General features: G+C 46.7%; 2 protein-coding genes across 5 annotated transcripts; one reads left to right on the top strand and one right to left on the bottom strand.

Moving 5' to 3' along the window:
* The first annotated feature begins 52,583 nt into the window (after nucleotides 1-52,583).
* LOC149874277 (uncharacterized) lies at nucleotides 52,584-71,564 on the top strand. 3 transcript variants are annotated; one of them, XM_090059241.1, is made up of 3 exons: nucleotides 52,584-54,183; nucleotides 58,433-58,545; nucleotides 59,065-71,564. In XM_090059241.1, exons 2-3 carry the CDS (start codon nucleotides 58,470-58,472, stop codon nucleotides 59,967-59,969), a joined length of 981 nt encoding a protein of 326 aa, XP_089915367.1. In that variant the 5' UTR covers nucleotides 52,584-54,183; nucleotides 58,433-58,469; the 3' UTR covers nucleotides 59,970-71,564. The 3 variants fall into 3 exon arrangements, with proteins under 3 accessions (XP_089915367.1, XP_089915347.1, XP_089915357.1); XM_090059221.1 differs by having other exon boundaries at nucleotides 52,585-54,183; nucleotides 58,436-58,545; XM_090059231.1 differs by lacking the exon at nucleotides 52,584-54,183 and adding an exon at nucleotides 54,195-56,698 and having other exon boundaries at nucleotides 56,780-58,545.
* A 14,685-nt stretch (nucleotides 71,565-86,249) lies between these two features.
* ILDR2 (immunoglobulin like domain containing receptor 2) lies at nucleotides 86,250-134,294 on the bottom strand. Of its 2 annotated transcripts, XM_090059186.1 has the most exons (10): nucleotides 134,137-134,294; nucleotides 122,545-122,877; nucleotides 120,931-121,050; nucleotides 110,304-110,360; nucleotides 99,856-100,002; nucleotides 98,914-99,090; nucleotides 93,653-93,766; nucleotides 91,196-91,406; nucleotides 89,914-90,577; nucleotides 86,250-88,599 (listed from the first exon to the last, which is right to left on the bottom strand). In XM_090059186.1, exons 1-10 carry the CDS (start codon nucleotides 134,180-134,182, stop codon nucleotides 88,564-88,566), a joined length of 1,905 nt encoding a protein of 634 aa, XP_089915312.1. In that variant the 5' UTR covers nucleotides 134,183-134,294; the 3' UTR covers nucleotides 86,250-88,563. The 2 variants fall into 2 exon arrangements, with proteins under 2 accessions (XP_089915312.1, XP_089915320.1); XM_090059194.1 differs by lacking the exon at nucleotides 110,304-110,360.
* Between the last annotated feature and the right edge of the window lie 6,128 nt (nucleotides 134,295-140,422).

Below are 140,422 nucleotides of genomic sequence, written 5' to 3'. Positions count from 1 at the left end.
TAGAGGCTTATAGCCTGAGAGCCAGAGGTGTGAAAACCTGCCCAGCTTCTGATTGGAGGAGCTGGAAGCAGAGCTGGGAACCCCTCAGGTCACTGTTCAGATCCTTCCTGGAGCTGGGGGAGCCTCTCCTGCTGGCTGCAGCCTCTCGTAGGGCATCGGGCTCCCCTCCTGCTGGCCGCACACCGCGCTGCTGAGGGCCCCACTGCTGCCTGCAGGTCCTGCTCTTTCAGGGCACTGCCCCTGCCCCGCTGGCTCAGCTCTTGCCAGCTCTGCGAAGCTCCTTCCTTGTTGTCTCTTGCTGGTCTCTCTCCTGAGTCAGCCCACGCTGCCCCTTTTATCCCCCTCCAAGTAACCCAAGGGGACACGGGGGTGGGGGGGAGCGGTGAGTCTCTGGGGCCTGATTGGTGCGGAAAGGGAATCCCAAGTCCTCCAATCATTTTTTGCCCCTTCAAAACCCCTGGGTCAGGTCACTGCCAGCTGGCCGTCACTATTAAATGGAGACTCTTAGTTCATCTGATGAAGGCTTATGGCTTGAGAGCCAGAGGTGTGAAATTCAAAGTGCACTATAGCTAATTAAACCAGTAAAAATAAACTTGTGAAAATCATACAGGATATTCTATACTAGCATTGGTTGCATCTATGTCCTACCCAACACTCTACCTAAATGTTGTAGGGTCATTGTTTTCTAAGTACCTATGCCACACATCTCAGCACACTGCCCTGAAGCAGTAGCTTGTAAGAGATCTGTGCTTTTTGGGAGCCTAAGACAATTGTGTATAAACAGCGCATTAATCTTTGGGAAATATTAATATTTCTGCAGCATAGTCCCCAAGTCAGGGCCAGGCTGAATACCCAAAGTAGCTTTTTGCTCAGTAAGAGGATTTTCTGATGACGGTCCTAAAAGCTAATTTCCTAGAGTAACAGGTGCCTTCCAAGTGCAGAATGACACCAACAGTGCATACAATTCATACAGCAAGTCTGTGACAGACTATTTCCTCCCTCCTCACAACTGTTCCTGTGCACTAAAGAAAAAATTCATTGAATGGAGAGAAAGTTGAGGAAGTCAAGAAACACTGAATGGAGAGGAAAAAAAATAATCAAGAAACAAGTTCTGAACAAAGCAGACCACTCCCCATGTCTGTGTCTGCCACCAACCTTAAATCAAAAATGTTGATGTGGTCTGTTATGACACAAGCCTTGGCCAGCTCCTGTGTGGTTGACTGGATGGTCAAACAAAATGCTTTATAATACTTAACTTGCAGTCAGCAGAGTACAGAAACTAAGGCTAAGGAGTAACTGGGGCCATGTGGGACTCTGATGAATAACTCAGGCAGATGGAGTGCCCGTATTGGAAATGTTCTACTACAGACCAACATAACACTGCTTAGGTATGCTCAGAGAGTGCAAGCCAGTGGTTGGTTCAATCACTTGTATAAAGATTTGGGTACAAGAACTCCATCTGTGAATTCTTGCATGGTCAGATGGAACTGTGGTTCCAGTCTTTTCACCATTAACGATTTCCCTGTCCATAATGGTGCTTAAGCAAATGCTGTGGCAAACTCTCACTTAATGGGAAGTATATGCACTAGCTGGAAACTATGTGGCAGTATTCACAGGGCTCCACAAAAATAATTTGGCAAATGCAGAAATAAGAGTACATATAGATTTTAACAGTTTTGAAAAAGACTGGGGCAAGAAGCTTATTTTTAAAGGGTAAATAAAGGATCTTTTGTATTAATCATCAGTCATTATTATGGCAACATACTGGAAAGTAAATGATTTTCTTCACTTTCAAGTGTTCTCCTTAGTTTTGCAGACTGGTGAAATGCTATTGGTTCCCATGGAAATTTAAGACTGTCAGGTCCTTGTTTCAAAGAACTGAGAGCTGCAGGTCTTTCTGCAGCTGCAAATTCCTGAACTGTGTGCAGAGACTCACTTAAAGTCAAGAAAGAACCATGGTGGAGTTTTATATGTTACAGCAGCACAGAGCAGTGGTTTTCATCCTGTGGTCTGAGGATCCATACCTAGGGTCTGCAAAAGGTAAATGTAAAGATGGTGGGCCCACCTGAAGGGGAAGCACCACCAATGCTGCTGCTGCTGCTGCTACAGCCAGAGGCTGCAGCAGGGACTTAGCCTGCACCAGCAGCAGGCAGCCCAGTGCCAGCAATGCCAGCCCAGTGCTAGGCAATCCTGCCTTATCCTGCTGCCACCCAGCGGTGGTAGAAGAAAATTCCTTTTGTGGGGGCTGGAGGTGGGGTGGTGGGCAGTGTAGGGTGGGGTGCAGGGCAATGCTGGGCCACCCCTCCCCCCTGCAGGGCCATTGTGGGGCCAGCATGTGATAGGGGTGCTGGGCACGGCACTGTGGCAGCAAAGCATGGCAGTGGTACTGGAGCAGTGCAGCTGCATTTGAGGGGGCTAAGGCCCATTAGCCCCGGACTTCGGTCACCTATGCTGCCATGGTCGTTTCATGTGGGACCCAGTTATACAACAGCCCTGCACAACCTCTGCTGGCCTGACCATATCAGTCTACGAACTGGAACAGGCATGTATGTTAGTGAGACAGACAGACAGACAGACAGACATCACATTTTCCCCTTGGATGGAATTTCAGTTGGGAAATTTCCACTGAGGAAATTGGCAGTGTCTTGAGACATATGGAAATCTATATTTGAAACAAGATGAACTGCACGTATTTTTAATGAAAGTTTAGGTCCTACAAAACTGATGGAAGGCCACCAGCAAAACTCTGGTGAGGTATAGGGATATCTACTAGTTCAGCCTGTGCCCAGTATGGCAGGGTCAACAGTTCTCTCTCATGTCTCAGCTTCACTTTCTTGGCAATTCAAAATTCCTTGGCACATACTATATCTGCTCTGAGCACTAGTCACATCACTAGCTTGCAGTTTTTGCACTAGTATAAGTTATCTGGTATGTGCAAACCACCAAAGTCCCAGTCATTTGCTAGTATCATAATCTTTGTGCATAGTACTGCATTTCAACTTCTATTTGGTCTAATAATTGGGGCTATACTAAATAACACTACAATGATATCCGAAACTGCTCACCATTACTCTGTATAACCCAGAATCACTCTGGTGATGTATAGGAAAAATATACACAGGCAAATTTCCATGTTAACAGAGTTCAATCCCTGCCTCTCATCCTACCCATTTCTGAAGAATTCTTCATTACAGGCAACCCCTGCTTAGCGCTCTTAATTGGTTCCTCAAAAACTGAGAATTAAGCTAAATGAGTTAAGCAAAACAGAAAGTTTTTGACAACCAAGATGGCAACCGCAATTGTTTTTAATGACCCAAGATGGTGACCATGAGCATTACAAAACTCACTGAGTTCTAAGTGAAATCAAGCATGAATGTAAAATGAGCATAATAGCGAAATAGCGCTAAATGAAACAGCTTTAAGCAGGGGTTGCCTGTGCCAGATTTACCAGGGAAGAGAACAAGGACAGGCTGCCCTCTGCAGTACACAAGCCCAGTAACAGTTTTTTTTAAATGTACTGGAACATTTCTCTAGGTTAAAATCTTCATCAAAGCTTTAAAAAGTTAGTTAACGCTGTATAAACAAAGTGCTGCCAAACTTCTCTCCTGTGAGCTGCAAGCCTTTGATTATACAATCATCCAACCTCACCGGTAACTCACTTCCCTGTTCATACCACACTTGTTCACCTAATCCTGTACGATTTCTGGGTGTTATCTCCCCGACTGTCTCTTGCAGCTCAGGTGCCTCCCAACAACTACCCACCCAATGACTCAAAGCCCCAGATATCATGAGTCACCTACCTTGTTTCTGCTCTTTGCTGTGGCACAGTCAATCCTCCATATCTGCTCCAGAGACCCATGATTATTCTAGCTGCAGCACTCACTTCACTCCCTCTCGGGCAAAAGGTTGCAGGATGACGGAGCATGAACTTTAATGACCCAGAGAGAGTACTGCACGGGTCGGGCCTTGAACATTCGGTCACGTGCCACGCGGCCCTGGATGTATAGGGATGTCCACTGATCTGTCCCTGAGATCCTGCCAAGTGGATGTTCCCCACCTTTGGGGTAGTCTTTTCGCCAATCTTGCCTGCCACAACTTTGTATTTTACTCCAGTGGTGGGGTCCGACTACTGGGGTTGTCAAGCGTCTGGGACCTCTGCACAGTAATCTTCCACGAGGCTCCACCTCCCCTATACCTCGCCCTTATATCCAGCCACGATGCGTTCCTGATGACATTTGGCCAGATCTCTGACTGTTGGTGCCTCATGTCCTCCTATATAGATGGGCAATAGGCCACCTGGGCTCACCCCATACTCTACCTACCGCGTCCCGCAACCATCTAGTTCTCCTTGAGGTTTTCATGGTTTAGCCAACACTAGGGGCTCTCTCTAGGCCATACCTAACAACCCCTCCAAAAGCGGGAAACAGAAAGAGACAAAAAAAAACAATACCAATACCAGATAGGCTCCCAGGTTGCTTAGGATGTGCCTACTGGGCTCTTACCACCTGAGCCCACAGCCTACTCCACTACAATAGGACCAGACCTCTAAAGCCCCTAACTGGTCCGGCTCTGGGTCTTCCCTGTCCTGCCAGCTACCACATTCTCCCTTCCATTCTTCGCCCAGCCTGTGGGTTTGCTGGACCCTCAGTGGTCCCTCTATCCACGTCTTCCCCCCGTCCCCCGCTGGGTGACTCAGCATTGCTGCAGCCCATCCTCCGAAGCCCCTCTTGCCATTTAGGCTCCTCATCCCCTGTCTGGGGTATCTCCTTGACCCCTCTCAAGCCCGCACCAGTGCCACCTGGTGTGGCGTCCTGTGTTCTGCCATCCTCCCTGGTTCTTTGAGGGCACTTCCCGTCGTCCCACTCCTTCTGTTCTGCTCGGTCTTCCCATCCGAGTCCTCTGTCAAAATAGGGTGTTTCCTCTTCTCCCCTCTCTGTGCCACCACCAGCGTCTTCCCCACGACGGACTTCAAGGCATCTTCCCGCACCGTGGGAGGCAGTCCTGCCCCCTATTACCGCGATGGGGGTCCCAGGAACAACTTCCCCGCTGGTGACCTTCCGGGTCCCTCCCCTGAGTCCTCGCCCACGGCTCCTTTTATATTCCCCATCCGGCTCCCATTGCCCCTGTTAACCAGCTGGCTGCAGCTTTAAAAAGGCACAGCTAACAAGTCGCTCAGGTTCTGCCACCATTTTCGGTTTCGCCGTGGCTCCGGCTACAGGCAAGGGATTTTCTGTTTTTTCTGTCTCCCTTAGTCTTCCCCAGCACATTCCTGACCCCAGGGTCCCCCCTGGCCCCTCGGGGTCTATCCCTTGATTCCTCCCCGTGACAAATACCATTTTCTTATTAACATCCAACACTATTAAAAATACACTGATAGATGCAGTCAATTTTAGTAATGCAGTAAGTACAAGATCACTTCAATGCATGCTCACTTCAGTAGTTAGAACTCTGTATAAACATTATATCTGTGTCATTTTTAGAGCCTATTTTGTTTCCCAAGATCTATCTCTTGATAAAATGAGATAGTATTATTCTAGAATTAGCTGCTATGACTCAGCTATGTAAATTATTACAGATATACAAGCTACAGTGATTTATGAGGTGCTAACTTTTCCACACAATAAAGACAACCCCAGTGGACTTTGTGTGCTCTCTCTCTCTCTCATCACTGATCGTGAGTGACAGTTATATTTTTAACCACTTCAAATTGTTGAACCAGCAGTAAGCATTAGTAACACACCCAGAACACAGGGGCTAAGTACAGGTATTCAGAAAGCCCGAGCCTGAATTGATTCAAACTTTGCAGGTTAGTCTAACCTGCACAGGTTGGTCTAACCTGCACAGGTTGAAACAATTCACAAGTGAACCGACATTCACTTTTGATTCTGGAAATGCAGGCACATGCCTGCAGTGGCCCAGGCTAGAAGCTGGAGGGTGCTAGAGTAGCCCTGCCTTCCCTTCTGCAGGGGCCCAGGGAAGCTGAGCTGCAGAGGGCATGGCCAGACCCAAGCATGATTGGGGAGGGGTTTAAACACCCACTCTGGCCTGCAGGGCAACCCGGTGTGCCTAGAAGCGGAGGGGGGAACCAGCCAGCCCTTTCCAGGGTGGGAGCATGGTCAGACTCCAGCCCTCAGCTGGTACTAAGCAGCAAGAGTGGGGGCATGGCCAGCCCCCACCCCACCTGCGGTGGCGGCAAAGGGGGAGAGCCCTGCCCACCACAACATCTCCCAGACAATCCAGCCTGGCCTGGGAGTCAGGAGCAATGCAGGCACACAGCTCCAATGGCCCCAGCTTGCACCCCACATCCAGCTGGCTTCACATCCAGCCAGCTGACAGCATCCCTTCCTCCCTCCCTCCCCCCCCACCCAACCAGATCAAAGCCAGAAGCAGGGAGAAGTGGGGGTACTTGGACATGAGAAGTGCTGCACAGCAGCAACAAGGAGTGATGGATGGCAGTGGCAACCCCACCCCTCGTGCCACTGCTTCCCAAGTGCCCCCACTTCTCCACACCACCGCTGCATACCCCCTGAGGCCTTCCCAAGTACCCCCAGTGTACACATGCCCCCAGCTGACAACCCCCGATGTAAGTTATATGTCTGATGCAAGTAGATGACAGAATAGCTGTAAGAGGCAAAGTAACAGGACTGGCACCAATATGTTTTTCAAGAGGCATGCAAACAAATACAGCATGGGGGGGAGGAGCAGAAAGGTGGAATGCAGCAGTAAACATAAAGCAAGCTCCTTGTTTATGGTATTTACACTCAACTCACTCTTCTACTGAATACCCTGTTGATGCAAGATTTTTAGGGTGATAGCTTTATGTTATTACAGGTACTAAATTAAATGTGCTGTAATTAGTGCTACTGTGAATTAGTTTTACAGGTACTAAACTAAATGTGCCATAATTATGGCGCATTAATACACATGCAGACTTGCCCTGTCAATCATGAAACTGCTGCCAAAAGCAACACATAGTCAGCAGAGTTTATCATCACTACATTAGTCCTTATCTGCACTTCATTGATTAACTCCATTGCAGGTTAGTACTGCCTAACATAAGTACTATCTTATGGCACAGTTTACTCCACTGCAACACACATATAAACAGTGACTAGGGCTGGCTGGTGAGTGAGGGTGCTACAGGGCACGGCTGCCTATCAGCTAGAGCCACCCTTAGCACCCTCATGCCCCAGCCAGCCCCTTCGCAACACACTGAGCTGAGTAGGAGCAGCCCCTGGCTGGCAAGCTGGCCTCTGGGGCCCTCTGACCTGGCTCAATGTGCTGCAGTCATGTTGCATACATGTAAATGTGAACTGCGCCAGAGTTTATTGTATCATATTAATTTCATGGGTAGATGTGCCCTTGGATACATCATTTAACTTACCCAGTGTGTCACTTCCCTATATATACCTTCTTCCACTGGTATGAGAGGATCTTTTCTTTCGGCATCTTCAGAGGGTGAGTCCAACTGTACCATTCAAAGAGTAACTGTCAGGTAAGATGCTGTTTGATCTGTGCTCCTCAGGATTATACAGCCACAGAATAAGGGGCAGGTAGCAGTGGTAGGGCTGCCTGCCCCTCATTCTGTGGCTATATAATCCTGCCATGGTTCCTGGTGGTGCCATGAATGACCAGATGAAGCTGGAGTCAGTGGATGACACAAGGGCCTTCTATCCTACAGTTTGAAGTTCAGCATGGTACACTGCCATACAGGAGCCTCAGCTCAGCCCCTTACCTGCTTTTCTTCCTCCTCACTACATCGCCACAGTTTATCTGTGCTTCCCCCTCCCTTGTGCTGTGCAAGTCTCTTTCCTGCCTACTCCTGCTGCACTTCCTAGCCCCTCCTGCAAACTTCTTATAGTTCTGCCACTGCCTTTGCTGTCCACCCTCCATTCCCTACAAACAAAGGCAGCTCCTGCCATGATACATGTCCACCTTTGTGTGTGTGTCCAGGGTGGCAGGGCTTGCAAAGCCAGGGTCAGGATGCACTGGTCAACCCTCACAATTCTTGGACCTGGCACCTGACCACTGAATGGTATCATGTGCCATCACTGTGAAGGCTAGGGGCTCACAGCATGGATGCTACTGCAAAGAGCGGATACAGAGAAAACTTCTCATCAGCCACCATTAATGTGATACTGGCTGCATCCAGTGAGCTCTAGCTCTTGGGTGAGCCTACTGGTGCACATGCACCACCACTCAGTTGACTACCTGACTTCTATTTCAGGGGAGGGGTAGTGTATTCAGAAGACATGCTGTGTTCCTCATTGTGGTGATCCCTGGGGCATTGGTGAAGCACACAGACATGCCCAATGCATAAATAAAGCCAGTGAATGCTCTTTTTTTTTTTTTAATCTGGAAGAGGTTTGTCTATATTTTGATGTGGTTCTGTGCTACCTCTGAGGCATTTCTGTCCAGTGCCTAAGTGCCTGGAAGCAAGGGCCCACTGTGATATCCTAATAGCAAGCGGCACATAGAAGATGCCATACAAAAGAGGTAGCTCTTAAAAACCCACACAGAGCTTCATTTCAGCTTCAGATTAATTTTGCAATACATTAGTGGGGTGTCTTCTTATGGAAGTTTGTGCAGGGTCTTGCCAACTAATAAGAATGAAAATCATGTGGAAGTAGGGTAGAGCCTCCCTTTAAAACATTTTTCTTCCCTTGACAGGAAGAATCTGTTCTGCAGAAATGCCCTTGGCTGTCAGCATAACTGTTCTCTAGAATACCGCGTTTTTTGAGGCAGGCTTTCATTATCAAAATCTTCACTAAGATTAAGGGAATGAAAGAATTAAGGAAATTGCAAATTACTATGAAAAAAATTAAAGGGAAATAATGAAACCCTAAAAAAGTGCAAATCTCATACTTTCACTTGTGTCCTGTGCTTCAAATGCTGGTGATGTTTCTTCAACATTCTCACTACAAACAAATGGAAACAGCCATTTGGATTATTTGTAATTAGGGTCAAAAACAGTAATGGGTCATAACAGTTTGCAGTTTGTGGCTGGCTGCCTGTGCCCCACACCCTGCTTTGTACCAAGCACATTGTCAGTGCTTTACAAACAGTGAAAAATCACTGGAAGTCTTTCATAGATTCTTGCCCATATCTGGCTGCTCCAAGGTAAGGGCATTGTCCCCCAAATGCTACATGAAATACCCCATGGCTAGGAATCTAGAGTCTGGAAATCTGTCTGTGCCTCTGCCACTGACCTGGTGCATGGCCTTGAGTAAGTCACCTCTCTTCACAGCTCTCCCTCCAAAGTGGACTTTTAGGCCCAATCCTACATACGTGTGACATGTCTAACTCCATTGCTTGGCCCCTATGCATAGTTTGGGAATCTATTTCTCAGTGGTGGAGTAGGACCATCCTATGCACACACCAGCTCTCTTCTTTGAGCTGGCTACTGTATCTTGCACTTAACATTTGGTGGCTGACATGGCAAAATATCACTGTAGCTCCTTAGAACCCCTATGGAGCAAGAGAATATGGACAGCCTTTGTCTGCAGCCCAGCAGCAGGGCAGCCATTGTGTCCTGTGCCCCTAGTGCAGGGCTTCTCAACCTTCTTAGGCTCAAGGCACCCCTTGGAAAAAGCCAAGTCCTCACTTGTTCTTTTGAGTACAGAAAAATATTAGAGCAATTCTTCTGTTGTAAAGAAGTCAGAAGGACCAAAACAGGCCAGAGGGGTTTTAAAACCTTTGGATTCCTGTTAGAAATCTCTAGGTTTATCTTGTGAATCATGTCTGCACACCTGGGAATGCTAACACTGCATGGCACCCTGTGGAACCCTTGAAAGCATCAAGACACCACAGAGTGCTGCAGCACCCAGGTTGAGAAGCCTGTCCTCCTGGACTCTGGATGTACAGCAGGGGTAGCTGAGAGACATGCCCTTATTCTACATGCCCTTCTGCTGAACATGCCTCCCCGTCAGGTTGTGTAGATTTATCTGGGGATGATTAGAAGGAAGTGCATATCATGGTGGCAGAGTAAATTAGCCTTGTATGGAACCTCAGACTCACTGGCAGGAAGTGTTCCTGTCTGTTGACAATGCGGTACTCTCAGGTGACAGCGTAGAGAGGCCCGGGAAGGATGCGAGTCCCCCGACTGTTAGTTCAGACCTAGTTAAGGATTACCTGGAGGGCTTAGATATGTCCAAATCAGTGGGCCCGGATGACCTTCATCCGCAGATGCTGAGGGAATTGGCTGGTGTCACTGCTGTTTGAGGACTCCTGGTACTTGGGCCAAGTCCCTGAGGACTGGAAAAGGGCCAATGTGGTTCCTATTTTCAAAAAGGGGAGGAAGGAAGAGCCTGGCAACTACAGGCCAGTCAGCCTCACTTCTATCCTGGGGAAGGTCTTTGAAAAAATTATCAAGGGCCACATTTGTGACAGCCCTGCAGGGGAAGTGATGTTGAGGGGTAACCAGCATGGGTTCGTGCAAGGCTGATCCTGCCTGACCAACCTGGTCTCTTTCTATGACCAGGTAACAAAGAGCTTAGATGGGAAGGAGGAAGTCGATGTCATCTTCTTGGACTTACTGAAGGCCTTCGACACAGTGTCCCACCCAATTCTGGTGGGCAAGCTGAGGGACTGTGGCATTGACAAATGCACAGTCGCATGGGTGGCAAACTGGCTCCAGGGGCACACCCAGAGTGTGGTGGTGGACAGGTTGATGTCGACCTGGGAGGGTGTGGGCAGCAGATTCCCCCAGGACATCTTCATTAGCGACCTGTATGAACATGTGGAGAGCACCCTGTTCAAGTTTGCTGATGACACCAAGCTGTGGGGTAAAGTGAATACACCGGCAGGCAGGGACCGCATCCAGGCAGACCTGGAAAGGTTAGAGAAGTGGATGGATCTGAACAGGATGCAGTTCAACGAGGACAAATGCAGCGTGCTGCACCTGGGGAGAGGGAACCAGCATTATGGTTATAGGTTAGGGGCTGACCCTCTTAGCAGCACAGAGGCAGAGAGGGATCTTGGAGTCAGGATTGACTCCAGGATGAATAGGAGTCGCCAATGCAATGAAGCAATAGGCAGAGCCACCCACACCCTGTCATGCATCAACAGGGGCATCACTAACAGGTCCAGAGAGGTCTTGCTCCCCCTCTGTGCAGTGCTGGTCAGGCCGCAGCTGGAGTACTGTGTCCAGTTCTGGGCGCTGCACTTCAAGAAGGACGTGGAGAACCTGGAGAGGGTCCATAGGATGGCCACTTGCATGGTTGGGGGTCTCTGTGGCCAGCCCTATGAGGAGAGGCTGAGGGACCTGAATCTCTTCAGTCTCCGCAAGAGGAGACTGGGGGGGAGGGGGATCTTGTGGCTGCTTACAACCTCATCAGGGGCCACCAGCAGGGACTCAGGGAAAGTCTGTTCACCAGGGTCCACCTTGGGGTCACCAGGAACAATGGCCACAAGCTGAGGGAGGATAGGTTTAGGTTAGATATTGGGAAGAACTACTTTACTGTAAGGGTGGCCAGAGCCTGGAATAGGCTTCCCAGGGAGGTGGTGCTCTCACCTTCCCTGGAGATCTTCAAGAGGAGACTGGATAGGCACCTGGCTGGGGTCTTATGACCCCTCCAACCCCCAGTGCTCCTTCCTGCCCATGGCAGGGGGTCGAACTTGATGATCCGTCTAGCTCCCTTCCAACTCATTGATTCATTGATTCTATGAAGTCTAGTCCTACTGTGCTGCAAAGACAACAAAGTCTGGTCATAGGTGAGGAGAGAGTTGGATAGTCTTGTGTGCCTTCATACTGACCCTTATATAAGGTAGAGGCAGTCCAGCCCAGAGACCCCATTTGCCTACACTCTACCACAATTCCCTTTCTTGCTGTACTGCCCAAAAAGTTACCTCAGTTGTTCACTGCCCATGGATGAAGCCAACATACTGTCCAAATACAAAGACAACTAGACTTTTAAAACATCTTCAGTGGCCTCCTCTTCCTGCTGCAGCTTCTCTTCATCCTCCTGTTCCCCCTCTGCTTCCAGCTTTTACAACACCTCTTCCTCTCCATCCTCATTCTCAATGGAGTGGGCTAACAATCATGCAATCCTCTTTGAGATGAACAGCTTTCAGAAGGTGCAGCACAGGTTTCAGCACCTTCCCAAATAAGGTCCTCCTGAAGGCCTGAAATCAGAGAAAGCTTTTGAAAAGAACTTCACCCCAGAGTCCTTTGTCAACCAGCTTTTCCTACAGGTCACAAATGAGAGTGAAATAAACTCTTTTAGACTTGCATTCAGATGCATCGTCTGAACTTCAGCTGAGTACCCCAAAAAAATCAGGACTTTGCAATGACCTGTTTTGTTAACGTGTAACCAACGGACATTTTCAAACCAGGAAGCTCACAGTAAGCATAGCCCTGGATGTTTTGGGCTTGTTTGCTGAAAAAGCCTGATTGACATGGGACCACTTCCAGGGGAGATGAATACAGCAGTGCTGGAGCAACCCAAAAGCAGGTCAGCACGAAAAAGAAACACTGACCCAGTGACACTGCACAGCCAGCAGTGGAGTGGCAGGACTGAGCCAACAGTCATGGCAATAGCATGGGACGAGCAGGCCCTCTTGTGTGTCCTGGGGAGCTCAGAGAGAGCTTCTAACACTGGCTACAAGCCATCCTAACCTTGGGCCAAATGTTAAGGGCCCCAGCAACCAACACAGAAAAGGCTGGTGATTAGGTGAACCACCTCTAGCAGCCAGGAGTCAGGATGAAGATCAGGCTGCCAGGAGCCAGAGGTCTTTCATGGCTAGTGCCCCATGGCTGGTTTCCCACAGTGATGTGCATATGGCTGCAGGGGTCAGTACTTTCTACATGGCTTGAGATGCCCATGCTCTCAGCATCATGTGCTCCAAGAGCAGGATCTGCACAGGCTCAAGGACAAATCTTCCTTTGGAAGAGTGAGGACCAGGAAAGGAGAACTGGAAGGTGAACAAGTTGAGTGACATGCTATGACAATCAGATGTACAAGCCCAGAATGGACAAGGAAGGCCCCTGCTCTGGTGGGTCAGGCTATCAAAAAGAGAGGAAAACAAACAGATACTCACAGTGTGAAGGGTTGGCCTCACTACAGTCAATGGGAATTTCACCACTGGCCTCAAGGATACATTATTGCACCCATGGTATGTGCCACTAGCAGATTCTGCCATCCTTACATTGCATACTGCCCGAGTCACAACCAGCTCATCTGAATCAATGAAATGACCTGAGAAACTCAGCACACCTCAACCTTTGGATGACCATCAGGATCTGTCCCTAAATGATGAGTCCTAAACACAAGCGACTGGTAGAGGGGTACGGAGGGGTGCCCCCCTCCCCGAGACTGACCCCTGACTTGGCACAGGGCAGTGTTTTTCCTGTGCAGGCTAGTGGCGTGTTAGGGGAGGGGGGCAACAGTAAGCTGTGGCACAGAAGTAAAGGAGTGGATACTCACCCACAAATTCTGCCCCCCCCAGACTTAGGAGGCACCAGTCACTCCTGGTCCCAGGCCAGATGAGAACTTCCTGGTAACAAACAGAAACACAGTCTACGCTTCCTGTGAGGTTGATTTGTCTACCAGAAAGTGAAAGGTTCGCTCAAGATGCACACTATTAGAAATTGATATTTCTTCCTTAGCCTGCTTTTCCCATCTGTTGTATTCAAAACTGTGTTTTCAAGCAGATGAGAAACAAACACTAAGGGTGTTCTATGCCTGTCATTTACTAAGGCCAATTACTTTTTCAAGGCCCCAATTCAGGAAGGTATTTAAAAGGCACATCTCAAACTAGGTGTCACTAATTTCAACTCATCATTAGACCAGGCTTTGACTTATGCAAATGCTTAGTTTCTTTATCCTAGGCCCAAACACTGCAAATCACTTAAGCCTATGAGCAATTCCATTGATTCCAGTGGGATTTCTGTATTTAAATATATTTTTCTGGATCAGGGTTCTAGAAAGGTCACAAATGAAGTTTGGGGTTTTTTTAAATTCAGTCCACAATTGAAAATGCCGTCACAAGCTGATCCATTCCTGCTCTCAGAATAGAAACTATTCTGTTGTGAGGAGACCCAACTACTCAATCCACATGACGCAAAACAACCTGGGTCTAGGCATGACCGGTTAAAGTTTCTAGTTCTGGGCCAGTACCTAGTTCAGAGCTGGTTGCGACTGCCAGGTCAAGGAGCCTAGAAGCAGTCTGCAGGCTGGTAAGGACTACAGCCCAGCTGCAGGCAGTGAAACCTGACTGCAGGCTGCCTAGGAGGACTGAGCCAACTGATCCAGCTCCACAGGAAGTCAAGAGGTCTCCTAGGGGAAGGAGTGAAGAAGAGAGAGACTTTCCAGAAGGGGAAGGAACCAGAGAGGTATGAGAGTAGGCTCCTACAGACAGAAGCCTGAGACAGGTAGAGAGCTGAGAGGGAGAGAGCAGGCAGGTCAGCTCATGGTGAAGCCCTTGAGAAACATCTCCTGTACTTTGGGCTTCTGCTATTAATTGAGCTTGAGGGTGCCTGTACACACCATGGGGTTTAATCCTCGTTATACTTCATAGATTTCACAGACACTAGGGCTGGAAGGGACCTCGGAAGATCATCGAGTCCAGCCCTCTGCTCCAGGGGCAGGAAGTCAGCTGGGGTCATAGGATCCCAGCAAGATAAACATCCAAATTTCTCTTGAAGGCATTCAGAGTAGGTGCTTGAACCACCTCCGCTGGCAGGCTGTTCCAGACCTTGGGGGCTCAGACAGTAAAGAAATTCTTCCTTATGTCCAGCCTGAAACGGTCTTGTAGTAGTTTGTGACTGTTTGACCTTGTCATCCCTTGAGGTGCTCTGGTGAACAAACATTCCCCCAGATACTGGTGGTCACCCCTGATAAATTTATAGGTGGCCACCAGGTCGCCCCTGAGCCTGCACTTCTCCAGGCTAAAGAGCCCCATGGCTCTCAGCCTGTCATTGTAAGGTCTGTTTTCCTGACCTCTGATCATGCGTGTGGCTCTTCTCTGCACCCTCTCAAGCTTCTCCACATGCTTTTTAAATTGTGGGGCCCAAATCTGAATGCAATACTCCAGCTGCAGCCTCACCAAGGCCGAGTACAGCAGGAGAATGACGTCCCGGGATTTGCTTGAGAAGCATCTATGGATGGAAGCCAGCGTTTTGCTCGCTTTACTAGCCGCAGCATCACATTGAAGGCTGATGTTCATCTTGTCGTCAATGATGACACCCAAGTCTCTTTCGTCCGTAGTGCTAGCTAGCGTAGCACTGCCGAGCCTATAAGGATGCTGCAGGTTTTTCCTCCCAAGGTGGAGAACCCTGCAGTTTTCAGTGTTAAACACCATCAGGTTCTCATCCACCCATTTGCTGAGCCTATCCAGGTCAGCCTGGATCTCTCACCTGTCTTCAGGTGTGGATGCTTTCCCCGAAGTTTGGTGTCATCGGCAAACTTGGCCAGTCTGCTTCTGACTCCAATGTCCACATCATTAATAAAGATGTTGAAAGTATGGGTCTAAGGACAGAGCCTTGGGGACCCCACTGGTCACAGGGCACCATGATGACTGACTTCCATCAATTACCACCCTCTGGGTCTGACCCCGGAGCCAATTTCCCAGCCAGAAGATCATGGTGGACCCAAGGCCACAGCTGGCCAGTTTCGCCAAAAGGTGATCATGGGATACCAGATTGAAGGCTTTTTTGAAGTCAATATATACAACTTCCATCTCTATTTAAATTAAATAGGTTTAGCAAATTTATACTTGTTTATTTTGGAGCGTCACATCAGTGTTTGCACTCACTAGGTTTTTGAATTAATTAAGCCCAGTTCAATGGCAGCACCACAGGAAATCAGGACAGTCCAGTGCTGTCCCCCCGGCCTAGGGCACTCCACCCCGTGCCCTGACACATAGGTGTGGGAGCACAGAGCTGGCAAATGGCACAATAAAAAAAAAGCATAAGCAATTCAAAGGGGTGAACTACAAAAAAGTTGCATCGCCACCTGGTAGACAAAGAGGTCATTACACATCTTTGAGTGCCTTCATGTTTGCATGCAATGAGTCCATGGACACAATGCTTTAATTCATGGGGAGCCAAACTAAACTATGTCCAAGGAGTTTTACTTTAATACGCCAGAAAGACTTTTAAAGCATCCAGAAAACCAACTCGTGCAAACAGTCATAATGTTGCAGCACAAGAAAAGGCAAAAAAAATGGCACGCACAAAGGCCCTAAGACTTTTGACAGGAATCTACTTAATGTTTCTTCCGCAAATGCCATGGCTACCACGGGAATATGTAGGTTTAAAGTTTGTTTTGGGATCTTCAGCATTGTGCCAAGATCAGTAAGAATATATATTTTAATAATATTGACAGCTTCTGGTGTTGAAGATAAAGTGGGTAATGTCTGCTCCTCTGAACTGGCTTGAAATGTCATGTTCAGCAACTCTTTTTGCTATTAAAGCTGCAATTCTGTGAGCTAAAACATCTTTCATACTTGTTAGGTCTTTTCAAACAAACAAAAAAAATAAATAAATAAAAAGGCAGAATCAGAATGTTCTACAATGCTTGTGCAAACAGAATGGACCAGGCCTCCCACAGCTTGTCTGTCTTCAGTGTATAAATAATCTCTCCCATATTTTCATTCATCTTCATTTGATTTTTTTTAAAGGAGTACTGTGAAAGGAGAATGTACAACTTTTATAAAGGAGTACTTAGAATGCATGTAGTATGTTTCTGGTTATATTGTTCATTAATGAAGTATTTTCTGCATCCAAATCCACAATGGGAAATTGGGAAGGGGGGGGAGAAGAGGTCAATAGAAAGTCTGCTGATTATATCTTCCAAAAAAAAATCCATGGGATACCTTCAGAGTAGATGGTATGGAATTTTGCTATCTGGTGCTGCTTTTGTAGCATCCTATAAAACCTTTTCTGCAATTTCCCCAGATTCTAGTGGTTTCTATAGAGTTGAAGATGGTACTTTTGCTAAAGGGTCCTTCCTGTTAGTAATCAATAATTTCTATCCTTATCAGAACACCTAAGCTCTCTGTTCACATACTCTTGTTGCTTTTTACGTCTGTGTAAACTGAGGCTTTGGAAGCACTTTCTTGCAAAAAGTCAGATGAACCGGAGTGAATAATTTTGGCCACCAATGTGTCTGTGGCAAGAGAGAGAACCTGATCTTCAGAAGCTCCCATGCACACATTCTTCCTGTGCAAACTAGAAATATGGTCAGCCTGGTACAGAGGTGCCACTACTGTTTCAGCCTCTGGAAGATTTTATTTCCAAAATTCTCTGCCTAAAAACACTGGCCTGCTCCTTGTTGGAAACATGCCAGGTGACTGTTGAGAAAAACAGTGGAGTTATTTTCTTATCACTCCCTCTCTTCACACATCCTGGAGGCCTGCTGGGTGTTCTCTGTCGGTCTGTGAAGACAGACTTTTTGGCATTGGCCTCCTCCTCTCTCAGCTGTTTTTTCTCTTTTTACTGTATTATAGCTGGGTATACAACATTTATTGGCCACAAACCATGATATATGCAACTTCTTTGGTCTTGTTTTTCTGTAGCAGAAGCACAGGAGAAAGGACAATAAATGTTTTTATTCATTTGCTCACTCTACCTTCTTTACATGGTCTACTGGGTGCAATTCGAATATATAGGATGAACAGTAACAGTCACCCATGAAAAGAAGGGACATGTAGAACAAGAACCTTTTGGATAGGGTAGGATACAAGTCTACTAAATACATATAAAGAAATAAACAGCCAGTTCAGTTTGTCATTCAGTGACCTTTCCTAAGATAAACTTTGGTTCGCCGAAATTTGTTTTTGAAGATCTAACGTGGAGCCTGGCCTCCTTTAGCTCCTGGGCTAGGGACAGACATTACACATAAACTGGTTTAAGTGATCAGAAACTAGTTTAAACCTGTAACAGAACAGATATTCAGTGTGCATAAACCAGTTTGCAAATGACCAAAACCAGTTTGAAGATGAGTCTGATCCTACATTTAACCAGGTTTAACTGATTTGGCTGAAACCATTTTATGCAATGTCTGTCCCAGACCCCTTGCTGGTTTAAGATAAACCAGACACCCCCAGCATGCTCTCTGGGCTGGGCGACAGTCTCTGCTTCACAGCCGGGCTGGCCCCTCACCTCTGCTCCCTGGACAGAGCTCCTCCAGCACAGATTTGCAGACACAGCAGGGTCTACTGGCTTCCCTGTGTCCCCCCTCCCCTTCCCCTCTTACCACTTGCTGCTTAAGCAGAGATCCCTTTCCCCTATCCCACAGCACAGACCATAGCCAGCATGTGGTATGCTAGCTAGTGCTGTATAAGGCTCCGGCAGAGACTGCAGACACAGCAGGGTCTGCTGGCTTCTCCCTGCCCTACCCCCACCCTTGCTGCTCAAGCAGGAAATCCCCTCCTCCCTCCCACAGCACGGACCCCAGCCCCACGGATCCTAGGCATATGGTGCATTAGCTAATGCTGAGAGGTGTCTGTGCATGTCTCTCCAATTTCATTGAGCCAGGCAGGCAGGCAGGCAGACAGAACAGGGCTTTTGGAGATAATCAACATGTCATCCTGGTATGCGTTTAAGAAGAATCTGAAGTACTGGGAGAGTGGCCGTTATTTTGCTAATTGGGTGATAAAGACTCTTATCAGCTCCTGGCTACCTTGCTCACCTGTCAGCTTGCTGCAGACAGTCTGACAAGCAGGGAGGGAGATTGGAAAACTCAACATCATCAACAGATGCATACATACACACACACACACACACACACACACACTTGCCTCAGAGTGCTACCAAGGGTCTGGGGGATGACAACTGGCCCACCCCTTGAGCAGCCAGCAGGGAAAATACTGGGATGGTGCAGGCAGACCTCCCTAATAAGAAAGTCTTGCCAGGGCCTGGCCACACCCCTCAGCTCAACTCTGTGCAAGGGAAGGGAGGGCTGTTCTAGCACCCCCTGGCTTCTAGCCTGAGCCACTGCAGGCATGTGCCTGAATTTCCTCAGTCCAGAGGGATTGTCTGTGCAGCTGGAAACCAGTTCATCCTAGCTAGGTTAGACTAACCTAAAGGTTGAATCAATTTAGGCTCACACTTTTTGAATGTCTATCCCTAGCCCTGAAGACCATGGGAGAAGATTGCACCACTTGAAGCCCAAGGAAGTTTTGTCACAGACTTCAGCAAGGCCAGGATTCCCCCACATGAGCCTAGAGGTGACCTAATTTTGCTGATTTAACCCATTACAAACGTCAGGGCAGCTAGGAGTTGGATACACCTCTGGACACACTCTGTGAAATGGACCTTGTGTCCCACCACATGCTGAGTAGGAGATTACGAAAAATTTCCCTTCCAATTCCACATCTGAACAGATGCCGAAGTCTGACACTGGGATGGTCTCTAACCTCCCTCCCCTCCAAGAAAGCACTTGTCAACTAGCTCACTTCTCCATAAGGAAGAGAATCAATTCACTTGCAGACATTTTCCTCCATCTCATACTGAATCTCAATGGTTCTGTATTCTCCTTTAGCAGTGCTGCTCCATGCTCCTCCACATTATGAGGCATCGAAACACTCAGCATGCTGAGAAGCTTTTGTGTTTTTCAGGGACTGCATGGGATTTACTAATTAATGCCCCCAGCCCCTAGCGCAGGAGGTCAACAGTTTTGGCCCCATTTTACGCTAGCAAAACAGACTCAAAGCTTCCATCTAATGACCTGTGGCCAGTGAGCCGTAGTGCCCTCTAGGTAAGTTGCTCCATTGTTCCTCTTGGTGTTAAGAAAAGGGTTCCCATCACAGAACCAATCACAATACAGTACATCTTCCAGCATTATATCCTGCTCACTCGCTTCAGAAAATGATGTCTAAGACTGTGTGCAACAATGCCATCTGGTGACTCCTGCAGAAAAGTACATCACGGCAGGGAGCACTCGACTATCATCTTTTTTCAGTTCTGGCATCTCCCCATGACAGGGCTTCTTACCTGACAGGATGATCTTTTCTTCTTTGTGCCTTTATTAGCAATTGGATTAGAAGTCATCTACGATGCTGAAGGGATCTTTTCATCTTCTGAAGGTCAAGAAGAAGCATTAGCTCCTGGAGGAAAAGATAATAACAATGTCTAAATGTGAAGCTCTGTTAGGCTAAGAGAGATTGTTCACCAAGGTACCCCAGGGGAAGACTAGGAATAATAGTCATAAATTGATAGAGGATCGCTTCAGATTAGACATTAGGGAAAACTTTTTTTTTTTTTTTTTTTTTTTTTTTTAAAAAACAGCTCATGTGTCCAGTCTGAAATAGACTCCCCACAGACGTGGTACAATCACCTTCCCTGGGGATCTTCAAAAGACAACTGGACACACCTCACTGGGTTCACCTGACCTCAGCAGTCTTTCCTGCCTAGAGCAGGGGGGCTGGACCTGATGATCTCTGAGGTCCCTAACTTCTGTCAACCTATAAATCTATTCACATCTTTGGATGTTTTTAAGTGCAGGTTAGAGCCACACTTGATCATGGTTTATTCAGGGATAATCTTGCCTTGAGGTGGCGGTATCTGGTCCAACTAATATCTCTTCTAGCCCTACTAGTCTATCATTCTACAAGTGCAGTATAACATCAATTTAGTAGTCATTCAAAATCTATATTGAACCCTAATAGCTTAAAGAGGAACCTAAGAAGAGCACCACACTTCCTAGCAGTCATATGGAGCCTTGGTTCCACGATGGCTCCAGGAGGAAGGCCATGCCTCCATGGGAGAGAGTTTTACAGATTTAACTTAAGCTGTGGTTTTAAAGCAGTGTGAGACCCTGTATGAATGCTGTTGTTTTGGTTAAATAAAGGCCTATTTTGAAGTAGCTTTAATAAATTTCTGCTTCAGCTACCCTAGGTTAGAACAAACCACTCTTAAAATAATGTACAATTCATTTGGCCTTGTGCTCCTTGAACTAAGCTAACTTCAGAACCAAATTTCCCTGTACCCTCTGCAGTTCTTTCAGATGGATACAGTCTCATTAAGTGGTGCAAAGTAAGGAATATAAATAATATTTTCAAATTTTGGCCAGAGGTTTTAGTATAAGGGCTTGTCATCTTTCTTCAAGTCAATCTTGTGTGAATTCAGAAGAGCCAGCACAAAGGAGCAACAAACACCTGTATGAATTCACAGGTGAGGGAGAAGGAGATGCAGTCTGAGAGGTATGAACATAGCACATTCCCTTACTTACCACATGCATGCTTCTCCCCCCCACAAAAAAATCACCCCTCCAAAGCTGGCGTGTGGGTCTTAGCATAATTAGTGATTTTTCTTTGCTGGAATAAAACCACACAGACACTGTACTCTAATGCAGCCAAGGTGGCTCCTGTTGGTTCCCATGAAGGGTCAGCAAGCAGAAGGGGTGGAGTCCTTTGTTAAATCCCTCACAGCTGTAGCTATAGGGTGAACTCTGTAGCTGAAGGAGCAATTGAGCTGCTGCTGTGTGCAGTCTGTAGCATCTGGATGAAGCTCACAATGTGAAAACAACACTTCATTATTTACAGGAACTTACTTATATAGCACTATTTACAGTGAAGAAATAACAGTCCTGCTACGTGGAAGGGCCTAGGACCTAGCCTTGCTGCACCAAAAAGTTCTTGTTGCTTCACCAGGCAGTCTCTTTGGATGTCATACTTTTAAGGCACAGCGTGTTCAGGAGAGCTTACCCTGGGTCACTCAGTTGGCCACAACTCCAAACCAGTCTCGTTTTCCTTCCATTCTGCCTTCCAGAAACAAGGCAGGCAGAAGTCTTATTTGGGGTGGAGAGACATGGGGTGGTACATGAGAAAATACAGCAGGGTACCTTGCTCCAGACTGTGGAGGCAGCATGAGAAGAAGATTTACTCCTGTAAAATGAACAAAATCTGGGAATGGAAAAGTGAATAAAATCCGGGAATGGAGGAGTAAAACCTTGGGGAAGTGAAGGCACACATGGACAGAAGAGTGGTTGAAGTGCTGTGCTGTGTGATGAGGTGACATGGTAGGAGCGTTAGTATCCCTATGTGCATCTGAAGGATGAAAACGGGACACACAAGGTGGTTTCAGATACCACTTTAGATACAAAAGGAGACATTTTATAATCTGACTTTGTTTTTTGATCCCTTGTTCTTCAAACAATGGGTTCTCTCTGTCTTTTTACTTAACTTCCAAGTTCTCTGCTTCAATAAGCTCCCTCCTGCAGTTCTCTCAGGTAAAACTTCTTATTTTCCTCCAGCTCAACTTGTTTCTACAATATTTTTAAAAGATTGTTTTATAGACTCACAATCTAGGGTTGCTTTTCTATTTGGGCTGCACACCCACAGAGACTCTCAGATGAAAAAAAAGTTACTATCACAAAGTAAACCAGTAATAAAAAAATTAGACTGGACTTCGCAATGTTCAGTACCTTCTATGAATCAGATTAGTCATAGTGTACAAGGTTAAGCACTTGCAAAAGGCTTTGCAGAATTGGTAGCCCATTGGGTCTTAATAAACAGTGTTTTGTTTTGTTTTTTTAACATGTATGATGCAGGTGGTGTTAAAATATACATTTTGTTAGAACCTTTCCCTAATCCCGTCTTTTCATTCTCTTCTCTTTAATTCACCTGAATTTCTTGTTTGGGCTATTTCAAGGGGAAGCATGTCACATTCACAAAGCTGAAAATTCAGAAGCCTGGTTGAATTAGAAGCAGAATCGTGCTAGGTGGCATTACTAAGAACACCTCTCTGTCAACCACCAGCTTCTTTCTTCCGTGGCACATAGGTTTTAAAATAGTTATTGCCTGTACCTTCTTAGTTTTCTCCTCCCTGCATTTCCCTTGTAGCTTTTCAAATCCAGTTCCTTGGGTAGTTACTTCTGATGAAAACAGGAAAAGATGCATCTTTTTTCTTCCATGCCTAGGGATTGTAAGTGTGTCATTCCCGGGACGTCATTCTCCCCTTGTACTCGGCCTTGGTGAGGCCGCAGCTGGAGTAGTGTGTCCAGTTTTGGGCTCCACAATTCAAAAAGGATGTGGAGAAGCTTGAGAGAGTCCAGAGAAGAGCCACGCGCATGATCAGAGGTCAGGAAAACAGATCTTACGATGACAGGCTGAGAGCCATGGGACTCTTTAGCCTGGAAAAGCGTAGGCTCAGGGGTGATCTGGTGGCCACCTACAAGTTTATCGGGGTGACCACCAGGATCTGGGGGAACATCTATTCACCAGAGCGCCCCAAGGGATGACGAGGTCAAACGGTCACAAACTCTTGCAAGAGACTGTTTCAGGCTGGACATAAGGAAGAATTTCTTTGCTGTCCGAGCCCCCAAGGTCTGGAACAGTCTGCCAGCGGAGGTGGTTCAAGCACCTACATTGAACACCTTCAAGAGTAAACTGGATGCTTATCTTGCTGGGATCCTATGACCCCAGCTGACTTCCTGCCCTTTGGGCAGGGCGCTGGACTCGGTGATCTCCCGAGGTCCCTTCCAGCCCTAATGTCTATGAAATCTATGTTTTAACCAAAGGGAAATAATTGTGTATGTTCCTATGCAAGGCAAGTATGACAAATTTTTCTGTTGCTTTTTTCCTATCCAATACCACTGTCCTTTACACACACACACACACACACACTGAGCCAAAACCCTCTCTATACAGTACCCACATTGTCATTTTCCCCCAACTTATATCGTCCTGCTCAGTCTTACTAATGAGCAAGACGACTGCTGCCAGTGGGCTGTGATGAGAGCAGCACAACAGTATGCTCCAGAACGTCTCTTTTTGCTCCCAGCAACCCGCTTGGAATCGCTGACTTTGCAAAGCATCATGTTCTGGCACCTGTGCCATGTATCCTTGTCAGCTCCACTCTTTGTAAGCTATGGATTTGGGGTGGTTCGGTTTTCAGCCAAGCCATGGCCCAGAGTTCTTGCAGACACAATTTTGCATCTCAAAATTATCCTCTTGTATCTGGCTGGTTCCTGCAAAGAGCCACTGGCACAAATCTAGGCAGCCTGACATGACATGAAGAACAGAAAATTCTGCAATAGGCCTAAAAGTTGGGTGTAAACTAGTTGCAGGTCTTGGGGTTTGTGTCCCAGACTTTGCTATAACAACCACCACCACCACCCATAAAATGCTCTGCCCCCCCAATTGGCTGTGCCTAGCTCATTCAAGTAAGAGCCACAGACTTCCTTGCGGCAGGGTTGAAGTATTGTTGTAGTCATGGTGGTCCAGACAATATGCAAGAATCAAAGAGATCCTAGTGACATCTTTTCTTGGACCGACTATACAGTTGGGAAAGAATTCCCTACTTGAATTACTTGTTTTATGTCATGTGTTTTGTCCCAGTCAGTCTTTTTGCCCAGTTAAAAGAAATTTCTGAGCACCAAGTGCCTTCTGCAGTGCCCTCATCCAGCAACTCTCCCAAATTTTATACCTGGTCCAATAAGAGTCACCCCCAAAAGTCCCCTTTGCTTCTCACTTACACTGCCTTTGTCAGTCACAGAGACACAGCATCCCTAGCCCCATTCTTGACTTGCTTAAACTCCTCTTCCTCCTGCCCTACCTTTCACCTTCCTAACCACCCATCTAAGCCCTCCCTGGAGCGAGCCCAAGGAGAATCCCAGTCCTTTGCCTCCTCCCTCCCTGTTCCCATAGGAACAGGGAAATGGCAGGAGTGGGAGGAGAATCAGAAGAGGAAGGAAAGGCCTCTGTGGAAGTCAGAGTGATGGTGGGGGGCACTCTTGTTGGGTCTGAAACATTCTGCAACCCAGTGTCCAAGACTTGAAGCAGCTTCTCTGTTTTCAGTGCAGCCGCACCCAAATCAGAGAGTGACAGACAAAGAGAGCTGCAGGGAGATTTGGTGGTGGAGGGCTCTCATCCTCACAAGTGGTACAACTGGGTATTGCAAGAAGAAGATTAAGGAAAGTGCAAGTCCCTTACTGAATGGGAGAGGCAAGATAGTGATGATGCAGAAAAGGCTGAAGTACTCAATGCCTTTTTCACCTCAGTCTTCATAGGCAAGGTCAGCTCTCAGACTAATTTCACCTGGCAGCATAGTTTGGGGAGAAGCTAAACAGCCAATAGTGGTGAAAGACCAGGTTAGGGACTATTTAGAAAAGCTGGATGTGTACACATCCATGGGGCTGGATGTGATGGACTCAAGGGTGCTAAGGGAGTTGGCCTATGTGACTGCAGAACTACTGGCCATTATCTTAAAAAACAACAACTCATGGTACTGGCAGAGGTCCCAGATGACTGGAAAAGGAGAAATATAGTGCCCATCTGTATGAAAAGAGAAGGGAGGAAGATCTGGGGAACTACAGACCAAAAAGCCTCACTTCAGTCTCTAGAAAAATTATGGAGCAGGTCCTCAAGTAATCCATTTCTAAGCACTTGGGAAGAGAAAGTGATTAGGAAACAAGCAGCATGGATTCACCAAGGGGAAGTTATGCCTGACCAGCCTGGTTGCCTTCTATGATGAGCTCATAGACTGGCACTGGGGATGCAGGAAGAGCAGTGGACCTTGATTTTAGCAAGGTTTTTGATACAGTTCTCCCACAACATTCTCATGAGCAAATTAAAGCAGCACAGGGTAGATGAGTAGAAAGCTGTCTGAATTGTCAGGCTTGATATCTAGCTTGCAGATGGTATCAAGTGGAGTGCACCAGGGGTTGGTCCTGGGATTGTTTTTGTTCAGTATCTTCAACAACCTGGAAGATGTGATGGAGTGCACCCTCAGCAAGTTTGCAGATCACACCAACTTGGGGTGAGAAGTAATAGATATGCAGGAGAGGACTAGGATTCAGAGAGACCTCAACAAATTGGAGGGTTGGACCAAAAGAAATTACATGAGGTTCAATAAGAAGTGCCAAGTCCTGCACTTAGGACAGAACAATCCCATTCACTGGCACAGGCTCTGGCCAAACAGGCTAAGCAACAGTTTTACAGAAGAGGACCCAGGGGTTACTATGCACAATTGGTGGCATTAGTCCCTCAGAGTCAAGGATGACATCCATCAGGCTTGATGGGTTCTCAGGTGACTGAGGAGCCCAATTCTGGATACACACATTCTTCAATGGGGGCATGATGTTGTGTGGAAGAGTAGGATTCGCAGCCCCAGGTTCATCTCCTTTTCCTTCCTCCACTGCTGCCATTCCGCCTCAGCATCCAGTCACTTGGGCCTCAGAGTCGTGCGTGTCTTGGTGGACCAAGTGGTGCCACACCAAACGGTCAGCAACTTGCTCCTCCCAGCCATTGTCAGGGCTCATTGTCAGGAGCGCCTGATTGGTGGGTAAGGCAGCGGCGGGTAATTCAAACCGCCTCCTTTATAAACGGCGGTTTGACGTAGCTTCCGCCACTTGGAGGTCAGGAGCAGGGGGGAGAAGAGGGACACAGGCGCACGTGTGTCCTTCCCACACGTGTGCCTCCTTTCTGGACCCGGAGCGGAGGAGAGTGCAGCAGTAGCAGCGGCGGCGGCGAGCGGAGCAGCTGAGGGGGCAGCAGCAGCTGATCCCCCTAAGGTAAGTGGGGCTGAGGGACTGAGGGGCCGGCGCAGCTGAGCCGGATCCGGAGGGGAAGCCCCCCGGGTCCCTCTTAGCTGAGCCGGTAGGGAGCCGCGCTCCCGAGCCGCGCGAACAGAGCGTGCAAACAGGCGCGGTCTGTAAGAGCGCGCCGGCGTTTGCGGCGGCGTTCGCGCCGGCGGGCGAGCAGGCGGGGCCCAGAGGCTGACCCCTGCTCTGCTAGTAAGGGCAGCAACTCCTGCGATGGTGTCGACACGGAGTTCTGCCAGGGCCCCTGCCCGGGGGGCGCGGCCTTCCCGGGGCTTGTCCGAGGCCTCCACCCAGACAGAGCCCTCGGGGGGGCTGCCGTCCTCCAACCCCCTGGCCTGCGGGAACTGCCTGGCAAGGTCTGGGGGGGCAGGGACTGGGGACTCCTGCACCTGTCCTGTAGGTATCCGCCTTAGGACCCTGGAGGAGCGGGTGCAGGAGCTCCTGGAGGAGGTTAGCAGGCTGAGGGGAATCCGTGAGGCAGAGGAGGAAATTGATAGGTATTTTCTTTCTCTGCAGGGTGATACAACAGAGGAGAGGGCAGCCCGGGATGAGCCCTCCACTGCTGAGTGGCAGACGGTCTCCCGCGCCAGGGCTATTAACCATGTTGCGGCACCAGTTCCTCCTGTCCATCTGGAGAACAGATATGAGGTCCTGGCAGCCCTGGAGGAGGAGGGAGCAGTGGAAGATTCCAGGGAGGAGACTTTGTGCACACAATGTCCTGTGCGGGCGGCGGGAGTCAAGAGGCCTAAGAGGAGGAAGCGTCGCGTCGTCGTGATTGGTGACTCCATCCTGAGAGGTACGGAGGGCCCCATCTGTCGCCAGGATCCCTCAGCACGTGAGGTCTACTGCCTGCCCGGAGCGAAGATTCAGGATGTGAAGGGGATGCTCCAGTCCATCATCCAGCCCACCGATTATTACCCCATGGTCCTTGTCCATGTGGGTACTAACGATGCGGCCAGGAGAGCCCCTGATCGCCTGATGGAGGACTACCATGCTCTGGGAGGCGTGCTGAGGGAGATGGGCGCACAGGCGGTCTTCTCTTCCATCCTGCCAGTGAGCGGACGCGGCAGACGTCACGAGATGTGCATTGCGGAGACCAACTGGAGGCTACAGGAATGGTGCTTCGAGGCGGGCTTTGGCTTCCTCAGCCATGACCGGCACATCGTGATGAGAGACACGCTGGGATGGGATGGGCTCCACCTTTCCCCTAAAGGTAAGCGTGTGTTCTCTTCCAGGTTGGTGAACCTCCTTCGGCGGGCTTTAAACTAGGCTCGTCGGGGGAGGGGGAAGATGAGGGCGGAGGAGACGATGAACTACCAGGCCCAGCAACAGCCAGCGAGCCCAGACCAATGGTCAAAAGGGAGAAACAGGTAAGCGATGGGGGACGGGGCATTGCTGAGACTAGGGGGTCAGTGGGCACAACCGTTGAAGGCCTCAAATGCCTCTACACGAATGCTCGAAGTATGGGGAAGAAGCAGGAGGAACTCGCCCTCCTCCTAGCTGTCACCAGCCCTGACATAGTAGGGATCACAGAAACGTGGTGGGACTCATCGCATGACTGGGCGGTGAGTGTCAAGGGCTATAGGCTATACAGGAAGGACAGGATAGGAAGGAAAGGTGGAGGAGTAGCACTCTACATCAAGGAGGAATATACTTCCTCGTTAATTAGCAAGGGGATAGAGGGGGGGCACTCTGAGGTGCTCTGGGTTAGAGTAAAAGGCAGTCCAGGGGAGAGAGACTTAACGGTGGGAGTCTACTATAGACCTCCCAACCAGGGAGAAGAGCTCGACCAGGAATTCTTAGGTCAGCTTACAGAGGCAGTGAGGGCTAAGGATGTGGTCATCATGGGGGACCTGAACTTCCCAGACATCTGCTGGGAGGAGCAGTCAGCCAAGTCTGATCGCTCACGTCGGTTCTTAGCCAGAGTGCAGGACCTCCATCTAACCCAGGAGGTGCACAGTCCCACCAGGGAAGACGCCTTGTTGGACCTGGTGCTGGCCACGGGTGATGACCTGGTGAGGGGGCTGCGGGTGATGGGCCACCTGGGAGACAGCGATCATCGCTTGCTGGAATTCACCATCCAGCGTAAGGTGGCAAAGGGCTGCAGCAAGGCAACAGCCCTAGACTTTAGGAGGGCTGACTTCACCAAGCTAAGGAGGATCGTTGAGGAAGCGCTGAGGACCCAGAGGGGAAGGGAATCGGATGTCAAAGGTGAGTGGTTGCTCCTTAAGGAGACGATCCTCCATGCCCAAAGGGAGGTAATCCCAACAAGGGTCAAAGGGAGCAGGAGGGCACATAAACCCCCATGGCTCACTAGGAGCATCCGGGAATGTCTCCTTGCTAAAAGGGAGGCATATACCCAATGGAGAGATGGGGTCATCGCCAAGAAGGACTATGTTACAGTCGCCCGAGGATGTAGGGGGGCAGTCAGGAGGGCCAAGGCAGAGTTGGAGATAGGACTAGCTTCCCGGATTAAGGACAATAAGAAGTCCTTCTTCAAATACATAGGGGGTAAAAAGAGGGTCCCGGGTAACGTGGGGCCCCTGCAGGACACGATGGGCAACTTAGTCATCACGCCAGATGACAAAGCTAACATATTTAACGATTTCTTTGCCTCTGTCTTCCTAAGTAGGGACCAGTTCAGCCACCTCCCTGCTGGGCCCCCCTCGGGCCCCGAGAGAGACACGCCTGGGCCAAGGGTTAGCGAGGAGTTAGTTAGGGTACTTCTGGAGAGGCTGGACGTGTTCAAGTCTGCTGGTCCGGACGATCTTCACCCTAGGGTTCTACAGGAACTGGCCGAGGTCATTGCGGGACCCCTGGCGCGGCTCTATGAGCACTCGTGGTGCTCTGGCGAGGTGCCGGAGGACTGGAAGAGGGCCAATGTGGTCCCTATCTTCAAAAAGGGAAAAAAAGAGGACCCGGGAAATTACAGGCCAGTTAGTCTGACCTCAATCCCGGGTAAGCTCTTTGAAAAAATTATCCTGGCACACATCCAGGAGGGCCTTGCGGGGGAATGCATGCTCAGGGGCAACCAACATGGGTTCATCAGTGGCAGGTCTTGTCAGACCAACCTGGTGGCCTTTTACGATCAGGTCACCAAATCATTAGACGCAGGGGTTGCTGTGGATGTAGTCTTTCTGGACTTCCGGAAGGCTTTTGACACTGTCTCTCACCCTGTCCTCATCAAAAAGCTGGGAGACTGTGGTGTCGATGCCCACACGGTCAAATGGGTCGCCAACTGGTTGGAGGGCCGCACCCAGAGGGTGGTAGTGGATGGGTTCTTCTCGACCTGGAAGGACGTGGGCAGTGGGGTTCCGCAGGGCTCGGTCCTCGGGCCCGCACTGTTCAACATCTTCATCAGTGACTTGGATGAGGGGGTAGAAAGCACCCTGTTCAAGTTTGCTGATGACACTAAGATGTGGGGGGATGTGGGCGCACTAGAAGGGTGCAATAGGCTACAAGCTGACCTTGACAGGTTGCAACGGTGGGCGGATGAGAATAGGATGGGGTTTAACACTGATAAGTGCAAGGTGTTGCACATGGGGAGGAAGAACCGGCACCACACTTACAGGTTGGGGAACTCCCCTCTTGCCAGCACGGAGACGGAAAAGGATCTTGGAGTCGTCATTGACTCCACGATGAACATGGGCCGGCAGTGTGGGGAGGCAGTCAAGAAGGCCAATCGTACCCTGTCATGCATCCACAGATGCATCTCGAGCAGGTCCAGGGAGGTGATCCTCCCCCTCTATGCGGCACTGGTCAGGCCGCAGCTGGAGTACTGCGTCCAGTTCTGGGCGCCACACTTCAAGAGGGACGTGGACAATATGGAAAGAGTTCAGAGGAGGGCCACTCGTATGATCAGGGGTCAGCAGGGCAGGCCTTATGAGGAGAGGCTACGGGACCTGAACCTGTTTAGCCTCCACAAGAGAAGGTTAAGGGGGGGACCTTGTGGCCTGCTACAAACTGGTCAGGGGGGATCAGCAGGTATTGGGGGAGTCCCTGTTCCCCCGTGCGCTGCCAGGAGTGACCAGGAATAACGGTCACAAGCTGGCGGAGGGTAAGTTTAGATTAGATATTAGGAGGCGCTACTTCACAGTCAGGGCGGCTAGGGCCTGGAACCAGCTTCCAGGGGAAGTGGTGCAGGCTCCTAGCCTGGGGATTTTTAAAAGGAAGTTAGATGAGCACCTTGCCGGGGTCATCTGACTCCGGTGCTCTTTCCTGCTAAGGCAGGGGGTCGGACTGGATGATCTACCTAGGTCCCTTCCGACTCTAGCTACTATGAAACTATGTTGTCAATGCCTCTGTGCTTGAGGGTGACTGAGTGCATCTTTGTACCGTTTCCTTTGGCCGCCCTTTGAGCATTAGCCAGAGAGCTGGGAAAAGAGAATCTGGCAATGGAGGCGGTTCTCGGATGGGCCACCGTGTCCAGACACCCATCAGAGTCGATTTCTCAAGAGCAAGGCTTTGATACTGGTGGATGCACCTTCTTGGAGGACGCTCATGCTGGTCCAGTGATCCTCCCATTTGATCTCCAGGATTCAAAACACAAAACACCGGTGGTGAAAGCTCTCAAGGGGCTTAATGTGGTGTTGGTAGATGGTCCAGGTTTCACTGCAGTAGAAGAAGGTTGTCAGCACAATAGCCTTGTAAACTAGGACCTTTGTCAACTTCCAAAGGCCTCCAATTTTGAAAGACACATCATCACAGCTTGAAAAAGGCAGCACTGGTACAGCTGACCCAGTGCTAGACTTCATCAATGGTAGCCTGTTGAGAGAGAGGTGTCTGACAAAATATGGAAAGTGCTCCATGTACTCCAGAGCCTCCCCATCTACACAGATAGCACGAGGAATGTTCAGCTGGCCTGGGAATGTCTTGGTGACATTCAAGGACAGGTCAAATCTCTTATATGAAGTGTTGAAGAGATCTAAGGTTGCTTGCACATCTTGTGCAGAGTGAGCCATCATGCAGCAATCTTCTGCAAACTAAAGGTTGTGGATGTCCTCGGTGGTAAGCAGACTGCAGGGGGGATTTAACAGCAGCCTAACTACGTGAAGGGGGGTTCCAAAGAGGACAGAGCTGAACTGTTCTCAGTGGTGGCAAATGACAGAAAAAGCAGCAGTAGTCTCAAGTTGCAGCAAGTTTAGGTTCAATATTAAGAAAAACCTGCCTTATAAAAGGTGGGTAGGAAAGCTCTCCGAGTAACCTGTTCCAGTGGTTGTGGAATCTCCATCCTTGGATATTTTTAAGATCCAGCTAGACAAAGCCTTGGGTGGGATGATATAGCTGGTGATGGTCCTGCTTTGAGCAGAGGGTTGAACTAGATGGCCTCCTGAGGTCCCTTCCAACCTTTACTTTTATTAGCATATGATATAAATGTGGTATGTAGGGACAAATGGTCCATTAGGGAAGTGATAAAGCACATTCAGCTTTATGGCTGCAGGGGCAAAAATTGAACATTGCAAAGAGTATGTGTATGGTATGTGGGGAGATGGGGGACCTGTCAGGGATGGGGGTTAAAGTGGTAAAAGAAGCAATATGGGTACTGGGAGTACATCTCAAACTTAGAGAGGGTAGCATGGCAAGAAACTACTGCATGACTCAAGCAAAAGATGAGACTCTGGAGTGGCTAATCCTAGAGGGAAAGATGCAGCTGCTAAAAGCCATGATCATATATACAAGATTGGTATTCCACCCCAACATGCAGCAAAGCCCGTGCAATAGGAAGAGCATGTGTGTACTTCTGTGGGTCACAATGAGAGAGACCAGCACAAGAAACAGAAGAACATGGCAGGAGAGACTTCCTAGATATGTTTTTATTCATAATGGCTAAAAATTAAGCCTGTTATAATTTGGTGGTAGGAGGGGAGTCCAAAGAAGCATTGTTCCTCAGATACTTTGGAGGAAGACTATGGAGGAGAAAGGAAATAGGAGACTGTCCATCCATGTAATCATGGGCATGGCAGTCCCCTAAATATCTGGCAATGGACAATTTCCAGAACTGATGCAATTTACAGCCAATAGAACCAGAGGAAATGAAAGACCATTGCAACAACCCAGAAGAGATGCACACGTGAGATAGAACAGCTCTGATCAGGAAACTCTCCGCAGAGGAAGTCAACACCATCTAGAAGGAGATGTGTGAAAAAGACTTTCTTAAAGAGGACTGACAGCTAAGCTGGATGTTGGCATGCAGAATACTGCCAGTTTGTGAGCTGCAATATCATTGACAGCTCTGTTGGACCACAAAATGCCCAAGGGACATGAGTAAGTACCAGGGAACACATGAGCACTTGCTGTGGGAATGTGCCTTTGCACAAAGGGTATAGGGAAGGGTAGAGCGATTATACCAGCTAATAACAGGCACCAAGCTGACAGCTGAAGAAGTGGTACAGAAACACCAAAAGTGGGACCCCCCCCCCCAAAAAAAAGGTGATAATCCATTTTAAAAAATGCGTTGTGGACTGTGAAAACCTTGCTGGTCTTCAAAGGAGGTAGAGTGATCTGTCAAACAGTACTTAAAGAGTGAAAACATACCTATGGAGGGACCAGGGAGAGAGAAAGGGAAAGAAGCAGCGCAAGAAACTCTGGGAGAGAGAGACAGAGATGGGTCCTGATATTCGTAGGTAGAACCCAAGGAAAGAAAGTTGCCGGGGGGGGGGGGAATTGAAAAGGAAGCCAGATTGTATAAAGGGAATGGAGAAAGGTTTCACGTTAAGATGTTAAATGTGGAATACCCAAAATGAATGAGTTAGTTGGAGAAGAGTTTGTATTTCAACAAACAGAATACTTAACTATGTTTTGTTTTGTTTTTTAAAAGAGGAAAGGAAGTATAGCAGGGCACTAGGGTGCCTGCTACTGAAGATAGGAAATGGCTTAGCTGCCATTTATTAAGGCAGCAGGTGCCAGTGGTTATGGGAGCTGATTAGATCAGCTGACTGCCAGGAGGCGGGGCTTGGCCTTCATAAGGAAGGGAAGGCTGAGACTAGACACAGTTCCCCTCTGGAGCAGGAGCTCTGTGGGTGAGTGGAGCAGCCTGAGTCAATGGTTGCAGCCTGACCACTCTGACCGGCTGCAATGATGCAGGGGTAGAGAGAACCCTGATGGAGGTATGAGAGAGAGCCAGCGTAGAGCGGAGTTGGTATTATAAGCTTGGGGGGCTTGTGATGCATTATAGCCGGCTGGCTTATAGTTGTGGAGTTGTGATTATTACACCAGAGGACCAGGTGAGGCTGTAGGGGTGGAGGAGGCCTCAGCAAGAGCTCCCCAGTAAGGTGGGGGAGTTCCTGGCACCACGGAGGGTGCTGCGTTGCGGGGCTGTCCCGACCCCAGCCCATTGGGGCGACTTTGGGAAGAGTCTAGTAGAGGCGGAAGCCCAGTAGGGTGTGGGCCCAGGAAGGTGGGTTTAAGCAGTGGGGGGTCCTGACCCCAGCCCAGCATGGGCGTTTCCTGGGACAGGCTCCAATGGGAAGTCCCAATTGGGAAGAGCCCCAGTGCGGGCAGCGGAGCACAAGGGGCACACGCAAGGGCCCCACTGCAGGCACAGAGACAGCAGGGAGCGCGGAATAGGCCGGTACGCGAGCGGCTGCGGAACATATGGGAGGCAGGCCCGAGCAAGGCACTGCCTGGAAGTTACAAAGCCCTGAGTGGGGCGTAAGCCCATAGAGAAGCCCAAGCTAGGTGAGAAGGGGCACAGAGAGCCGCCCCAGGAGGGGGCGCGTGTATTGAGTTGGCCCCGAGAGAAGACCAGCACAGGGACTAGAACCAAAGGCCCGGTATAGTAAGACCAGCCCTGTGCCAAGAAGGGCAGGAAGGCAGCCTCCCTAACTGAACCTATACTAAGATCAAAGATGTGGCGGGCTAGATAGAGGGTGCATTCAAAGCCCAGGTTGGCACAGTAGGCAAGGGCACTAGGGGAGGTCACGGCACCCCTAGGGGCCATCCTGCCACAGGAAGAAAGGTTTAAATGGAATATGCATATTTTTGTAAGTAAAAACAACATAGTTTGTACTATATGCAAGTAGGTACAAAACCATGTTTATGGAACACTTATGCTAAAAGTTGCAGCAGCTTAAAAAAGGTAAAAATGCATCATTTCTGGCTGAACTGTCTCCGGGTACCTGTAACGATTTGTCTCTATGCAAGTTTTGCCTCTTACTTCCATGTGCCCAGGAAAAGCAGGGTCTGACAGTAAAGAAGGCAAAGGGGCTGTATGACCTGCAGCTGTATTTTTCCTGCTGTAGCAGTGGGAAGGGAACAAATTCAAGACAAGCCTCCAATAATTAGATTCTATACCTGGAAGATTATAAGGAACTTATAAGTTTTCCATATAAAGAATGTAAATAGCCAGGGGGGGGTAATCATACATTTTTTAACTATTGCATTTACTGAAAAACAAACACAAAATAAAACTTGGCAACTAGGTAACGTGATACACCACATACCAAAGTCATTCAATATTTCCAAATGGGACAACTTACAGTTGATGGTTAAAGTTTATTATATAAAACCCATAAAGTAGTCAATTTTTCTACAAGATCTGATATTCAGAAACCTTTATAAATGAAGTAACTAAACTCCAGAAAGAAAAGGTTCACTTTGCAAGAAGCATGGAAACCTTTCATGTGGACATTTCAACCTGCATAGGAAAAAGACAGTTTGTGAAGCTGTTTCATATAAGCCATATCTTGATGATATGCTCAAATGAGTCTAAAGACAAACAACATTAATTTTAGAACACAAAGCCATTTCTTACACAGTTAAGTCCCCAAAAAAACAGCCTCAAAAAAACTTTTTGAAGATCAAAGGCAGGGTTTGCACATTTTTCAAAGTGCAAGTAGGCAAGGTGCAAGAATGCATTTGTAGAGCCCTAAACCACCTCTTTTCAAATAGCTCCTCATTTGCAAGGAATTAAGTAGCTTCTTGGTTGTCAGTGCCTCTCTTTGGAAGAGGTCCTACTTGTTCCAAAGACTCAAGATTGCCCAAATAAAAAAAAAAGTCAGAAACTATCTTGCAGTGTTCCTAAATCACTCAGTTTAGATAGCATAGGTCAGGGCTTCTCAACCCTGGACCACAGCCCAGCGCCAGGCCATGGCAGGTTGGCTGCCAGAACAGAAGTGGCCACAGACCAGCAAACCACGGCCCCCCAGAGCTGGGCAAAGAGGCTGCAGGCTTCTTGTGCAGGGCCTGCAGCAGCGCAGGGTTTAGCCAACCCTCCACTAAGGGGATGGGGATATCCTTACCCATCTGCCAGTCAGAAATTCAACTGTGGTCGACTGATGGCTGGACTATGGTTTCCTGGGCAGCAGCCACTTCCAAGGCTGTGGTTTGCCAGACCATGGCATAAAAGCTTCAAGATCCCTTGGCATAGGTGCTGCATAACACCAGTAAGTATACTGGCTCTATCAATCACTGGTTAAGGTACTTTGCTTCAAGGAGCATAAAATCGACTGACTCCAAAAGTTCTACCAACCAGCACCGTCTTCACCAGGTTTGTAAAAGGTAATATCAGCTTTATGTCCAATCTCCTCAGTGATTTTTTTTTTTTGAGCATTTAAATTTTTTCCCGCTCAAGCAAATTATATTGATAATTGGCAGGACTTTCTTCACAGTATTTTAAACACTTGAAATATTTGTCTGAGAAGTGTTTGACAATGAATGATAGCAAGTAGGATCAAAGCCTGAGAATCTGGAATTGCTTTCCCCACCTGCTTCCACCCCTCTGCAGCATTGCAGACACTTCATCTGGTAGAAGAAGAGACTGACATATTTGTTCAGGGCATGTCAACATTTTCCAGTGTTTTCTTAACACTCCTGGTTGATGCCTTTAAGAAAAACAACAACACACATGAAGTCCAACACTTCACCTTTTTTGTTATCTCAACTGACAAAACACAGTAAACATATCTGTACTTATGGATGGTCTTGAATATTCATGGACTGTTAAATAAAAAACTTCTTCTCATGTCCTATTTGAGATTGTCGATGACAGGTATTTAGTGGAATTCATTCCAATCTGACAGGGCTGCGACTGTTGTAGCTGGTGGAACCAGCTAGTTCTTCAAGTCAGGGGTGTCAAATCCACCTTGTGCCCTGGGCCAGATACAGGCCATGGGGCTTCTTGAGGATAGGGATCCAGCCTGAGGCAGTTTGCAGCAGCAGGGTGTTTGAAACTCCTGCTCTATGACATGATTGCAACATCAGCACTAGTCTGAGACATACATCTTTGCTCTATACCATGAACCGGGGGGGGGGAGAGAAAAAAAAAAAAAAAAAAAATCGGGCTTCTTAGACTCTGAGGGCGCTTGTACATGCCATGGGGGCATACTTCAGTTTAATTCTCCCTAAATTGAAGGGGTGGGTTTTTAAAAACCCTGCTTCAATTTAAACCAAAGTAAAGCCCCCATGTCATGTACTTAGGGGTCAGGACCTGATCCTTACCTGCCTCTCCAGCAGTGGGGGATTTGCCAGCAGGCCAAGCAGTCCCCAAGCTGCAGGGAGAGCTGATGCTTCCCTCTGTTGCAGAAATTGCTATGGTTCGTTTCTCGGGAGGCGAAGAACTCTCAGTCACAGACACACTCCATTAGTAACACAAAAGGTATATATTTGCAAATAGGGTTGGAGTGGAAACAAAGGATCACTCCAACCACTGAGGACAACTCTCAGCTGGCTTTTATCCCCTCTCTCCTGAGCACGTGTGCAGAAGCAGGAACTCTTACATCTCATTTCCGTGTTAGAAATATTATTAAAAGTGCATTATCAATAGCAGATTTAGAAAAAAAACACAGCTGCTAGCCCTCCTTGTCTCCTTAATGGGAGAGGGAAGGGGGGGGTTGGAAATTGAAGGGAAAACCACCAAAGGCCCTTTGTACTAAGGTATCACTCTCTCTCTGTTCTGCAAATTTACTATCTCTTTGTTACACTAAATCACACTTTCTTTCATGACCCCCACATTCTTAGGCTAAGATAAGAGCAAATGCCATTTTTGCCTTCAGGTTGAACCTTGAGTAACCTTGGATCCCATCTACGCACGCGTGATAACCTAATGCATATTAAGCCTACCCGCCCCGCATACTTAAGTAGTTAATTATAATGCACATGGGACGTATGAAGCGACATGTTTACATATATGTTTGTATGAACCGGAAATGAGTTGTAAAAGTTCCTCCTTCTGCACACGTGGTCAGGAGAGAGGGGATAAAAGCCTGCTAGTGATTGTGCCCGGGGGCAGAGTGATTGATCTTTTGTCTCTCTCTCTGACCCTATTTGCAAATATATACCTTTTGTGTTGCTAATAAAGTGTGTCTGTAGCTGAAGGTTTTTTTTCCGCCTCCCGAGAAACGAACCACGATTTTTAATTCATCCGGTTCATACAAACATATATGAAATGACATCACGTCATCCGTCGCATGTGCATTATAATTAACTACTTAAGTATGTGGGGCAGATAGGCTTATATGTATTAGCTAATTGCGCCTGCTCAGAAAGTACTTTAGGTTACAAAAAGTTCAAATGTTTTCTGCCTCAAGGCCAGGACCATTGAAAGTTGCAATTTACTCTTATCTGCATGAGAACGCTAAGGAGTATATGCTTTACTGTAACAAAGAGATAGTAAATTTGCAGAACAAAGAGAGAGAGTGATACCTTAATACAAAGAGCCCTTAGTAGCTTCTCCTCCAACCTCCCCTCTCCCACCAGGGAGAACTGACAGCTGTGCTGTTCTAACAACACTATTGATAATGCATTTTCAATAATATTTCTAACACCTCCACAGCAGTGCCCCCCAGGTGGCACCTGCCTGCAGGCACCTAGCCCAGGCCGTCCTGGGGAACACCGCAACCATGGAGGAAAGGACTGGCCCCCCCCCCAACCCAGCTCTAGCAGACAGGCAGGCTCCAGAGAAGGAAAAAAAAAAAAAAAAAAAGGTTCAGGCTTGCTGCTCCTCCCTCCCCCGCCCCTCTTCAGTGAAGCTTGTCTACACAGGCTGGCCACCAGGCTGCCTGCACAGGGCCCAGTGCTTTCCTCCATGGCTACTAAGGTAGCAAGCTAAAACACCTTGAACGCATTTTATTTTGCTACATCCCAAAGTCATTCACCACACAATATGCCACCAAATGTGCAAATAGCAACACCATTAAAGCAGTGCAAGAGGTCATTTAACCTGCTTTAAAGGCCAATTTTGTGGTGTGTACAAGTGAATAAGATTTGTACACATGGGCTAGAAACAGACATTACACATAAACCAGTTTAAGTGATCAGAAACTGGTTTAAACCTGTAACAGCAGAAGTTCAGTGCATATAAACCAGTTTCAAAATTGTTAGAAATATTATTAAAAATGCATTATCAATAGTGTTGTTAGAACAGCACAGCTGCCAGCTCTCTCCCAGGTAGGAGAGAGAGGTTGAAGGAGAAGCTACTAAGGGCTCTTTGTATTAAGGTATCACTCTCTCTTTGTTCTGCAAATTTACTATCTCTTTATTACACTAAATCACACTTCCTTTCATGCCCCCTACACTTCTCAGGCAAGATAAGAGTAATTGCCATCTTTTCCTTGAGTTTGAACTTTTTGTAACCTGAAGTACTTTCTGAGCAGGCACAATTAGCTAATACATATAAGCCTATCCGCCCCACATACTTAAGTAGTTAATTATAATGCACATGCGATGGATGACGTGACGTCATTTCATGTTTGTATGAACCGGAAATGAGATGTAAGAGTTCCTGCTTCTGCACACGTGCTCAGGAGAGAGGGGATAAAAGCCTGCTGAGAAGTGTTCCCCGCGGGCAGAGAGTGTGGTCTTTTGTCCTCTCTCTCTGACCCTATTTGCAAATATATACCTTTTGTGTTACCAACAATGTGTGCCTAAAGGATTATTATTCATGAGCCTCTAAAGAAACGAACCGTGATTTTTACATCAAAATGGTTGAAACCAATCTGAGATAAACCTGGGTGAATGTAGTATCAGACCTACTGACTGAAGTCAGAATGGTTTGTGGAACTTCTGTCCCTGACCCTTTCCTTGTTTCGGTTGAATCAGAGCTGAAGTGCATTGCAGCATGCACTTCAGCCCTGGGCTGAGCTGTGCCCATTGCTCCAGTGGAGCAGGGCTGGTCCCACCTGTGATCTCCAGCCAGCACAGGAGCGGGGCATGGGCAGACATTGCCCTACCCACTAAAGCAAAAGGAGCAGGGAAGAGATTCATTCCCCCATCCCTCTCCTGTCCCACCAGCACAGACCTCAGCTGGGGTCTGCCGGGCAGGGGTGCAGCAGCCCATGTCAGGCACTTTGCCTCACTCACTGCTTGACCAGGTTGCTCCCTCCTTGCTGATGCACAATCACAGCCAGATGCCTGCTGGCATGGCCTCCTAAGGCAAAGGGACAGGAAGGGCATGTATTCCCTGCTATGCAATAAACCTCCTCCCTGTCCCCTTCACCTCAGGGGGCCATGCTGGACAGCATCTTGCCACACCCCCACCCCTGCAGTAGTGAGGGATGAGAAGCCCCACCAGGCTGCTCTGCCCCAGCCAGGCAGACCCCCAGCTCAGGTCCATGCCAGTTGGATAGGGGACTGAGGGGGGAATTAAACCCCCCCACTCCATCTCCAATCACCAGGGCCATCCTGGGGGGGAAAAAAGGGGTTGGGGGGAGGAAAAAAAAAAATCAGGGGGAGCACCCCAGGCCTCACACTTTGAGGGGGCCCCATGGACAGTACCATACAGGCCCTGCCATGGCTGCTATGCACTGCCACCACCACCAAGCACTACCAGGTCTGGCTGCTTGCCAACCCCCACCCTATCGGCTCTAGCCACTCATCACAAGCTGATATGCCCCAGGCCCCAAACACCCCTAGGGACAGCTCTGCCGTTCCCGTCACACTGCTGCTGGGGCTAGCCGCACCCCCACCACTTTAGCAGTGAGGGCAAGGGTGGGAAATGTCAGGCAGAAGAAATGGCTACTTTCCCCTCCAGGCACACCCTAGCTGGGGTCCCTGCAGGCCAGGGTGGGAACTTAACCTCCCCCTACCCCCAATCATACTCAGGCCTGCTGGGTCACATACCACTCCCCCACCCCCCCCCATAGTTTCCCTGCAGCTGAGGGCTCACTCTAGCACCCCCTCCATCCCACCCCCAGCTTCTAGCCCGAGCCACTGCAGACATATTCCTGCATTTCTGGAATCAAAAGTGAATGTCTGTTCACTTGCAAATCAATTCAATCTATGCAGGTTAATTCAATCTGTGCAGGTTAATTTAATTCAGGCTCAGACTTTTTGAATGTCTGTATTTAGTCTTATAAATAGGTTGTTTCCCCATAGTCTTCTGCCTGTAGTGTTTCCCCTGCCTTACTGAGGTACTTGTTTGCAGTAAAATGCATCTTGGCTTGAGACAAAATCCTTGCAGCACAGTCTCCTGTTTTCTTAAGTCATGCCAAAAACTGCCAGTCCCAATGCTCAGAGCCTAGCATTTGATTACATCCAGCTTAACTGTAGTTATCTGAGAGAATATTAATTCCACATGAACACAAGAGTCATGACTAGGAGGGAAAAGGCACACAGGGTTGGCCCTTTAAAGCATAACTTCACCACTAACATCCCTAAAATGTTAAATTGCCATCCAGAACTCTTCTGCATTTTGGTCTGCAATTTTGCACCATTAGAAAATGAAGACTTGAAGTGGCATATTTCATTTCAGCATTTAGGTGGTCTCTGATACCCATAGATGATTAACTTGCTCAAAGTTATTGCTCTACTAATTTGACAGCTTGAAAGAGAAAACCATCAACATATTTCTTTCGTTAAGTATTGCTCTTTCCATCTGCTAAAACAGCAGTGAAGAATGTCCAAAGACAACAGCACACCCTAGCAAATGGCTGGGTGGGTCAGCAAATTTGGGCAATTCAAATATCAGCTAGAGACAGTAAGATTATTGATTAGAAGTAGACAAAAAGGACAGACAGGTGGTAGTCCCCAAGGACATTACCAGAGTTCAGCTTAGGTCCTAGCTTAGGTCTTACAGATTCCTGCAGAATCCATATTAGAAACTGCATATACATTTTGCTGATGACTTTTCAATACACCATAACATTTTCATTTGTCCTTTGCAAAGCTGAAAATATAACTTCAGCTCATCCCACTGAACCAGCAGCATGTACGTACAACCTTACATGATGAAGACACAGCTAGTGAGCACCAGCTAAATGAACTATAGCTGGTGAGCTGATGACCTGCTTCATATTCCAGAGGTCTCAGAACATTGTGAGCAAGCCAACAGTAAATAAGCCTAGAGGCACCCCAGGAACTTATCTGAACCATCCCAGTTAAGACTGGCCAATCTTTTAAGTGTTTCAAGGATAGAGATTCAACAACCCCTGCTCATAATCAGCTTTATAGTGTCATGCACACACACCTCGTTTTGTCTACACATAGCATAGGATTAGATGTCATCACATCTTTAAAGCAAATGTCTGCCAGAGGCCTAAAATACTCATTCCTTTGACCAGATGCAGTTAGAAAGAAGCCTGCATTCTACCACACTACATCAGTCCTACTTCCAAGAAACATTCTGAAATTCAAGTGAAGGAACTGACTTTCAGAACGGTAGTTTTAAAAATAAAATAAAAGGACACTTACACAGAGACCAGTTCTTCCATGAAGCAGACTTGGCAGCTCTGCTTAACACACCCCCACACCCCCTGAAACTGAAGACAGGAACAAATGAGTATTTTCAAGGTTCAGTCAAAGACATGAGACTTCATCTGAACAGACCTAGTTTTTCACATCAAGTAAGACAGGTAGCAACACCAGTCCCTTACCTGAAAGCAGAAAAAGAAAACATGCAGCTTTGTGAATAGACATTAACTGAAAAAGGCCATCAGCAGGAAGAGTCTAAGACATAGGGCCTGCCTGTCCCTTGCAGCTGGAGTAAGGGGTCCTCGCTGGTATGTTTGTTCTCAACAGATTGACATACACAGTTAGGTTAGCATGCCAGAAGTCTAATATAGCATAAGCTCACCTGTGTCTGCATCCTTTCCTCCATACCCCTCTGAGTCAGGTCACTCCATTTGTAAGCTCCTTGGTCTGTTTTCCTTTTCCTTTCATACTTGCCATTATTGATCAAATCTCTTTTCTGCCCCTTTTCTTTCCCTTAAAGTGTTTCTAGGTGCTCATAATGGTCTGTGCCAAATAACAAATGCAGTCATTAACATCATCCAATTCATACTATCACCACCTCTTGAGCATCTCCTCCTAACCCCAAGCCCAAAGGCTTCCCGCCCGAAGGCACAAACCAGGGCCTCTGTTCCAGATGCTCTCTTACTCTCTTGACTAGACTGAGACAGAACAATCTCTACCCTACTACAGCTTCCTCAGGTTCTCAAACAGAAGATTTTTGCTCCACCTACATACCATACAGGTTTGTAACTGACCTTGACCATAAACACCATCTCACTGTAGTATTATTCAACCTCAGCCTATCCACAGCTCATTAGCTTTCCTTCATCTCTTTTCAATAAGTTTTCCTGATAACCTTATAGGAGCCAGCTATCCCCCATTAAAACTGATGGGCAGTGGCTAATTAGTCAGGTGGGCCTCATTCAGCCTGCAAAAAGCTATCATACTAACAATGGTGAAATATTACTTCTTTCCAAATGTTTTCAGGTTTCATGAGGTGCAAACATAAATTAAATAAGAATCTGCCTGTCCAAAGCTATGGACTTGCTTCCCCCCATATTCAAGTTTAAATGTCACATGCTTTCTTTCAAGCTCTATAAGGTTCCATCCCAATTTTTGTGGTGTTTTGTTGTAGAACAACCTTCCCCTTCTAATTCAGATCCCTCCTAAACATGCTTCTGTCCCTGGATGTATACACTGACCTGAATCATAGAAAAATAAGGCCTAGAGGCACCTCAGGAACTTGTCTAGGCAGGATAATCCCTGTCTCAACCATCCCAGTCAAGATTGGCCAACCTGCTTTTAAACATATCCAAGGATTGACATTCTACAACCTCTGCTCATAATCAGCTCCAGTGTTTAACCACCCTCATAGTTAGAACATTTTTTCTAATAGCCAACCTAATTTTCCTCTGCTGTAGTTTAAGATCATTACTTCTTGCCCTGTCCATTCAGACATGTGCCCATTAGCACTTTCACAGAATCACAGAGAAGAATGAGCTGCCTCATTTCCCTATGCTTAATAGCCTGATATAATCCATAGGACATAAAAACTTTTTGTTCCTGTAACAAGAAGATGAGACAGCCCTTGCCTTGAGGCCCAGAGCTGTGAGGATTGGGAGAAGAGGAGGGATGGAAAAAAAAAGATGACCCAACCACTAGTTTCCATCTTGCTCCAACCTTGAGTACATTTGCAATTCTTTAACCTCTGATGCTGCTAAACTGAGCAGCAAATTTGAAATTTAAACTAGAGACCTCTTTAGCCCAGTCCCCCTATAGCAAGTTCTTCTCTGTACCTGTTATGTTGGAACAGCAGGACTCTTGTCTTTCCTGCACTTTGTGCTGTACTGCAATTACATATGCTTGAAATTACCAATGTTTTCCTCCATTGTAATGCTACTACTTAGTAGCTCCAAGTTAACTGTTCCACCCTGTTTTTATTCCCTTTCTCCTACCTGGAATTCCTTTAAAATAGCTCCCTCCTAAAATTAATATTCCTTCACTATGGTTCTGTGCAGATTGCATATGTGGGAAATATTACTTTGTGGTGGGCTTAGATGTCATAATTTTGCACAGTCCTTCAAGTGCAGGGGATGAACCTCTGGGATGCAGTGCACTGAAATACATGAGCTAGGGCCTATCTTTGTCCGATTCCCTTTTTGTTTAGTAACTAAAGCAAGAAGAGTCCAACCATTTTCCTTTCCTTGTCTATCAGCAGCCTTTCCTGACTTGCTACTCTGGAGATGGAAACAGAAGAGTAGGGAAAGCTGCTCACTGAATTGCCGGCCACTGCTATCTTTGTTTTCTACTGGAAATATGGTAAGGAAACATGTAACACGGAGGGGAACAAAAGGTAAAGAGTAAGACCATCTGGTGGTGATGGCATAAGGCTGGAAGAAAGGACATGGAGTTTCTATTCCCAGTTATGGTGCTGTGTGATGTTCTGCAGGTCATTTAATGTCTTTGCAAAGTGGAGATGAGAATTGGCTAGCTCACAGGGAAATGGAGATGCTTAGCCACCAGGAAGGCACTCTGAAATGTTGGGACTTTAAAGTGCTTTATACATGCAGACTGTCACTGAGTGGTGTGATTTTTAAATCAAAGAATGGGAATGGGCTTGTGTGATACAGCCACATCTATCCTGTGGTCTGGGTGACATGAGCTTGCTCGGTGCCTTAATATGGATTTCATAATTTTAACTTTAGGAAATATTTTCTAAACCTTTGCCCTGTTTACCTTTGAATGATGAGGTTGTCACCACCTCCCTTGACAAGCTAACTCAGTCTACAAAAAATTGCTGTGAACTGAAATTTGCCTTTTCTCTCATAGCGTACTCAGCGTCAACATTTTAGTAGGCGTTCATGAAATTGAGATAAAATATGTATCCCCCACATCACTTTTCTCTCTCTCATTATTTCACCAACTTTGAGTTTTTTCAGGAAACTCGCATGATTTTAGGTTTCGTTACAGACCCTGTAGGGACTGCAGGGTGTGTAGTGGTTACCACACAGAAGTCTGGACTGGGATTGGTTTTTATCTATCATATATTTATTAACTGCCTGAAAGAGGGAGTGAAAAGCATGTGCATGAAGTTTGCATATAAGTTATTCATACTAGAGTTCCCAGTCCAGATAAGGATGTCATTATAATAACCTTTCCACAAATAGATCATGATAGAATATGCCTGCCTCATCATCCTTCTTAAACAAAACTGTGCTAACCCATTCCGGGCCCCCCAGGGTCTCCATCCACCAGCTAAAGACCATTCCTGCTACTTCAGTCCAGGAGGTCCCAGTCACTCTCCTCCACCCCCACTGCCACCGTAGAGAAGAGCAAATGCAAGTGTTCACATTCCCCTGGAGACCTCATAGGACGGGGAGGTGGGAAGCAGTGTGACAAGCCCTCCTAGGGCTGTGGATAGGATTCTTACGCTGTACTCATGCAAGGCTCCTCTCAGATGGCACATGCAATAGTAGAGAAGTGTGCAGGAACTAGCAGAAGTTTTATGCACGTTGGCATTTTACTATATATAAACAATTTCCTCCACTTCAGTTTCTATTATTATATCTAGCTATTATATGCCTCAGTGCATATTTCAACAAGTCTAAAATCTCAACACGGAAGTTAATGGAAAGTACCAAGTTTCACCTGGTGTTGTATTAAACCATTTGAACAATGTGACCTTCGGTAGTTTTCAGAGTAAAACCATCAATAGACCCAGGCACTCTGAGAACTTCATAAACCCAACGTAGAAGTTTTCAAGTTAAAAGGGAATTAGTGCTCTTGATCAGTGCATTCTCCCTCATCATTGGTGGGAAGGGCCACCAGGCTTTCATCCTTGAAAACAAATTAGTAGTGCCCCTTCAGGTTCAAAAAAGACCAAGTGGTTCACTTTTCACTATCTCAGTTATTTTATTCTCCTGTGTATAGTTCTTCCCCAGAGATTATAGCTCATCTCCCACCAGCTACGTATCCCTCCAGTTGAAGTCAGGATTCCCTCTGCTTTCAGAACATACCACTGCCACTAATACAAAGTTGTGAACTTCTCATAAAAGTTATGGAATGGTTCTCGTGACAAGCACCCATCAGGTATTTTGTCAGCAATGAACAGGTTCTTTTCTAACAAACAGAGTTTCCAGTTCCTAAGCCTGAGATGATATACCTACTGGAAAGAGGGAAAGAACCATGTGTCCCAGTTTTCTTGCACTCTCAGAAAAGAGAGTTATTTTTGCTAACTGCATAGGCGAAGCAGTGGGTCAGGTAAACAGATGGCTTTCTAGAAACTATTGCAAGGTCTCCGATCTCTTTAGTTCTTCTGTGTGGCAGCAGACTTGCCATCCTAGTGTCGTATACATCTGTTTCATTAAAGCTGTTCATCTGCAATAGCAAAAAGGAAAATGCCATGCTTCTTACCCTGTACGATGGAAATGAACATATTTATAGAGTAAATATATAGAAGCTGTTAAAGTTGTCACCTAGATGAAAAAGCGACTTAGCCTCTCCATGAGAGAACAGAATAGTTTGTTCTACCATCAATTTTAAAAAATAAAGAAATTAAGCTAGCTCTCCGATACTCCACAAAAAGTATGGATGGCAGGAGGACCAGTATCTGAAAGGGTGATGAAGCAAAGAAGGGGGTGATCATGGTGAATATAGGATTTGTGAGTGAAAAAGGATTGTTTTCATGCCATCACTGAAAATCATGATCTATAGAAGAATCCTAATAGTGTATCATTGTGTAGCAGCCATAGAATTTTTACCCATGACTTTAACCACTGTCCCCTTTACTGAGAGTTGATTTATACTACACACATTTGCATATGTGAATATCACTGAGAGAGCTGTCTGTCTTGGATCCAGATTTCCCTTGTATCTCCTAGTCTGCTCTACATGGGTTTCACTCTTGTCCCACTCCGCTTTTGAGGGTCTCTCTCCTATCCTCCCAGGGAACAATCTTAAGATTATTTTAGATAAAAACAAACTAGTACGAAGTCACATGTGGGCCTGGAAGAGAACAAGTATCCCAGGAGTCATTTAGTCCTTTGTATATACTTCTGATTTAGGTGTCTCATCTTTCCTCCTTTTTCCTCTTTCCTCCTCTTCTTACCTCCACCATCTCGTGAACAGCCTTTGATTCTGTTCTATCTTAAAATCTGTTCATATTTCTACCTATTATGTCCCTTTTCTGAAAGTGACTGAGCACCCCCTCTAAAACTCTAACCTATTCCTTTGACCTACCTACACTACCATTTTCTAGTCTCTGGTCTGTGAATGCTGATTTCGGTCCTTCCTGCTTTTTGTATGTAAGGCCACTCATCTTTTTAATTTATTTGCAATTCTCTTGTCTTTTAAGAATAAGAGACTATTTCCAATATTCCTCAATTTCTCTTAAACTGGTGGAAGGAATCAAATCTAGATTCTCCTCTTGTTTCAGGAAAGTACGGGATGATGAATGAAGACAAAGAGAACAAGTAGGCACCAAAGGAAAAACAGAGCAGCCTGAAATGTTGTCGGGAGGGGAGGAAGATTCAGAGAGTCGCTGCAGGTCAAACATGCTACAGAGTAACATCTTAACACCAGGGGCATCCCCACAAAGAGCCAGGGACTCTTTGGGGAAATCAGTGATGACTCTGTCCATCCGAACACACAGGCAGCCGAGCAGCCAGTTGCCTTTGCCACAGTGAGAGAAGAGCTTCAATCAGACCTCCAGGAATTCACAGGGGAGAACATCCCTTTCCAGTGTACCACGCACAGGCAGTGGTTCAGAGAAGTTGACCTTTGTCTGGCACCACTGGGCCCATGTTGGGAAGCAGCCTGGTGGCTGTTGGGAATGGGGGGATAGCTTTGGTTTTTCCTCGATGCTTACCAAACATCTCACAATCCACACAGAACACCAGCCCTGCAAGTGCCCTGAGCAGAAGAGGAGTTTCAGGAGCATCCAGAAGCTGTGCAGCAGGGAACAGCCCTTCCTGTACCTGGTGTGACAGAAGCATTGCAGGCTGAATTCACACCTCAGTAGATACCTGCTAACCCATTGTGAGCACCTAGCATGAATAAAGAGAAGGTACAGTACTGAGCAGAGCCTGGCCTCCTCCACCTTCACTGGGGTCAGGAAAACTAAAGTGGGGGGATAGATTTGCATATTCAAATATTTTGGACATGTTTTGTCATGGGGGGGGACTGGCATGTGGCAAAAGGAAAGAAGACAACATTTGCCTACTTTCAAAAAAGAAAAGCATTTGCAGTAGGAAGCAGTTCTTAGAAATTTCCTAAATCCCCATTTCCAGTTGCTTGTATTTTCCAAACTTTGTTTCAAAAATGAACCTCTCTTCTTCAGCTATCCCTTGATACAAGGATGACCCTAGCAAAAGCCTACATGTGACATCTTTTAATGTGGGGAAGCCAGTGCGCAACAGTCACACTAACTTGACAGAGCCCTGAACCCAGTGGCAAGGATGTCCAAGACAACCAGAGACCTTCATCCCACTGCAGTCCTCATCCACCTCCACAGCCGCAGGAACCAGCAAGTCCTCAAGTAAGCCTGTTCTGCTGTTGGGGTCTTCAGGAGTTTGAACCATGCTTAGTCTGGGACCTCACCTCAAATCTGTTCACTAGGGGAGTCCCTACCAGGAGTACAAGACTCCAGACGACATAGCTCTGAGGGCCATTGGAACACACAAAGCTCTCCACCATGACAAGGTTACAGTCCAAAGATAGGGAATGAACCTCTACATGTTCATCTTAACCCCAAAAATGATCATGTTGAAAGCAGTACAATCCATTTAACCATTTCCTCTTATAAAGGGACTGCAGTGGTCTACTCCATTTCTTTATTACTGTACACTGGTAAGCCAACTCACTGGCCAATATGCCAGTGAAGCTCTCGCCAATACCAGTATTTTCCATCCTTTGTCCAGGGATGCATATAATGTTTACATTACGAAGGCAACTGCAATAGGAAAACCAAGTCTTACCACTTGGCCCTTTCTAAGGCCTCTGCCTCAGTGCCTGCCTACACGGCAGAAATAGTCTGCCAAGTGCTTTACTTAGCTGGTAGGGCAAGTCAACCTTCTTCATGTCACTGTTTCAGAGTAAGGAAGAAAGATTGGGTCTGAGTAGCTAAAATCTGAGACTACAGCTATTCCCTCACATGATGACTGCAGAGGCTTGGTCACCTAAGGAAAAAAACAGGCAATGATTTCCAAGAATGGATGCTCAGGAAGCTCCTTATCTCTCTGTGAAAGTGATTTCTAATATTAGTAGTATTTTCTCAAGTTGCAGCAATGTGCTTTCTGCTTTTATTGCATGTTTCCTTGCTGTTTGACTTTGAGTCTAATAATTGCCCTATAAATCAATCTGTGGCACCTGAGAACAACAATAGTGACACGTCCGTGAAGAAAAAGACTTCAGTTCTGTTAATGTCAGTCCTGCAAGGCTGTCTTACTAAGAAGGACTCATCGGGTAAAATGAACTTTTACTTTTGTTGCGGGCAACAAAATTGTATCCTACAGAATTCAAAACTGTTAATCCATGAAAATTAAAGCCTACATGATTCAGTCTTTTTTTTTTAATTTCATCACCTAGAAAAAGTCACTTCACCTGAAGTTTTTCCTATATCAGTCGAGTCATACAGGAATAAATATTACATAATGCCACTTTGAGGCAATTTCTGCTGTGCAGTTAATTATGTGATGTTAAACTTTGTTTAAAAACACAGGGCTGGACTATTGCTGTCCAAAAATGCACAAGAGGCAAGAGTTTTCTTGGGATACCTTTTGCTGCACACCAGCTATATAGTTGGGAGAGATGTTATATAACATGCCCCTCTTTGCATTTGGGCCTTGTCCCCAAAAGCTTGTCCAATATCTCTCCCAATTATATAGTTGGCCCAATAAAAGATATCACAAAAAAGCTGTTACTTATGATTTTAAAGTCTTTAATTTCTTCCAGACTTACCTCTGAAATTCTGGATACTTTTGCCGTCTAGTTACAAAATTACAATGTAAGAGGCTTAAGCCTTTTCAAAGCCTGTCATGCTCATCTTTACCAGTACCACAGTATTTCCTGGTTTAGACTCTTCGTAGCAAATTCTCTCACTTATGCCTTTATTATGGGGTTGCAGAGATTTTAATGGAAAAAGTATACCTCTCTACCTTCCTTCCCCAAGCCTAACAGGGGACATGGTCTGAGAACAGGAGATGATGAACTACAAATGGTCTTACTGCACTTACAATGAAGGACATACCTATTTCATTATTAGTTTTTTAATCTCAGTGACACTATTGCTTACTTTCAAAATTATCTAAGCAATTAAATTGGTGTTAACTTTTCCTCAATGGTTAATCCCACCAATCTTCACATTACAGGCCTTCTTCCATCAAAACCAAGCATGCCAGTTTCAGCAGTTGCCATGCTCTTGCTGGTTCCTAATAGATACAAAGGAGGTAGACATCTGCAACATGAGAAAAGGAAGAGAGCTTCCTAAAGGGAGAGTTAAGATTGGTCCAGATTGCCTCCGCCTGCCAGAATCCAACTCCTTCCTTCTCCATTCTGGTTTTGTAGCAACTCCACCCCAAGCACAGACAATTAAATAACCAGCCCTCATTCATCTAAAGCCCAGGGAGAGCATCTTCTCTTGATGTTTTTGTGAAAACAAGAAACTCAGACATTTGCCTCACTACAGGACTCCCTGACACGTTTCAAATGATCATAATGTATCACAACCAAGTTTTCCCCTCTTAAGGTTTCTCTGCATGAGGAAACTGACCAGAGAGCTATTCTGGAATAACTCTCAGTGTGGACACACTGTCCCCAAATAAAATTAAAAAATCACTTTTACTTCACAGTAACAGGTGTTCTTCTGAAACAGAGCAACTATTCCACAGCAGTGTCCACATCCAAAGGTACTGCTGAATATCATATTCCACAATATTTCTAGTCATGTAGCCATCTCAATCTCTTAAATTCTGTACTAAAATTATCAGATAAGTCCAATGACTTTATTTATTATTGTTATAAAGTACCTGATTGTATTGTCTATAAAATGTTTTCCTCAGGATCTTTGCAGGAAGACTCTAGTCTGTATTTCTATTGCACAAATAGGAGTCAAGAAACTTCATTTCTGTGCTGAGCTTTGCCACTGACTTGCTGCATGTGACCTCGACAAGTCATTCAAGCCTCTCTGTGCTTCCATTCACCACCAGTATAATGGGATAAGAGCACACATTTTCTGATTCCCTGGGATGTTTTGAAGCATAAAATTTGTAATGCACCACTGGACTTCTCAGATAAAGCTACAGACACAGTATTGTCTCCTGCATTTTTCCCTTCATTAACAGTCATTCTGGCCAACTGTCCTAACCTTCTGCCTTGCTCTAATCTTCTAGACATAATACTTCTTTTCAATTATGCTCTTCACTCAACCTGCTCATTAAATATAAAAGTGCCGAAGGCCAAAAAGTGACTGATGTTTCATTCCACTTCTCTAGGGGGCAAAGGGAATGGAGAGGAAGAAGACTGAAAAAAGAGGACAGCTATAAGGCTTTGCAACAGAGTCCCCTTTCGGCAGCTGTATTGCTCAAGCTACACAAGTCCTGTGGCTGAATGTCAGGTAGAACTGCCCTGATTTCTGAATCGTGGCAGCACCGAGTGCCTCACTATACAAGCTAATCCTAGGAGCAGACGCAATGAGGGTACTACTGTTCTTGAGACAGGCAAAACATAAACACGGTCCCTGCCCTGCCCATTTGTAATCTGAATAAAACTCGATTGTTCAAAAATGGCTTACAAGGAGAAGCCAAGGGAACTGGGTTTATTTAGCATGCAGAAGAGAAGAGTGAGAGGGGATTAGGTAGCAGTCTTTAATTGCCTGAAAGGAGTTCTGAAGAGGATGGAGCTAGACTGTTCCCAGGGGTGGCAGACGGCAGAACAAGGAGCAATGGCCTCAAGTTGCAGCAAGGGAGGTGTAGGCCGGATATTAGGAAATGCTTTCTTACTAGGAGGGTGGTGAAACACTGGAACAGGTTACCTGGAGATGTGGTGGGATCTCCATCCCTAGTGGTTTTCAAGGCCTGGCTCCACAAAGCCCCGGCTGAATGATATAGTTGAGGATGGTCCTCCTCTGAGTAGGGGGTTGGACTAGAGCAGCATTCCTCAAGTCATGGGTCCCAATCCAAAAGTGGGTCACAAGAATATATGAAAGGGTCATGAACAAACTTTAAAAATGTAGTCTCCTTTAAAAGGAGAAAAATATGGGAAACTGACTTTTCTCTTGCAGGCTGGCAGAGCTCCAGCCCACAAGGGGCTGCTTGGGGGCCCTCCATGCCCCACACACTGTGGGGCTGGGGCCTGTGGGTGGGAGTGAGGGGCACTGGGTTGGGATTGGCCATCAGTGTTTACAAATGGGTCCTGGTACAAAAAGGTTGAGAATCGCTGCCCTAGATGACCTCCTGAGGTCCCTTCCAGCCCTCATGTTCTCTGATTCTATGAAATCAGCTCTCCCAAATCCACAGGAAGGTTCAAGTTCTTCTTGTGGGGGAAAGGGTGGGGGTTCTCAGGACTTCTGAGGCCCAGAGGCACACTTAAATTACATTGCCAAGCTCTCTTCTACAATCCCAAAGGTAGCACTTCTACTCAGCAACCATGTCTATATGAGACACTGGTCTCGTGCAGTTGTTACTGCACAGTCATTTAGTACTTGCAGACACAAGTACTAGATGACTGTGCAGTAACCAGAGCAGCATCGCCGAACAGCTTTTAGGTGATGCTGACTGTGCAGTAGCACTTCATCATGCTTTGTGCCATGCGATGCTACTGTGCAGTAGTAATGAGCTACTGCACTGTCAGCGTCTCATGTAGATAAAGCCAGGCAGTATTAAGGGAGTCAGTTGACTTCCTGGACTGTTTGCATCTACCCAATTCCTTCTAAACTCTTAATTTCACCCGTATTAACCACCCTCTTCTTCTGAATGGTCCTGATGTTTCACCAATCAAGCCAGTCTTTCTTCTTCCCGTCTGCTGTCTGCTAGCTGTTCCTGGTCACAAAGTTCCTGTGTCACAGCCCTGCAGATTGTTTTTAATCCATTTTGAGGAACTTATCTTTGTTTTTGCTTCAAAGCAGCACTAGGCCTCCCGGCCTACTAACAAATATTCTCGTTTCTTTTTGACCAGGAGGAAGATGTGTGCTGCAGAGGGTTGGTAACTCTGACTGAAGCTATTCCAGATTTCCCCCCCCACAACATGATGCAATATCATTAATTGTACTGTTCAACCCATTCACAGTATCAGTCTCCCAGATTGCTGTCAATAGTCACTGGGAGATTGATGCCGATTCCAGCAGACTCCTGGCCAGTCCAGGAGGGTTGGCAAACCTCGTGCGGTGCCGTAGGAGATGAGGCACTTCACCCCCAGCAGCTATTTCAAAAGCCCGCATCTGCCCATGCATCTGAGGCAGCGGTTCTCAACTTTTTGAGACACAAGGCCCTTTCAGTAGGGGCCCCTCAGCTCTTCATTTGCACTCTTTTTTTCCTACAGGAAAATGCTATATCAAGTCTTCTGTGGCCAAGAGGCTCCCAGAGTGCCCAGCAAGGTGGGCAGCCTGCTTCCAAAGCCAGGGGTCCCTATGTGAAACCCCAGGTGTATCTCAGGAGTGATGTCTGCAGGGCTAGCAGGAGGCTGGGGGCCAGGCCTGTGCTGCCCCAGGGTTGAGGGCAGTCTGGTGCCGGGCTCGGAGGATGGATGCACAGAATGGTTTAGGCAGAGCTCAGGCGGCCTCTGAGGGGCCTTCTCGCCCCGCTGCTCTGCGGCTGCAGGAAGGACCCCGAGCTGCCCCGGGCGGAAGCTCCACGTGAGATGCCACGAGCCAGGCGGCAGGGACCGCTCCGCTCCGCTCCTCCCTTGGGCGCCGCTGCCGCGCTCCTGCTCCTCCCAGGAAGCATCCTTTGCCCTCCCGAGCAGGAAGCTGCAGCCCGTGGGCTCGGCTGCAGCATCCCGGCCGGGCCGCAGCATCCGCGGCAGGCGGCGTCCTGCCCTGCAGGTAGGCCGAGCCGGTGCCCCGCTGGCGGGCGGGGGTAGAGCCCCGGGGAGCGGAGCGGAGCGGAGCGCTGCGGCCGGCGGGGACTGCGCTCCCCTCGCCTGCCTGGGCCCTGCCTCCCTCCCCCCGGCCCCCGCAGCCTTCTGTTGCCCCCAGTCCGACGTTCCACCCCCTAGCTGAACGTTCCATTCCCCAGTCCAGCGTTCTATTCCCGCCCCTCCCCCCAGCGCAGGGTTCCATCCCCCAGTTGAACGTTCTATTCCCCCGGGCAGCGTTCCATGCAGACCCCTCCTTCCCTGCACCATTCCACTGCCCCCACTCCCAGCCCTGCAGCCCTTCACCCGGCTGCCTTCCCCTTTGCACCCCCTCCCCACCCTTGCCAAGCCGCTCTCCCCGGGAAACTGCTGATGGGGAGGAGAGGGCCTGGGTCCCGGCTGCCCCCTCATAGGCTCCTGTGTGAGAGCTCAGGGGGTGGCTGCAGGCAGAAGCAGGGTGGCCCAGGGCACCAGCCTGTCATGTCGTACCTGTGGTAGCCAGGCCCTGGTATTGTGCCGGCAAGGGGCAGAATGAAACAGGCAGCAGTGGGAGAGGGCCATTCCCTCACTTTTCAGGCCAATGGCAGTGTTTGTCAAGCTGATTTGGACCACTGGGGGACTCTTATGTGAGACCTTTGCAGTGCCAACCGCCTCTGCTGTGGGAGCAGCAGCTCAAAAACCCCTGGGTGCCCTGTGGAGTGTGATGTTACTCCAGGGGTGGGCAGTTATTTTGGGCAGAGGGCCGCTTACTGAGTTTTGGCAAGTCACCAAGGGCCACATGACAGGCAGCCCAGGGCAGATTAATGTTAAGTTTTAAATTTTTTAGGGACCCCATAGGCTGGATAGAATGGCCTGGCGGGCCGCTACCAGCCCCCGAGCCGCATTTTGCCCACCCCTGTGTAACTTAGGGCTCTGGAGGAAACCATATGGTTCAGCCACAGCCAGTCTTGCAATTCCAAAAAACCTCAGTGCCGCCGGAACTGCCTTGGATTGAGAGACAGCTAGGCTTCAAATGAAAGACCCCGTCTAGACAGAGGTGGTCAGCCCCCAGGCCATGTACAAGCCACATGTGGCATCAGGGTACTGAGGGAAAGCCCCTGGGAATAAGCTAGAGCTGTCCAAGCAGCCTGCTGAAACCCCAAATTAAAATGAGGGTAGATGGCAAAGACCGAGATGGATTGTGGTTTGTGCATCTCAGTAATGCACCCAAAACTGTGCTTTTCTTGTCTCCCAGCAAAGAATGCAAACCCCCTGAGAATACCATTTACCAGCCAGCGAGAAAAGGTTATGGTTCATCATCTCTGTTTCTCTTTCCCTTCCACCCCCTCCCAACACACAGAGAGAGCAAGGGATGCCATGACCACAGGGAAGGAAAAGACTCTTGTTTCTTTTCCTGCTCCAGACTGGCCAGTGAGCTACTTGGCAGACTGGGCATGCATGAAAGGTATCCCATGCTGAAGAGTTTCCTGTCGATCTGGGGAGAAGTGAGGCACCTCTCCCTTTATCTTGCCTCATTGTTTATATTTTGACTGGTTATTTCCATTGGAAGCTGATGCTGACATGAATATGAGCTCTAAATACAGCCTACTCCCTGCATGTTGAAATAATTGCCCCTCCCCTAATTCATCTTTGCTGACAGTGCAGTAAAGAGAGTTACTGTTGCCGGTGGGTAGCCACCAGTGTCACCTTGTAGTGCAGACAAGGCTCTAGTCCATCCTACCTTTATAGTGGCTTTGCCGTTTACATGAGGGCATTGCACTGTTGCAACTATCCTGTTGAAAGGCTGCCAAAATCTTTAGTGTGGACAGACACTGAGAACATGCTAGTCAATATTTTGTAACAGACAAGTCTTGGACATACAGCACTTCCCAGTGTTTATGTTATCAAGAAGCTGCCAAGAAGGAGTTTAGAGCTCCCTAGATTCAGTAGAGTCAGTTGCTGCCTGCCCAAAGCATTCCTGTAGAATTTAATCTTTCTCTTCTAGTCCCCCCCGATAAACATATTGTGAAGCTCAGAATATGTGAAATGACCTGTGCGCCATGCAGCCAGCCCCAGGCATTCAAAAGTCATGAGACAGGCTCTGCAAAATGGTTTCTTCTAAAAAAAAAAAAAGGTGCCTCTTACTCCCCCGATGGCTTTTGAAGCATTCGGATTCAGGTTTTCTAATGATTTTTTTCCTGTTGACATCAGGGCTTGAAAGGTCACTATTGCATGATTTTTAAGGTGCTTTAAGGGAAATGCCAAACAATTTACAACACTGGCACCTGAGAAAATGCAAACTGCCCTATTCGTGGCTTCTTAGCACTGAAATCTATAGGCTACCAACCTTTATTCACTACTAACTCTGCAGCTAACTTGCAGCTCCATCTCTGATAAGTGAATGGGTGCACCTAAGGAGTATAGCCTATCTTTCTATCTTAATCAAAAGTAGAAACCTCTTGTGAATGATTTGGTAGGGTTGGAGTGCTGTAATCCAGAAAAAGGTAGACAGGGTTCTTTGGGTAGATGTGAGATCTTTTATTAGAACAACTAAATCTAATAAAAGATCTCACATCTACCCAAAGAACCTTGCCTGCCTATGTCCTTAGACCAACACAGCTACAACCAAGAACCCTAAAATAGTCTAAGAAATGCATAAAAGGAAAGAGGCTTTTCGTGCTGCCTTTGACTGGACCAGCTGTATAGTTGAGAGAACTGCTGGACAAGCTTTTAGGCCCTTCCTCCAGTGACCTGATTTGCAAATTAACTTGAACTACTTCACACCTTTGTATTAGTTTGGACAGTCCCCAAACATGTGTGGTTTCCCTCCCTAGGGATCATTCCCTAGGTAAGGGAAAATGGTTTGGTGCTATGTTAGTCTGACAGGCAAAAGGCAGGGCAGGAGGACACACCAGGTAAAGGAGAAAGGTTGGTATTCTGGAATCAATTGCAGAATACACATGCCAGGTCTTATAATGGCACTGGCAGCCAACAAGGCAGGGACTTGCTAGAGCAAACAGGGTTAACAGATTTTAAAATAACAGTGTGGATGAGACAGTAGCTTGTTTTAACATGTTAGCTGGTCATGGTACCCCCTAGGTGCACCCTGCTTTCAGCTTTCTTCCATTCTTATGTTTAGCGGGTTATTCCTCCCCTTTCTCTGCCCCTGCCTCATCCATTCTTCCCTCTTCTCTGCAGTGACTTCTGATCCTACCCGCTTATGCCATTTGTACTACCCCATGCTACATGTTCACTAAACTCTGCTTAAACGAATGCTTGTTGAAGGCATTGGTGGGATATGACAGGGAGGCAATACTGTCCAAAGACAAAGTAGAGCTTTTTAACAAAAATTCACGGGGCTTTACAAGGATGTTGTGCTGGAGAATTACCACGCTGTCCTCTCAGTGGGTAGGAGTTTGTTGTTTGTTTGTTACCATCTTCCTGGGGTAGAGGTGGGGAACCAGACCTTTATGTCCCTAGAGCCTAGGTAAGAATGTCACCTCTTATTTAAAAGGATTTTCAGAAATGCAGCTGGCAGCCTACCATGTCCTTGAGTTCTTCTGGGGAAGAATCTGTTCCTGGTTGGTGCATCCCAGTAAAGCCCAGTGATGTTTCTAAGGGTATAGACATAAGTACCATAACAACAGGAATGGGGTGGGGCAGGGATTCACTGCATGTGAGTTGTTCTGCTGAAACTATCTGTGTGCATGCCCCTACCATACAGCCAGTGGAAGCTCACCCTAGGTAACTTACACCTCTTTCCCTGGGGACTAAGTTGCCAATGTGTTAGCTTTCATTTACTGCCTGGTAAGAATATACAAACACGCTGAGTGGGTAGCGTGCAGTAAGTGTACCTCTTCTATCCCTCTCAGTAACTGAGCACATGGCCAAATTAATCTCCTGTCCATACAAGCATTGTTAGGATTTTCTATATTTGCACATACCTATGTCTGGAAATGTGATTCTAGGTTCTCTGCTGGCTTTATATGCTATGTATATCATACATCACTCTCCCGTTAAGAAGAATCCTTGAATTTCTGATGGAGATAAGATGCATCTACTGCTATGCCTCATATATCCCAAAAGGTTGTCCCTGAATGTTTTCCTAATCAAATGGCTCATCCCTTCTGTTTCCTCCTCACTTATCTTTAAAGAGGGTCGGTTTAAAACACCTTTTACCCAAGTCTTGATCTTATATGCAATAAGCCAAAATATCAATGGTCTATCTTTTGTACAAGTAGCATTTCCAGCCGTTAACCTGACATACCCTCCCAGATGGAAGAAGAGGGATTCTCAGTCCCAGATCTTCAGGCCTTTGGGGAAAGCAAACTCTTGGAGGTGACTCACACAGGTGAGACATGAGTTAAAAAAGTTGAGCCTTGTCTACATTAACTCCGTGGTTTGGCTGAGTTCCATGAGCGATCAAAGACTAATCCTTTCTGGCAGCTGTGGTAGCCCCTTCAACAGCTGGCGCCTCCCAGAAGCTGCATGGGCATCTCCTTAGTCTCATGGCTTTTTTGTGGCCTCTGTGCCAGCATTAGCCTTGTAATGTGGGTTTGTTACAAGTGAATTAAAAAATGGCAGTTCCAGCAGTGACCCTCCCCTCATGTAGAGGGTTTTAACATGCTCTCGTTTCTCCAGGGCAGGTATCACATGTACCTTTCTGCCTGATTGTGCTCTGTCCGCTCACAGATACTCTGAGCCCTAAAATAAGACAGGAAAACCAAGCTGCTTGGTTGCTTCTCCTGTCTGAGAGAAAGATGATGGCCTTTGATACCATTCCTTTGTCTTGCATGCTTTTCAGTCTCTCCCTTTCCTTCCCCCCGGCCCTCACTAAAAAAGCCACCTCTCTGGACTCTCATTTTGCCAGGAAGCGAAAGTGGAGATGAGGAGACACTTCAGCTGAACTGTTCTGAGAGCCCGGAGCTGCATGGGCTGCTTATGCCAGGCTTTGATGAGGAGACTGCCCAAGAACTCATCCAGAGTGTGCCCAGCAGCCCTGCTATAGCAGAGAGGGATGCCCCTCTCAAAGCCCCCAGCCATGAAGGAGCCTTCCAAAAACAGCCAGTGGACTCTACAGCCCGCCGAGCATCCAGGGTCGAGCGCCCAACCATCTGCCCAGAATGCGGGAAGGGCTTCAGCCGGAGCATCCACCTGATCCAGCACCAGCGCATGCACACGGGAGAGAGGCCCTTTCAGTGCCCAGACTGTGGGAAGGGCTTTAGCCAGAGTTCCCACCTGATCCAACACCGACGTGTGCACACGGGACAGAAGCCCTACACATGCCATGAGTGTGGGAAGAGCTTCAGCCAGAGCTCAAACCTCATCAAGCACCAGCGCATCCACACGGGCCACAAGCCCTACGTATGTGCTGACTGTGGGAAGATCTTCAGCGACAGCTCCACCTGCATCAAGCACCAGCGCATGCACACGGGCGAAAAGCCCTACAAGTGCCCCCAGTGTGGCAGAAGCTTCAGCCAGCGCTCTCACCTCCTGCAGCACCAGCGGGTCCACAGTGGGATCCGGCCGTATGCCTGCCACGAGTGTGGGAAGTGCTTTGGCCAAAGCTCAGACCTCATCAACCACATACGCACCCACACTGGGGAGAAGCCCTACACATGCCCAGCCTGTGGCAAGGGCTTCAGTGGGAACTCCAACCTCCTGAAACACCAGCGCATCCATACAGGGGAGAAGCCATACTGCTGCACCCAGTGTGGGAAGTGCTTCCGCTTCCAACCTCAGCTCGTGCGTCACCAGAAACACCATACTGCATAGGGCCCATTGACCCACCCAGGGGAGCAAGGGAGCAACCTGAATAGAGAAAGCCAGCCGAGACTGGCGGGGAGCCCTGGGAGAAGAATGTTATCTGTCTAGCCTGGCCTGGTCAGGGGGCACAGTTCACACTGTCATTTGGGGAAGGAGGAGAGAGGGATGTATGTTGCTTGCAGCAGGACAGGAAGGGACAGGGAAGGTAGAGCATGAGGAGAATCAGTGCCTTTGACTTTTAGGGGTGACAAGAAACACCCTGAAAACTGCAGCTAAAACCAAATCATTGCCTGGTAAACTGAGCAGGCTTTGCCACTGCAGTGAGACCATTTCCCAGGCATGTAGCTCCTTCTTGAAACACAAGTTCCCGTCTCCCTGCTTTCTGGTTCTTACTGAGAGGGCGGGGGGGTTAGGTATTATCATCTATTGATATTTATTGATTCCACCATATGATACTCGCACTGGATATGCCTACACTGCAGACAGGGCAGCTCATGTAGATGCATCTGAGCTGGTTTTAAGCTATCTTGTTCAGGGTCTGCTACTGTAGCTACAGTGCTTGAACAGGGCTCAGCATAGAAGTGGTTATAAAGCTTTTCCAAGGAGGTTGCAGACGAGGTTGCAGTCTGTGCTGCCATAGATACATTGCTTGCAGGACCCTGGCCAATTTGGAAATGTCTGCATGAGCTGCAGTCAGTACAGTGTAGATGTCCCCATTTGTGACGGCCTGCAATGGGGCCATACTCTTTTAAATGTTTTTGCCAAATAAAAGGCCATAAACTTAATGTCTGTACAAATGTGCTGTTGTCTGACAGTTTAAATCATGGAGAACAATAAAGGCAATTAACATCCTGATAGAAGTTTCTCTCAGTAAGTTTCTTCAGTTGCCTTTTGTGGGTGGAAATTAATGAACATTTTGTAAAGGTGTTAACAGCATGGAGGGTTTTTTTAAACTGTTATCTGCTAATTGGCAATTGATGAAAGGTGATATTCATTGGAAAATGAACTATTGTCCAACTTATATTTTTTTATTAAATGCATTAAATATTAACATGAATTTAAAGTTTCATGAATAACCCTTTTTTTAGCTTAGCACATGTTGGATTTGGAATTGTGGGGCACTGTGTCATGTTTCAGAAAATCATAGTGTGTTATTGCTTGTGCTTTTATAATATTTATAAAGCCTCTACCATCTGACTTTCTATCCAGGAAGGTGAGGCGGGGGGCAGAATAGCCAGAATGTGACAAGGACTGACCCCCAAGGATGTGTTGCATAGGCATTCCTTGTGACATAAAACGTGTACTCTTTGAAAATGGATTCTAGTTCAGGCAACAGCTTGGAGTGGGGGGTGGGAGAACTGGCAATAAGATTGGAGATGTCAATACTTGTAGCTCAAAAAGAACTTCTTGTAACAAACACAAAACTATTGAAATGCCCACTCCACCCACAGATCCAAATGGGGAAGAAATCACACTATACTTTAGCCCAGAACATGCCGTGTACCAATATGTTGGGCTTCCAATTTTTTGTTACAGATCTGAATGCAGGGATAATGTTAATGATCATGAAGTCTTATCAAGTGAGAGTAAAGATCACAAGGAAACATACAAACATTGGTTCTGAGGAAGAAGACAGGCTATACAATAAAGCTGTGACCTGAGGAAGCCAGAGGCAACTACTCCCTCTCTAGCCACCCATCTTCAGTTCCTGGGCCTAGGCCAGATATTATTTTAAATGAGTTTCCTTCTTTCCTAGAAACCTAGAGGGCTGGAAGGGATTTGCAGAGGTCATCTAGTCCAGTGCCCTGCCTGAGGCACAATCATCCCTATCCAGACCATCCTATCCAAATTCATCATCTAAACTTTGGCCATTTATACACATACTTTTTTGTCCCACAACGCACTGGAGATCCGCTGTTTTGGAGCAGACTTGGTTAATTGTATAAGTGGCAAAATGCACATATGCGCACAGAAAATGGTAGCATGCATTTGAACTAAAGCACCTTCTATGTGTCTTAGTTCAAAAGCACACTGCTGCCATTTTCTCAGTGCTGAGATGAATCTCGCCGTTTATACAACTGCAAATGTCACAGCGCCAAGCACTTTTCAAAGTACCTGGTGCTGCGGTGCTTGCAAGTCTAAAAATACCCTTTGTAAAACCACCATCAACCCTGACAAACACAAGACATAACCTGCCACAGGTAATGCTGGGGAACCATGGCAGCCACTGTCCTGCTTCTATGAAATGTCAATATGTGCTCAAGAGATCTTGGTAGAGGGCCACAACTTCACTGCAGATGAAGGCAAAACCCCCCATGGGCCATACCGGTATGACCATGGAGTAAAATTCCTTCCTGACCCCAAGTATGGTGATTGGTCTGACCCTGAATGGAGGGGCAAGAGCCTCTAGCCAGGAACCTCCAGCTTTGGTCTCAGCAGGAGCATTGGTACACCCTAAACAAAGTCGCCAGCCTTGGCTGTATCCAAAACCTGATGCCTCTGAGGGAGAAATAAAAACAAGCTGGCACGTAGCAGAAAGGGGGGTAGGGGCAACCAGCAAAGCCCAGAAGCACAGGAAATGCCTATAGTAGTCTAGATCAGTGGTCTCCAAAGTGGGGTGCGCAAGATGATCCGTTGGGGTGCGGGAAGAAAATATTAGAACTTCTATCTATATTTATTTTTTATCTATATATATTGTACATAATATATTAGTACAGTAGTATATGTATATAATTTATAAATGCATAAATATACATATATTGGGGGGGTGTGCTCAAAAATTTTTTACTGATAGGGGTGCACGATCAAAAAAGTTTGGAGACCACTGGTCTAGATCTTCCCTAATCAGTGACTGTCCAACTTCTTGCACACCTCCAGTGACGGAGAGTCCACATCTTCCCCAGGCAGTCTGTTCCACTGCTTAACTGTTCTAACACAGAAGAAGTTTTTCCTGATATCCAATCTAAACCTACTTTGCTGCAACTTCAAACCGTTGGTCCATGTCCCCCTCTCTGCAGCAAGAGAGAAGGTGAAGCTTTCCGTCTTCTTTATGACAGCCCTTCAAGTATTTGAAGACTTAGTATCATGCCCCCTCTTAAGTGCCTTTTCTGCAAGCTGACTATACTAGCTCCTTCAGCCTTTCTTATGGTTTGCTTTCCAAGTCTTTTTTAATCCTAGTTGCCTGCCTCTGGACCCACTCTAATTTCTCCAAGTCCTTTTTGAAATGTGAAATTAAAGTGGGTCCAGAGCTGCATACAATACTCCAGATGAGACCTAACCAGTGCCAAGTAGAGGCACTATCACTTCCTATGTCTTGTACCTAATGCTTCTATTGATGCAGCCCAAAACCACATTTGCCTTTTGTGCGACTGCATCATGCTGCAGACTCGTATTGAGTCTGGGTGTGCCTGTGTGTTCATTAATGCACCGTAACTACAACGCATTAAGTTTAGCATTTGTAAAGACAGGTTCTAACTTAATGCGCTGTAATTGGCGGTACTGCACATTAGCGCAAATGGATGCTTTTTTAGTAATATTAATGCACATTAGACTAAACCTACTCCACATTACCACGTTATCATGGGTCTTGCCTGCTGTGTTAACACACAGTAGAATTAGTCTTTTTCTCATTAAGTGTCTCATGTAGACATGCCCTCTGTGACCTACAAAACTCACAAGTCCTTTTCCATAGAGCTGCCATCCAGCCCCATGTCCTCCATTTGGTATTTGTGTTTTTGATTATTCTCCCCAAAGTGTAGCACCTTGCATTTGTCCACATTGAACTTCATCCTGTTACCTCTAGAACCAGAATCAAGAAAAACCCATGCTGTGTATAAGCACTAAAATCAAATTCTGTATGCCTGTAGCAGGGAGAGTTCCAGCAGACTTAGACCCATTGTTGGTGTTTGCTTTGATTACTGCATCCTTCTGAATCTAATGCCACACTCATGTTCTTCTACAACTCATGTACTGATCCTAATCCCACTTCCACAAAGTAGCTGGCTGAAGGTCTCTCTCACCCCCCATCTGAGTATCAACTGCAAGTTCTGCTATGTCCACCTAAGCTTTTCAGAAAAAGGCAGCTAAGTTTTTGGTGTGATAAAGACCCTATTGAAGTGCTTATCCATGCATTTATTTTATAGATGACTGAATTCTTAGAAGCAATGAGTGGTTCCAGGTTCCCCTGTTTTACTCAACCTGCATAACATGCATAAAGCTTGCATAATCTGTTTTAGTCCAACCTGCATAATACATTCCCCAGTGCCTCTCCTATCATGCCTGAGCTAGAGTATTTATTTTAGAAAGATTTCTTTGCATCAAGAATGGAATCAAACCAAATTTTGGGGAGCCCAGCATGCAATACCTTAAGTGGTCCTGACTGTTAGTGGCCAAGCGCTGAACAGTTCCAGAGTGTTGGCTCCTTTGGCATGTATTTGCATACTAAAAATCATCAGCTGGGGTCCTGGTCTTCTCTGTTTAAAAATCACAAATTCTTTGATAAAAATTCAAAATTCTCTGATTAAAACCCCAAAAGCCACATTTTTCCATTATTAAAATGAAAAGCCACTATCTATAGCTATGTATATCAGTTATCCAGAATGTTTTATTGATAAATTTTCAATTTTAAAGCAATTTGGAAGCCTACCAGTGCCTCAATAATTACAATAAAATAAATCCTAAATACATATATATTTTGGCATTTGATTGTGGGTTGTTTTGTTTTGTTTTTTTTTTAATCAGAGCTGCCCCTGCCCCCTTCACTAATCAGTATATGGGTCCAGCTGTGTGAGTCCCCCCTCTTCCCCCCCCACTTTGTGGCACCGAGAAGCCCTGATACGCTGGTATCCCGGTCCTCCCCATGCTGTTGCCCCTCACTCCCAACACACAGCCTCCCACCCCTCTAGGTGCCCCTCACTCCCAACCCACAGCCCTCTGCTCCCCACCCCCTACACAAGCTCTGCCAGAGGTCAGCTGCTACAGGACCAAAGGGGCCTGCAGCCCCCCACCCCCACCAGCAACACCTGAGCCCCAGATGCCCCATGTGGGAGGTGGCAACTGCTGCGGCCAGAGTGAAGCTTGGAGCCCGGCTCCCCCCATAGACAGCACAGTCAGAGCAGAGCCCATGGGGGAAAGAAGATCCAGGCTCCCACTGGGGCTCAGGGCTCTCTGCCCTGCTGCCCTCCCCCAGGTGCTTCTTCAGCTCAGCAGACAAGACCCAATGTGGGAGGGCAGAGAGGCTCAGTGCTGCCACTGCCACTGGGAGCGCCGTGCCAGCTGTGCCACCATGGCAAGGGCCCCCCTGCCCACCCAGCAGCATCAGGCACACTCTGACAACGCTGTCAGGCAGGAAGGGGCACCTCACCATGGCAGTATGGCTGGTGAAGGGCTCCTGGAGGTGGTGATGGCATTCCACCTTCCTGTGCTATGTCCCACCCGCTGGGCTGTGGAGAACCCTGGGGAAAGGGCAGCAGGGTGGGGAACCCCGAGCCTACAGCAGGTAGCCTGCATCCTTTTCCTCCCTGCACATAAGTCTGGGGGGGCATGTGCCCCTCCCATGCCTCCTCCCCTGGAGTGCAGACGGTGGCAGGGAGCCGGCCCTCCAACCACCCTCTGAACAAGCCGGAGATGCCAAGCCCATGCCTCCCTCCTGTTCCCTCAGCCGGGCCCTGCAGCCACATATTCCCACCCCAGGCCCAGGCCACACACACTGCCCCAGCTGGACAGCAGCACCACCTCCCAACCCTATCCCATTCCTTCCCTCACCACGGGGACTTCAGTCTGCCCTTCCTTGCCCTCCCTGCATCACTTATGCCCTTCCCTCCCAAAGGCAGGAAGGCAGGGTGGGATCTGCTCTTCATGCTGCCTGGTTGTATTGCTGGCCAAAAGGGAAAGGTGGGACACATGTCTGCTTTCTACCCCCCACACCCCTTCACCTGTAGCTGGACCAGAACCAAGCAGCATGAGGGGCAGATACGGGCTGCCTGCTGTGGGCTTAGGAGCCCTGCTGCCTTTCCCCCTGGAGTCCCATGCTGGCCATATACCCCCTGCCTGTCAGCCAGCAGCAGGGTATACAACTCCATGCCACCGACCCCACTGCTGCTGGGCAGGCAGGGGGTGCCTTGCCATGGTGGCGTGGCCAGGAGGCAGGGCAGCAGGGTGGGGAGCCCTGAGCCCACAGCATGCAGCCCACATCCACCCCTGCCCCATGCACAAATGTGGGGGGGCATGTGCCTCCCTTGTTTCCTACCCCCTAGAAAAGCCGCCCGTGGCTCCGTCCCACCCCATGTCCCAGCCCCATGCACTGTCCTGGTGGGGAAGTGCCCCAGCCCTTGCCTTGTTCCCTCCCTCACCGTGGGGGACTCAATCTACCCCCCCACACACACATACCCCCCTCATAGACTTACCTGCAGGGAGCTGCTCTCCAGGCCTCCTGGCTGTGTTCCTGGACCTGTGCATTTGTGCAGGCGCACGCATGTACATGGCACCTCCTGCATCCCACTCCTGGCAGCCCCCTGCAGGCTGGAATGCTGCCAGCCTGCAAGGGGAAACCCCCCCATTTCCCATGTATCCCTGCACAATGCTGCAAATCCAGGACAGATGTTGTCCCAGAATCATGCAGCCCAGGACCAGGACTTGAGGTTCCCATTCCGGGACTGTCTCACCCAATTAGGGACTTGTGGTTACCCTACCTCTTAAGCACTGGCATCAGCCCCATAGGTCCCTTGCCCCTCTCCTTGCTGCCTCACTGTGGCCATGAGTTGCTAACCCTGAGCAGCAGTTTTATTCTGTATGCTCCCAGCTTTTCACTCCTCCTCTTCTCCATAACAGCAATAAAAGTGTAGCTAAGCCCTCCCAGAGGTCAGCTTGCACCATGACTGGCTGAAAGGGAGGAAGAGTGAGTGGAAGATGGCAGCAGTGCTTCTTACTCCTGTCCTCCAGGTGAGCTGGGAATCTGTTCATAACACTTCTCCTTGATGGCAGGTGGTGACTAGCTCACAGGACTGACTGTTTGATACCTAGTGCCTTACCTGGCAACAGCATGTGAGGATTAGCCCTCCCTACTGTCAGTGTAGCCTTAGGTGGGCATGGCCACAGTCCTGTAGAGAGAGTTCATGTGCTGATCCTGTACAACCTTGGGATTTTCATCCAGTGGGAGAGTCCTCATGGAGGCAGTTAATCCAGACATATCTGCTTTTATTATGGAGGTCAGTCTTTAGATAAGAGATTAATGAGAAGCAAGGCTATTTAATCCTAGTATCTTCTGCCACAGAAAGAGGTACAGATATCCCATTTGTGAGTGTGTCTACACTGCAGTCACAGGATTGACTATAATCTACTGCACGCAGACCCAAACTAAGTAGTTTGGGAGTTCATAGCAGGCTAAATGCAGAGCTCAGCTCTGGGCTGCTGGTACATATATACTGTTAGCAGTACATAAACTAGTTAGTATAAAGCCAGCTTGAGACCAAACTACGAGTCACAACTGTGACTACCATGTAGACGTACTGTAAGTAGGTAACTTAGTTTGCTGGCTTTTGTTGGGGGATTCATTCCATGAGAAGCTTCTCAGCCAGACCGCTAAAGCAAGGTTCAGTCTTTTAAATAAATAAAGATACAAAACAAGATTCTTCTGTCCTGTCCCAGGCACTAGGACAGGGAGACCCTTTTTACTCTGGCCCCAGTACAACAGCCTAGTACCCTGCCTTGCAGCAAACTTTTATAATTTACTTCCTCCTTTTGCTTACTTTTCTAGGAGCTTTTCTAGGAGCTGGGACATTCCCTGCATACCCAAATGCCCCAGAGTTGCACTTTCTTAATAGGGCTGACTGTTCTTCCTTAAAGGCACAGACCACCCTGTTACACCTACCCCCAGTGGTTTTCTGGTGACACTCAAGCAGTGGTGACTTTTGGCAGAAGCATTGCATCTTTAAACTCAGCTTCTATGAGGTGGCTTTCCCCTGAGGTCTCATTCTCTGAGACCCAGCATATCCTCAAAAAAAAAAAATACAACTAGTTTGGAATGAAGTGTCCCTCCACCCTCTGCAGAGATCATTCAGGCATAGCTCCTTTCTATACTGAATGGGGATACATGAAAAGGCACGAGGGTTTAGGAAAGTGTCAGAGGGATGACAGTTCCATGCTGAAGGAGGACAGGTAAACAGCATTCAACAAGGAGCCATTCTTTATGTATTCGTAAATGAATGCCAAGTGCTTTGGAAATGTAAAGCTCTACAGAAAGGTCAGGAATTTTTTTAATGATGAGGTGGAACTGAGTGTGAAAAAGAGGGAAGCTTAAAGCCAGTGAGCAAATGCTACTTAAATAGTCAGGAACCATTTTTCAGAATTCTTCTTATTATTTGTGTAAGAGTACACAAGGGCCTAGGGATGAACCAAACCATGTTGTGCTAGGCTCTGAGCACAGATCACAGAAAGGCTTCCAAAGAGGCTACCGTCTAAGTTAAAGGAGCCAAATGTTTTCAAGAAGCAAATTATGGAGAAACCAGTGAACTCTTGCTGTGAAAAAGGAAGCTGGAGAACCTTCAGCACCTCTATTATTGTGCATGTCAAACTCTCTTTCCTCTGAAGAAGCGTAAGGGTAAGGATCAGCTGTCTGACTGGCTGGAGAATGGGCTGTTGACAGTGGCAGGGTAGAATCAAAACCCATAATGAAGAAGCAGGAAAGAATAAAGCAAAGGCTTTTGAGCTAGCTGAGGTACTTACCAGTGTTACAGAGTTCAAATTTTCACAGCCTCTATATACTTCCATGGAGAATTTGTATTGTGGTGATCTTACCTTTCTGAACAATGGATGGAATGGTAGAGTTAGTCAGATAAAGAAAAACAGGCCTTTGTGAGCAGTTATCAACATCAAACTTGCAGTGAATATCATTTACAATGAATTATCTAAACAACTCTACCAGTTGCTACAAAAAAGTAAGCTTTTCAAATGGACATAAAAAGCTAAATTGGTGTCATCTGTACCACTGTATTTTGGCACTTTGAGAATGTAAAGGAAGGAAGATGATATACAATATACAACCCACACCAAAGGGCTATCCAGTGCCCAAAAGCTGTTAGGCTAGAGACATAACAGTACCAAAGAGTCAGTGGGCAGGATACAGGTAGAGCCACTGGAATGATGAACCAGGTCACACGAGTGAAGCCAGTAAATGAAATGCAGACTCTAGCCAGCATCTCCCCTGTATTGTTTGTTACAATACCGTGTCCTACAGCTACTGATTGGCTGATAACTCTCACGGTGCAGTGCCACCCTTTTGTACTTCATTAATTGGCTGTGTCAGAACACATTCTCCTGGAATAAGCCAATAAATTTGGCTCATGTTGTTGAATTTAGCTCTTAACACAAAGGACCTGTTTTTATTTTAATTGTCCTATAGTCTTTCATTAACACCAACACTAAAAACACCAGTCCCCTCTCTCATTAATATACACAGTGTATGCCCAATGTTTTGACCATATTTCTCTTTGTTTCCACTAATTGAGACCCACTTAATCATGGAAATCTATTTAATTGGGATGTTTAGCAAGGAATTCAATTAAGCTTAGCAGCAAGGACTGCTGCTTAATTGGGTGACTGCAGGTGATGAAACGATTCTGCTAGAGTATAAGGATATCATGTCTCTGTGATGCTTGTGCGGCTGAGTGTATTTTTATTTCCAAAGATGATGGCTGATGGTGGTCAGCCATGCAAAACAGCATCACTATTTTTCAAGCATTCTTCACAGCTAGCTGTCTCGCAGCCTCTTGTGACAGAAATGTTGTAGCCATAGTCTTTTCTCTAGTTCCACTGTAATTTAACTCCCTTTAAACCATTAGCAGTGCAGTGTAGCTCCTGCATCACTGGGAAGTTAGTAGGTTTGATGTGAGCTAATTAAAGCAGTGTAAACACATGTGGCAGCCTGGCGGGTGGGCTCACTGGCCACCCGGCTAGTTGACTTGAGCACAAAATGGCTCAGGCTGATTGCTGGGGCATTTCTACCAATCAGGAGGAGGCAGAAGGCAGGCTTGATGACCCTGGGGCAAGGTAAAGAAGAGGACCTGAGGGGGCACTAACCCCTCAGGTTTTCCTATTGGTCTGTCTTCACTCTGGGGTCGGAGCCTCTGGAAGGGATGAAAGCCCAGTGCCCAGCATATGGGCCACTTTGATGGGGGATGTTGATGATCTGCAGAAGAGCTGGTGGAGCTGACCAGTGGGCAGAGTGGTTGCCCTAGAAGCACCCTGAAGATGCCCCGGCTAAGCAGGAAGCAGCAAGAGGCTGCGTCCCAGCCCCACTATGGAGGGAGCCGTGGTGTCAGTGCACGGATTGATGCACAGAGGGTCAGGAGGATGCTAAGGGATCCTCTCAGCTGCATAAGGCAGTGTGGGTCCCCAGCCCTGTAAGAGGCAGGGGCTCCTCGGTGCACAGGATGGTACACGGGGCCTGGAGAGTTAAAGGGACCCTGTGGCTGCATGAGGCAGCATGGATCCTGACAAGAGGCAGGAGCCCTCAGTGCCCAGGGTGGTGCACAAGGCCAGGAGAGCTCAAGGGACCCCGCGGCTGCATGAGGCAGTGTGGGTTCCCCAACCTTGTGAGAGGCAGGAGCCCCTCTGCACAGGGCGGTGCACAGGCCTGGAGAAGACGTAGGGACCCCACGGCTGCACAAAGCAGCGCGAGTCCTCATCCCTGTGTGAGACAGGAGCCCCCGGTGCACAGCATGGTGCACAGGTCCTGAGAGGGCTGACAGGCCAGGATAGCTGCATGAGGCAGCCCAGGCCTTGCGGCAAGAAGCAGCAGGGCAGAGCAACCAGCTCAGTGTGGAGGGGAAGCCCTGAAGCCAACCTAGAGAGAGAGAAGAGCCAAGCCCACTAGAATTGCTGGGAGTCATGAGTTACCTGAAAAAGGGATTGCAGTCCCAAAGAAGAGAGGAGACAAGGATTTCCACAGGGGAGGACCCCCCACCCAGCTTCAGCATCACTGGACCATGCTAGTCATGTGGCCTAGAGGAGGGAGATAGAGTGTCTATATGGTAACCTGCTCTTTTCCCAGGTATCACTCCTTCTTTTAGGCATAATTGTAGTACCATTGTTGCTGACTTGTTCTTTATATTGTTGGGACCTTTGCTGTAAACCTGTGTAGTTATTGTTGTATTATGAGATGATTATGGCCTTATTCAGCTGGCTAGAAGTCCAGTTGCTTAAGGGCCCCTGCTGAAGCACCCCTTACTCAATATTTGCTTTATGGTATTTGTTATCTTTATGTATTGAATCCTATTAATGTAATTTCACTTATGTATGTTTGAGCTAGTGATTTATCCCTGCCAGGTTTTGTTGGTTGAACTGACTGTTTAACCTGTGTTTTACTTTCAATTGCCCCTTGCCAGCCACCTGGAGAACCTGCTGAGGGTAGGGGCTGTACACTAACTGAAAGACCAAAGAGGGTCAGGGCCCATGCTGTTATAGTGCCTTCAACTGCCATACCCAGCTGAGATTGCCTGGCATTCAAGAAAAGTAATTGTTTTGTGAACTTACATTGTGTGTGTGTGTTTGTGAGTATACACAAGTTATATATGCTTATAGACACTGCACTGTAAAATTAAACCTATAAATAGTTAAACATCATTGGGTGTCTCCGGTCTCTGCTCTGCACTGCACTGTAGGGGACGGAGGTGAGCTGGCCTGAAGCTAGGCAGTCACCCCCCCACAGCACACTTACATCCTGCCAACACCCATTCAAATGAAGAGGGGGTACCAACCACATACCTCCCGGGCTACCCACAATTTCAACTACAAAATAGCACCTTGAATTAACTAGGAACTGTATTTATTGGGGATGATAAACTCTCTACTGATTCTCGATTTACAAAGATTTTGCTGTACTTATAATTAATTTTACAGCAGTTTACAGTGAAGGTGAGGTATGTGGAGCCCAAACCAGTGAAAACTGATACATACATGTAAGCTAGTCTATCAATTTTTCAGAGATTTTTAGTTGACATTTGAGTTCTGGGCATTCAGGGCTTTAAAAAGATCAGGCCAATTGCTCCACTCCTGCAAACATTTGTGGACAAGTGTAGCAGTCAAGAGTTCAGCCACATGCATAAGTATTTACAAGACTTGATTTCAGCTAAGTGCTCCTTGACTCTAATTGTTCAGGCCTAAACCTTAAGATTATTGTTCCAGGCTAGAAGGAGACAACTACCAAAAGCATCATCCAAAGTAGGACAGCAAAAACACTGTTCCTCCAAGAAAGTGTTCTGTATCACTGATTCTTCTATGGCTGGAGAAAAGTGATAATCTCCTACTATCTGGCCACTCCAGGTTCCTTCTGATTGCTCTTATTTGTTTAAACTTCTACTCTGCTTCCTAAAGGATGTGGTTTGTGCAGAGTCCAGGTTACACACACGGGAGTTGCTGCTTTGTACTTAAGAAGCACAAATTGATTTATTAATAACAAATATACTTTGTGATCTTTGGACAGAAGTTGAAAGAGTATTTGATAAGTGGGTGAGACTTTGGATGTGATATGCCAGATAAAACAAACACAATGCTGATATTTTCCAAACAGCCCGCAGGGATGAGATGAATTTCATTCTTTTTGCTTGTGAGGAATCCACGGCGATGACGTTTGATGAAAGCCGTATCTCAGAAATGACTTTTTCCTGTCCCCCTCCCTCCTTGACCCCACCAAAAAAAACTGGACAGTATATTGGTCTTATCAATAGACCAAACATGTATTATTTAAAATAGACACACAAACAAACATTGTTTTAGTGATGTTAGTGGGAGAGAAGCAAAATTGGACGATGACAGAGAACAATCTCCATTACTAGCCGCGTAGGTGCCACTGCATCTTCTTACTGACAGCTATCCAGTGTAAGAGCCTTTGAATGGTATCCCCCTCTGAAAGTACACTCAGCATAGGGTGTAGCAAAGGACTCAAGCCTTTGGCGCTTACCCATTCTGGTTAAAGCCCTCAATGGCTGAGAACAGGATCAGGGTCTTCTGATGGGTGAGATGCAGGCAATGTGGCACAACTGTTGGACTTGGCAACACATAGCGGGTGCACGCAGGTGCACATGCACCCCCTGAGATTGGCGGTGCACCCTCTGTGAAAAGTGCCGCCAATGCTGCTGATGGCGCCTGCAGGTGGTTGCCGTTTCCCCCTCCCCCTCACTGCTGACACCACTGGCAGTGTCTGCAGGTGGTTCCCGATTGCCACTGGCCACCACCAACACTGCCGGCAGCATCTGTGAGTGGTCGCCAACCACCAGTCAGCACTCGCCACCCTCCACCCCCTGCCACCAACACCTCCACAGCAGCCTTCAGGACCTTACCTCTTGGCCCGCCTCCGCTGCCAACACCACAACAGCTGCCTGTGGAACCTCCCCACTCGCCACTGACATGCCCCTGCTGCTGACACTGCCGGGGGTCACTGTGCCCCCCACCAGCCTCCAGGGGCATGCATCATTCATGACTGTTGGTCTTGTCCAGAAATGCTGAATGCTGAATCAATATAATGTAGCTAGGGTCTTAGTGAAAACATATCCTCATCAAAGCTTCAGGTAACCTGAATACCTATTCATTGATAAAATAGCTGAATAATCTATTGTTTACAGCTAAACACATGAGTTGTTTACTGTACAGTTGACTAATTAACTGCTCAGTAAACATCTCAGCACCTACATGTGCACTCCTATTAGGGCACACAAAATTAAACTCCGCAGCAGGTTAGGACTTGTAAATACACTGGGTGTAAAGTCCCACTGGGTCCTCTGCCAGCCTGGGCTGCTCCAACCAGGCTGCATGTTCTGAGCACAAATAAACTGGGAAGCAATATGTTCCAGAGTATTTTGCTCCTGGGTGCATGTTCAAACAGCGTGCCCAGGACCAAAAAACTCTGGAGCAATAAGCTCTGGGTTTACTCACGCATTTTAATTGTGCATGCAGATGAACCCTAGAAAGTGCAAATTACAGACCCTTGCTAGAAGAGGAGAGGGTGAAGACAAGCCTGGCCAAAATTACTGTTTAGAATGAGGCTGATTTTAAATTTTATCTTTAATCTTAATTTCACCATAAAATTAAGTAAAGATCTACAGAGAGCCACCAGATGGCGCTTAATCCAATGCTACAGAAACTGAGGATTTTCAGGTCAGAGAGAAAATTTTCTTAAGCTATGTGTGGCGGTGCACCTTTGGTGCCTGCTGCTTTAAGGAAAGAAAAGAGGTAGCAGCCAGGTGCTTGATGAGGGCAGCCATTTTGGCCTAGTAATAGAAGCTGGGCTGCGGTTTGCTGCAGGAAGGAAGGCGGTAACAGGCTGAGAGGCTGCTCTGGGAATACCAGGAGTTAGGGGCAGGGGCTATGGGATGGAAGTCACCCCTTGTCCTGGGTAAGACATAGAACTGCACCTTGTCGGGGAAGGGTGGTCTGGTGGGGCTCCTAGTAGCCTCCAGGAATTGTCAGACCAGTTATCTCCACAGTGAAAGGCGAGTCGGGGTGCCTTATAACCCCAGTCTCACATCCCTGATGGCGTTATAACAAGCTGGGGGAGCCCAGGCTTGTTAAGGAACCCTGAGGCAGAGCTCAGGCCAGAGTAGGGACCTGGGGCCATGCCCAGGTGGCAGGGGAAAGCCTGGCAATGAGTAGTAGGACCCTGAGTGAGGAGGCCCAGTGGAGGCATAGTGGTCCAGCCAGGGTTCTATAGTTGTAGAATCACCCAGTCAATGCTCAGGTGAGGGTAGCAGGAGACCCAACAGACTGCACCAGGGCTGACTGATGCCTCAGTCAGCCCGAAGCTGGGTGAGACCAGGCAGAGTGAGCGTGGCCCTAAGATAGGGCAGTATGAAAAAAGGCTGGGTGAGAGCCAGCGGAGTAAATGAGACCCCAGTGAGAGAGAGGTGGCATGTGAGTAGCCTTCCAGGGCTGTAGAGAAGAGCTACAACTGTGTGTCCAGTTTGCTCTGGCCATAGGCTAGAGAAGTAACACACATAGAGTAACATCTGTGAGGCATGGGACCCATAGAGGGGAAGCTGGAGTGTGTATTAGGCCTTTGTCAGCAGGGCGAGTAATGGGTAGCCTCCTGCCTTAGTAACAACTCTCATATTTTTCCATCGAGGCGTGGCAGGAAAGCAAAGCAGCCGGTTACCCCAGGAGTAGGGCGGCCAGTGGAGACTGAATGAGGAGACCACCCTGTTGCACTATGAATATGAGTGGCAGAAGCCAGCCCTCAGCAATGACCTTTCCAGATTGGGATTGTGGTATATTGGTGGGGCAATATATGTGAGGCATAGATGAAGCTTGCAACTCAGCTTCCTATACCAAACCTCCTCTATGTCCAGAAGACTTCAGTTGGTGGGTGTGACAAGCATCTAGCCTGGATTCCACTGGGTAGCCTCCATTTATTCCTAGATACCTAGTGAGCTGCACTTCTGCTCTTCTCTGTTCATTCTTTGTCCCCTGTGACATGTTGTACGCTGGGATCTATGAGCCTGCTCCATTAAGAGGGAGGCCTTCAAATTCTGTATGTCCACCTCAAGTAAAGCGTTTAAAAGAGAACTGGGTAAACCAGTTTGGAACAGTTAAATCCTTTGCCCTCTTCATTAGTTAAATCAAAAATTTAAGAAATTCATACATTTAACAGGTTTATAAATTTAGGCTGGAACTGAAAACAAAAACACAGAAGACCTGCAGGAGGCCTAACAAGTGACAGACAGTTCTGTAGGTCTTGTTATGAGATTTTTAGCCTATAGCTCCATAAAGCCTTCCAGATCCATGAGGCTAAGATTATCAAAATAGACCCAAACCATAATATTTACAAGTGACTAAACCCTGGAACTTTCCTATGTTAGAATTGCACAGCTTGCATCTTGCTCTTGATAAGAAAAGAACACTGCCCAAGGTTCCTCTTTCATCCTCCTTACTCTTTCACATGCTGATTACAGAAACTGGAATTTAACTGCATAGCCTTGGGGAATGAACTGTTGATGAACTCTTGTGGTATTGAGCATGCTTAATTAGCTGTTGCATATTTACCTCTCCGCCCTCCCTACTCAAATGACTAATTATACTATACATGTGATGTATGTGATGATGTAGTTACGTGTATGTTTGTATGAAATGGAAGTAAGCTGCAAGAACTTCTGTGTCTGCGCACGCACCCAGGAGATTTGAGAAGATAAATGCCGCTTGCAAACACAATCAAGGGCCGGAGACTGATTTGAGCTGAGCTCCCTTCTCTGGCCTTGCTTGCAAGCAAATAGACCCTTAAGTGCCGACTGATGTCTGTGTGTCTGTGATCTCTGCGCGCCTCCAGGGAACGAACCGCTGTTTGTGCAACACCCAGGAGACAGGCACAGATCAGCTTAACTTTACAGGTGAAATTATGTAATTTGGCCAAGGTCACACAACCCCATGTATGGCAGAGCAGGGACCTGAATGGCACTCTCCTGATCTAGACACTTGATAATGAGGCATCTTCCTGGATAAGCATCCAAACATGTAGCTGCTACTCTGAATCAAAATCCAAACACCCAGAGATTCTTGTCATTAACTTAGAACTAACAGGAGAGGAATGAATTAATGCTTTTGCTCAGGAGAGAGAAGAAACAAGCCCAGAGCATTGCAATTGGGCAGTAGGGAGGAAATGCTTCAACAGGAAGAATAAAAGCATTGGGACAGAGAAGAAAACAGATAAAGCTCTTCAAAAAATCAATAAAAAGAAAATTTAGAGGCCTATAGAAATATCACAGCATTTGTGGCCCTTTGTCTACACAATGGGTTTTTTTGTGCAGACTAAAGGAAAGTTGCTTTATTTCTTGGAAGAAGATGGGCAAATTAATTGCCTGCAGGATAATAATAAAGACTTTGCTTTTCCTTCTTAAAAAAATCTGATCTTTTGTTCTCTGTGGTTAGAGCTCAAAAACAGCTGAGCTTGGAAACTGAAAATACAGCAAATGGATGGCTTTGGAATTCAAGGGTAAATTGCGGTGGGGTAGGAAACAGCTTCTAAAAAGCTATGAAAGTTTCTTTTTTCCTTGTTACCTTTGGCATTATTTTTCCTTGTGAAAATAACTATTATAGGAGAGAAGATGAGTGCAGATGTGGTAACAAAAGCTGTGTACAGGCAAACAAAGCAACTCATTTGCTGCTTCCTGGAAGAAAAAAAGAATGCCTGCCTACAAACAAAAAAGAACACATGAGAACACAGCAGGATGACTGTGTTCCTATGCTGGAGTTTGCCATGGACTACAACGGCAGTTGGGCACCTAACCCCAAAAGTCCCTTTGAAAATCCCAGTTCATAACTGTAGCCTTAGAACAATATACTGTATTTACTTGAATATAGGATGACCCTGAATATAAGTGAACCTCCCAAAATTAATTCTATATATGGAAAATGTATACAATTGTTATAATTTTCCAAGTATAGAATCTAATTGTATTGGATATTTGCCTTGAATTTGTCCCCCTCCCACTGCTACAGCAGGGAAAATGAATCTGAAGGGTCAGGTAGCTCCCTTGTCCCCTGCCTCTTCGCCCCCAGCTTCTTTTCCCTGTAGCCCCTTTTCCATTTCCTTAATGCCAGACCATGGTCTCCCTGAGAAGCAAATTTGAAAACACTGATCTAGAAATAAACATGCCTGTAGTAACTTGCATATAGGGAAATTACTACAGGTACTCATATCCTTAGTTAATTGAAACTTTTTATCTTTTTGGAAACAGCTGTAAGTTTTAGCAAATGTATTCTATAAACACATTTTTTAAGCAGTGCTTTTGTATGTATTTATCTATAGCACAAACTCTGCACAATGTTAGTCTAAACCCAAAAGGTTTATAATTTATCTTGTAAGTTTATTGGGCTGGGCCTCAGCAGCATTTCAAGCCATGGTAACCCCACAGCTCAGTGCTGCTCAGTATGCGTGGGTACGACAAAGAATCCATGTGCTAATTAGCCCCCTACTCATGGCTGGAACCAGGTGTTCTTGTCATGAGATCTAGGAACCTCCAAAAATTATATGCAGATGAGGCACAGGGCAACCTAGTCCAGCTTCACCACATGGAGAGCAGGGCCACACTAATTATATGCAACAGGTTGACAGAGGGGGCAGCAGAGGGATTCTAGGTAAAATGTTTGGGGCCCTGTTTAGTGATGTCTGCCAGACATTTAAGGCTGGTGAAGAAATGGGAAACCTTAGAAATGAGAAAGAAAGGTTCAGCTCAATGGTAGGAATGAAGAGGAAGTTGAAATGTATTCAGTGTGGTGGTTCACTATAAAAAGAGCAGATGCTGAGGGAGCCTGCGCACAATGCGCGTTACCATATATTTTATTCAGATAGGCTATATTAACTTATCCTTTGGCTATATGTGATGAGAGATCGCTCTCAGATGTTTCCTCTAGTTTGCTCCTTCAGCCTTTAAGAGTAGGGGACTCCAAGGCCAAGCTCCAAGGCCCCCAGGCTTCGGACTTGCACGTAGGCTTCTCACCATGAATTTGTAAGCATCTGAAGCCTCAGGACATAGGCAACTCATACAGTGGGCATGGGCGGGCAGAGAGCACCTGCCCCCCTGAGACTGGCCTGCACTGGCTAGGAAGTGGGGGAGGGCAATGGCCAGTGCCCCCCCTGAGATTGTGAGGGTGCTGAAAAAGCCCCAGCAGCACTTCTGGGTTTGCCACCAGCACTTCTCCCAGTAGCAGCAATTGGCTGCTGGAGGACCCTCCCCCCCACCCTGGTCAGCAATTGGCCACAGATGCCCTTCCAGTATCGGGTGGTACCAGTCACCCATGCTCCAGGATGAAGAGTTTGGCAGGTAAGATACTTGCCAGTGGCATCACCATACAGACTTGAACAACCGAGCTCTGCTCAGCCAATAGAATTCAGAAGTGATTTGACTGGTTTGGCCAAAGACTTGAAATTAAAAAAAAAGTGTAGTAGTTTCTTGCCTGTTTGCCCCATATGAGCCATGTGTTTTATAGTTATCTTCAGTGTTGGCTGCATTTAATCAACTTTAGAGTTGGCTTCTATGACTGAGCACCTGCTACTTTTAGCAGCAGTTCAAAGATAGACAATGTATTTCACTGGGTGGGGGGGTTGTATGCATTTATATGATGAGGAAACCTTGTCTTGTATTTGAGTAAAGATAGCCATTTGTAAGTCTAACTAAGGGCCTGATTTGCAGGTCATTTGGATACAGAGATGTGAGCTAGGACTTCATTTGGATCATACTGGATTACAGCTGGCATGACTGAGTACAAAAAAAAGGAGGATGTGGGATTGCTCAGGTGAAACTGATTTGACCTGTAAACAGTTGACCAAGATGAGAAGAGAATTACCCTAGTACAGGAGGAGTTTGCAAAAGTGGAAGCTAGGGACACCCATTATTATACTTAGAAGGCACTCAAATCTGACCTTGAATCATTGAGGGATAACAGACAAGGACCCTCCTGATTGTCACTTATTTAAACCAAAGCTGTGCTCTTTGAAAGAAACTGGTTAACTGATATTCATACTTTTAAACCACTGTTACTTGTACGAATTTATTTTTCTTTCCATGATTCACAAGATGGAATATTCTCTGTCCTACTAAACCTCCACCAGGAACCCCTGCCCATTGTAATGGCTGAGAAGCCCAGGAGGGTGATGCACCTTTGACAACAGGCCATCCAGGCCACCTTGGCTCAAGGGAATAACTTTACTATTACCTGTTCAAACAATGGAAACCTTCACTAGTTTTAAGCGTAACTGGTTTTCATCAAGTGGTGGTGCTTTTGCTTGCTGCCCTGTGATACATGAAGTAAAGCTGGATTCAGCTTGTGTTTCTGCAGTTGTTTTGGGGTGAGTTCCAAGGCGGTAAATAATCTTCGGTATGTTTGTCAGAAAAGGAAGTTTCAGCCCTAGCATCATCTACTGCAGTCTTTAAGCTATGGGCTGTTGACATGCTTCATCAATTTACATAAGAAACACTGAGCTATCTTCTTTCTGACCAGATGCTAGCAAATGAGTATCATACCCAAGGGACTCAGGTGACTAATCCACTCAGTTCAATTAAATGGACATGCTTCACACCACCAGGTGTCCCCAGAGGCATTTGGCTAATTTGCAGCCACAGAATCTTGGGTCACTGGGGAGGCCCATGCCAGAACAGTAGGATGCAGAAGGCACTGCTGCTAGTTCTGGCTGGTGCAGAAAGGCAATCAAGGGCTTCAAGGCACCAGATTCATCTGGACTTTGTGCTAAAGACAAGAGCCAACCTCTATGCAGAGTAACAAAGGGAAGGATATTTGTTGTCCAGTGCAAGCCTGTAAGCAGGCTGTCTAGCCTGCTAGCTTCTGCAGACAGGTTTTGCTCCTTGAAGAGCCCCTCACCCAGTCCTCCCAAATAAAACACAGGCTTCAAGTACCAAACAAGCAAACAGCGAAACAAAACCAGACTCTTTGGCCCTGTCCCAGGCGGGAAGCCCTTTGGCTACAGCCCCAGCACAGCAACTGGATCCCCCCATGGGGCAAGATGTTCAGCTCACAGCCTGCTTGCTTTCCTCTTGCAACAGTTCCCTCAAAGTTTTGCCTCTTCTCAGCTCTCTCCTCAGAGAGTTTTAAGTAGGGCTGTGTGAAATTTTGCCGGCAGTTTCGTTTCAACGCTCATTTCCAGCTCAAAACAGCAAAATCAAAACAAAGAACTTCAAAACAGCCTCAAAACAAAATGAGGCAAGTCAAAACATTTAGAAATTTTCAAAACATTTCAAGTTTCGAAGCGCAACCTGGGCTTGCCTGCACAGAAACAGAAACTAAGTAAGGAGAGGGAGAGGGAAGACGGGGAAAGGAGCGCTCTCATCATTGACTGTGTAGCTGGCCAGTGACTGTCAACCTTCCCTGAGGTCCCTTCCAATCCCAGTGCTCTGGGGGAGGGATGGAGAAACTGTTTGAAATGCCCTGCTTTCTGCGCTGGTATCAGTTGAGGTTGCACCTTAACACACAGTGTCACCTCCCCTATGTCATGAGTTTTGCCTGTCAGCAGCTAGAGGTGCAGGGCCCCAGAACCCAGACTCCCCCTGCACCTATCTCCTTGAAAGCTAGCAGGCTTTGTGGCCTAGCAAGCCTGAGTTTTCACCCTGCTGCGCCTTAACACACACAGTGTCACCCATGTCACAAGTTTTGCTTGTCCACAGCTTGAGATGCAGTTTTCCTGAAACCCCTACACCTATCTCCTTGCAACTTGGCAGGCTTTGTTGCATCTGCAGAGGATAGCATCCCTGCAGTTTTGACCCCACTGCAGCTTAACAGATACTCGTGACATGAGCTTTTTGCTTTCAAGATTTTGAGGTGCAGTTTCCCTGAACCCCCTGCACCTACCATTCCTACAAGTTTCATCCAAATCAGGCTGGAAATGACAAAGTTATAGGCTGTTTCGAGCTTCCCCATTATAGCCTATAGGCAAAACGTCGAAATAGTGTTGAAACAGCTAAACTGTTTCAATGAAACGAAACGGAACAGTGGTTTCAAACTGAAACAAAATTCGAAAGGAAACATTGTTCCATCGAAACGTTGACATAGCAGTCGAAACAAAACGGTGCTGTTTTGCACATCCCTAGTTTTAACCTCCTAGTCCAGAGGCAGGCAAAGTCTCGCCTGCAGGCTGGATCAGGCCCAAGGCAGACTCTATTTCCCAGCAGCCGCTGCCCACAACACCATGGCTGGTTTCCATGGAGACCCCAGCAATGGTGGGGCTCTGACAGCAAGGGGCCAGAGTTTCCATGGAGCCCAGGCCCAGCAGCACTGACAGGGCATGCAGTTGGGCAGGGAGCTGCTCCAGGGCTGGGATCTTGCAGAGGTGACAGCATGGTCCGGAGCTGCAGCAGAACTGCAATCTGCTGCCCACACGCCCCGGGCAAGGGAGTGTGGGCAGCAGATTGCAGCTCTGACCCAGCTCCAGACTGTGCTGTCACTGCTGCAAGATCCCAGCCCCAGTGCAGCATGCCTTGCCAACACTGTTGGGGCTGGTTTCCATGGAAACTCTGCCCCCACACTGTCATGGCCCCGCTGCTGCTGGCGTCCAGCTGCAGTGACACAGGCAGGGTCTGCTGGGAAATGGAGTCCAGCCACCGCCAGATCCGCCATTTTGCCCACCCCTGTCCTAGTGGGACATTCCTTCATTAGCAGAAGGGCCCACCATTGAATGTCCTTAACAGGGCTGGCTGCCTCTTCTTAAGGACACAGACACAATCTTTTTCCCTCCATTGTGTGGCAGCATAGGGCCAGATATTCCTGGCTCTCTGGCTCTCAGATGACACAGGTTATTGTCTCCCAAAGTTTCATAGGACTGTGTAACAGAGAGCTGGGGACCCCTTGTTACTTTAAGAGGGGCCAACAGCCACAGGAATCCCCAGGTACAGGGAATTGCTTACCAGTAACCAAGAGCATTGGTAGGCTACAGGCATCCAGTGCAGAACCAGAGGGTCAGCAGTAAGGCAATAGGGCAAAGTACTTATTGAGGTGCTGGTAGCACAGCAGTACTACTGTAGAACAACATTCAGCATGGAGAAGAAGGAAACTGCTATTGCAGTTTGACCAGTCTAGAGGACACCCGCAGTGGGCTAAGAAAAGGCATGCGACTCCCAGGGGCATAGCTTGGTGGTTATATAACCCGGACAGAGTCTGGAGAAGGACACTGGTCTTGCAAGCTGCCAGGGAAGGAGCTCTGCATAGTGGTGACTACAGCTGAGGGACCGCTAGATAAGCCCACTACCCTACTGACTGCAAGTAAGGAGCTGGGGGTCTCCCAAGAGCCAAACTGCAGCGGGTAGCCCAGGAACTTCTAGTTGAGTTATAGGCAGAGGGTTTACCTTTTCATTGTAGTTATGTAACTAGTGGACCAGATTGGGTCTCTCAAGGGGAGGTGGAGGTACCAATAGTGCTAGGGAGGCACGAAGAGGCTTCAGCCTGCCAGGGCATGGCACAAGCTACACTTTAGCCCATGAGAGGCAGAGGCCACATATTGAACTGGGGCTGCAAGCCCACTGAGATTTTTAAAGATACAGAGGCCAGAGAGGGCTACATATTGGACTAGGGCCTAGGTTCCATTTGAGTGGTTAATACCTGCATCATGGCTAGAGGGGAGGTTGAAGGCCATGAAATTGACCCATAAGAGTCAATGTTGTCAGTGCACTATACAGCAGCGGACCAGAAGTTGCTTGGGGCCTGGACATCCTCCCTGTTTCCAAGCTAAACAATTCCAGCGTTGCATGGCATGTGAGAGATCTGGAGGTCAGAATAGGGAACCAGAGCAGAGTAGGAGCTACTCAGGTGACTGGGGGCACAACTTCTGTGCCTGGGGACATAGCCTGTTACAGACTGTATACTTGATTTGTTAATTTTCCATTTCATTTGTCTAGGAGGTTAATATTATAATGTAAACCTGGCTAGGGATGATTTATCTGAAAAATGTTGGGGACAATTGAGAATTCATTTTTATCACTAGCTTAAGTCTGTATTTCTTGTTCTAGTATATCAGTCTCCTTTAGCAACCCAAACCACGTTTCTGGTAACACAAGTGGATATACTGCCTACAGTTGATCCAACAGCTACTCATGATTTGACATGTTTATAAAGGATTCTCTGAACACAATTCAGAAGAATCTCGACAGATTGGAAAGCTGGGCCAGAGGTAACCGGATAAGGTTCAACACTGAGAAATGCAAGGTGCTATACTTTCAGAAGAATAATCAAAAAACACAAAAGGAAATGGGTAATACCTGGCTGGATGGTAGTATTATCAGGAAGGATCTAGAATTCATAGTAGATCAAACACTCAGTGTAAGTCTGCAGTGCAATGCAGTTGCACAAAAGATATATGTGGTTTGGAGATGTATCAATAGAAGCATTAGATGCCAGACAAAGGAGATGTTAGTGCTTCTCTACTCGGCATTGGTTAGACCTCATCTAGAACATCATGTGCAGTTTTGGGTGGCAAAAATGATAAAGGGCTTAGACAAGTCATATGTTGCACATATGAAGTAAGTAGGCCATGTTCAACTTGCAGAAAAGTGCTTAAGAGGGGACATGATAACAGTCCAAATATCTCAAGGGCTGCCATAAAGAAGAGAGAAAACATCTCTCTCTTGCTGAAGAGAGTAGGACATGGACCAGTGGCTTGACATTGCAGCAAAGTAGGTTTAGACTGGCTATTAGGAAAATCTTCTTCACTGTTAGAGGAGCGAGACAGTGGAATAGGCTGTGTAGGGAAGTTGTAGGATCTCCCTCACTGGAGGTATTCAAGAAGAGGTAGGAAAGTATTGGTCAGGAATGATCTAGGAGTAGCTATGTGTAGTGGGTTGTTACTCCTTTAGTCAGGCCAAGGAGCCAGCCTTCCCCCTTTTCTACCTCAAACTAACCAGAATAACAAAACATCAACAGACCCTTCCCCACTGCCTCTCTTATCCAGGCCAAGGCCTTCATCTTAATGCTTCAATAATGCCTTTCTTCTCAGCTTCCCTTCTCCCCAGCATCATCTCCTTGGGAGCTTTTAACTTTCACTAGGACCAGCCAACCATCCCCATCAGCTGGTCCAGAGCTCCTAGGCAGGCAGGCTATTACCTACTAACCCCCTGAAGCTGGGCTCTGGCCTGAGCCAATCACCTTGTTACACTATGCCTATGCTCTACAGTGGGTATTTCCTATGCTTCTGGGCTTTCCTTGTTGCCACATGGGGCCAGGAAAGAATTCTTCTCCCTTCCTGCTGCTACGTTTCAGGGGAGGAGAGAGGAGTGTGTTTTGCCTTTCTCAGAAGCATTGAGGTTGCTTGCAACCAAGGTTGGGGTGTGCCAATGCTCCTACAGGGGCTTAAGCACAGGCATTCCTGGCTAGAGGGTCTTTCCTCTACACTCACAGTCAAACTGATTGCATATTTGGGGTCTGGAAGGAATTTTACCTCATTGTCTGATTGATGCAGACCACAGGGAGTTTGGCCCTCCTTGTATCTCTCCATTGTATTTTAACAACCAGCACAGCAGCAGGACATTGCCCAACATTGTCCCCTATTTTGCCTGTGGAAGGTTAGGGTATTAGGACTTGTGGTTGTGTCAGGGCTGACTTCATAGTTTCCTTAATAGGTTAAACAGGGTATTTGTATAGGATTGTTTGAATAGGGATGATCCTGTCTTTTGGGGATTGGACTACTAGATGACTGCTGAAGGTCACTTCCAGCCCTACTTCTCTATGATTCTACTGGTGTCTCTTCTTACTTATTTCATGCTGTGATGCTTCATTTTGGAGCTGTAAAGTGTCCGTGTCCTTGATGTGCGTCAGACACTCTCATCCTGTATGGAAACAATTTTAATTTTATGCCGGCCATAAAATCACTGACTGGAGAATTTTATTGTTTTTGATTCCTGTCACTCTCAGACTGAGTGCAATAATCAGGACTACCTGTTTTCCAAGGCTGGTCATCCTGCAGATGTTTTGAGAGACAAAGTGGAAAAACACTTGTCATTTTTTCCTTCTCTGAAACATGCGAATCTTCACAGCCACTATTTCAGGCCACAGGTGTCAGCATCAGTCTGCAGATATTCTGGAACACTAGATTCTTGTAGCTATAGAAACCAAAGCTCCACCCTACTAATCTCCAGTTTATAAACTAGCTTGATCGGGGCCAGCTGCAGGGATCCCTCCCCTGGGAAGAATATGCCAGCCTATAGGCAGGTGCTTGTCACCAAGGGTATATAACTTGATTGGCATGCAGACAGAAGTGGAACTCAGATTCTGAAACAGGATGCAACTGAGAGCTCACTGGCATGGAGAGTGTGGAGACCAGAGCTCTCAGGAGTGGAAAGCTCCCTCTGTGTGTGCTATATAGTCAAAGCAGAGTGCAACCCACACCACCCCAGATCTTTCCCTGTACAGATGGCATTAATCATCCAGGCTGAGAGGTGAAAGATTCTAGGCTGCGAGTAGAACAGGATGGGCTGTGCTGGCTACTGATTTGGCTTCAGGGTACTGAGGGACAATCTTTTCCTAAGGCTACAAATTTGGCATGTAGGAGTATGTGTCTTAGCACCACCAGTCCTACCTAGTGTGCTTCTGGGTAAAGTCATCTTGATCAGGTACTCCAACAAGCTGACTTCCTACTCTTTTGCCTCTCTTAACTTTCAGACAAGAAGTATGACAATATGTGTGGAGAGCTGCTTACATTGGGAAGATAAAAGTGTGATATTGTAAACCTACTAAATCCTTGTCCTTGCAACTTTCTGTAGGTGGTGATTAAATGTCCTGAAATATCAGCGCAGAGTGAGTACAACAAATCCATTTAAACAGTCAAAAGTATGTTGGTTTTAATGCACAAGATTACACTCAGAGGCTTGGATTAAATAAACCAGAGATTTGATGTCAGGGGAAGGTAAAACTGCATTCCAATCTCTAGAGTGCTTTTGGAAATACAGGTGTCCACAGGATTTTAAAACCCTGTCTCTCCTCCCTCCTGATATGGTACTGGCTGCTAAAGCACTTTCAGGTTACCACCCATAATGACCTCTGGGACTGTCAGAAAGGACACAGTGAGATGAGCAACTTTGACCTTCTAGCCCTTATTTAATATGCATGAGTGTGGGAAGATCAAATGCTGTCAGGGTTTTTTTTTTCTAGGAACATATACTAAAGAGGAGCAGAGGAGAAAATACTTTTTTTACATTTATTCTCTCTAACAAGAACACAGAACAAATCCAGCTGGACGGTGTGTGCTTGCACAGTGATCTCTTTCTTCCAGGGCAGACCTCAAACTGGGATTTACAAAAATACTATCAATACAAGGACCTGGCAGGAAGGAGAACAGATCTGTTCCCTGGCACATGGTCCACAGCACCCATTTCCAGCTATGGCAAAAAGTAGCAGCAACATCAGATCCCTGGAGACTGACCTCCATTGTTCTCAGTGAAGCATGGGGCAGTAATGGGGCAGGGGAGGCGATTAAGTATATAGCAAGAAAAGTGCACATCCAGAAGTAAGTATGTAAGTTGCAAGGAACTGTGACTACGTTAACAGACACACTGACAATCAGTCTGTCTGAGGTCCAGTCCTTCACCAGTGCCCAAAATAGGGACTGTTAATGAGGATTTAGCAACAGATTTAAGGCCAATAGCTTCTGAGGTAGAAAGAAGGCTATGTATCACAGGCTCCCCATCCTACTGATGTGAGGTGCCATTCATTTCTACCACAGCACATGGCAAGATACTGGACCTTAAAATCATATCCTGATCTCCATCTTACTTTCTCCCTCCACAAGAATTCCATTATGATTTTGGTGAGTAATGACTGCATTTTAGCCCTTGAAAACAGGAATGTCATGCTTCCAGATGGCACAAAGTGCTCACTTCTAAATTCAGCTGTTCCTCAGACATTAGCCACAAAAATCATGTCAAGACTGAAATGGATGAAATGACAGTAACTGGAAAGAGGGTGACGTTTAAAGCACATTTCATCCAAATATTCTTTTGTTCAGGATTGTTTCATTGTTGCTCTACTGAATGTCCTGGCACCTGACCAGGAGGGAATAATGATGATCTTATAGAAGTAAGACCCATGGCTTCTATTTCTTAGCATAATTTTCTCTTTCTTCCTTCTTTCAAACAAAAGACCCCTAACCCAAGGAGACATGATGAAACTGCAAGCAGACCACTGACAGAGATGGAGCTCTGGTTAGGATACAATCAAGCAGATAACCCAGCTGAAGCTTTATATGGTCATAGCTCAGCTGCAAGGAAGCACAAACTCATTGCAACAAACAGCGATGGGGGTAGGGCACCAAGTGATGCTCTCATTACAATAAAATCTACTTGGATCCACTTTCAAAACAGTACATTGATTTCACTTGCAGCTCCTGTCACTGAATGAATAGGAAGAAAAATATCAAACAAATCAACTACATTTGTTTCTCTCCCTGCTCAGCCCTTACCAAGGTTCACACACACAACATTAAAATCAGTATTTTCCTAGAGAGTTCCCAAGAGGTGCATATTCCCTTTCACAATTTTCACGGAACAGGGACCTTGTCATCTTTAGGTCACCTGCAGCTGCTAGAATGACACCCTCTGTCAGCTTGGGGGAAGGGAAGGTAGTCCCCAGCTCTTGGCATGACACAGCAAAGGCTCTGAGTATGAGAGGTACAGCGAGAAGTTCCCTCTAAATACAGGACAGAGGACACAGTGAGGGAGAGTGACAACCTGCTCTTAACATGGGATAGGGCATTCTGGGTAACAGACCCAAAGAAAACCTTAATTGCAGTTCAGATCTTTTGGGATAAGAAGTATGGACACAGCTGCCTTCCAGTGTAGGACAGAGAGGACTCTGGGGACGAGAATGCCAAACAGAGCCCTGTCCTTATTTATTTTCCTGGCAGACTCCTCCAGGGTCAGTGGGGTGAGTGCTGTTGGTTGTCAGTGGGGTGAGTACTGCTGGTCGGAGTCCATCTCTAAAGAAGGCTTCTACTACCTTGACGAAACCCACAACTGAAACAGTGTCCACAGCTGGTGGCTGCAAAGGTTCCTTGTGGCTCATGGCTATGTATCTCGTCCCTGCGGCCAGCTCACAGTATCCAGTCCATCAACACAACTCTTCCACAGCAGCATCAAACCACAAGGGACATCCTGGTCGGAAAATCATTCTGAAGGAAAGACAGAGAAAAATGAAACCATCAAATCATGAGTTAAACAAGGAGAGAGATGTAGCTTTGGCAGGACCTGCACAACAGGGTGAATGGCATTCATTTCGCCACTGTGCACTGAAGGTGCTTGCTGCCAGGGGTAAGAGCAGGGCAGCCTCCATTGTGCTGCAGCTGCCATTTGCACCTCAATTCTCTCTTCCTCTCTCTCTCTCTAACAAAGCTCACTGGCATTAACCATGCCGCCTGAGCTGCAGGGCAGATTTGGAAAGGGGGGCGGCAATCAACACTTCCACCCCAATGAAAGATTTCATAACTCCTACTAACAGACAGACCCAGAGATTTACCCCCACCACATCTCAGGTGATTGTTTAGCATGCACATATGCATGTGTATTTGCATGTGCGCACAGACACGCACACCAGTCCATATGCAGATCTTTAACTTAGCATCTTGTTACACATTCCATTTCCTTTCTTCATGCCTCAGCCCACAAAAATGGGAACACTTAGCTCTCATTTAATATCAGCATGGCCTGCAATTTCACTGAATGCTCCCCCTACTACAATCCTACTGACCCATACAGCAACAATCCCAAGCTTTTTGGACCCCTGCAAATGCTCACTATGTCTCATCAACCCCATCTGATCCTCAAACCCTTAACTGCAAAGGATGAAAACCTATGTACTCCACAGACCACTTACCATGGCTTGGTGCAGACCACTGGCTGGGAACCACTGCCATAGCTAGTGTCCTGTCTCCACCTACACACATATGATTACCCTAGGTCAGGGGTATCAAACACATCAGATGTGCCAGCTAAATGAGTGATGTGGGGCCGGTCCACAGGCCAGGTCAGGCTCACAGACCAGGCCCACATGCCATGGGCAGCACAAGCACTGTGTGCAGGCCAGTCTGGGCTGTGTCACATGTTGCATGCGGGTCCAGTCCAAGACCCAGGGGCAGCACTATGGTCTGGACAATAGCACTCCACAGGCTGCATCTGGCCTGTAAGCAATATCTTTGACGCCACTCCTCTAGGCCCATATAACTACTCTTTCCTCCCACCCTACTCCAGCATGACTGGCTAGAGCTCAGAGATGTCAATCCCTGCCTCCCTACAGTGTGATCGCCTTAAGGGACCACTTTCTGATGCATCCCCTCACATGTTATCCCCTACCTGGCATTTCCCCACCCTGGTGCCAAACTCCATCCCTTTCCTGGGGTTCCCCCTTGGCCCCAGGCTCTAGATTGAATCCCCTGCCTGGTAATCCCAGCTCAGCCTATTTGGACCAGGAGCGTCAGACATGGCCTCACTGTTTTCTTGGGCTCCTTTTTCCTCTTCTTGTCTGAGGCGTTGAGGTAGGCCTGGTCCCTGCTCCTGTACGAAGGGCCCCGGCTCAGCTCCCTCTCGCTGTATGGGGGTAGGGTGTCCTCTCCTTCTTCCTGCTGTGGTGGCTGTTGCTGTTGCCCTGCTTTGTAGGTGGATGGTGGTGACCAGGCATAGTATGTTCCCCCCCTCTGGCTGGGCTGCGAGCTCAGCTTTGAGGGAGTCTCGCTGTGTTCACCACTCTCATCATAGCTCCGTGACTTCCTCTCCAGGACGCTGCTGAGGTAGGAGTGGTCGTACTTCTGGCTCCCTCCAGGTGTCCGGCTCACCAGCCTAGGCAGGTGCTTCTCCTCATGAGCCCGTCTCCTGGGTGGGCTGTAAGACCAGCCTCGATCCGAGTCCGTCAATGGCTCTCGGTTCCCCCTACGCTTGCTGTAGTACTCCTCTGAGGTAGTGTCCTGGTGCTGCACTGCTCCACCTCGCCCCCCTCGGGACTCCGACCTCTCAAAGCGCCGGGACTCCTGGCCATCTGTCCGCCGGGTGCGCTGGCTGTAGGATTCTGCGAAGGCCGCGAGCTCATCCATGGAGACAGCTGGTACTCCCACAGAGAAGCTCTTCCTCGACAGCATTTCCGATTTCGATTTCTGCTGGCTGCAGGAGAGAGAAGAAAACATTAGATGCAGCATGTGACCTCGTACTGAGGCTAAGAGGAAGAAACATGTTATCCTTTGCACTGCAGGAACTTTTAAGTGAATAATGTGTCATGCACCACATTTATAACTCATCTGGGGAGCGGTATCCCAAAGTTGCCCTTGAGATATAAAGGACTGAGGTGCTGACACTGTGAGGAAATTCCCAGGCTATGAGAGTCTGACTTATACTGTACTCTAGGGACCAGAGAGCAAGGCCCTTGGACCAGGACTGGGAGTGGTTTCTGTTCATGTGCACTGGGCATTTATTGCACTCACAGTAAAGAGGCAGTGCAATTCCTAGAAGTCCCACCATGCCAGGAGAACACTGGATGGATTTCCTGGCTTTATACATTATTATCAAATATTTATCATCTAGTTCTCTCGCACACAAAAAGGGCGTTTGGTTTCACCCAGGAGGATCAGCTAATCAGAGCTGTGGGAACCAGATCAATCCCTGGCCTGTGTCCCCTCTGCTTTGCCAGGCAAAAACAGAACCAAAGGAAGTTCCAGTGTCTCAGACCTTTCTTCCTTCCCCTTTTCCCAGCTAGGTCACTGGCCTCTTGAGCACAGCACTCACCTGTGCCGGAAGCTGTCCCTCTCCTCCCTGTAATCGGAGACAGCCTGTGACCTCGAGGTGCCACCTCCACCGATCACCCCTGCCCAGTACTCTGCATCACCATCCAGGTCCCCTGCCGGAGGGAGCGGCTTCCTTCGCACCTGGCGGTAAGGCTGACAGAAGTTCAAGTCCTCCTCATGCAGGGAGCTGAGCTCAGAGATGGTGTTGTTATCTGCAGGAAACCAGGTAGACACAGATGCACATCACAGATGGGACAAGTGTCTGAGAAGACAGTGAGATTATGGTGGGGCTGAAAGAAGCTAAACCTCTCTACCATAATAAACAGAATCAGTCTCAAAGCCCCTGCCTACTCCCTTTCTTCTCAGCATGTGGATCCTAATGGAATATGGATAGTGTCTCAGAACAAATTTGGAGAATGCCCCTGGCATGGGGTCCTCACCCATCTCCACCCTGGTTGGGCGTTCTGCTTTGTATAACTGGAGTGCAACACCGCCTCCCTGCCCCTTCTCCCTCCCCCCTGTGAGATGAGAGTGGCTCTAGACTTGGTCTGACCAGTCAAGCTAAAGCAAAATCAGCCCCCTCAAAAATGATTTGGACTCTCCCTTCCACCTCCAGTCTGCTGAACGGCTGTCAATCTCCACTCCATCAGGAGCAATGACATCTGGATTCCTGACATTCCAATCTGGAGATGGTCTTTTTATAGTAGATCTTGTGGGTGGAAATGGCAACATGCTCAGTTCTGATGACTGTTTTAGAACGATATGTAATTTTTTAGTTTCTCCTAATCTGCACAAAGCTGTGATTAATGCCATTCCCCTCAACTTTTACCTCCACTGATTGAGTCACGTCTGTGACTGTCAGGTTCTAAATTCATCCCTGTACAAATGCCTGAAGCTTGGACAAGCTCAGTGCATAAGCTAATAATAAAAGCTACAAGGGTTGTTTTTTTTTTTTAAATATCATCTGTGCCTTGGATGATATTTAAAAAAATACCTTGGAATTCCAGAACTCCTCATGGCATTGGGTCAGAGGAGTCATTGCAACGCCTTTTGTCTTTCTTGGCTTTTTCATACACAATATTGAGGGGTCTGGGTTGTATTTATTCATTTTTAATGTAAGCTGATGCCTTGCACCAGCCTGTCTGAATCCTGGGTTGCCGGGTGCAGCCTCAGTTATGGGAGAAGCCATGTATCTCACCAGCCAAATGAAATCCTGGGAACTAAAACAAAAGGCCTCCCTCTTAATGGAGCAGGCCCATAAAGCCCAGCATGCACCACATTGCAGGGGACAAAGAATGAACAGAGAGAGGCAGAAACACAGCTCAGAAGGAATCTAGGAAGCGATGGATGCCACCAGTGGAACCCAGGCTAGATGCTTGTCACACCCACCAACTGAAGTCTTCTGGACATAGAAGAAGTTTGGTATAGGGAGCTGAGTTGCAAGTTTCACCCATACCCCACATACATTGCCCCACCAATATACCACAATCTCAACCTGGAAAGATCATTGCTGAGAGCTTGCTTCTGCCACTCATATTCATAGGTTAAGGGTAACGTTTACTAAGAGGAAGTTTGTAAGTCAGCAAATAAAGAATTAAAGTGCCACAAATAATCTTAGTTCTGAACCTGCATCCTTTCCAACCTCAGCCTCTTTACAACCAACCCCTTCACCTGTAATAGTTCCACTGCCATGGCATGATACTAGCAATATGAATGCAACCCCGCCCCCGTCAGACAGTAAATGCTAATACACAAACTGCTTCTGACCTGTCCCAGATGGCCCAGGGTCCCCAATTGTCTCCAAAGTGACAGCAAGAATGAGTGACTCCTGACAGATTCAGAAAGCAATCTTACCATCTCATGTCCATTCTATTTGCAAAGCAGCACTCAGTCCAAACTACGTTTCCCACAATACGTTATGGCTGTAGCCCACCACAATATATAGCTGTTTTACAACAATAGTGGCTCAGTGCCTTCGGAAAATAATATAGGTCTGTAATAAATCTCTTACAGTGATACACGGTCTCAGACTCACATCTCCAGTTGCATTCTATCTATGAGAATGGGCCTGGATCTCCTGTTGCATCCTAGACATGAGAATAGGCCCAGATTAAAAAAAAAAAAAAAAGAAAAAGAAAAAAGGTGGCAAAAGTCGGGGACCTAATGCCTTATCTAGACACTTGAATAAAAGGCTAATTTTTCAAATGGATTGAATATCCAGAAGCTTCTAGTGACTTCAATGAGGGCTGGTAGGTAAACACTAGCAGCAGTTCTGAAAATCAGGCCTCACTTTTAGTGGGTAAAATGGATTTAGCCTAAATCTAGGAATCCTAAGTTTGAGAAGATTGGAGCCAGCAGCTCTGAAATCAAGTTGTCCGTAGAGCCTAAATCATGAACTTCTAGTGCCTATGAATGTAGTTTCATCTCTGAGAAGAGTCAAACAATGCCTATTTCTCACATCGCTCTCGCATCCTCCTAGCTGGGTCAAACTGAGCCAGTTCTTTCTCAACGTAGTACAGCACCTTCATGGAATCCCTCTCCTTGTCGGTCTGGATCCTGTACCCCTTGCGGACTGTGGGGAGAAGAAAAAAGCACTCAGAAGACAGACCTTGTGAGCAACAAAGAGACTTCTAACTTAGACAAACCAATTTCTGTAGCGGTACACCAGCTTTTTGAAAGCACAGGAGTCAGTCACACTGTCCTTGCCTCAACAGAAATTAAATCATCTTCATGTAAGGCTGAGCAGTTTGCTGCTTATAAAGTCTGCAGCAAAGCAAAATGTGTTTAGAAGACACCAGCAGGTACAAAAACAAAATGCACCAACAAAATATCACTGAGAAAAGGTTAATCTAACCACCCAGGTTCTCACCGGAGGAAAAGGAACAGATTCCCCATAGCTCCAGAGGCCTCCTAATAGTTGCAAGCCCTCAGGAAAAGACCTGTTGTGGCAGCAGGGGACTGATCATGGCAGAACTCACTTCTGCCATATCCAATACTCCACTCACAGAAAGGCCAGTGGGATTAGCTCCTAAGCAGCAATGAACTGGCCTGAAGCCAGGTGAGGGAGAAGTCAGGGAGCTCCCAGTGGCTCTCAACAGCTTTTTCCCCACTGTTCCTTGCAAGTTCTACTCATATAGGCTGGAAAATATGTCCCAATGTGTCAGAAGTTTGAGAAAAAACGACTACATATAGAACTCAATGATGAATTAATAGGAAGATCTTATAATAGGCTGATCATTGCAACTGGGTTCCTCTAAAACTGCTTGCTGTTGCATTCTGTACTTACTGTATCTTGTACAAAATACAGTGCTCAGTTATATATAGTAAGCAGCTGGCTCCCAGCTACTTCACAAACAGGGGGGAGTGTTATCATTTTGCTTTTTGGGGCATACAGCTTCCTTTTCCATCTGAACAACTCCTTAGCTCCGTCTCCTCTCTGTCCCCTGTGGATTTCTGCAAGAAGGCCCCACGCTCCTGCAGAAATGAGCATGGAGACCGTAACTGAGAGGCACTTACTTGTACAGAACACATTGTGAGGAGGGATTTTTGTGCACTTCCTCTCCTCCTTATGAACTCAGCAACTGAAGAATTACAATACCCACGTCTTCAAAGAGTCGCAAGAATACAAACCCAACACCATCCTAGCAAAGGAAATGCTCAAGGAAATAAGAAGAGGTTTGACCAGTCTGAAAAGTTTGGTAATCTAGCACTAGAACGGAGCAGGTCATTTGGTTTGGATTTACCATACTCTCTCATCGGTTGTGCACCCAACAGACATTGTGTGCACATCCATCTATATTCTGATTTTAAACAGCATTGGTTTAAAAGCTTTATTGTATTACCTGATATAGTGATTTTTATTCTAAGGCATATTGCTCAACCTGCACAAGCTGGATTTAGCTTTATTTGGCAAAGAGATTCCAAGTCACTTTCTATCCTAAACTGAAGTCCAGTGTCACTGTGTATTGGTAAATAGTAGGCAAATCCCATTTTAAAAATAGTTACAGTGGCAACAGGTGGATTGATTCCCATAATTACTCTGTGAAGTGCTTTGGGATGAGAGCATGTTACTGTCCATCTGTAAAGTACAGAACTCTAAATATTAAATTATGATCTTTTGTAAAGTAAATAACTAAATATTAAATTATGATCTTGTGCATGTGTACGTAGTACAGGTAATTAGATGCTTAAGAGGTAACAGGACTCTTTAAAATACCATTTTGAGTTTGCCACTATGACACTTATGTAGCTTAGCCAATGGAAGTTTAGAATTCTGCTGCTCTACTGTGCTCTATTATCACAATAAAGTGTGCATTTAATGACTTTAAATAAATACAATAATTTACAGAATTCACAAGAGATGCTACCCCTGCCTTCCAGCACTTTTTTTGTTGCATCTTTCTAAGTGGATTTAGTTCTGGGAAAAGGGGTCAGATCGACAGCTCTAGAAACAGAAGCCTTCTGTTGAACTGACATAACAGGTACAACTGAACCACGTTTTCCAGCTCTACCCTACCACTGGGCCTGAATTCTGGAGTAAAAAGTGTCAGCAAAGGAGCAATTATTGATGTCTATGAACCCCTTCTTTACCCTTTTTGTGTTGCGTCAGGGTTGACCATGTAGTTACGCTAAGAGATTAGACAATGGATTTGTATGGGATGATTTGGATAGGGATGATCCTGCCTCAGAGAGGGGGTTGGACTAGAAGACCTCTGAAGGTCCCTTCCAGCCCTACTACTCTAGGATTTTATGAAGTGGGTGAAATCCACCACCTTATGTCCATCATTTTGGAATGACACCAAGTCATTGATGACCTTTGTTAAATTCAAACGGGGGGTTTCCAGGCTCCATCTTACACTGTACTTTCCAGAGCCATTATTCATTCTGTGGTTGTGCCAAATATCAATTTGGGTAATATCTATAGCTCCTCAAATTGATAAGAAATTAGCCAGCCTTAATAAACTTCTTGACTTACTACAGCACTTTAAAAGAGAAATTGATTTTCTGGCTAATTCCATAAGCATCCAGAAATTAATACTGGAATTATGTTTGTTAAGATGTTCAGGGGAAATACAGATAATATTTTCCATTGCAGCTAGTTTGTATGAGTCTGACTCAGCAGATTGTACTTCAAACATGCCATGTCCTCCACTTACCAACTCTTTTATTGGGTTTTTTGCACAGTCCCAAAGTACTAAAGCCTCATAGACTTTACAAAAAAGGATTTATATTTCTGTAAGAACTTTAAAGATAGGGAAACGAAGACACAAGGAAGCTGAAGTTAAGAAGCTTACCCAAGATCACACACCAAATCAACAAGAATACACCCATTCCCTACCCACTTGGGGCAGTATGAAGAATTCAGTCTTGCTCTGTTCTGAGTGATACAGTATGGGCTACTGGTTACAGCATAAGATGAGGTATCTTTCTTTGATCCCATTCCTTATTCAATTGCTGGCTCACTGTGTCACCTGGGACAATTAATTTAACTTTTCCATGCCTCAGTCTGTCTGTCTACAAAATGGGATATGGTATCATTCCACCCTGTAGGTCTTTCCTCTTTAACCTCTTCTAAGCATGCAAGCTCTTTGGGGAAGATGCCATCTTTTGCCCCTGTGTTTGCGCAGCCCCTAGCACAATCAGGTCCTGATCAATGACTAGGCACTGCTGCAAGACAAGTTATAATGTCAATAATTAATAATAATAATAATAATAATAATAGACCTCCTACTGTCGTTCATCATACATGTGCAAAATCTTTTAAATCAAGTAGGGGCTTAAAAGTAAAGAGCTTTTTTGTTCACCTTTAAAATGTTTCCAGCTGGCAATTTTTAAGCAGGCACTTGTACCATGTCAAAGAGCTAGAGTCTCATAAAGCTCTAATTTTTTGAAGGGGCTGGGAGAGGGCTGAAAACCAGTTGTTCTATCACAAGAGTATGCAGTGAAACTTTTGAAAGCATGCATTGACTTTTTTGGATGAAGGCTCTGCTCCCCGACTCTTAAGCAACCCCCAGTGCTCCCATGACCAGTGCTGCATTCTACATGCAGTAACATTTTACAGGAAAAACTATTAGGTACTGAGCTGGTGCCCAATGTGTTCTGACAATGACTTTTTAAGGGGAATGCTTCTGCTTTGGGTCAATGCCCGATTTATTTTCTAATTCTAAGCACTGTGCTCTAGCTGTTTTTGTCAGTGATGAAACTATGCTTCATCAGCTCATTTTAGGGTTTGATTTGGGCAGAGAAATGTACAGGTTATTGAAGGTGAAGTTTCTGATGGTTCCAAAAACGTATGTACACTGATAAGGGGAAAAAGTGGTAGAGGTCTATTAAGAAATCTGTATCCCTGCATGAACTGGTTAATTGCCTTTTCAGTGGTGTCATTATAATATGACATCATGATAACATTTAGCATTTGATAACTGCTGCTTACATTCCTCCTCCCCAAATGCATTCTGCAGTTTTAAATGACAACAGGCCTCTTTTCCATGTGTCATCCTAAATTGTCATGTAGTGTTGCAGTGTGCTGAGAAGCAGCTGCTGTGCTGTTCTCCAGAGGTGACTCTCAGTAGTGGGTGAAGTGGCTCAGCTTGGTAGAATAGACATAATAGAGAAATGCTATAAACTTGCTGCTGATCCAGTCCCAGATCTAATTTCAAGTTCATGATCCTCATCTTTAAAGTCCTGCATGACCTGAGACCCGACTATATCAGAATTCCTGTTGCTGTGCTGTCCATCCTGTAAACTACATTCTGGGAGATGGGAGCTGATAAATGCTAGACTCTCAGGTGTGGAGGCAAGAGGCTGGGTCTGTGTATGTATGTCAGTATACATGGCTAAGGGAAAGGGGTAGGCTGAGCCATACAACTGCTTACTTTTGGAGACCATGGCGATTCCCATTTTACTGATGCAGGTGCTGAGCTACAAAGTGGTTAAGGGTGTGTGCATACTGCTCAATGACAGGACAGGAAGCTGCGTACCAAGACATGCCGTATACCCTCCACGCATCCTCCCTCCCAAACTGGACATAGTATAGCCACTGAACATGTGCCAGAAAGAGCTTCCTGGCCCATGTGCAGCACCACCCTGAAGTGGCTTATTGCTTTTGGCTCTGAAGGTAGCATGCTTGGAGCCAGCATACAGTATCTCGGTCTCTACTGCCTGGCATTAACAGGGCACAGACACAGACACTGAAAGACTTGCCCTAAAGTAGGGCTGTTCAACTCGTGGCCTTTTAAACTCTGACCTGCAAGCTTTGTCAGAGCAATTGCTGGAACTGCTGCACCAGCGCCACTCCAGAAGCCAGGGGAAGATGCTGCTGCCACTCACCCCTTTGCCTTTGCCCACCAACAAATTTGGGTACTTTGGTCACCACTGAAGACTCAAATCAACAGCAGGAGAAAAATGGGGAAAAGTGGTGACAGCATTCACACCCTGAATTCCAGAGCCATGCCAACAAACCAGCTGTTGCCCTGCTACCAGAGGTGGGTCACCTGGCCTTTGAGAAGTCATGAGGGCCAGCTCTAACCCACAGGGCCAAAGAAGTTGGACATTCCTACCCTAAAGCATGAATGTGTCAGAACCAGGATGAAAAGTAAGTTTCTCAGATCTATGTTCAGATAGCATTGTTCTCTAAATAAACTAACCCTCCCCCTCCAGCTGTGCTCCACCAAGGACTCTGTTCTGATAAGGTCCCAAGACAGACAGGTTGTAAATTACCATTTTGGCTTCCTCCGCTGGAGTCATTTGGGGCTAGGGGAGGGGGATGCGACTTCTCCATCAGCACAGCAGGGGATGGGATGCCAGCTACCGGCACGGTAGGGATGTAGTAAGGACCTGGGATGGAAGTGACAGCAGACGGGTATCCAGCCTTAGCAGCCTTGCCTGCTTCATACACTGAAAAGAAGGCAAGAATTAGCAATGAATCACCTGCCCTGCCCTGCCCTGCCAGTAGACTCTCCAACAGTACTCTTGCTGCTGCTCTGATAACAGTGACTGCCTCTCTAGCAGCCATCTATGGCATCATGAATGAATCCATAAGAACAAGTAGGTTCCTTCCTAAATGGAGTATCTAGAAAATTATTTCTCTACTGAACACTCCCACCAATCTGCATAATGGAGGGCATTCAGCTTATAAAGGAGGGATGCATTGGATTTCTGACTTGGCTTTATATCAGTTCACTTTGAAGACCAAACTAAGTCTTTCAAGTAGCAAGCTTACTTAAAAGGCTTGTGGGATCTCAGCATGACTTTAGAATGGAACCTGGCTTTGTTGCAGGTGTTTTGCAAAACTCTAGTGGATAGCTACTTTGCACTGTGGGAACATGGGCTCCCCTGGTGTACCCTGCTTGTAATCCCAACACTTTCTAACAAACAGACAGGACTGTGACCTTGGGAGGGGGAATTTCACACTTAAAAGGAACAGACATGGTTGCCAGCACCTCGCTGATAGGAGGGCTCTGGAAATTACATTCTTAATTAACTCAGAGCACTCAACCATTTAAGTACAGGTCAGGTGCTTCACTCGTAATAACTGGCTTTTCTGTCAAGCAGGACAGTGTGTGGGGAGTGTTAAGAGTTTTTCCTCCTGTTCTTCTACAGAGTAGAAGTGATATGGGGGAAGGTTTTTTCATTTGGTCAGTGCTGGACCTGATCACTCACATGCCCGTGGACAGCAGCAGGAATCCGGACAGCAGGGGCAACGAACATAGCAGCAACAGCTATGGGGACAACACTGGCACCAGCAGATCCCAATCAGGAGGAAGAACAGGAAAGCCCCCATGATTATCAGGCCCACAAACACCCACTCTGGAAACAAAAACAGAAAGAACAGATGCTAAAAAGCCACAACATGTTTCAAAGGCAATGGGGACTGCACTTTTCCAGTAGGATGCATTAGGAGAGAACAAACAGGGAGGATAATAAAAGTATTCTTTCCTAGTGAGAGTTAAGGAGGCAGGGCCCTCTCCACATGTGAGATGAAAGGGGGGAAAAGTCAGAGGAAGAAATATGGAAACAGACTCCTTCTGCCCATGATGAACACAGGGAATGCTCGTGGGTGACCAAAATGGAGCAACAAGTCCTGTTCTGTCACTGTCTCTGGACACAGTAGGCAGACCTGTACAAGCTGCAAAGCATGTACCATGAACATTGCCAGCAATTAAAGATTCATTTCCTCCGGCCATGTTTGTGCCCCGTTTGTGTTTGCTCTCCAACAACATTCTAGTCTTAATGATAGTGTAAAACACACTATAATTAGGCTGGTAAATTAGACAGACAAGGCTCTGCTTGCCCCTTCACAACTAGTCCTAGGCACACAATTACTCTTGTGAATGTGCTGAGAAAACACTACATTCAGGCTCTGTACCCAGTCAGGAACCTGGTAGCAGTCATATTTTTCTATGGCTATTGCCTGCAGCCCAGAAAGGAAAGCATTAAAAATGTCCTAATACTGGTAAGCCATGAGGCCAGTACAGAACAGGTAGCCATGGGAAACAAACCGGCCACAGGTTTACTTGGTTTAAACTAACCTGAAGGAGAGAGAGGCCTGACAAGTCAGCCAGGCTCCCAGGGTAGCTACAATGCATGCAATGGCTGACACGGTTGTGTGGCCAGACAGCAGCTGCTATTTCCTGCCCCCTTCCCCTCCCATGTCATCACCTGGGGCTGCTACCCCAGAAACCCCGCTTTAGTTACAGTACTGGAAGGAGAGGTCTTTAACCAAGGATCTTGATCAACAAACCTGAATAAGCTAAGTGAAGTCAACTAGAGTGAGGTCTTGGAGGCATGAATGCAGAAGAAGCCTAGAATTTCTTTGAGTTGGATATGTAAAAATGATCTGGAATTTGCATCCTGAGCACAGGGAATCCTTGTAGGGAAGAGCTCCAGACCCCAACTGGATGAATGATCACCTCAGGAAGGTCATTAGGAATAAGAAGAGAGCAGACAAGGTAAAGGTCTACTGAAACCACTGGGCTAGCACAGTTAAGGCACACCAGTTTCTGAATCCAGCATAGATTCATAGTTCCATAGATGGGAAGGGGCTGAAAGGGACCTCACAAGATCATTGGGTCCAGCCCCACCCCAGTCTAGGCAGAAAAGACAACTGGGGTCAGGTGACCCCAGCAAGGTGACTGTCCAGTCTCCTCTTGAAGATTTCCAGGGTAGGCGATTGTACCACCTCTGGAGGGAGTTTATTCCACAGTCTGGACACCCTGACTGTGAAGAAGTTTCCCTAGTGTTAAACCTGAAATGGTCTTCCAGAAGTTTGTGGCCATTACTCCTGGTTTTTCCCAAGGGTGCCCTGGTGAACAGCTGTTCACCGAGCCCTTGATGTATTCCCCTGGTGTAGCAGTAAGCTGCTACCAAGTCCCCTCTCAGCCTTCTCTTTTTTAGGGTGAAGAGGCCCAAGTCCCTCAGGCTCTCCTCGTATGGCTTGGCTTACAAGTCTGATCATATAGGTGGCTCTGCTCTGGACTCTCTCAAGCTTTCCCATGTCATTTTTGAAGCGCGGCACCCAAAACTGGACACAGTACCATATTTTCATGCATATAGCCCACAAGCTATAGACGTTTTTACAAACTTGACAGGTGGGTGCGGGCTATACAAGGGTGAGGACTATGCAGAGTCTTTAGAACAGCATAGCCCATCCCCGCCTGTGGGCTTCCACTGCGGCCACCAGCTGCACTCTGCTGGGCACGGCTGCCGGAACCAGAGCCGGAGCTGGAGCCCGCAGCTGGGGATGGGCTTGTGGGCTCTGCAGGGGAGTGAAGGGATGAGAAGCTGCAGGCTCCGGCTCCAGCTCCGGCTCCGGCGGCCATGCCCAGCAGACTGCGGCTGGTGGCGGCAGCAGGGAGCGGGGTTTTCAGCTCCCAGCTCCTCATCCCTCCCCTCCCCTGCAGAGCCCGCAAGCCCAGCAGAGCCCGCACTTGCGGCCATGTTTTCAGGTGTGGGAAATACATAGGTGCAGGGAATACACGGAGTATTTTACAAAAACACAATTTTCCATGGGTTATACATGGGTGCAGGCTATATGCGCGAAAATTGCTACTCCAGTTGTAGTCTCACCAATACTGAGTAAAGTGCAAGAATCACTTCCTTGGTTTTGCTTGAGATGCATCGGTTGATGTATGACAGAGTATTGTTTGCCCTGCTGGCTACAGCATCACACTGACAGCTCATGTTCATACTGTGGTCTATTATTATCCTTAGGTCCCTTTCAGTCATGGTGCTAGTCAGTAGGGTGCCACCGAGCCTGTAAGTATGTTGGGGATTGTTCGTCCCCAAATGGAGCGCTTTACACTTTTCAATGTTAAACTTCATCTGGTTTTGATCTGCCCAACTTGCTAACCTGTCTAGGTCTGCCTGTATCTGCAGCCTATTTTCAAGCAAGGCCATGCTCCCCCATAACTTGGTGCCATCTGCGAACTTGGCCAGTGAGCTCTTCATCCCTACATCCAAGTCATTGATAAAGATGTGGAACAGCATTAGAGCAAGAATGGACCCCTGAGGGACACCACTGGCCACTTTTTGCCAGGATGACACAGATCTGTTCATCAGACCTCTCTGGGTCCAACCCTGCAGCCAGCTTCCTACCCACCTAACTGTTGAGCAGTTAAGCCCACGGTCCTCCAATTTTCCCATGAGAACATCATGGGATACCAGATCAAAGGCCTTTTGGAAGTCTACATAGACAATGTTGACCTCCTCTCTCTAACCCAAGTGGTGAATTACCTGGTCATAGAAGGAGATGAGATTGGCAAGACAAGACCTGCCCGCAACAAACCCATGCTGGCAGTTGTTCAGAATCTTACCTTCTGCAAGCATATTGCACATAGACTCCTTAATGAATTTTTCCAGGATTTTCCCTTGGACAGAAGTTAGGCTAATTGGCCTACAGTTGCCTGGATCCTCTCTCCTCCCCTTCTTGAAGATGGGCACAACACTGGCTCTCTTCCAGTCTTCAGGGACCTCCCCTGAGTACCACAGGTTTTGGAACAGTTTCACCAGAGGTCCTGCTATGTTTTTGGCCAGCTCCTTCTGCACTCTCGGATGAAGTTAATTCAGCCCTGCTGAATTATAAATGTCTAACTTATCACACACCAGCTCAGCTTCAATAGTAGGAAGGCAGCCATTCCCACCATGCCCATTCTGAAACTTAACCAGTATGATTTTCCCTTTAGTTTTGGTAAAATACTGAAGTAAAGCAGTCATTCAGGAATTCAGTTTTCTCCTGAGTGCTGGTAACCACCTGTCCTGAGTTAAGCAATGGCCCCACGTTACCATTTGTTTTCCTTCTGTTCTCTACTTACCTAAAGAAAGACTTCTTATTGTCCTTGATTTGGAAGGCTTTGGCATAAGTCCAAAGCAAGGCTTGAACTTATTCTTTCAGGGCTCTAGAAAAACACCTTAATAACTATGCCACCACACCCCATGACAACAAATAAGAAATGGGTGGGGGCAGAACCTGTTCAATAAAGTCAGCCATGTCATAGGGGTCAGGAAGTGAAGTCAAGCCAAATTAGACCTTGCACAGGAAATTAAAACAAATAGCCAGATAACTCAAAAGACAGCCAGGAAAGAACATGTGGGGCTGCTGTGCAGTGAAGATGGGGAGACAAAGCAAGGGTTGTAAATCTAATCTATCCAATTCAGCAAAGTATTTGGTATAACGCTGAATGGGTAAGCATTAAATGAAGCAGGGCAAGCTCAGTACAAAAATCAAAAGGTGGGAAAGGGATAGGGTAAAACATGTTATGGGTTTTCATTCTGGCCACTCAGTCAAAACATTAAAAAAATAAATTGGTCAGGTCAAACCAAACAGAAATGTTGGGGTTCATTTTGGCAAAAACTGTGTGTCCAGAATTACTGAAAAAAGTAATTTGGACAATCAAGATATTTTGTTCAACCCAACACAAAACAGTTTATTTGATTTTTGGGTTGTTCAATAATTTTTAAAACTTTTTTTAAATGTAGGTCAATTTTTAATTAAAAATGTCATTTGGAAGTGAGAAGTTTCTTTTAAAAACATTAAAATGTTTCAGCATTTCCAAAACAAAGCCCATTATTTAACAATGACCAAGGGAAGTGTTCTGACATTTTTTAAATACCTTCCACCATTATTTGCAACAAGAACTGTTTGTTTGATTAGACCTGAGTTTACAAATAGATTTGGTTCTATAACATGTCATTTCTTTTTAAAAATTTACTATAAAAAGAAAATTCTAGCTCTCTGTCACTATAGGTAGCATTAAAAGCAGAAGTAGCAGGCTAGGAGGAGGTAACTCTAAGGTCACTGTAGAGTTCATCAAGGATTGATCTTGGAAATCTTATTTAATATATTCATTAACAACATTGGCAAAAAAGACTGTAATGCACTTATGAAAACTGCTGATAAAGACAAGGTTGGACCGCATCGTCAGTAAAGAGGAGGATCTGGGTATCATACAGGAAGAAGTGGATGACCCTAGGGCTAGCCTAATATAAATGAAATTAAATTAAACAGTACAATGTGCAAGGTCATGTACATGAGGACTAACAAGAATTTCTGCTAAAGGCTGGAAGCTGATCAGTTGGAAATTACTTATGAGGAGAAGGTCCTAGGGCTTACTAGTTGATCACAGCATAACCATGCATTGCAAATGTGGTATGGCCAGGTAAAAAGCTAATGCAATCCCAGGATGCATCAGGAAAAGTATTTCTGGCAGAGATAAGGAAATATTAATGCCATTATACAAGGCCCTTTTGAATCCTCATCTGGAATGCTGCATATAGTTCTTTTTAGCCATGATCAAGAAAGATTCAAAACTCAGACAAATGCAGATAAGGACTGGCAGGATTATCAGAGCCATCTTAGGAGAGGAGTCTAAAAGCGCTTGGCTTTACACTAGCAAAATGAAGGCTGAGGAGATATGATGTACTGTCTATAATTCATTAACCCTGCCAAAATTCATTAGCGGGGTCAACATAATGAAGGGGAAATAATTTTTTAAGCTAATGGGAAGCATTAGCACAAGAAAAGGTGGATATAAACTAGCCACGAATAAATATAGCATGGAAACCAGAAGAAGGTACCTAATTATTGGAGAAGAAAGGTTCTGGAATAACCTTTCAAAGGGACTAGCAGGGGCAAAAAACCTAGCTACTTTTAAGATGCAGCATGATCGTTTTATGAAAGAGATTATACAATGCGACTACCTGAAAGGCAGTGGATTGGACTCAAAGACTCAGGAGCATACTCTATGCTCTACTCTTACTTAGAGTTTCCTAGAGGGAAGTGGGTAAGGCAGCATTTCTCAACCTATGGGTCACAACCCAAAAGTGGGTCACAAGACTATATGAAAGAGTTGCAAACAAACTTTAGAAATGGATCAACAAACTTTAAAAATGGATTCTCCTTTAAAAAAGAAAAGCATGGGGAACCATGGTTTTCCCTTGCAGGTTGGCATAGCTCTATCCTGCAAGGGGTAGCTTGGGGCTCCTCCTGCTCTATACACCCACCCCCTGCCCCACACACTGTGGGGCTGGGGCCTAGGGGTAGGGGACAGCAGGTCAGGAGTGAGGGGAACTGGGTTTGGACTGGCAATGTTTACAAATGAGTCCTGGTACAAAAAAGGTTGAGAACCTTTAAGGTCCTGTGGTTATTTTCCCAATCCTCTTCTTTTTTATGGTACTTGCATTCATCCAACCAAGGAAAGAAACAATATCACATGACACAAACAATCAGACACAGCTACATGACACAGGTCAATTTCAGATCTCTAGTAGCAAATGCTATTGGTGTCTGTTCACAGTCAAGCCATGAAGCAAAAAAAGCCTATGGAAAAATAATTCCTCAAGTCCAGATAAGGATGGGATCTGCTTTCAGACATTTCAGGAACAGAAAAAGAAACTGGATTCATGATACACATTATATATGTTGCAATAGATCAATTCTGGCCTAGCTAGTGAGAACAATGTCTTGTATACATAGGTCTTGGGAGTTCAGAAGGACTTTACTGCACACAAAGTCAGGGTCTCATTTTTGTGGTGAGGATACAAAACTAGCAAAGGAACCTACTAGATCCATTATCAGACATAAATCTGGGAGTTTATTGAATTAAATCTTCCATTTGTGGTAGGGCACTTGGGTTGCCTGTCACTTTAAGAGGTCAGTCAGCCTGTGGAGCCATGGGCAGGTGGGGGTCAGAGCTAATTGCAGAGTCAGCTGACCAGAGAGTTGGCAGGTGAGGCTAGGCCTATAGAAAGGAGTCAGCTGATGGAAGCCCGGCTGGGCTTAGACAGGGTATAAGCCCAGACTGGCTTGCAGTAATGTTTTAAGAGCTGGTGAAGGAACATCTCCCAGCAGGAAAGCTGCAGCTCCTGAATGCCAGCAAGGAGAATAACATCTGGAGCAGTCTGGAGGTTGAGTAGGAACTAAGGGGATGGAGGAGGTTCCTGGAGACTCAGAATGGGATATAGAGCCTTGGGAGGCAAGCTGAGAGTCTGTGGGTCTATTGAAGGGCCAGGTGAGCCTTCAGCAGGGAGCAGAGTGGTTCAGAGACCTACTGAAGGGTCTGGGTGAACCCAGTGAGTGAGGCAGAGTATGGGGGCCTATTGAGGGGTCCAGATGAGCTCAGAAAAGGGAACGGTTCTGTTAGTGAAGACCTATGAAGGGCTCCAGGTGAGCCCAGAGAGACAAAGTGGTCTATGGAGGGGCCCAAGAGACCCACAGAGATGTGAGGGCTGACAGCCAGAGGACTGACCCTGGGAATCTCAACTGACCGGTGTGAGGCCAGGGCCCAGGAGGGGCCATGGGGTAAAACAGACTGCCAGATCTGGGACAGCCTGGAGTTCTCAACTGGCCTGAGGTAGGGCCAGGGCCTAGGAAAAGCCGAGGGTCCTTGTGTGACCACGGCCAGGAGGAGGGGTCAAGGGGCATGCAGCAGCCCAGCGAGGGGGGCTAGAAATAGAGTGCAGGACCAGACAGATACAAGGGCCTGGAGAGTGGCCAGGAAAATAGAAGGCCAAAAGGGTCCAGGGTGAGAGACCAAAGGGGCTGGAAGCCAGAGAGAGGAGCCGGGAGAGGGACTGAGGTGCCTGGTAGCCCAGGCAGTGGTTGTGTGAGACTAAGGTGTCTGACAACCCAAGAGGAGCCAAGAGGGAGACAAAGCAGTCTAGCAGCCCAGGAAGGAACTATGTGAAGAGGCTAAGGGGTTTGAGGGCCTGGGGTGGGGCTAAAAAAGGCCAAGGAGTCAGAAGGCCCAGAGAAGGGCTGCATATGCAATTGATAGAACATCTGTAAGGATGCCATTTGTGAGGCATGGGGCATGGTGTAGGGGAGGTACAGAGCTATGCAACTGGCCCATAAGGCCTTGACTGCAGATAAGATGGTCACTACAATAAGATCACTGCAGCCTCTCACACTCTTTATAACCACTAACATCAAGGTGTGATAGACAGGAGCTGGGCAATTGCCCACAGAGCGGGGCATCACAAAAAATTTTGGGGGTACCCTGTGATACCATTCCCTTACCCTTCTCCGAGGAAAGCCATTGTTATCTCTCCACACAGTAATTCTGTATTACTGTGGGTAAAATATGACCCACAAGCCAGATGCAGCCCACTAGGCCATTCTATCCAGCCCGCAGGGCCCCTAAAAATTTTAGAAAATTAAGATTGATCTGCCCTTAGTTCCTGTAAAAAAATGACAGGAACCAGGAGCAGTAGGACCCAAGGGAAGTCCGTTGGGCTCCTGCAACAGGAGCTGCGGCCCCCCCCCCCCCCCACTTGCTGCACGGTCCCAAGAGCTCATGCGCCAAGCAGCCCAGAGGCAGCAGTGGCAAACACTGCCCAATATGGCAAGCGGGGGGGGGCCACAGCTGCTGCCACCACGGCACAGCCCCAACAGGTGAGCCCGGAGCCGGTGTGGCCAGGCTGGCAGCGGGGGCAGGTTACAAGCTGGTGCTGAGCACGAGAAAAGCAGCCCCTCCTCTGCGGTGTGCCCAGCATCCTGCGCTGCAGCTGCTCGCAGCCCACGTGGCACTGCCTGTTCCTGCTCCGGACAGCCCCACATGGGCTGTGAGCAGCTGCAGCAGGGAGGACAGGGGGGCACTGGGAGTGAGCAGGAACATGGGGTCCCAGCCAGCGGGGGCTCTATGGAGCTGGGCCAGCTCCCCACTCTCCCTGCTGGTGCAGCCCAGCTCAGCTCCACAGACCCCTGCCAGCCTGCACCCTGCTCTGGGCCCCACCCGTGCTGGCCCTGAGACATTGGTCCCAAGACATTGGGACATTGGTCCCAAGACGGTGACCAGGGTGTGGGGCACCTGTCAAGGGACAGAGCTACCCATGCAGCCCTCAACAGCTTGCCAGAACTGGGTAAGTGGTCCTCCGCCTGAAATAATGGCCTGCCCCTGGACTAAATTCATGTGACACTGAAGCTCAAATGATTACAAGATCTAACTGTCAAGAAACCTACTGATACACATTTTGTACATGCAGATGTCCGACCCTGTCTTGCACTGTTTATTTAGGTAACAGTAGTAATATACTCATGATATACAAGGCTGAAATCTGCACCTCTTCTCTGCACCCTTTACCTGATTAATATGGTCATCTTCAACACTGACTTTGCAAAGGTGTAAATCGGTGATTCTCAGCTAGGGTGCCACAGCACCTTATGGTGCCCTGAGATCCCTTCAAGTATACCATGGGATGCCATACAACATTAGCGTTGCTATGCGTGCAAACAGGATTTGCAAGCTAAACCCAGGGATTTCAAATACGGATCCCTAGTATTAAAACATTCTGCCCTGTTGTGGTCTGAGTTCTCTGCAACAGGAGAATTGCTCTATTCTTTTTCTGTAGTCAAAAAATGAGTGAAAACTAAGAGCTGGCATTTTCCATGGACTGCTTCAAGTCTAACAAGGATGTCTTGAGTCTAAAAAGTTGAGAACTGCTGGTGTTAGTGATGACAGAAGATGGAAAACAGTGATATATCAAGCCCTGTGGTTATTTCTCAGTCTCCTATCAAGTCAGCCCTTTGGATGGCTCCAGTGTAATTGCTAAGATGAGGGTCTTTGCCATCCTTTCCATTTGGGTCTCAAAGACAGATTATCCTCCCTTTCACGTATATAATTAGTCATGTTCTTTTATAGGAGAATCTGTAGTGGAGATCAGACTATGGTCATCTCAGATGAGCCCAGGGCTGTATGTCTTTTCATTTCTTTCTTCTGATTGACAGTCTCAGACTAGCTCCAATTTGGGGGTGGGAGAGAGACTAAAATTAGGATCCTGTTAGGTTGAACAGTTCTTACTCTATTCAGACTTGTGCAGTCCTGGAAGCCTTCATGCCCCAGCCCAGCAATCTGGCTCTAGCTAAATCCCCAAAGGTAAGTTAGTTCTGCGGCACAGATGAACAGTACCCTTTTGGCCTGATGTCTACCTACTGTCCCTCCTCTCGGAGGGGTGCACCTCTGAGCTGCTCTCCTACTAATCCACATCCAAAGTTTTTTCTGTATTGGGGCATACAGCAGTGTACACCCAGGCTTGTATAGGCACACAGGAGCACTTTATATGGATAAAATGGGCACCCCCAGTCATGGCAGGAATACTGCACCATAGTCAGAATGTCTCTCTACAGCTCCAGAGATCTCTCTCCAATGTCTCTCTAAAGCTCCACTTTAGACTTGTGCTAACCCACCTGTAAACAGGTGCCTGAGGAGTCCAAGGTGATGCTAGCTACATCAGTCCTTTCTGTGCTGCTGGCTATGGAAATTGGCCCTGCTAGTTCTCTGAGCTTCTTGGTTTGGAAGGACCTTTGACCCAGTCACAGCAGTATAAGCGCACTATATATGGATGTATAGTTGAATTTCTGGTCCAACACTGGACCTGATTCTACCCCAGTTACTGCCATCTTCTGCAGCCCAGCAGAATACGCTCTTCCCCAAGCCCCAAGTGAGGTCTAACAGGTCTCAGTGCAACATGCACTTCCAATAAATGATTGTGTTTATTTGTTTTCCAGAATACAGGAGATACTTATAGATAAGAAGTAATGAGCATGCAGTGAAATTCATGGACAGACAGATAAGGCAACAGGGGAAGGGTAAATGAAGGGTGAAATGACTGAATACCTGGCATAATCTCCACAGCAAAACTGGGCAAGAGATCAGCAAGCAGCCCTGTCCTGCCTAGAAAAGACAGAAGGAGGAGAAGAGGAGAGGTTAGTACAAGGAAAAACACTTTCCAGCCCCTGCCTTAGTTTCTGATCCACCTGCATTCAGCAAAGTGACCTCTGCCATTCACAGGTTTCATATACTCTCTATGGTAACTAGCTTTGCTTGACACTGGATAGCGGTCTCCAGCCATCTGCCAGTCTCTACATAGTGGGAGTGGAGACAATCAGGAACAGAGCTCTTTGTCACTCTATGCCTCAACTGAAAAAGAGGGGAGACCCCCTCAGCGTGGTTACTGGGTATGGGGTTCCTGGTCCTGTGTTACTTATGTGCAGAATTCACACAGAAATCATGCTCAAGCATAATGTTTACATTTGCTCAAAACAATTTATCAGTGGTGTAAGAAAGAGCATGAGCCCAGAGTCAGATGGATTAGGGAAAAACTGAAACCCAGTGACCCAGGCAAGTCAGCCACAACCACTCCCTATATGTGCACATGATGTTTTTCTGTATGGGACGCTGCAGCTTTACAGGCAGGTCCACAGGAGAAGCCCACAAGCATGATTATGAGAGGGTGTCATTTATAACAGGACACCTTGAGAAATCTGGAAGTGCCATATGTTACAAAGCTGATGCACAAGCAAAGAAAAGGAAAAAAAGAGTGCAGTGCAGGCTTAAAAAAATTGAAAAAGCAAGTTCTTTCAAATTTTAAGTACAGATTTTCAGTTTAGAGTTAAGGTAAGCAAATCCAAGCCCAACAGGTAGCCTGATGCCTATTTGTTTTAGGAACATGTCCTGAATTCAGTTCCAATACCCAACATGAGCCTTACATATCATTAAGGTACACTGTATGCATCCATACCCTGTGTATAGCCACAGTGCCCCTACATCCATTTAAGTGGTGTGTGTTCTTATATAGCACCCACACTGTGCTAGGTTATTTACAGACATGCCAAGAGGAGGAGACCTTGACATCTAAATGACACAAAAGTGGGGTGGGACATAATGAAGGCAGCCAAGTGTAAGTCAGAGCAAAGGTGTAAAGCCTCTTCTAATCCCTGCACTTCCTGCCTCCATACACGTTCCTCAGGTCCTGCATGAAGCAGAGCTCAGACAAGTGGAAAAGTGAAACTAAAGCTCCTCACCTTCTAGCATCTCCTGCAAGCATAATAAAAGAGATTCCCCCTCAATCTCATTGCTTTTATAGAGCTTCTGTAGAGATTGAAAATGCTTCATTATGGCTCCAGCAGACATTCTTAACTCACTCGAAATTCAGGCAGTGCTTTGCGACCAGTTGCAACATAAAGCTGCTCTGGTACTTGCTGTAACACCATCAGTCATGAAAAGCTCTCTCAGCCTTAGCAGAAGATGAAAAGCTGATCCTGCAGATAAATTGCTCCTGGTTTATTACTTTAAAATAGGGCCCTCTCCATCAATCTATAGCAACATAAACATCTAGATGTCCAAAGTTTCATGGAATTCTCTGTTGGGTATTTCCTAGAAGGACAAAACTATTCACAGCCACATATCATACATAGTACATGCCTACAGTTAAATCTTGTATATCACAGGCACACTCTAGACATGCACAACAGATGTAGGCTTTGCATCACAAGTATATTACATCACACAAGCTCCACATGCATGTAAAAGATATGCCTTGTTTAGACAACATGCATGAAAGCATAACTCCTGCATTTTATTTTTTTATTATATTTATATATATATATATAAATAAAAATAAAAAATGTAAAATATATATATTGCATACTATTCACACATGAAATATTCACATGCAAGATATACTTGTGGACACGCATGCTTATATGGCATGGCTTTATAAAGCAGTGGTTCTCAACCTTTATTTTGTACCAGGACCCATTTGTAAATATCAATGGCCAGTCTTGACCCAGTGCCTCTCCTCCTGACCCACTGCCACCTTCCCCCAGGACCCAGCCTCCTCAGTGTGTTGGGTGGGGAGGGTAGAAGGGCGGTGTGGGACATGGGTGGCCCTAAGAAGCCCCTTGCAGGCTAGAGCTCTGCTTGCAAAAGCCACAGTTTCCCAAGTCTTTCTCCTTTAGAGAATCCATTTTTTAAGTTTGTTGATCCACTTCTAAAGTTTGTTTGCAACCCTTTCAAAGATTCTTGCAGCCCACTTTTGGGTGATGACCATGGGTTGAGAAACACTGTTATAAAGCATGGCTTCTGTATATTTACTCTACATACATGCAAAGTGCATTCCTGGCCGTGACCTCACAGGGAAGTAGATGACAAAATAGCTAGGGTTAGCATGGGGATTGTGATACCATAGATAAGTCAGGGGTGCGTGAACTGGGAGCAGGACCTAGTTGGCGGGACTCCATCTCACAATGGTAGTGCCTCTCGTTTGAAACCCACCCCTCAAGCCCCTCACATTTTCTGCTAGGTTTTATGCAACGTGCTTCATGGTTTGCAGAATGCACTGGTACAACCACAGGTGTAGGTGTAAGGCATGGCATGCAGAGATGCACCTGTCAGAAACAATGCTGTTATAAGAACATCCTAAAATACTGTAAGGACAAGGCAGGCAGCCATGCTGTTCCAGCAGGTCCTTCACTTAGACCCCTGCCTCATTGAGCATACATTGATTCGTCTAGATTTAGGAGGGCAAAGTGGATCTCTTTGCCGTGCCAGATGGGCCAGGAACGCTTTATAGAGAAAGCAACAAAACTCCCACCCACCCCTGTCAATAGGTTTTACATTGTCTCTGCACCCACAGAGGTTTCTCGCTGCTCCTCCCCAGCGGCCTGAGGGACTGGGGCTGTGCAGGAATTCACAAAGCCCTCGCAGGAGAGGCCAATTCAGTGAAACCCGGGGCAGAGGCCGCGTCTGAACTGAAATCTGTTGACTTTGAATAGCCCCACTGGCTTCCAAGAAACAAAACCAACCAAAAAATAAAAACCTTAGTGAATGACTGGACTCCAGGCAGCTTTCAGCACTTTGATTCTTCCCCCAACCTGAGTTAATTCACCGGCAGCCTCCCCCCACTGCCAAGTAATTCTCCCCCCCTTCTCTTTTTTAATAACGGCTGTTAAGTAGGCTTCAGACAAACACTACAGCTGACCCAGCCACTCTTGTTCATACCAGCGGTTGCCACAGCAACGGCAGGGGGAGGTAGCATTACAGACTTGTCATGAATGCTCGCTAATTGAAGGCCGACTTTCCTCCCACAATGATGAGCAACAAGTGAAGCAAAAAATATATAGCAAGAGGGTGAAAGAACAGCACGTTGCAAGGCCCGAGGCGCTGGCTGGATGTAGGGGGCTGAGAACGAGGCAGAAGCAGAACATTTTTCCTTCTCTTGGTGTGGCACGGTTCAGACCCAGAAGATTTGCGACACAAAAAAAAGATTCTCGCAACCTGCTTTTGGGTCACGACCATGGGTTGAGAAATTTGTGGCTCAGCTCAGTGTCTAGCAAAACAGGTGTCTAAGGCAGTCACCATCACTGGGATTCGCTGTTCCCTACACCCCAACATTTGGACAAAAAAAGGCATGGACAGTATGGGTCACCGACCCTGAACTCCCCTAGGAGACGATCATTCGAATTCACCTTCGCCGAGTTCAGCCCGTCCTGCGAGCACAGTGCAGATCTGCAAAACAATCTGGCTCCTCCCAAGAATACCAAACTTTTTTTTCTCCCTTTTAAAAGTGAACCTGAAAAAGAGATAGCAGGAGCTAGAAAGGAACCATTTAGGAGAAAAACAAAAAAAATATGCTGATAAGAGATCGTCCGTCTTTGCTGCCTATTTATTATTGCTCTGCCTGTCTCAAAAATTGGACTGCAGGCATTTTGATAAATGGATTGAAATGACTGTCTAGTTTCAATGTCTCCTCTATATACACAAAGGCTATAACTCCTTATGTTCATGTTCATCACTGAAATCACAGCATATACCCCTATGTGACAGAAAATAGATGGCCCAATTTACCAAAATTGTCCTGGGAGCTTTATTCAAAAACTTGAAGTTTGTCCTTGTTTCAATAAAAATCTGGGACATGTTGGCACTGCCTCTATTCCCACTGCACCGCCGATTATGCTTTCCATACAAGTACTTCCCCCAGCTGCCTCGCAGTTATTCTACCCAACGTGCACCTGCTGCCTCTCAATTGCAAGCGGAAGCCATGGCCACTCAACTGTGACGGAGAGGTGCAAAGTCTTCAGAGTGATTTTAGGGACTGTAACAGAGGAGGAGGAGGCAATGAGGCTGGGAAGGAAGATGGAAGGAATCCATGAGTGGGGATAAGTCCAGGGAAAGTAACAGATCTGGAAAACAAGAAAGTAAAAAGGCAAGGTAGAGCCAGGGGGGGAAGACAACATGAGACTTTTTTTTATATAAAATAGTGGGGCAGGAAAAAGAGCAGGAATTAGGATATAAGTAACTGAACAGAGTGGGGTTTATTCAGAGAAGTTCAGGGCTGGAAAGGACCTTGTGAGATCATCAGGTCCAGCCCACCCCCTCTGGGCAGGAAAGACTGCTGGGGTCAAATAACCCCAGCAAGGTGTGCGTCCAGTCTCCTGGAGATCTTCAAAAGGGTAGGTGCCCACAACACCCCCACTGGGAGTCTATTCCCAAGTCTGGTCCCACAAACAATTAAGTTTTTTCTTGTATCCAGTCTGAAACCTTCTTCTAGCAGTTTATGACCATTGTTCTTTGTTTTCCCGAGGCGCTTTGGTGAATAGTTATTCACCCAGCCACTGATGCTCTCCCCTGATATATTTCTAAGTTGCCACCAAATCCCCCCGAAGTCTTCTCTTTTCTAGGCTGAACAGGAAAGGATAAAAAAAATAATTAGGGCCGGAGAAAAGAAAAGCAGACAAAAACATGTAAGCAGGTAGAAGCAAATGGCAATATGTGCCCTTACAGGGGTTTGGAGCCACGGATGTTGGGACACAGGGAACCGTTTCTTTCCCAGATATGCCAGAATATGCCAGTGATGTCTTAGCCACAAGTGCCCTGGCACTTGGACCCTGACCCGGCAGGAGCATCAGAAAGAAGAGCAGAGAAAGCGTGGCTCTCGTAAATCAGAGGCTCTTCCAAGGAAGCTGCTTGGCAGATTCATTAGGAGAGTGTGTGACTATAATGAATTCCTCCTTGTTCCTTCTTGCTAGCAGTAAACTTTTCCTTTCTTCCCATCCCTCTTTCCTCTGTTTGTCAATTGAAGAGAGAAACAGCAGCAGCCCTTCCTGAAGATCAAAGTTTTAGCAAGCAACAAAGACCTCCAAGGAAGCTGTTGTCATGGATACCTTAGTAACTGAGGCCTTCTAATCATGCCAATCTCCTTTGTTTGCAGCGTGTGGCTGGAGCTGGCAAATAAGATGGAAAGGGGAAAAAAGAAACCTTGGCAACAAGTAGCATGTCTAAATGGCTAGAAATAAAGTAACTGCAAGAGGTGTTGGACAGAGATTCAAAAAAAAGAGAGACAGCAATGCCAGATGGGTGCATGGCAAAGGAAACTGCAAAAACTACATCACATAGGAGTTCAGCTGAGGAGCACAGCCCGGTGCCCCCAGCTGGCCTACACAGATGCCAATGGACAGAAACCTTGTCTTGCTCCTGCCCTCTGGCACTACCCGTAGGCCTACATCCCTGCTCACAAAGGGAGGGTTATGGGTCAAAAAGAAAGACAGTTATGAGAGTTCTCTAGGGGTCTTCCTAGGCTGAGTTTTAGACCCTTCTGCTTGCCAACACCACAAACACCTCTGCCAACCACTGTGACTAGCAGCAGCTGAGATGTTGTTGGCAGCTTCTCAATTAAATGAAATCTTAAAGCTGTCGTCCCAATGAGGGATGTTTCCTGCCAAGACCTCTCCCATCACTGAGTCCATCACCTTTTCTAATCCCATCCCTCTTGGCATAGAAGGGTTTCCCAAATGTGGCAGTGTTTATATCTAGTATTAAGTCACTTTGATGATTAAGAGCTGCCCTATTAGCACAGAAGTCCCCATATACACAGAGGCACATACCGACTTACAAAGCTAATACATCAACAGTTATACCAGGGGTCAGCAATGTTTTTGGGCAGAATGCCAAAGATGCCCCCAACCTCAATTTCTAAGATGCTGGTGTGCCAGGGACAGACAGCAGGAAAGCCAAGATCCTTGTTGTGGCATCACAGCCCTGGCCCCTTCCCCACCATCTGCCCTGAAGCATGTATGCCAAGCAAAATGGCTGTGTGCGCCATGTTCTGGCACCCATGCCGGGGTTGCCCATGTTATATCATGTACACCATATGCACACGGAGTAAAAGGATATGTTTACACCTCTGCCTTTGCCTATCTGCATGTATTAGGCTTAGATTACTGTAATATTCATACTTCAGTAATTTTGGCAGGTAACATACATGGCCATTTTTTTAGTTTATTGATTTAAGTGTTCACTAACAGGAAATCAAGAAAACATCAGATGCTAATAGTTGTTTACTTAAAATGCAGTGACTCTAGAATCTGAGACTCCCAAGAGATTCATTAATAAAATAATATTTGATAAGTGTATCACTCATGTTGTATTATTTCAGTGCCAAGTACAATGAAGAGTAAGAGAAGGCAGCAGTTGTCTGGCAAAGCAAGATGTTCCATTAGCTGGAGTACCAGACACAGTCATGATTTATGGACTGTATTCCTGGCCCTTCTAGCAACTCACTGAGTTGTCTGAGAGCTAGTCTACTTCGCTTACCTGTGACTCAGTTTCTCCATCTATAAACTGGGTATCATAGTTCATGACCTTGGTGAGGAGCTTGGCTATCCAGAGATGGAAAATACTATTATACAGGTGCTATGAAAAACAACTGTATTAAAAGCAACACACAATCTGTGTGTTCAACATAAGCCTAAATTACAGAAGTCACTAATGGACGAGAATCTGAACTACTCTAAATTTTGGGAAGTACAGAGCCCAGATTTTAGTTTAGTCGCACCTTATTTTCCCCCCTCCCAGTGAATCTGGAATGACTGTGCAAAAGGAGAATTCAAAGATAACAAACAGCAAAGGGGTCTCGCACCCAAGTAAAACACAAGAATTGAGCTAACATGAACTCAGTGGTGCCACAGCCATGCACTGTACCAACCCTAACACTGCAGAGACAACACAACAGAGCTTGAGTCCCATTAAGAAGTCTTAAGTATCACCTCAATACAAACATCTGATAATCATTGCTGTCCTTACTTTTAAATAGCATCCCTTCCTTGCTGCTCTCAATCTCTTTCTTGCTCCTCAGTCAAAAATCTTTTTTTCTCCCACACTCCCTTGATCTTCCTAGACAGGGGTAGACAAAGTTGCCAATTAAGCTGTTCACTTGGATTCAGCAAAATGCTTAAAGTACATGCTTTACTTTTAGGCTTATGACAGAATCCCACTGGATTTGCTGAACATGCCTCAACCTAAGCGCATGCTTACAGAATTGGGGTCAAAATTGGGGAGGCAGCCCATGGCATTTAAAAGTGACCAGAAACACCTTTATCTTGGTGTGTGATAAATCCCAACAAGCCACCTACCCTAAACAGCCTCAGTGCTTCAAGCTGGAAGACTGCAGATATAATTTCTACAGGCTTTATTCAAGGAAGACAAAAGCACATAAGCCATTCAACTTTTTTAAATTAAAGAATAAGCAACTATTGAGCTCCTGATAGTTTGTTAAATGAAGCCTTGGGCTGGGGCAAAATTGAGGAACCCCTGCACTCAGCTAGGTAAATCTCTATAAATAGTTTTCCAGCACCGATATATATTTACCACTATTTTTGTGACTCCAGTCTTCTACAAGCTGTTAATATAATGTCAAGCTATTTTGGCTAGCAGCACCCTCAGCTTCATACTTCCTTGCTTCAGGCATTTTCAGCTGCCAAGGGGATTTTCTCTTCCTTCCTCTCAAACACTCATTAGTCTTCTCCATTATTCTGCCTTGCCCATTTCCTCCATTCATATGATAAAGGGCCATAGTCTTTCTTCACTCAAAACTCCAACCCATGTTTATATGATGCAGTGACCCCAAATATTAGCAACATTAAGTGTATTTTTAAAAGAGATGTCAGTAGGAAGAGGATGCAATGCATGTTGGCAAATTCAAACCTTCTCAGACGTCATCCATTTAGTGTTCCAGCTAATCCCAATAGGAAATCACTACCGTCTCTAAAGAACAGCAAACCAAAAACCTCTTACAATTCATCCCCTAGGACTAGAAGTTCTCATATCTGCATTTATGTTCAGTGTCTCCTTTCAATTCACTAATAAAAGCCAGAGCAATGGGTGAAATCAAAGTGTCCCAGGAGGTTCCATAATATTGAGAAATGATATTTCTTTAGCTGCCTCTATCATCCTTTCAGGCATCACCATGTTGAAACAGCAAGAAAGAGAAGGAGGAAAAAAAACCTCAGGAAAAGCTGGAAGGACAAGGGATAAAAAAAGCAAAGGCAACTGGCATGTCACTGATATGGGTATATAAAGCTCTTGATCATCCTCCTTTGATGAGCAACACGCAGAACAAGTGAGCAAGTGGTGAGGCAGAACAAAAGTGCACTCAGGTTGAGTGGACTTTCATGCTACTGAGGAACTCAACAAAGTGCTTCCCCCTGACATGCAAGTGCTGCATGCAGGCTGCAATGTACAGAAATACCAATGCAATCAAGGTACAGTAGCCCAACATCAGAAGTTCCTTCCCACTCAGGACAGAGAAATAGATGGGTAACCCCCTAAAGCAAGTCAAGATACCTTTCTCCTTATAGGCTCCTACACAGTGGTTCCAAGGGTGGAAACCAACATCCATTCACCTTTGCTCCCCGAGTCACAACAATATTTCATAGCCATTTGTATCTGAACATGGCGATAGTACGCACCATATTATGGTATGGCCACAAAGACCTAGTCCTGTCCACTTAGGTGCCAGGGGCGCTTGGAGATGAGGCAGAGCTAAGTAGCTTATCACCACATAGGAGAAGTTGCAGTGCCATAATCTTGCCGGTATCCGACAGAAACAGATTAAATGGAAAAAAAAAAAAGCGGGGGGGGGGAGTGCTTCAAAAAGGGCTTTAGAACTGGAATTTGGAATAAAAAGTTCCATGGTGAATAGATCAGGCCTATTTATACTGCATGACACAAAATAATATTGTGGAACTAAATATGGATATGACATTGGTTAGTGGTAAAATCCCTTCCCCAATGGCCCACTGCCCACATTATGTTTGTGAGGAGTTTTTGGCACTTTCAACTTGGCTGTTTATTTGACCACTAGCGCTAAAGTCTGCTGCATTGTCCCCCTGTATTTAGATGTTATCTAAATGCTTGTCTGATCCAAGAAACCAAGGACACACAAAATGCATATCCCAGTGAATGCCTATATTGCATTTATACAGGTTTTTTCTCCATGCATTTTAATAGGTCCTTCACCATAGTAACGGTGTATCCAAGTATAATATACATTAAAAAGAAACAAAAAAAAGAAACACCACCCTCTCTACCTGCCACCACTCTGATTTTAGGTTTTAACATCCAATTTTGAGGGAAGGGCTAGGTGGATTAAGGGGTTAGGGCAAAAGATGGCTCACATTTTCAGAGGAAAAAGATGGTTTTGGCTGACATTTAAATGACTATCTTCCTTAAATATGTCTTCATTGCACAAGAAAGTATAGCAGGAGAAAGTCAGCTGTGAATCTAAGGTGCTATAGCTATTCCCGTATAACTCCCCATGTGGGAGCTCTTATTCTAGTGCCTTTCTCTAAATTAATTTATGCTGCTTTGGAAGGGGCTTAAGATAAGTTAGGAGAAAAAAAAATGTTTCTCCGATTCTGGAATAAAAGTGTTCCCCTAAGAATGATGTCAGTATAACTGTCCTGCAGTACCCACAGGAGCATACTCCCATGGGCAAGCTCTTATAGCAAAATCTGATCCTTTCTAAAGCCCATTGTGACAGAAATGAGCCCCCAAAGAAAGAAGGATAAATGTCAAGGCATTTGTATCAAAAGATACAGCCTGCAGAGCCATAATCTGGCCCCAGGTACTTATTCCTGCGCACGGCCAGTCTGGGACACCACCCCACACCCTCATACCAGATCCAGCCCATGGCACCCGCTCTGTGCAATAGGGAACATGAGCCACATGTGGTGCCTGCTGCAGCCAGTATAGCTTTGCATGTGGTGCAGTCCTGGATTGCAAGAACCATATATTTGGACCCCTGTTAGTACATATTTTTAAAAGACCACTTCTCGGGGGGGGGGGGTGAGGAGGGGTTGACTTTTGCTGGTATTTTGCCCATTTAGGCCGTAACAAATCAGTGTTCTTGATTCTCTGCAGCCCTGCACCTTCTGTAAAGATATACAGAATCATGCAAAGTCTGAAAGGCAGGGTCCCAAAATATGAACATAGCTATCTCAGTTTGGGAGAGTTTGTCACCCACTTTGCATAGGGGCAAATAACTGTGCAAGGTATTCTGAATTCAAGCCCAAGAACTGAATGACATGGATATCACACCACAACACATACACAGAGACAGAGCGAAGGAGGAAGAGAGCACAAGAGCCATCCACTGGAGAAGGGGCAAATCGATAAGACAGCTCACCCAGTACTAGCAACTCCACCAACCCCTCATTGTTGCCTTCTACATCGTCTGGGGTGATTATGAGGCAATAATAGAGTCCACTGTCTCCCCACATCAGCTTCCCAATCTGCAAATCTGCATCTGAAAGATAAAAAATATGGAAGACAGGGCCACCACTCAATTCCACTCCAAGAAGCAAAGGGTTGGAAGCGCTGGATCCAGCTTCAGCTCCAGCTTCAAATCTTGACCTCTACTCCCAGCCAGCTGTCACCAGTGGGAAAAGAGTTTTGTTCCCTGGGTAGTTTGTTTATTAAATCCTCAGAGCTGTGTTGAAAGGACAAGCCTCCTGTGGATAAAAGGGACCAATCCTTTTCTCCACTAACTCTGTCAGGTGGATTGAAGCTAGAAAAAAAATAACACAAACTCATCACTCTTAACACTGAGCTCAGTAATCTGTGGAGCCAAATGGAGAACTAGAGAGTAACTTGAGAAAGGGCCCACACAGTGAGCACTAGGGCAAACCTTCTATTTCCAGTCCTTTTGCCTCCCAAAGTGTCAAGGGCCCTGTTTCCAGGTAGCATTCACACCAGCCAAGAACTTTGCCACAACTTTCATTGGAGCACATCAACCTTACACAAAGACTATGTCAGGTAAAACTACCCATTCTCTCCAAAGGCCGAGTATGCTACCTCCACACTGGGCATGTCTACACAAGGCACTACTGCAGTGTGGTTACTGCACACTTATTTAGTACTTGATTATACACAAGTACTAAATAAACGTGCAGTAACAAGTTACTGCACAAGAGCACCAGCAAACTTCTTTAAAGTGACGCCACTGTGCAATAGCCTAATACTGCATGGTGGCGTATTAGCCGCTACTGCAGTCAGTGTCTTGTGTAGACTGAGGGTCAAGGGCCTGGCTTCCCCATCTACTGAGAGTCAAGGGCCTGGTTTTCCCTACTGGCTAGATGACCTGTTATGTTATAAGGGCTGACATATTTAGGATTTCTGGTCTCACAAGACTTCATCTAACAAAAGGATGAGGGAAAGCTCCCTTCTCCCCAAGCAGATTCCACTCAAGTGAAATCTCTTCCTTTCTTCCCTGCAGGAGGAGTGGCTTTGGGTGTATATGGACTTGGTTACAAAAGCCCAGAACTGAATGAACTTGAAATACTGCATTACTACACTCCAGCATTTTTGAAGGGCAGGAAAGGAGACTGCTCGGAGAGTTCATGATGGGGAATGGCCCAAGCTACAGAAGCTAAATTCTCAACCCTCACAGGAAAGTTTGATACTTCCATATCAGGGTTTGGGCCCACTGATGGCAGCAGCATAGAGAAGCTCAGGAGCAAACAAGCAAAGAAGCTGAACACTCCTCTTCACCTAGGAACAAGTAGCCCTTACAGGTCAGGGTCTGGGCCCATCTCTGAGGAAACCTCAGTGAAAAAGGGAGAAAGACTTAACTCCTCCCTCCAGCAGAGTCAACTGTTTGAATCCAAAGGTTTTTGATACAAGAGCTGACATTTAGCACCCTGGCCCAGGAAAAACCATCAACTAAACAATTCCCGTCAGCTTCCAGCATTCATAATTGCCAAGAAACAATTCCAAACAATACCAGAATGGCTAGAGTTACCGTGGACTATGGTGACATCTCTTCCTTTATAGAAGTCCCCTATAGTGACTGCAGACCCTTGCTTGGAGGCCACGACACGGACCGTCCTCCTGCTGTCCACACAGTCCAGATAGGGATCCCACTCCAGGTTCCTCTTGCTTACAGCCTGTAAACCCGAGGTGGCCATACCCAGGGCTTCCCCCATACGATCCTGGCAGAAGGATTTAAACCTCCATTGGACCACAGCTGGCTGGTTGGAAGATGTAGAAAAGTCGCAGCGAAGCAGGGCAGGCTGAAACAGCATGCCCACCTTCTTCTTCTCGGGCACCTTGACGTCCAATCCCCCAGTTGCAGCTACAAAAACAGAAACACAAGAGTCATCCCTCTGAACAGCACAGACAGCATGTTTTAGGATGGTGTCATTCTCACACAGTCACATAGATTTAATGTGATCACCAGATTTCACGTGCTCATGCTATCCCCAAAGGAATGCCAGCATGGGGGTTGGGAGGAGGGAGAGAGAGATTGATCTTTCTATGGAAGCAGGTCACTCAGAGTGAGGCTAGAGAGTCAAACGTGACATTTTTACACTCATGTTTGTACAGCACCTAGCACAACAAAGTCCCAGTACATAACTAGGGTTTCCAGGCAACGCACTAATACAAATAATCAATAATAAGGAAAGAGCTTGGTCAACTATAGTGCTTGTTCACAGAGGAATTCACAAGGTATTTCTAACCATGAATATAGGAACAGTCAAGTGCAAGTGAATATTATGATTGTGGTAAGGACACTAAAAAAGGAAAACAAAAAAGGTGGATAAGGGAAGGTGATACTTGCAAGGAAGGAGCACTTTGTGGATGGGACAGCTTCCACTGTGAGCCAGATTCTGGTCTCACACCAGTACAGAGCCACTGGCTTCAATGGAGTTATTCCACTTAAGCAGTAGCATAACTCATGGCAGAATCAGGCTTTCACACATGCAACTGTTTTTCAGCTGTTTTGAGCTAAGCCTCAATACAGGCAGATCCAGATCACATCACTCCTACCTCAGCTGGAATGTAGTCTGTGCCCCAAGTAAAGTCTGTTAGTATGGGAAGGGCAGAGACATGGCCAAAACTCTCAGACTTTTACATTGCACAGAAACTGATGTCTTTCAGAAGTTTGTGTCCTTTATCTGCCAGCTGACAGAAGAGTTCTGTCCTCTCTTGGCCTCAAACATCAGGGCCAGACACACAGGAGTGAATTGTACGTGGGACTGCTACTGACACTTTCTGACTCTGTAGGTGAAGGTGAATCTGGTTAAAGGTGCCAACCGACAAGGAATGAAGGAGGTGTTCTATTTATCCACAGCATGGGGAGCAGCAGCAGCAGTCCAAACTTCCCACATGCGCCTCATTCCTACAATGCAGGGACCACCTCTAGGAGTTACCTTGTTTCAAAAGGCACTTGCACAGTGCCATTAATAAATGCAGTTCGTTCCAAGGACACGTAAGGTAAATCCCCTGCTCTGGATGGCTTACACAGTAAAGGAGAACACACCCGGAAAAACATTTCAGGAGAAGTGCCAAGGGGATTGATAGTGATGAGGGAGAGTGGGCAGGGATTGCTTGAAGAGATGGGTTGTAGAGAAAGATCATAAAAGACAGCTTAGAAGGTATAAGGAGTGTTCGAGTCATAGTGCTTGGATCAGGAAACAGATAAGGTCAAGAGAGAGTAAGTGTAGGTACAGGGAAGAAAAAACAATGAAGACAAGCACAGGGAGCAGAAGGTTGAGCACAAAGAAATGAGGCTAAGAAGGCAGGAAAAAGGAGATCTTTATCATCCTCAGTTAAAGCAATTTCAGAGACTGGAGAGGGTTGGGAGTTAGCTCCTGGGGGATCAAGGAGACACGTGGAGGAAAGGAAGGGTATGTCTATATAACACAAAGCAGCACCACATAGAGACACCCAAGCTAGCTCACTCAGTTAGCTTGGGCATCAGAAACAGTTAGCTGCAGCAGCATAACTAGGGTAAGGCAACTAGGGGCAGCAGCTAGTGCCACAGCCATACAATCACACTGGCAGCAACCAGAAGTCACCACCACCTCAGTTCATCACACCTGCCTGGGCAGCTGGCTGCCTTGCTATGCCCCTGGTTAATTACATTCCCATCAGGTCTAATTAGCCTGGGAAAAGCACTGCACTTAATACACCTATATTGCTTCCAGTACCTGGGCTTGAGCATTCAGTGTTAGCCTGTGCCATATAGATACTTCAGAACAGTGATTTTCAACCAGTGGTCCATGGACCCCTGAAAGTCCACAGACTATGTCTAAGGGGTCCACAAAAGATTACTATAATCAATCAAAAGTATCTGAATACCCACACTTATCATTCAAATGGGTCTGCACCTCCATTTGAAATTGCCAAGGGGGTCCATACCTCTGTTCAAAATTTATTAGGGGGTCCTCAGATGAAAAAAGGTTGAAAACCAGTACTGTAGAAATGAAGTCATCAAAAGTAAACCACACACACTGAGACCTGGACAATAAAAGGCTACAGCAGTAAATAAAGGAAGAAACCTCCTTTCATTGCAGTGTCCTTAAGTTGGGTAAAGCTAGCTGGTATTTGATACGAGAGGGCAAAGGAGAAGAGATGGTCAGGAATAAGGCTGGGAGTGAAGGGATAGGTTTAGAAGCAAACATCAGAAATCTCAACATCAGGAGCAGCAGTAGAGCAGTGGTGACCCAGTCGTTTCTATTCCCAGGGTACAGAAAAAAAGCTTGAGAACATAAAATTAAGCACCCCTTACAGGGTCAGGTACAGACATGAGAACAACCAATATATATAATTTTTTTAAAGTTTCATTCTGAAGATGTTATCGAGATCCAGCATGCAGAATTTATTTAGTTTACTGATCTCTGCAGACTGACACCAGTGAAGCCAATTAATGCCATTTTTGGAGAAATATAGGCACAGTAGAGTAGGCTGTTCAGTCCTATTTTACATTCCACAGAAACAGATGCCTTTCAGAAGTCCCACCACCACACATACGACATGCTGAACAGTTGTATGGTGTTGGTAACAGATACTGGGCAGCTGAGGCTGAAGATCATGCCTTTATATATTACCTCATTTCTGAGTAGGGGAAGAACCCAAAACCCATGATCAAGGACTTCCACAGCCCATTGGCAATGCCTGGCACCACCCCACTGCTCTGTAGAGGAACTGCATGCTAGCTACACCCAATACCAAAGCGTGAAATTAGCTGATCTGGTGACTTAATGTTGCTTTACCAAAACAGATAAAACAATGACTCTGCAGACATGGTGAACAGTTAAATCTTTCCCTTATGGTGAACTTAAGTACTATGCTTAGTAAACAAAGTTGCTTTCAGCTAACTTCTTTTCCCTGCACAGCCCCATCTCCTGTTAAATGAGATTAATGAGTCGGACAGGCCAGGGACCACTTTAATAAATGATTAGCAAAGCTTCAGCAAATTTTTATCTGACTAACCACTTACCCTCCCATCTCAGTGCCCACTCAGAAAAAGCAAACTTGTGAGAAGCTTGTGAGAAAATACGGGAGTTCTGTTTCCACCGGAAAGTGTATGGGAGGCGTATGGTAAGCAATCTGGCATCTTCCACACAACATCCAATTGCTTTTCTGACATACGCCTTTACACTCAGTATCTAAAGACTACACACAGAAAGCACAGTGTAGTCTCTGCATTGGAAAGGTCTACTGAAGCCTAAATCTCTACACACACACACACACCCCCGAGAAATTAATTAAACGCCTGTTATTGCTTCTGCCAAAAAATTACACTCTATTGATTCAATATATTACAGCAGTATCCATCAGAAAGCCCAACAAGATGCTAGAGATTAAAACAAGCTGGTCCAAACGGTATAAGGGTCAGCGTAGCCGCATTTCAATTACCACTGCCCATTTAGCTCTCCTTAACTCCAAAAGCACACTGCTGAACTTGGAATAATTCATAAAGGAATAGCTGGGTAAAACACCCTCATGTGACTAATAAGACAGAGTTCAGAAACCTAGGCTGCTTAGAGTAAAAAGCAGTATGTGAAAAAGATATTAACAAAGTGATTAAAGCTTAGTCATCACAGACCTGTTGAGCTCCCATCTAACTTAGTACAACTAGCACTAACGGTTGACTACAGTGAATAAACAGAAAGAATAAACTTGATTCTTCACCCAGACAAATTCTCAAAAATATAAATGTCCCATTCTCTTCTTTTTCTACTGCAGCCAATTCTTGTGATTTTACTGAGTCTCACAGTCATTAACTTTTATTAAAATGCCCAGCTTCTAGCCAGGGGTGGGGAGAATACTGCCCCTGGGGTCCAGCTGGCCAAGGGGTTCTATTTGGCCCGTGACAGGTCCCTCATCTCTGCCCAGCCAGGGCACAGGGGGTAGCCCAGGCCATGTTACATGCAGCTGTTCCCACTACTCCCAGGCACACAGCAGGGTGAGGACAGTGCAGTGGCCAGACTCAGGTTCCCAGCAGCCCCACAACAGTGGCTCTTTCTGGCTGCCACTGCCTGTTGCTGCTGCCACCAGTCCTGGCCCTGCTGCCTGGGTAGCCTGGCCCATCTCCCTTTCATCCACTGCTGAGTGGGCGGGTGACTGGGATCTTCATGGAGACTGGCCTGGGACCCCCACAGGCAGGCCATGCTCAGCTGGACTGATGGGAAGAGGCCATGGGGAGACTGGAAGCAACTTCTGGGAGTAGGGCAGGCAGGCTGGGACAGCGACAGTGAGGGGCCAGGACCTGGGACAGATTGTGATCTGCTCTCCACATGTCCCTGCCTGCAGAACCAGCACCTGTTAAAGGAACAAGTATGGAGCAGATCACAGTTCTGCCCTGGGCCTGGGCCTGGGTCCTGGCCCCACACTGTCACTGCCCTGCAATCCTGGCCACAGCCTCTACCCTGCCTGCCTCTCTCTCTCCCAGATGTCCCTCCCCATCTGCCACAGTCCCATCCCATCCACCCAGCTGAACACACCATGCCCACAGGGGTCATGGGCCGGTCTCTATGGAGACCCCATCTGCCCTCTCCATCTGGTGCCCCTGGCAGTGGGTGCAGGGCAGATGGGCCCAGGGGCTGGATAGGATCAATTGCCCCCCACCTTTCTGCACCAGGTTACGTCAGCACCCCACACCCCACCTCCAGCCTGCAACAACTTACCAAAACTCCTTAAGTGGCCCTACAGCCCAAATAATTGCCCACCCCTGTCCAAGAGTGATGATTTGAGAATCTCAGCTTTCATTCTTAAAAAAAAAAAAAAGTTTCTACCTTTATGGTACTGAAATAAAAGCTTGAAAACACAAATCAAACAGTGATTTTCAACCAAAACAGCACAGCACATTGGGGTGCCTCAAGATACTTTCAGGATTGCCACACAATGTTAGGTGTGCAAAACATATATACATGATAAACCCCAAGATTTCAAATCATAAGCAGTACTCATTTTCTGAGGAATGCCTTGAGTCTATCCAGAGCTGCCTCAAGTCTTAAAAATAGGTTGAGAATCACTGCCCTGAAGGTTCAGGCATAGACACACACACATATATATTTTTTTAAAGTTTTGCTTTAATTTAAGTGCAAGAGTGATGCTGTAACCATGATGATCCAGAAGTTATGCAAAAGGCAAATATTTCTGTTCCAACTACATAGTTGGGTCAATAAAAGAGATCACCCTAAAAAATCATTTTCTCTCACACATTATATTTAAGCCACTAAAAGGTTGTGCCAGTAGAAATATCTTCTGGAAAACCCCAGTAAGGGACTCATAGCTTATACTGGCAACAGGATGCTTGCACTGACAGCTTCACTTGACTCCCCAAGCAGAAGGAGTCATACTGATGAAGGGGTGTTGTCATCAGGGTGTTGCCTGCCTTGAAATTGTTGCTAGTACATCTAGGACACTTACAGGTGCAATTTAAAAAGAAACATATTCCTTGCCAAGAAAACACTTAAACATAGACCAAGCCTAAATCAGAAAACTGGCATCTGATCTTTGGAAGGTAGGGGACATGGTGAAGACAAATATAGAGGTAAGCAGGTATGCTCAGACATAAGTATTTTAAGGCGGAAAGCATTAAAGAGGCTTTCATCTTTTGGTTGAAAGTTTGAATGTAGTTCATCTTTTGGTTGTTAATTTAAATCCAGTCCAGCTATGTCACTATTCAAAGTCACCACTGATTCACTCAATATATTACAGCAGTGGCCTATGTCAAGTGAATTGGAGTCTCGGCCTAGTTTTCAGTAGATTAGTATTCTTATCTGCTTTGGCTAGCTGACAAGGTTGACAACTACTGCTCAAGACTACAATCTGAATAGAGCAGACAGACCAAACAATGCTTTCAACCTTGGTGCTAACCCTCCAAGCCAGGTTTGAGGCACATCACGTTGCCGACACTGCCCCAATGAACTACTGTCATCCCTGTTCTCGGGTAAAACAAAGAACCACAGTCAAACCACCATCAAACTCAGGAGGAAAAGAAGTGAAGTGCAGAGAAGGAAACAGACAAGGTTATTTGGGTAAGTGTGATATCTTAGTATACCAACTGAATAGTTGGAAAAAATTGTTCTTTACAAGTTTTCAGGCACAAGCACCCTTCTTCAGGCACAGGGAGAAGACACATGCTTCTCCATATGCCTTCAAAAGGACAGGGGAACCCCAGTAAGAAAACAGCCTGCATAAAGAGTTTAATCTGGATTCTTCAGCCTAACTAATGACGTTAGACACTGGCCTCTCTCCTAATCTGCACCATTCACCTTGACAGGGTTCCAGAGACTCCATGCTCCCAAGCTCACTGGATAGGTGAACTCCACAGCCACAAGCCGCCCACGGTCAGGAATATCCTCCACAAGGGTCAAGAATATTTTCCATTCCCCTAGACATTAGCCTCTTATCTGTAACTTCTCCCACCTTATTCTCAGCTCATGTGACATTCCCTCCTGCCACCTTCATGTTGTTGCTCCTACATTACATCCCCCAAACTCCTTCCTGTATTTTCAGGTGAAATTATTAATAGAGCTCTAGTTACTAAATCAAATTCACTCTCCCCCTGCCCCCCCCCAGCTAAATAAAAGTCATTCCCAGCTGCTAGTTTGTTGTCTGGCAGCTTCTGTAATATAGCCTCCACCATCCCAGAAACCACTTTCAGACAAGCTACCCTATGGTAGCCCCACCACAAGCGCAGGCTGAAATGGACCAGAAGATTAAACTTCTCTATCCTTATCTACAAAGGACATTCTACCTGAGCTCTTGAAGGCACTAGTCCTGCCCCCAGGGCTAGCACCACTCAAGGGCTGGGAATGACATATAAACTGTGCACAGCTCAGTATGTCAGCTACACCCAGCTAAAGTGGGAGACGATGAAGTTGGCAGCAGGGCTGCTTTAACTGAAGGCAGTTCGGACAGTCTCCCCAGAGACCATTCCACTGGCCATGGGCCAGCAGTGCACACTTCACTCCAGATCTGCCTTGCTGGCTCTGTGTTTTCCCTCAAACAGCTTGCAAAGTGGGAGCTGACAACGCAGGTAGGGGAGAGCCCACTACTAGCTTTACCAATAGGTGCCAGCTTTTTCCCCAGGCATGCTACAAATTAGCCCCACACCTTCACTGAGTACCAACCCCATCCTTGCCATCACCCAATCTGCTACCCAGCTGTCCATTCCCTGCCCTGCGCTCCCTGCCCAAGCCCCTGCTCTTTCTGCCCCATGCTCCCTGCCCGACCTGATACTCTGCTTTTTACACCCTGTGCTGCCTGTCCCTTCCCTAGTCTGCCATGTGCCACTTGTGTGTGGCATACATGCTGCAGGTTGACCACCCCTGCTTTATACCATCCACTGATGCCTCCCCATTGGAGGACTTCTCCTCTCCCCTTCAGCACTGCAGTCACAGTTTGTGGCCCCCTGGCAGTGCAAAGTGACATTAGAAGAGGTTGAAGACCAAGTCTTTACACATGGCCTCATCCTTAAGTGTGGGCCCGCCAGGACTGGGCTGGGTCAGTGTGAGGGAATGTTGCTCTTGCTGCTGCCAGAGTTCTGCATGTTCTAGGGATAAACGAAGGATTTCAGTCTCCAAAGTTGTACCTTTTATGAGCACTAAATCCACTTGGTATAATAATTAGGAAGGGAAAAAAAAGGAGCACATATGAATAAAAGACTCACCCTCCCTAACCCACCAACACCCAGAAGGTTTATGCAGTTTGTTAGTGGACTCAGAGAGGTTCAACAAATTATATACCCTCTCTTCCCAAAATGTGGGCTGAATATCCTCCCATGCAACACCACTCCCTTCAGGAAAAAAACGGAAGGACATACTGCCCTTTATCCTTTCTAATAAAACGGCAGCCGTCAGGCATCTGGGAAGTAGAAAAAGAAACAACCAAGCCCACTGGAACTGACACAGGATTTTTTGAAATTGCAGTAAGAAGTCACAATGCACAAAACCAAACAAAAGATAAATGCAGGAGCTAAAAATTAAAGACAAACAAAGGACAGAGAGGAATTAGCTGCTGGAAGGAAGAGCGCTGGGAGTGCTGAGCTGAAATTTCTCAGCCCACCTAAACAAGGAAGGCGGGGAGAGAAGGGGGCGAGAATCTCTCTCCTTTGCTCTCTTTTGTCTCTGCTTTTCCTGTGTCTCATTCTTTCCTTTCACCCTTCTCTCTCCATCTCCCAACCCCCAGCCCTCTTTTCTAGAGGAAGGAATGTGCTGATCTGGCTGGCTTGGAATTCCTTACCTTGATACAGACCTTTCATCCCTCTGACCACTGAGGAGAATGAAAGCCCAAGCCTATGTTTTGTTAGTCAGTGTGTGCTTCTCTCACACATCCACACCTTTGCTATCTCTTGGCTGTGAAGACAGCACTGGGAGAACAGCAGATTGAGGGCAGGAGGGAAGAAAGCTAAAGGCAAACTCTGCAGAGTGCAGCACACCAACAAAGGATGCCTTGACTCCATCAGCATACTCGGCAGCTGCTAACCTGTTGCCTGCTTTAAGATCTTTGCCTATTGGCAGTCAGCACCACTCTGTGACACAGTCACATCCTGGGGGGGGGCGGGGAAATCAAGCACTAGGTGAGCTGGACAGACCCTCTGATTGCAGTAGGACCTTTTGTTCCACACACGTGGCACAAGTTCAAAATGCAGCCAGTCCCCTTAATTATGGGCTACTTTAACAAGGGGAACTTTGTCAATAATCCAGTCTTTTAGCTCATTTGGGAACGTTCTGATCTCTGGCTCTGTGAGAAGGAAATTATATGGATGAAGCTTACAGTAGTAAATGAGATTCCCTGATCTGGGAGTCCTTTGGAAAGGGGAAAAAAAAAACAAAAAACTTAGAAGCTCCTTGGAGCTGGCCAGTAAAACATGCCTAGACTGCGGGGGGAGGGGGCAGTGGTCTTTGAAGAGTGTGGAAAGATACTGTCCTGATGTTAAGTAGCAGGCTGGGACCAAGTTAGAAGGAGGGAGTAAGAAGGAAAGTTTACAGTAAGCCCGTGAGCTGACTCCAACTTACTGGTAGCTCTGGGTGTGCTGTAGCTCTTTCCTCACTTACTGAAATAGTATAATTATGCAAGCAGCAAGAGGGAGGAAAGCGGCTCGGAAGCTGCTTAAACCCCAAATGTGGCAGTGAAGCCCTGGCAAGTAGCTATAGGCAGGCACCAGCACTGAAGATGACTCAGAATGAAAAAACAAGGACGGGGTGGGTGGGAGAGAGGTGCTATCAGTAGAAAATGAATTTGCTGTTCTGAATCCTGAATCTCGGGAAGAGGATGGGGGGCAGGAGAAGGGGGACTTAGGAAGTCTGAGGGCTTCTTGTTGGTGGGAAACCCACCTACATCCCACTTAGAAGCATTTTAAATGTCCAAAATGTAACACCTCTCCCTCTTCCCCCACTAGTTTTCTTTCACTGCCATTAGACTCCCTGATGGCTGCAGCCTTTCCTGACACTCTTGCACTAGCTGCCAGGGAGGCAGCATCTCCACCCTGTCACGCCAAGGGGCTGCTGTCCCACCATTTCTGGTTGTGGGACCACTCCATTGCTCTGAGTGGGATGCTTCTCTTCGCTCTTCCTTCCCTAATTTATCTCTGTCCCTAACCCCATTTTCAGACCACTGTCTACCTACACCCTTACCTTTTCCCCTTTGACCTCCCTCTTCTCCATTTTCTCATCGCATTTCTCTAGGGTTCTGTTACTCACTGGCTTTCCATGGGCTTGCCTGTGCCATTCAGGTGCAAGGAAGGTCACACTGCCCCAAGTAAGGTTGGAGGGGATTGTGTAATGACAGTCCCTCCCCAAGGCTCAGCAGGACCAGGCAGGCTGCACCATCTGTATAAAAGGTATAGGGAAGCCCTCTCTGCAAGTCAAGGCAGAGGCCAGGTGTGGCCTGGGCTCCTTCACACCTCTTGTGTGTGGACTAGTAAGCGCCCAGGAGAGCTGGGAGAGTTCCTTCAATTGTTCCTGGCCTTGGCATGGGACCATAAGATGGAGAGCCAAGGCTCCTTGCAACCTCGCTCCGGCACAGCAGCCAAGGACAATCTGGCCCTCTGGGTTCACATTATCTCCCCCACCACTACTTAGTTCTTCCGTCCTGTCCTCCGGCAACACCACCTTTTCAAGCCCTGATCCAGTAAACATCAGTGTCCTCCTGAGTGGCACCTGCCTCAGCCCCTCAGGAAAAAGATGCCCGAGTATCACAGGTCCCACACATACGTTGGGTCCAGAGTTACATATCCATTTATAGAAAAATATATCAATTTGATGCTTCCTGGTAGGGAGTAGCCTCCCAACTCCAAAATCCTCTCAGAGCAAAGTGAGGTGGGGACAATGCCCTGCAGGAGCAGGCAAAGAGCAATGCCACCCTGACCTTGGAGGAAAGTAATGCCATTCTGCCCCAAGGGAAGCAAGGAGGGAGTGATGGGTCCTCATGGGGAGTAAGGGGGAAGCAGCCTATACCACCCCCACCCTGGTCAGCAGGGACAGATCCCCAGGCAGCACGCAGGTAGACACAAAGCTACTCTCCCAGCCCCATAGGGCACACACTATTGCCACATGAGGACTGCAGCTCAACCCTTACACACAAAGTCTCTGCAAACTCTTCTAGGGCAACAGCTGGGGGCAAACCTAAGAGCAGGAGCCATCACCTCTCAACTTCCACTGGACCCCTTCACCTCTTTAGTCCTCCTCCCCTAGCCCCTCCCAGCCTTCCCCAACCCCTGGCTTTTCTGCCAAAAACCAGAGCCACCCCTAAAGGATCAGGGGGTGGGAGGGAGCACTCCTCCCAAGCTGCCTTCTCTAGAGAAGGGAGGCGATCGCAGGGGCTCCCTTCACTTTGGACCATCTTCCCCATGCAGCACTGTGGCCAGAGGGGTGCAGCAGGCAAGTGCCTTCCTGGGGTGGGGGTGGCATGAATGCCCCCTGACAGCAGGCTCCCTCCCTTTGCCTTCCTCCTGCCAACCTAAGGCCAAGGCAGGTGCCTGCTGGGAGGTACGGATGCCCCCTGACACCAGGCTGCCTCCTCCCTCCAGGCCAGGGTGCCCGGGAGCCAGCCCCTGGGGGCACTGCTGCAGCAGAGGCGGGCACAGCCCCCTTACCTGCGAGCCCCAGGAAAAGCAGCCAGGCTAGCAGGGACCCATCCATCTTCCTGCGCTTTCCATACAGGAGGCGGCAGGCAGCCCCTTCCCGGCCGGGCAGCGCACAACACACAACCCGCGCCCGACAGCAGCCAGCGCCGCAGACTTCTCAATGGGCGCTCCCGGGGGAGGGGCGGGGCGCCATGGCCCCGCCCCCGGCTCCGCGCATCACGTGGCTGCCCCGGGGGGGCTGGACCCCGCGTCTGTGCGCCCCCGCGGTTGGGGGAGTTGCTGCGCTCCTCTGGGGTGTTGCACGGCACCCCTCTTCTCCATCGCAAGGACCAACGGGCTCAGGGTGCAGCAAGGGAAGCTGAGGTCGGATGTGAGGGGGGGGAACTCTGTAGGAGGGTAGGGCTGCGTGGTTGGGGTGCTCTAGTTGGGGCTGGTCCTGCTTTGAGCAGGGGGTGACTAGGTGATCTCCTGAGGTCCTCATGGTCTGTGATTGTAAGACTGGAGTGCAGGGGCTTTGCCATAGCCCAGCACGGCTACAACCCATGCCCCCGAAACATGGAAGATAGTGAATTTTGCGGTTTGAGATGGAGCCTACGCAACATAAAAAAGAAAGAAGCCAAACTCAACAGAGACATATATTTCCTATGCCTATGCAAAAAACACAACTTCATTCCCAGAGGGCTAAACATCTACAATCTGTTGGTCTAATAAAAGCTATCAAATTTACCCAAAGAGCTTTGTCTGCCTACTGTCCTTAGACCAACACAGCTACAACCTATCCCCAGGAATTTGCCCACACACGAGCAGGCTGTGCACCCATCCAGCAACTTAGAACAAGTGCCTACCCAGCATGTCCAACAGCTCCCCCAGCTATGGTGATGGGGCACGAGGGGATGCAGTACACCCCCATTTGCTAAGCTTGCAGCCTTGAGAACTCTGGCCAGGGAAAGCAGACAGCCTGTTGTGTCTCGAGCCCCCAGAGGCTGCCCACGCCAGATGTGTTTCTCTCAGGAGAACTATTTTAGTTAGTCTAATAAAAGATACCAGATTCACACAAAGAACCTTGTCTGCCTATGTCCTTAGGCCAACAAGGCTACAACCTACACCCTTTTCTCTCAGGATGTGCTCGAAGGTCAGCCTGGACTTCTGAATTTGCCAATCTGGGTTGTGGCAGTGGATTGCTTTAATTGTACATGGCTTAGAGGGCTTCTGGCTGTCACTGGATGGCATCTGAGCGGTGGGAGGCAGGATTTGCATGGCAGCATGGTGTAGGAAAATGGCATCTGAGAGGAATAATGAACTGGTGTGCAAGCGAAAGTTACCCAATGGGCTACTGACCCTGACGAGGAAGAGGGCTCTGAAATCAAAGAGCTCTGGAGGAAAAAATGGTCTGCCATTCACTCACCCAGTACCTAAGAGCATGAAATATTCTGTGAGAATGTGACTATGCACGTTTTTTAAGACTATATTTCGTACTCCAGGTCAAATCAGCTAAGTCAGGTTAAAATTGTATCAGTTGAGCAGAACTCAGGCATTCCAAAAACCATATTGATTGAGCAGACAGAACTCAGTTGTTCTAAACACTATGTATGGCACTACAACCAGCGAGCATCCTCCATCCCAGGATCTCACCCTAAGACTCAGATACTCTCAGATCCATTGGCAGGCATCCTACATGTAGGCCCAAGCCCAGAGGTTTTAGGATTTGGATGCCCTCACTAGCCCCCAAGAGGTCAAGACACTTGATCTGGGAGACTATGCACATGCTTCAAATTAAGCACTGGTTAAATGCTTTGCTGGAACAGGACCAGAACAGTCAACCTTCCAGGATGCAGCCTACTGTTCCAGCAAGGTGAGCACAGTTTCACTTAACACTGTTCCAATTTCACTTAACACTGTTTTCCTCCATAACCACAAAACCTTTTTTTAATTCTGTAGGTGCTGATAAATCTCATGGGAGAGGGAGTAGCTTGCAGTTTTGCCCATCTTAGATTAGCCAAAGAAAATACATTTGTCCAATTTCCTTATGCAACATCAAGCCTAAATTCACAGCAGCCCTAGAGTGTGTTGTAGACAGAGGGCAAAGCAATTCCTATCCTTAAGACAGTTAAAAGAATTTCCACTCTAACTTCCCAATTACATAAAAGTCCTGGTACCTTTGTTTTTGCCACTGAAATGTTCTGTGCTGGGTCCCAGCAAGAAAACATTTTTTTAAAGTTTTTTTAAGTGTGAACAAAAACAATTTCATCATCCTGAGTAAGAAAAAACAGAACATTTCTGCCATGATGAAAGCTGTCATAATATCTTTAGACAAAATTCACTTCCTCATTTAAGGTAAAATTAGATTGAAAGACAAACCCTTGGTGGCAAGAGTGCCTTTTTTCCAGTCCATTTAGGAGCTGTACAAATTATAAAGGCTTAAAAAGCATATTTTTGTTAGATAATTTTTTTATACCATCACCCTCACAATGTTCCCTTGACGTGACACAGATTTTTATTAATGGTTGAGATGGTCTCTAAAATCCCCTTTAAAGACTGCAGCCCCCTTGTGCAAGGCTCTATACCACTGTAACAAAACAGTCCCTGTCCCGTAGACTATATACTTCCATGAAGGGTTGTAGAGAATTTCTTATTCACTGTTGAGTCTTTCCATTGTCACTGTGACACATAAGGAAGGAAGGTTGAAACAGAATCTATCATTTAGGGCCATGAGCCCAGCTGCTGAAATTGGGGTAGTTCCAGCAAAGTCAATGAAGCTACGATGATTTACCTCAGCAGATACAATATGATCTCTGAGGTTCTGTGCAGAATGGGTCAGAGCTCCAAGAAAATGAACAAGAACAGAGTTCACTGTCCATACAGTTCTCTCCTGACAATCCCACTCACTAGCTGGCAGGAGAGATCTTGGTGCTATTGGACTCCAGGCCACGGCTCTCATTAACTTGACAGGCTTAAGTTCCTCCCCTCATCTATAACCTCCTGGAACAAGGCTGCTGTTGATGTTGTCCTAGATGACAGACACTAGATTGGTAAAACCCCTTATGTGTCACTACTGTTCGCCACGCCTAGATATTTTTCCTCCACTAGCGTACACAAGTAAGTTTGGCTCATGCCAGTTTTGCTAAACTTTTGACTCGGCTAAGGAAGGAAAGCTTTTCAATACAAGGAAGTGGTATTGTTATGCATGCAACGCTGGATTTATCATTACTATGAAATGTCCATATAGGCTGAGGCTGCCTCTTTTTCACTAGATGGGGGTTGCCAATTTGGTATATATGACAGATGACAGGAATCCTGCCTTAGCTAGATGTTCCAGACTGACTTAGACCTTTTGTCTGATGGCCTATGACACAATCTTGCCCCTGAAATGTCACAAACCACACCATTTCAAAGGGAAGCTCTGTCTTGGGACTCCCCAAAACAAAGCTTTGTTCAGTCTCCCTCCCCTGAAAGACCCCTGAAGCCAACCCTGGCATGGCCTCTTGAGGGGCAAACCTCTGGCTTTGAGACCCTGGCTCCTCTTGGTCCCTGGCTTTCCCAGCAATCCATAGCACCCCCACCTCAGACAGCTCCTTCTTTGCTCAGCTTCTGGTAAGTGGGGTGAGAGGGCAGACAGGGTGCTGCTCAAAAAGCAGGTGAGAGGGCACACAGGGTGCTAATATCTCAAACAGCACACTGGATTGCTAAGCTCCAAATAGTATTTACTGTGTTACTGCAGTTCTCCTTGTCCTTCCTCAGACTCCACTGGGTCCTCCCTGGAATTACTCTTCTCTCCAGCTCTCTGCTCTCCCTGGGACTACCCTTTTACCTTCCCACAGCTCTCTCAGAGCCTCACTCCTCCAGCAAGGACAGCTATGGGTACAACAAAACTGTTACAAAACTGTAGTACTGACTTGGGGACAATGCTCACCGGATCAAATTAAACATAATGTCATAGGAAATCAATGAGGGAGCAGACTGCTGTGGGGTGAAAATGGCATCGAGGTGTCCTACTTGTGCAAGCAACTACCATATTTATCCATATCCAAGACAACTTCCAACTTAAGATGACCCCCCCCCATTAGATTTGTTATAATTTTCTACATATAGAATCTAATTAGGGAAAGGTCATCCTAAATTCATTTTCCGACCTGACCCTGAGGCCTGCCTGTGCCTGCCCCTCTGCCATGTGTCCCCTGCTGTCTGCCCCTCCATGCTTGTGCCTGACCCTCACTCCTGCTAGGAAAGGCTTAGACTTGAGAAAGGGCACTTAATGCCCAAAGCCATGTCCAGCAGCTCACCCCACTATACAGTTGGTCCAGCAGATATCACTAGAAATCTGTTTCTAGTTCCCCATGAGCACGCTTAGATCATCCATGCCTATTCCCACCACAGCACAACTGGGGTGGAATAATACCACGTTATAATCCACTGCTACAAATGATGCCTAAACCCATCTGGAAGCAGCTATCTTTTCAGAAATGGAGTCACACAGTCATGTAAACAATAGTGACAATATGCAACTTATTTCTTTTCTAAGTCATTCTCCAAGAAATACTGACTTTTTCTCTTGTTCTGGTGGCTATTTCTCCCCTCCCCATCTTCCACACTCTCTAGCAAACACTTTTTGTTACAGATATATATGGCACATCCTTTTTAACACCCTGACATCTTTAACTAGCGCCTCACTTCTGAATGACCCACTTCAATAACATTCCTGAAAACCTGCCATTTTTCCTGAAAACTCTATTGCTTTCCTGCACACTTTTGCACATTCATTCAGTCCTCTGAATTTTTCTTGCAGCAATTTCCATAGAAACTGTTTTCAACAGCCTTCTGCTATGTGAAGCCAGAGTCAGCCAATAGATGCTGCTGTATTGCTTTAGTACATAGAGATCAGCATGTCAAAAAAGGTGTAATATAATAAACCATTAGATTCAGAGTGTTCATTAAGCCTCTTCAGGACAGGCACAATTGGAATCTCCCTCCTTTTCTTCATTTGTTTTATTAAATTGGAATCTTGCTTTCATTGCTGGAGGCATCGCAGCAAAAGATTGCTGAAGTGTATGTCTCTGTAAATATTGTTGTTCCTGGGCTGTCTGCCTGCATTTGACAGCATAACAGTGTGAAGCTTTCACTCTCCACCAAACTTAAGAGACTAAGTACAGTGGATGCAATGAGTCTGTTTCTAAGTAGGTGATTTACAGTATCAAAATATTAAATGCATTCTCAGTTTGTATCACAATGAAGCATGGATCCTCTACGTTCTGCTTTGATGATAAATTTTGAACAACCTAAAGTATTTTTGGTGGTGCTTCAAAAGCACATGGTTATTCTTCTGCATAAACAACACACCCTACGTAGGATTGTTTTCCAGGTACCAAGGTCACAGTGATTCTTTGCAGCTTTTCAGGATGAAACTTGAGATTCTCACATAAAATAACACACTAGTTTCATAACAGAAATAAAACTTGTTGTTTTACTCCGCAGCCATACAGACATAAAATGGCTGCTCCCAGACTAATATTTTAATTTTTTTCCCATTGTATTCAAAGCCACACAGTATATAAATACAAGACAAAAAAACACTGCTGTGTGTGTAATTGCAACAGAGAAGCAGATAGTGTTTTTTTATGCGTGGGTGTGTATAGTACAAACTGCAGGAAGCGTAGGTTTATATTTATATATAGTTGGAATTCTTAGATTATAAATCCTGAAAGAACCATTGTGATCAGCTAGGCCAACCTTCTGAATAATGCAGACTACAGGACTTCACCAAATTAATTCCTGTTTGAAACAGAGCATCCAATCTTGGTTTAGAAATGTCCAGAGATGGGAAATCCACCACTTAATGTAAAATGTTCCAAAGGCCAATTACTTTCAATGGTTAAAACATTTAATTTCAAATCTGGCTGAGTTCTGTCTAGTTTCAACCTCCAGCCACTGGATTTTGTTATGTTTTTGTTGGCTACACTTAGGAGACCTCTTGTTAAATTTCCTCATGGCAGGTACTTAAAGACTGCAATCAAGTCAGTCTGTGACCTTCTCTTTGATAAACAGACAAAGTTTCTTGCATCTTCCTTTGAGTTTAACACTTGTTTCCTGTCCCTTTATCATTTTTTTTCTCTGAACCTTCTCCAATTTTGCAACATCCTTCTTGAACTGAACTGGACACAGTACTCCAGTATTTGGCGCTAGCATGACTGCTACAGAAGTAATGCTACCTCCCTACTCCTATTTGATATTTCTCTATTTATACATCCCGGCATCTCATTGGGAATTCATATTATTCACCATGACTCACAAGTCCTTTTCA

Source organism: Crocodylus siamensis, chromosome 1 (assembly GCF_052110815.1).
Source record: "Crocodylus siamensis isolate JL-2025a chromosome 1, ASM5211081v1, whole genome shotgun sequence".
Taxonomy (NCBI): domain Eukaryota; kingdom Metazoa; phylum Chordata; order Crocodylia; family Crocodylidae; genus Crocodylus; species Crocodylus siamensis.
This window is presented reverse-complemented; position numbering and strand designations above follow the sequence as displayed.

Excerpts from the sequence above, each read along its gene's own strand:
- LOC149874277 (XM_090059241.1), top strand. The coding sequence starts at position 58,470 with ATGGAAGAAGAGGGATTCTCAGTCCCAGATCTTCAGGCCTTTGGGGAA. Across the intron at positions 58,546-59,064 it reads CTTGGAGGTGACTCACACAG|GAAGCGAAAGTGGAGATGAG; the intron begins GTGAGACATGAG and ends TCATTTTGCCAG.
- ILDR2 (XM_090059186.1), bottom strand. The coding sequence starts at position 134,182 with ATGGATGGGTCCCTGCTAGCCTGGCTGCTTTTCCTGGGGCTCGCAG. Across the intron at positions 110,361-120,930 it reads GGTGGAGTTGCTAGTACTGG|GCAGGACAGGGCTGCTTGCT; the intron begins GTGAGCTGTCTT and ends TGTCTTTTCTAG. Across the intron at positions 90,578-91,195 it reads AGGGACAGCTTCCGGCACAG|CCAGCAGAAATCGAAATCGG; the intron begins GTGAGTGCTGTG and ends TCTCTCCTGCAG.